Source organism: Dasypus novemcinctus, chromosome 17 (genome assembly GCF_030445035.2).
Source record: "Dasypus novemcinctus isolate mDasNov1 chromosome 17, mDasNov1.1.hap2, whole genome shotgun sequence".
Taxonomy (NCBI): Eukaryota; Metazoa; Chordata; class Mammalia; order Cingulata; family Dasypodidae; genus Dasypus; species Dasypus novemcinctus.
In genome coordinates this window covers 67,215,986-67,360,164 of record NC_080689.1, presented here as the reverse complement: position 1 = coordinate 67,360,164, position 144,179 = coordinate 67,215,986, and the positions used below count along the sequence as shown (strand labels likewise).

Here is a 144,179-nt window from a genome sequence, read left to right as displayed (position 1 = left end):
GTCCCAAGGTGAGAAGAGAGGAGGGGGTAGGGCTGTGGTAGGATTACTTCAGACGTGCAAGCGCACGCTCCCGAGAAATCCAAGGCTCCTCTTAATCATAGCGGGTCGGTATAAGCCCCCGACATGGAAGGAGAAAGCCATCCAGCGATTCTCCCAGACCGCCGTGGATCATATGAGGTAGCCAAGGCTCAGGTAGCAGCAATGTTGCACGAGAGAAGTCCCATGGTGAGAAGGGGGGGGGGGGGCGCCAGGTTATGGAGTGAGGCTGTGGTGGAGTTGCCTTGCCCCACGTTGGGCGCCAACTGCGGCGGCTTGCTCGGTCGGTAGAGGTGGGGTCTGGCTGCGGACGAGGGGTCGGTCCAGCTCTGGACGAGGGGTCGGTCCCGCTTGGGACGAGGGGTCGGTCCCACCTGGGACGAGGGGTCGGTCCGGCAGCAGACGAGGGATCGGTCTCACAAGGGGTTGCGCGGTTCGGCTGACGGGGTCGCCCGGCGAAGCCGGCGACGAAGGGGTCGCCCGGAGAAGCAGGCGACGAACTGGGGACAAGGGAGGCCAGGCCCTTGTCGGGGGCTCTCAGGACTGGAGGGCGCACGGCAGAAGAACTACCGCGGAGACAAGGTAAACACGCAAGTCCACTTTACTGAGGGAGAGGCAACAGTTTTATAGGGGCTGGGGAAGGCTGATTGGTCGAAGCCACGCCCTGTTCTGATTGGTTGCCGGCGAAAGGTCAGTGGGCGGTACTGGACGGGGGAGGGGTGTGGTTAGGGATTGGCTGTTGCTGTTGCTGGGGGAAGGGGCAGGGTTTAGTGATTGGTGGCTGCTGTTGCTGGGATAGAGGGCAGACTTGAGTTTCCCGCCCACGCCTGGCTGTTGCTGCTGTCGGGGGGAGGGAAAAGGGCAGACTGGATTTTTCCGCCCACGCCTGGCTGTTGCTGCTGTCGGGGGAGGGGAAAAGGGCAGACTGGATTTCTCCGCCCTGCGCCTGTGCAGGGAGAAAGAAGAAGAAGGGTGCTACCCCACAAGGACTCGTGTGGCGCCATCTGGGAGGAGGGGCGGCCGCGGAAGCATGGCTGCCGAGAAGGGGAGACCCGAGGGCACTCTGCGCCCATGCCGAGCTCCCTTCAGGGGTGGCGGTGAGTCCGACCAGCCACCCTATTATGGGGGCAGCAGCTTGGCCTGCCGCGGCCGCTCCCCTCGCCAGGCCAGCAAACCACACTTCAGCCCGAGGGGTGACCGCAGTCCAACATCAAAACACCAACATTGGGAAGAAGCGGATTTGGCTCAACTGTTAAGAGTGTCCACCTACCACATGGGAGGTCCAGGGTTCAAACCTGGGGCCTCCTGACCCATGTGGTGAGCTGGCCCACGTGCAGTGCTGGTGCGCCCAAGGAGTGCCGTGTTATGGAGGGGTGTCCCCCTCGTAGGGGAGCCCCACACACAAAGAGTGCACCCCATAAGGACAGCCACCCAGTGTGAAAAAAGTGCAACCTGCCCAGGAATGGCACCACACACATGGAGAGCTGACACAGCAAGATGACACAACAAAGAGAGAGACAGATTCCTGGTGCTGCTGACAAGAATCCAAGTAGACACAGAAGAACAGCAAATGGACACAGACAGCAAACAAGTGGGGTGGGGGGGGGGAAGGGAGAGAAATAAAATAAAAAATAAATCTTAAAAAAAAGCCAACATCAAGAACCCACAAGATTATGCAAGGATGGATATAGGACATGTTAAATTACACCAAAACTGTATAGGGGCCTATAGGCTAAAATGTAAATCATAATGTAAAACATAAGATAACTAAAAATTTAGAAAATTGTATAGTCTAAAATATAAATCCTAATGTAAACCCAAGTGTAACCTTGTTTCAAAGCTGTTTTCTCAATATCTATACATCAGTTGCTATAAATATAGTTGATCATGTAAAAAGATTATTGCTGGGGAAGAGACAAAGTGTCTGATGTTGACTATGTGGGAGTACTGTATATTGTATATATGAATTACTGTGTGAAGACAAGCTTAATAATTAGAAAAAAAAGAAAAAGAAAGGACGTAAACACTGAGGAAGAGATGGAAGTTGCCTTGCCAATGTGCATACAGGGAACACTTTTTGCAGTGATGGAAGGCAAAAACAAAAACAAAGTGATCAAAAACAAAGTTTTTTCATTTTTTAATTTTTGATACCCCAATTTATTTTTACTTTAATTTTTCTAAATTAGTATGTATTCTATATCTAACCTTTAAACTCATCACTATATTCCATTTTACTATTAATGGAACCTGGCAATATATTGGGCTTCATTTTCAGGGAGGTTTTGGGCCACAGAGGAGCTCGATGGTGGCGGGGGAGGAATACTGGTGTGGGGGGTTATCAGTGGGGAGCGCATGATTGGGAGGGAGTTCTCCAGGGCATATGCATGGGGTGCATAAAAATGTTTGGATATTTTCATAGTGGTTACAGTTGGGAATGATGGCTGAGGGAGTGCTGAATTCCTGGCTAGGGGAGCTCTGTTGCATTCCCTAATGGAACAGCAACAATCCCCCAAGTGCAATGGCGAAGACCAATAAGGAAGGATGGTCCAGCAATGAGCCCTTGATGCTAATGACTATGCTTAGTGAGCCTGTGTACTTGAAATAAGCCTAGAGCTGCAGGGTGCCTAAGAGTTACCTCCTGGGAGCCTCCATGTTGCTCAAATGTGGCCAGTCTCGACGTCAAACTCAGCATGTAAATGCATTGCCTTCCCCCCAGTGTAGGACATGACTCTCAGGGATGAGCCTCCCTGGCACCAAGGGATTACTACCAAGTACCAGCTGATGATGTGGCTGGAGAATGACCTTGAATAAAAGGGTCAACTCAGACCAGCAGAATGTCTCAGCCTACATGTAATACCAGGAGTTAAAAATGCTTTTTGACCTTGAATAAAAGAGGGAAATGGAAAGGACAAATGAGTTTATATGGCTATGAGTCTTCAAAAAAGAACCAGGAGGTCATCAGAGGGGTCGCCCTTATGCACAACTCAACAGAGTCCCAGAGTCAGGTAAAGTAGATACAACCCCAGGTATTGGTTCTTCTGAGGGCTACAGAGATCCACAGGTTCTATGGTCATGGCAGATGGAGTTCAGTGCCATGTCAGTTGGCCCTACTTTGGAGTTTGTGTTCCTGGGTGTGATGGAGGTGGACTCAGATGTGATTTTTGTTCACAAGCCTCTCCTGTCACTTTTACCAGACCTGTGGTTGGCACAGGGGTTTAGTGTGTACTCAGGGGACCTGAATCTCTGGACTGTCCATGTGATAGCCAGGCCCTGAGCCTCAACAGACTTGCAACTCCTATCCTTTGGTTTATTGGACTTACCCCAGTCAGCTAACAGGGAGGTGAAGAAGGTCAACCACCACACCAGGGAGCCAAGAGTGCCTACAACTGCAAACAAGAGAACTGCATCCATCATCCAAGTGGAATCTAAGCACCCTCTCGATACAGAGGTGGAGTGGCCATAGCCATCCCAGGGTCCACAGAATGGAGGAGTGGAGTATGGATTGGAGTGGACTTGCTGATGCTCTATTCTGGAATTGTTGTGATTAGTGATGGAAGTAAATGTGGCATTGAGGTGGAGAAAGTGGCCATGATGGCTGCTGGGGGTGGGGAGTGGGAAGAAGAGATGTGATGTGGGAGCATTTTCAGGACTTGGAGTTGTCCTGGGGTACTGCGGGGACAGTTACTGGACATTGTGTGTCCTCCCATGGCCCACTGGGTGGATTGGGGGAGAGTGTAAACTTAAATGTGGACCCCTGACCATGTGGTGCAGCAGTGCTCAGAGATGTATTCACCGAGTGCAGTGAGTGTCCCATGATGTTGGAGGAGATTGTTGTTGTGGGAGGAGTGGGGTGAGGGGGGTGAGGAGGTATATGGGGACCTCATATTTTTTAATGTAACATTAAAAAATAAATAAAAATAAAGACAAAAAGAACCCTCAATTCTGTGCTTTGCCATGCCTCTTATCTGTGAGTTCCCACCCACCAAGGGACGGGGACTCAAAGCCCTAATGACATGGCCCAATCAAAGCCCTAATCATAACTCAATCACCGCCAGATTACCAACATAATCCAATGTCTATTTCTGTAATTCATAACCATACCAAACTGCTACAGAAGGGAAGGGCAAATGTGGCAAAATGTTAAAATTGGTGGATCTGGGTATGGGGGTGGTGATAGGGGTATGTTGGCATTCTCTGTATGAGGTTTTTATTATTTTTGTAACTGTCCTGTCAGCTTGAAACTATTTCAAATAAAACGTTTTAAAAAATGAATAATGACAAATATTTATTTTAAAACATTCAATTAAAAACAGGAATCTGGGAGTTAATATTACTGCTACCATTATGTCTATAAAGGGAAGGAGATGGTAAAGTGCTTTTTGAAAACAGAAGAATGCTAACCGATAAATGTAGAGGAATTATAAAATGGGAATAATCACCATTTTTGCAAAAATGATGGTAAATAATTGTTTCAGGCAAGAATCACCAATAGAAGACACTAAAGCCTTTGGGTGAAAAGTGGCTGGGGAACAGGTTATTCACAGTCTTAAAATATCAACTCATCAATGACTTATTAATTACAGAGGGGAAATTTTTCAGGCACCTCTGCAGTGGACACACTACTTTAGCCAAATGACAAAATTTAACATCAATGATGCCACGAAAGAACACCAAGGACCTCCTTTTCTAACTACGTAGAAGGACACAGCCTAGTATAGTATTTCTGTCATATGTGTTAACACTGAACCTTATCATGAGGAAACTATCCAACAACCCAAATTGAGGGGCATTCTGCAAAGCAATTGACTTCTCAACTCTTTAAAGATAATGATATCATGAAAGAAAAATTTACTGGGGAAACTGTTGCAGATTTAAGGAGATGACAACTAAATGTACTGTGTGAATCTGGATTGGGTCCTGGATTGGGGGGAAAAACCCAACAAGGCTATAAAAGACATTATTACAACAAAGGGATAAATCTGAATATGAACTGTTATTAGATAACAGTATTACATCAATATTATATTTTCTGGGTGCAACAATTGCATTGTGGTTACAAAGGAGAATGCCCTTGTTCTTAGGACACACAGGCTGAGGTAATCAGGGGGAAATATCTTGATGTCTGCAATGAATTCCCAAATGGTTCATCAAAAATATGTATAGGTAAATATATATATATGTAAATGCAACAGACATGTACATATGTATGTATATGCATGTATGCACATATTTGTTTGAGCAAAAGAAGCAAATATAACAAAATGCTAAAAATTGGTGAATGTAGGTGAAGGCTATGTGAGAACTCATTTTACAATTCATGCAGCTTTTCTATAAAATTACATTCTTGCAAAACAGTTGGAAAATGCTAGCTTTCATAGATTCAAAACTGTTAATCTTTTTTTCTTTAAAGTTCTCTTGAAGGGGTCATTGTTTGGAAGTTAGATTAGTGAGAACAAAATGGGTACCTAGTTTTTTCTAACAGTTTTTTTTTTTTCCCTTCATACTCATTATTACACCTGAATTGAAGTTCATACAGCCTGGATATTTTTGTATATGATCCTGGAGGTTTTTCTCGTAAAGTTTTGAGGTGGAAAAAGTATACTGTGATGTCTTTAATTCATTCTCATATGACACCTAGAATTCCAAATAATACTTTCTCTTGAAAGCCACATGGACTAAATGGAAATAAGGAACTAAAAAGTAATTTAATTTTTAAAAGTTAGTATGGCCAAAATTGTGAATACTGGTACCAAACAATTCTATGAAGATCAGAATTAAGATATAATCTCATTTTTATTAATCTGGTTCATATTATTATTATTACTTTAGGAGGTACCAGGGATTGAACCTGGGACCTTGTATATGCAAAGCAGGCACTCAACTATGGAGCTGCACCACTCTGCTGGTTCATTTTATTTTAAATATAAAAAATTATTTTAACTTAAAAAGGACACACCGTTTTTTCTAAGTTTACCTAGTTAACACACACTCTCTGTCTTTATATTACCTGTTAACCTGTTTCCCTGTGTATTAAGCTTACAATTGATGGATATTCTTAATAAGTGCCTCTGAACAATTATCAGCCTTTGCAGTCATCATTGGTTGTGATTTATTGCTCTAGCAGTAATAAATATACATTATTTCAAGCGACTGCTAGAATTTCAGCCTCTAAGACATATAGGGAAAGCTTCCCTATATTTGGAAGTGAATATAAAAATAAAATTAAAAATTAGCATATAGGAAAAGAAAGGATGGATTCATACTTAATTACATTAATATATGCTTTGAAAAAAGGGGGGAAACCTTTATCTACATGTTGGTCTGCTACAGCAGTAAATAATAAAATTACAATTTCTTTTTTCCAGGCTTAATTTCTACAAATTTATCAATGACTGTCAAACACTGACCTTTGAAAATTCATGTTCAATAGGCGGTATAAGCGGATTTGCCCATCAATTTTCACTCGCAGCTTACTGAAAAGGAAATACACCAATAGTTACAGCTGTGAACAGAAAAGTACGCTTGGTAGGGAGTCATTAAAATCCCCTCTCATAACAGATTCCAGAAATTGCACTAATATCCACCTCTGGTTTTTTTTTTTGAGGTTGGTTCTAGTGGGTTTACAATGTCTCCAAATTTAAAATTTTAAACACAAACAAAAATTCCAAGTGCACACCAGGACAGAATTGCAGCCCCCGGGGCTGTCCTCACTTAGCTCAAACGCGCGGTTCCCCGAACCGCTCCAGAAGCGGATCCAGGGACTCGGAGCCTTTCCCAGTTTACGCTTAAACCTCGGTGGCCGCGTCCACGCGTGTCAGCGACCGGCTGGGGATTGACTTGCCGGCGGCACACGCTGTTGGTAAGAGAGAAGTGGTGACAGGTGCTAGTTCGCAGGTTGCAGGTGTTACTAAAGCGCAACGGTAACCAGCGTGGGTTAGAACTCAGACCGACACCACCTTCTCGGTACGACACCCAAACCCCAGCTTCTGACCCTCAGCGCCCCGCGTCCTGTGACCCCGCAGCGCTTCTCGCAGGGTGCGCGGCAGCCGCAGTGATCCCCGCAGAGCTAAGCCCACCGGGGCGCGCGGCCTGCCGCCCTCCCTCACCCCCCCTAAGCCCGGGCAGTTCCCAGCAGCCTCGCGCGCTCCGCTCCCGCTCCACGCTGCGCCCCGCTCCACGCTGCGCCCCGCTCCACGCTGCGCCCCGCTCCGGCCCCCCACCCTTTCCCGTCCCGCTCCGGCCCCTGCCGCTCTCCCCACCCCACTCTTCCCAGACACGGCGCCCTCTCCTCTTCCCCATTTCCTAAACATATGTGAGTGCAATTAAAGCGTGTGTTCATTTTTTCCCTTTTTGGGCGGTATACTAAAATCTTTATTTTGCGTTATGCCTTCAGTGATGTTTAGAATTAGCAAAGGAGATGCTGAGAAGCAGCGCGCGCCCCGGGCCTGTGCCGGCCACAGGGACCTCCGCTCCGGGCGCAAACCCCGCGCCAAGTGCTCTCCGCGCCGCTCGCCGCGTTCCGTGCTCTCACCTCGGCTGACGGCAATCCTTGCTTCCAGCTCCTCAGGCTGAAACCTTGGAGCCGTCCTGGACTCTCCTTTCTCTCCCACCCCACAGCCAGTCCCCAAACCTTCAAATGAAGTGCCTCGCCTGACGCCTCCTCAGCGCCTCCGCTGCTGCCAGCCACCGAACAAACCCCGATTACTCCACTCGCTCCTGGCCGCTCTGCCTGCTTCTTGCCCGTCCGAATCTTTTCCTCCGAGTTCCCTGGTTGCTCGCCTCCCTCCAGGCTTCGGGGCCCGCGGGCCCGCCGCGTGGCGCTCCCAAGAGCGGCTCCCGCGCCCCCTGCCGCGGTCCCTGCAGCGTCTCACGCGCTGGGGCCTGGAATCCGTCTCCTGCGGGCAACGAGCGGGTGCCGCAGACTCTCCATGTCCAGAGCGGACCCCGGCATCTTCCTCTGGGCCCCGGCTCCACGCTCTGCCCTTGCTCTCCCCTCCTCGCCCGTGCTTCCCGCCCTGGGGACTGATGTCACCATCCGCCTGGGGCACATCCTCACTCTTTGCTCTATCCCCCACTCCGTGTCCAGTGCCCAAGTCCAGTCCCTTCCGGCCCCAGGCCTTCTCCAGCTGGTTTCCAAACCCTGACCACCTTGCTGGAGGCCACGGCTGTCCATCTGTACTGGGTTCTGCCACCGTCCTGTGGCCTCCAGCCTGGCTCCGCCAACCTGCCCTTCTCCCTGTCAAAGCTGACCAGCCTCTCCCTTGCTCATAGCACTCAGGGGCTCCCCCTGCCCTCTTGGGGGGCGTCCACATTCTCAGAGGGGTGCACAAGCCCCTCCTCCATGTGGCCCGGCCACCTCTCCAGTCTCTTCCCGCCTGGCCTCCTGTCTCCAGCACAGAACTACTGACGGTGTAGGAATGGTCTAGCTCTCCCCTGGGCCTTTGCACGCCCGCCCTGGCTGTCTGGAAAAATGACTACCTCTTGCTCTCCCTGGCTTTGCCCTGCTCCTTCTTCAGCGACTCACAGTATTTAACAACAGTTCCCACACGGCACCTGGCATGATGCCAGGTCCTCTAGCAACATTACTTCACCGAAGTTTCACCACAGTCCTCAGAGCTGGGAAAAATCACTCCCATTTTACAAATGGGGCAACTGAGGATCAGAGGAGCCAGGTGAAGTATCTCACCTGAGGTCAGCCTGCCCGTGAAGGGCCGAGCAGGGCTTGACTCCATCCCTCTCTCCTTAACCCACGCAGCCTCAGCTCAGGTCGCCCCCTCCAGCGCGTCTCTCCTGACCCTCTTGCCTGTGGGGCCTCCCCCTGCACTCCTGTGCTCCCAGCTCCTGGCCCCCACCCGCCTGGCGTCTCTATCCCAGGGGATCCGGCCACAGGCTGCAGCTCGGGCTCCCCAGTGAGAGCCTGGCTGCCAGTCAAGATGCCTTGGCAGAAATCTTTCCCCGGCCGCTTAGGAGGAAGTTCACTCCCAGGGCTCTCACTTCTGGACGAATGAGCCACAGCCTGCAACGCCCGGGAAGCATCTGCTCTCGTTCTGGCCTCGTTCAGAAGGCTTTTCTTCTCTTGGCACTGTGGCTTCTAGTTCTGAACCCTGAGTCGCGGTCCCTTGCTGGGGCCTCCCGGTATTCTCAGGAGGACTGCCCTATTCTCAGGGGCTTGTATGGTCTCCTGCTTTTCCCTGTATGTTCTTTGGTTTCCTGGTCTCATCTTTTCCTCTGCTTTTTCCATTCTTTGCAGCATCAGTGGTACTTTCAGCATAGACTTCACTTGGACTCTTAGGTAGAAGTCTTGCTTTTGTTGAGTGGGTGAGGTCTCCTTTATGGTTTTTTGAAAACAGATTCCAATCAGTATCTAACCTTTTGTGTGTCTTGCAGAAGACTCAGCTCGCCTTTGAATTCTTCATGCTTGTCATTCTTTGTGCAGTAAAACATTTTCTTTGGTTTCAGTTTAGATGGTTTCCTGTTTATTCATACTTTGAGTAGAATCTTTTTTAAAAAAATTCTATCAGAGAAGTTTTAGGTTTATAGAACAACTATGCATAAAATATAGGATTCCCATATCCCACTCTATTATTAACACCTTGCAATGGTGGGTACTTTTGTTATAATTGATGAAAGCACATTTTTATAATTGTGTTATTAACTGTGGTCCATGGTGTAACTTAGGGTTCACTGTTTATGTAGTGCAGTTTCATGGATTTTTAAAAGATTTTTTCCTGTGGTGATATAGATAGCCTAAAATTTCCCCTTTTAATCACATATATATATATTACAGTGCTGTTAATTATGTGCACAATGTTGTGCTACCATCATTACCACCCATTACCAAAATATCTCTGTTATTCCAAATAGGAACTCTGTCCATTTTAAGCCTTAATTCCCTGTTCCCTCCCCATGCCCACCCCCTGGCCCCTTTGTACCCTAGAGTCTAGAGTCTGACTCTATGAATTTTCTTATTCTAATTAGTTCATATCAGTGAGATCATACAATATTTGTCCTTTTGTGTCTGGCTTATTTCATCAATGTGATGTCTTCAAGATTCGTCCGTATTGTGATATATATCAGAACTTCATTCCTTTTTATGGCTGAATAATATTCCATTGTATGTCTATACCACATTTTGTTTACACATTCATCAGATGATGGACACTTGAGTTGCTTCTGTCTTTTGGCAAAAATGTGAATAATGCCACTATGAACATGGGTGTGCAAATACCGTGTTCGAGTCCTTCCTTTCAATTCTTTTGGATATGTACCTAACACTGGGATTGCCGGGTCATGTGGTAGTTCTATCCTTAACTTCCCGAGTTGCTGCCAGGAGTACTCTTCAGCTACTATTGTAGAGGCGTCTGTTTTTCCCTTCTGTCTGGCCAGTGTTTGGCTCGTATATTTTTGGGCACCATGGACCATGGTTAGGTGTATAAATATTAAAGACTTATTTTTTCTTGGTGGATTGACCCTTTTATTAATATATCTTGTCTTTCTTTGTTTCTTATAATAGCTTTTTTTTTTTTTTTGAGGTATTGAACATTGAACCCAGGACCTTGTATATGGGAAGCAGGCAGGCAAACACTGAATTACATCTACTTTCCAATGAGAGTTTGTTTGTTTGTTTGTGTTTAGGAGGTACCAGGGATCGAACATGGGACCTCATGCATGGGAAGCAGGCACTCAGCCACTTGAGCTACATCCACTCCCCATAATAGCTTTTTTTAAAATTTTTGAACAAAATTATTATAGCTACCCCAGTTCTCTTTTGGTTATTGTTTACATGGATTATCTTTTTCCATCCTTTCACTTTCAATCTGTTTGTATGTCTTGTAAACAATGTATAGTTGGATGATGCTTTTTTTATCCATTCTGCCAATCTGTGTCTTTTACATGGGGAGTTTAAGCCACTAATATTCAGTGTTAGAACTTTACAGGCAGTTCTTCAGCCATTTAGTCCTATGGTTTATATATATTATATATATATATTTTTAAAGATTTATTTATTTCTCTCCCCTCCCTCACCTGCCCTATTTGTCTGTTCTCTGTGTCTATTTGCTGCATGTTCTTCTTCGTCCGCTTCTGTTGTTGTCAGCGGCACAGGAATCTGTTTCTTTTTGTTGTGTCATCTTGCTGCGTCAGCTCTCTGTGTGTGAGGCGCCATTCCTGGGCAGGCTGTACTTTCTTTCACGCTGGGCGGCTCTCCTTACTGGGCGCACCCCTTGTGCGTGGAGCTCCCCTATGCGGGGGACACCCCTGTGTGGCAGGGCACTCCTTGCGCGCTTCAGCACTGCGCGTGGGCCAGCCCCACACGGGTCAAGGAGGCCCGGGGTTTGAACCGCGGACCTCCCATGTGGTAGGCGGATGCCCTAACCACTGGGCCAAGTCTGCCACCCTGTTGCTGTACATTTTAAAAATACTTTCTAGTGGTTGCCCTGGGGAGTTTGTGTTACACAACCATCATCTATAACCTACCAATTTGAAAAGTAGCAACTTTAATAGCATGCACGTTCTCTGTTCCATATCCCTCAGTTTCCCCCTTTATGTTATTTTTGCCCATTACCTCCTTGTATTTTACACATCCTTTATCAGAAAATATATTTCTTATTCAGTTGCATTCTAACTCTTACAGGAATTAAAGAGTAGAGTTATATATTGAGGATACTGTACTATTGGTTTTTTGTTGTTGTTGTTGTTTTTAAAGATTTATTTTTTATTTATTTCTCTCCCCTTCCCTTCCCCCCTCCCAGTTGTCTGCTCTCTGTGTCCATTCGCTGAGTGCTCCTCTGTGACTGCTTCTATCCTTATCAAGGGCACCAGAAATCTGTGTTTCTTTTTGTTGTGTCATCTTGCTGTGTCAACTCTCCGTGTGTGCGGCACCATTGCTGGGCAGGCTGCACTTTCTTTCGCGCTGGGTGGCTTTCCTTACGGGGTGCACTCCTTGCGCACGGGGCTCCCCTAGCCGGGGGACATCCCTGCATGGCACAGCACTCCTTGTGCTCATCAGCACTGCGCATGGGCCAGCTCCACACGGGTCAAGGAGGCCTGGGATTTGAACCGTGGGCCTCCCATGTGGTAGGCGGACGCCCTATCCACTGGGCCAAGTCCACTTTCCTATTGTTTTTTTAAGACTAATTTTATGGAGATACATTAACATACCATACAATCTAAAGTGTATATTCAATGGATTTTGGATAATCCCAAGTTGTGCATTCATCACCACAATCATATTTAGAGTAATTCCATTACTCCATAAAGAAAAAACCCCTACCACTTAGCAGTCACCCCTCTCAATCCCCCCATCCTTCCCCTGCCATATATAACCACTAATCTAATTCCATCTCTATGAATTTATTTATATTTACATCTTGTATAAATGGAGTCAAACAATATGTAGTACTTTGTATCTGCTTCCTTTCACTTAACAGTCTTATATTTGTACTATTGACCACACTTGTCTACAACAGGGTTCACTGTGTATACAGTACCATCTTTCATTCTCTAGCTTTCCTTCTAGTGACATGCAAGACCCTAAACTTTCCCTTTCAACCACAATAATACCCCATATTAGCACTGTTAATTACATTCACTATAATGTGCTATCATCACCTCTCTTTCCAAATATTTACAATCAACCACATTACAAAGTATGCACAAATTAAGCCTCAACTCCCCATTCTCTATCCTCTTCCCATCTCTGGTGACCTACAGTCTAGCCATTAACTCAATAGGTTTTCTCATTTTATTTAGTTTATGTTAGTGAGATCATACAAGATTTGTCCTTTTGTGTCTGACTTCTGTCATTCAACATGATGTCCTCAAGGTTCACCCATGTTGTCATATACATCAAGTCTTCATTTCTTCTTCTTATAGCTAAATAATATTGCATCATATGTATGTACCACATTTTGTTTATCCACTATCAGTTGATGGACACTTGGGTTGTTTCCATCATTTGGTAATAGTAAATAGCAATGCTATGAACATTGGTAGGCAAATGTCTGTTTGTGTCCCTGCTTCCAGTTCTCCTGAGTGTATTCCTAGTAGTGGGATTGCCGGACCATATGGAAGATCTATTTTTAGCTTCCTGAGGAGCCACCAATCTTTCACAGTGACAGCACCATTCTACATTCCTACCACATTGGATAAGTGCTCCTATTTCTCTACATCCTCTCCAACACTTAGAGTTTCCTGATGTGTTTTTTTAAAAAATAGTGGTCATTATAGTAAGTGTGACATGATATCTCATTGTAGTTTTGATTTACATTTCCCTCAAAGCTAGTAATGTTGAACATCTTTTCATGTGCTTTTTTTTGCCATTTGTATTTCCTCTTTGGAAAAATATCTATTCAAGCCCATTTTAAAATTGAGTTGTTTTATCGATGAGTTGTGTGATATATAACATGGTTATCAAACCCTTGTCAGATAACTCATTTCCAAATACTTTCTCCCATTGCGTGGGCTGCCTTTTTACCTTTTTGGCAATGTTCTTTGAAGCACAAAATATTTAATTTTGAGGAGGTCCCATTCATCTATTTTTTTTCTTTTGTTGTTCATGCTTTGGGTGTAAGATCTAAGAAACATCTCCTACCACCAGATCTTAAAGATGCTTTCCTACATTTTCTTCTAGGAGTTTTATGGTCCTGGTTCTTATATTCAGGTGTTTGGTCCATTTTGAGTTAAGTTTCATATAAGGTGTGAGATAGGGGTCCTGTTTCATTCTTTTGCTTATGGATATCCAGTTCTCCTAGCACCATTTGTTGAAGAACCTGTTCCGTTCTAGCTGAGTGGACTTAATAACTTGTCAAAAGTCAGCTGACCACTGAGATAAGGATCTATTTCTGAACTCTCTATTTGATTCCATTGATCAATATGTCTGTCTTTATGTCAATGCCATGCTATTTTTAAATAAATTTTTGTTACATATTCATAAAGCATACAATCCATCCAAAGTGTACAATCAATGGTATTGGATATAATCACAGAGTTGTGCATTCATCACTTTAATCAACACTAGAGCATTTTTGTTATTCCAATAATAATAATAAAACAAAAAAAAACAGTGAAACATAAAAACTGTATCCCTTAATAATCACCTCTCAATCTCTCTATCATTCCCCTGCCATACACAGCTGCTATTCTGTTTCCATCTCTCTAATTTATTTTTATTTATGTTTTGTTTGGATGGAGTAAAACAATATGTATTACCTTATGTCTCATTTCTTTCAGTATAATTCCTTTTTTTTACACTTAATAGAAGATTATTAATACATTACTATTCATTACTGTCCATAGTTTGCTTTGGTTGTATTTTCACTGATATTAACATCTTATAAGATTAACAACATTTGTTCTGTTTCAAAGAAAAACAGCCTTACATATGCAATATACCCATATTCATATTTCACATGAGATTTCACTATGCTATACAGTTCCATGCCATACTTTTAGCTTTTCTTCTAGTAATATGCAGGACCTTAGACTTTCCCCTTAAACCACTATCATACCCGTATAATAGCACTGCTAGTTACAAACACCGCAATATGCTTCTATTTCAATTTGGTGTAAGGTTGTACAGATCCCCACCTACCACAAGCTCTTATAGATGTTTCCCTACATTATCTTCTAGGCATTTTATGATCCTGACTTTTATGTTTAGGTCTTTGATCCATTTTGAATTTATTTTTGTATAGGGAGTAAGACAGGGGTCCTCTTTCATTTTTTTGGTAATGGATATCCACTTCTCCCTGAACTGTTTATTGAAGAGATTCTGTCCCAGAAAAGTGGACTTGGTAGGCTTATCAAAAATCACTTGACAGAGGTGAGGGTCTATTTCTGAACTCTCAGTTTGATTCCATTGATCAATGTGTCTATCTTTATCCCAATACCATGCTGTTTTGACTACTGTAGCTTTATACTACCTTCAAGGTCTTCCCTTTGCTCTTTTTTAGGATGTTTTTTGGCAATTCTGGACCTCTTTCCTTTCCAAATACATTTGGTAATTGCCTTTTCTATTTCTGTAAAGTAGGCTGTTGGAATTTTGCTTGGCATTGTGTTGAATCTATAAATCAGCTTGAGTAAAATTGACATCTTCACAATGTTTAGTCTTCCAATCCATGAACACCGAATGTCCTTCCATTTGTTTAGGTCTTCTTTGATTTCTTTTAGCATTGTTTTGCAGTTTTCTGAATTTAGGTCCTGTACATCTTTGGTTAAATTGATTCCTAAGTATTTGAGTCTTTTCGTTGCAATTGTAAATGGAATTTTTTCCCCTGATTTCCTCCTCAGATTGTTCAATACTAGTGTACTGAAACATTATTGATTTTTACATGTTGATCTTGCATCCTGCCGCTTTGCTGAACTCCTTTATTAACTCAAGTCACTTTGTTGTAGACATTCCAGAATTTTCTAAATATAGCATCATGTCATCTGAGAATAGTGACAGTTTTACTTACTCTTTTCCTATTTGGATGCCTTTTATTTTATTTTTTTCTTGCTTAATTGCCCTAGCTAGAACTTCTAGTACAATGTTGAATAGCAATGGTGACAGTGGGCATCCTTGTCTTGTTCCTGATCTTAAAGGGAAAGCTTCCAACCTTTCCCCATTGAGTACAATGTTGGTTGTGGGTGTTTCCTATATGCCTTTTATCATACTGAGGAACTTTCCTTCTATTCCTATCTTTCAAAGTGTTTTTATCTAGAAATGGTGCTGGATTTTGTTGAATGACTTTTCTGTATCGATCAAGATGATCATGTGTTTTTTCCCTTCAATTTGTTAATGCAGTATATTTTGTTAATTGATTTTCTTGTGTTGAACCACCCTTGCATACCAGGAATAAATCCCACTTAGTCATGGTGTATAACTCTTTTAATATGCTCTTGGATTCTATTTGTAGATATTTTGTTGAGAATTTTTACCTCTATGTTCATTAAAGAGATTAGTCTGTAATTTTCTTTTTTTTCCCAAAGACTTATTTTTCTTTTTATTATTATTATTATTATTATTTTAAAGATTTATTTATTTATTTAATTTCCCCCCCTCCCCTGGTTGTCTGTTCTTGGTGTCTATTTGTTGCGTCTTGTTTCTTTGTCTGCTTTTGTTTCTTTGTCTGCTTCTGTTGTCATCAGCGGCACAGGAAGTGTGGGCGGCGCCATTCCTGGGCAGGCTGCTCTTTCTTTTCACGCTGGGCGGCTTTCCTCACGGGTGCACTCCTTGCGCGTGGGGGCTCCCCCACGCGGGGGACACCCTTGCGTGGCACGGCACTCCTTGCGCGCATCAGCACTGCGCATGGCCAGCTCCACACGGGTTGAGGAGGCCCGGGGTTTGAACCGCGGACCTCCCATATGGTAGACGGACGCCCTAACCACTGGGCCAAAGTCCGTTTTCCCAAGACTTATTTTTCTTATTTCTCTTCCCCCCAAGTTATCTGCTCTCTGTGTCCATTCGCTGTGTGTTTTTCTGTGACCACTTCTATCCTTATCAGTGGCACTGGGAATCTGTGTTTCTTTCTGTTGCGTCATCTTGTTGTGTCAGCTCTCCATGTGTGTGGCGCCATTCTTGGGCAGGCTGCACTTTCTTTTGCGCTGGGCAGCTCTCCTTATGGGGCGCACTCCTTGCACGTGGGGCTCCCCCACGTGGGGGGACACCCCTGTGTGGCACGGCACTCCTTGCACGCATCAGCACTGCGCATGGACCAGCTCCACACGGGTCAAGGAGGTCCAGGGTTCAAACCTCCTGTGTGGTAGATGGACACCCTATCCATTGGGCCAAGTCCACTTCCCCTACAATTTTCTCATAGTATCTTTATCTCGCTTTGGTATTAGGGTGATGTTGACTTTATAACATATGTTGGGTAATTTTCCTTCCTCTTCAGTTTTTTGGAAGAAACAGGATTGCTGTTAATTCTTTTCAAAATGCTTAGCAGAATTCAACTGTTAAGCTATCTGGTCCTGGGGTATTCTCTGTCAGGATATTTTTGATGACTGATTCAATCTCTTTAAATGTGATTAGTTTGTTGAGTTCTTGTATTTCTTGCAGAGTCATTGTAGTTTGGAAACGAATTCTTTCCTTTCATCTAGGTTGCCTGATTTGTTGGCATACAGTTTCTCATAATATCTTCTTGTGATCTTATTTCTGTAGGGTAGTCATAATATCTCCCTTTCATTCCTGATTTTATTTATTTGCATCATGTCTCTTTTTTGTTAGTCTAGTTAAGGGTGTGTTGATTTTATTGATATTCTCAAAGAACCAGCTTTTGATTTTGTTGATTTTCTCTACTTTTTTGTTGTTGTTCTCAATTTCATTGATTTCTGCTTTAATCTTTGTTATTCCTTTTTTCTATTTGCTTTGGGGTTGGTTTACTGTTCTTTTTCAAGAGTCTCCTGGTGTTCAGTTAGGTCTTTGTAGCTCTTTCTTCTTTTTTAATAAAACCGCTTAGGGTTATAAATTTCTCTCTCTGCACTGCCTTCGCTGTATCCCATAAGTTTTTTTTTCCCCAAAGATTTATTTGTTTTACCTTATTTACTTATTCCCGCCCCCCCACCTTGTTGTTTGTGCGCTCTATCTGCTCTCAGTTGCCAGCTCTCTGCAGCAGCACGGGCCAGCTTGCCTTCACCAGGAGGCCCTGGTAATTGAACCTGGGGCCTCCCATATGGTAGACAGGAGCCCAATCGCTTGAGCCACATCTGCTTCTCTCCCAAAAGTTTTGGTAAATGGTGTTCTCATTTTCATTTGTCTCAAGATGTATATTAATTTCTTTTCCAATTTCTTCTTTTTTTTAAAAAAAGATTTTTATTATTATTATTTTTTTAATTTATTTAATCCCCTTACCCGGTTGTCAGTTTTCTGTGTCTTTTTGCTGCGTCTTGTTTCTCTGTCCGCTTCTGTTGTCGTCAGCAGCACGGGAAGTGTGGGCGGCGCCATTCCTCAGCAGGCTGCTCCCTCCTTCGCGCTGGGCGGCTCTCCTTACGGGGCGCACTCCTTGCGCGTGGGGCTCCCCTACGCGGGGGACACCCCTGTGTAGCACCGCACTCCTTGCGCGCATCAGCACTGCGCATGGGCCAGCTCCACACAGGTCAAGGAGGCCCGGGGCTTGAACCGCGGACCTCCCATGTGGTAGACGGACGCCCTAACCACTGGGCCAAAGTCCGTTTCCCTCCAATTTCTTCTTTAACCCATTGATTGTTTAGGAGTGTGTTGTTTAGCTTCCTTATAGTTAAAAAATTCCCCCTTTCCAGCTTATTATTGATTTCCAACTTCATTCCATTATGATCAGAAAGGTGCTTTGTATAATTTCAATCTTAAATTTATTGAGAGCTGTTTTGTGGCTCAACATGTGGTCTATCTTGGAGAAAGATCCATGAGCACTTGAGGAGAATGTATAACTCACTGATTTGGGGTGCAATGTTCTGTATATATCTGTCAGGTAACAGCTCATTTATCATATTGTTCAAATTCTCTGTTTTCTTGTGGATCTTCTGTCTAGTTGCTCTATCCATTGATGTGTCATGTTGAAGTCTCCAACTATTATTATAGAGACTTCTATTTCTTCTTTCAGTTTTGCCACAGCTCGCCTCATATATTTTGGGGCACCCTTGTTAGTTGCATAGATATTTATGACTGTTAACTCCTTCTTGGTGGATTGTCCCTTTTATTAATATATAATGGTGTTTTGCATCTCATCACTTTTTTACATTTAATGTCTTTTTTGTCTGGCACCAGTATAGCTATCCCTGCACTCTTTTGATTACTATATATGTGAAATATCTTTTTCCAACCTTTCACTTTCAGTCTATTTGCATCCTGGGTCTAAAGTGAGTCTCCTGCAGACAGCGTATGGATGGATCATGTTTTCTTATCCCTTCTGTCAGCCTATGTTTTTGATTGGGTAGTTTAACCCATTAATATTCAATGTTGTTACTATAAATGCATTACTTCAACCATTTTATTCTTTGGCTTTCATATGCCATATCTAATTTTTGTCTGTCTTTTTGCCCTTTTGGTTGCCCTTGCTGATAGTCTTCACTTCTATACTCTCCTCCAATCCTCTCTCTCTCTCATGTTTTCTTTTCCGGCTACAGATCTCCCTTTAGAGTTTCCTGTGCAGCTGGATTCTTGTTTACAAACTCTCTTAGTTCCTGTTTATCTGTGAATTTTTAAAACTCCCTGTCATATTTGACGGACAATTTTGCCAGATAAAGAATTTTTGCCTGGCAGTTTTTCTCTTTCAGTACTTCAATTATATCATACCACTACCATCTTGCCTCTATGGTTTCTAAAGAGAAATCCACATTGTCTTATTGGAAATCCCTTTTATGTGATGTTTCTAGTTTGCTCTTTTATTTTTAATTCTTACAGATTTGAAGTTAGATATCTCATTTGAAGTCTCAGCTTTTTAAAATACAACATTTAGAGCTATAAATTTGCCTCTCAATACTGCCTTTGCTGTACCCTATGTGTTGTATTTTCATTTTCATTTTCCCCAAGATATTTCTGAAAATCTCTTGTCATTTCCTCTTTAACCCATTGGTTAGGAGTATGATATTTAATTTCCACATATTTGTAAAGTTTCCACTTTTCATTCTCTTATTGATTTCTAGCTTTATTCCATTCTGGTTAGAAAGATGCATTGTAGGAGTTCAATAATTTTGAATTTATTGAAACTTGTTTTGTGACTCAATATATGGTCTATCTTAGAATGATCCATGTGCACTTGAGAAGAATGTGTATTCTGTTGTTGTTGGATAAAGTGTGAAGTGTTCTATGTGTTTATTAGATCTAGTAGGTTTAGAGTATCATTCAAGTCTTGCAATTCCTTATTGATCTTTGGTCTAGATGTTTTATCCATTATGAAAGTGGTGGTAATAAAGTCTCTTATTATTAATAAAGAACCATCAATTCTTCCCTCAGATCTGTCATTGTTGTTTCTATATTTTAGGGCTCTGCTGTTAGGTGCATACATATTTATAATTGTTATGTCTTCAAGTTGAATTGACCCCTTTATCAGTATATAATGACCATCTTTATTTTTACTTAAACTTTATTTTATCTGATGCTATTATAGCTACCCAAGCTCTCTTCTGGTTACTACTTGCATGGTATATATAAATATTTTTCCAACCTTTCACTTTCAATCTACTTGTGTCTTTGAATTTAAGGTGAGCTTCTTGCAGACAATGTATAGTTATGTCATGCTTTTTAATCCATTCTGCTAATCTCTGCCTTTTGACTGGAAAGTTTATTCTGTTCACATTTAAAGTCCTTTCTGATAATGCAGGATTTTCTTTTGCCATTTTGCTATTTAGTCTTGTAAGTTTTATACTCTCAATTCTTCCATTAATGCCTATTTTTATATCCATTTAATATATCATGTTGTATCATATTGAGTGCCTTCTCTTTTGTCTGTAGATGTACTTTTCATATATTTTAGCTTCACTTATCATGTTATTAAAATTTAACATCCTAAATATAAACCACATTTTGTTTGAAACCAACTTGTCTTCAGTAGCATATACAAACACTTTTCCAATTCCTCTCTGTCCCTGTACCTTTTTTAGTACTTGTTACCACTTATATCTTTGTACACTGTATGTCTAAAATCATAGATTTATCATTGCTTTTTATGCTTTTTATGTATTTGCATTTTAATACCTGTAGGAAGTAAGAAGTTGTGTTACATACCCAATAATACAATCCAGTAGTTTTGGTGTTTATAATTTCTAAATGTTACCTTTACAGGAGGTCTTTATTTCTTTATGTCTAGTGTCCTTTCCTATCAGTCTGCAGAACTCCCTTTAGCATGGCTTATAAGACAGGTCTAGTGGTGATGATGTCCTTCAGCTTTTTAAAAAATCTTGGAATGTCTTAATCTCTCCCTCATTTTTAAAATAGAGTCTCATCAGATTTAAAATTCTTGGTTGGTAGCTGTTTTCTTTCAACACTTTAAGTATTTCAACCCACTGCCTTCTTGCCTCTATTGTTTCTGATGAGAAATTGGGAAGCCCTTGTATATAACACATTTTTCTCTTGCAGCTTTCCAAACTCTCTCCTTTTCCTTTGAAATTGGTAGTTTAGACATTATATGATGGGGTGTGTTTTTCTTTATGTTTACCCTGTTTGATATTCTCTGGGCTTCTTGCATGTGCATATTCATATCTTTTGCTAAGTTTAGGAAGTTCTCTGCTATTATTTCTTTGAATATTCCTTCTGCCACTTTCTCTCTTTCTTCTCCTTCTGGGATTCCCATAATGGGTATATTGGTATGCTTGACGGTGTCCCAGAAGTGTCTTTAGGCTACATTCGCTTTTTATAATTGTTTGTTCTTCTGCTTCTCAGCCTGACTCATTTCAATTGTTTTGTCTTTGAGTTCACTGGTTCTTTCTTCTGCCAGCTCCAAACTGCTATTGAAACCCACCTGGAAAATTTTCATTTCTGCTATTGTGGTCTCCAACTCCAGTAGTTTCCTTTGGTTTCTTTTTAAAATTTCTTTTTACTAAAATTCTCATATTGTTTATTCATTGTTTTCCTGATATCTTTAATTCTTTCTCTGTATTTTCCTTCATCTCCTTAAACATTTTTAAGATCATTTTTTAAAAGTCTTTATTTGGTATGCCCACAGTATGATCTTCTTTATTGGTGTTTCCTGGATTTTTATTCTATTCCTTTAGATGGGCCATTATTTCCTTTTTCTTTGTCTTATACTTTTTTTTTTTTTGCCAATGTTAACAACATTTATTGATTACATCTGCACAGTAAGAATACATGTCCTTTAAAATATTTACTTTTCCAGTTATGTTTGAAATATGTCAAAGTTTTTTTAAAATGAATAAAAAATGGAAATAAAATATTTTCAATAAAAGTTAGTTTTGCACATTTTAACAACTATTTTCAAGATATTTAAGAAAAATATTTTTCTAATATCAAAATAATCATCTGATATAGAAATCACAAATATGTGTAATCTTTAACTTAAACTCATAGTTAAGAACTATGACCTAATATGCTAAACAAAACTTTTCTTTGCCTATACAATTGTCCCCTTTCATTATAGGACTTTAGAGTATTGTCTGTACAAATCTCCATAAATACAAAGAATTAAGATGCCATATCAAAATGTTACAGAAGTTACAGTAGAGAATATTTGGCTTAATCACTGACACATGACACAAACCATTTTTTTTAAAAAGAATTATATAAGGAAGAAGTGAAAAACAACACTGTAGTGAACATGGAAACAATCACACTATTTAAATTTGATGCATTAGAAGCAAACTTTTTAGAACGGTTACATAAACAACTTCCGAATTTCCAAATGCAACAACTCAAAACCATAACTCAGACAAGGCACTTTTAGGACAGCAATCAAGTATATGAATATATCAAATATAGGAAACATTAACTATAAATGCAGGTAACCATAGAAAGAGAACAATATGCATTCTCTCCCGACAGGTTTTCATTTTCTGAAGTAAAGGCTCATAAAAGGGCAAACAATATTTATCATATATTTTAAAAAGCAATCATCAAATTTCAAATACCCATAAAAAGGGACTTTAAAAGTAGAGAAATAATTAGTCATCATGCTAAAAATAGGACAACATGGCTTTAATCATATTTGCCAACTCTTACTCAGAAAACAGTAAGTATTATTAGTCAATAAATTATTCCAGGTGCTGGAGTACAGAGGTAATTAAGACCCCATCATTAGCTCTTGGGCACTTATCCTATGGAGCTGGGTCTCCCACTGGCAGCTTTAGTCAAAGTTATCTACTTTGGTCCATAAAATGTGGCTAAATTACAGCATCCTTCAAACTCTGACATTCTTGGAATCTTCTCGTAAATTGAATAATGGTCTACCTAGTTTAATACTTGTAGCACTGCAGCATTATTAATATTAATTATCTACTGATGAAATTAACTTTCATACCAAAATTTTGCTATTATCAAAAATAACATCAGGATCCTGCTTTCACAAATGCCAAAACAAAAAACAAGAAAAATTTCATTCTGCATACACAGAACAACCAGAAAGAGATTATCCTGTACATGTGTTACATGTGCAAATATACATGAGGGGAAGCAAATTACTACACAGTCCTTATTTCTATGGCTAATCATACCAAATCATAGCATCATAGCCTTCTTTCAGGAGGTCCTGCCGTTTTAAGGAAACACGCATTTTCTGTACATTTGAAGGCATGCTCTTCCACTTGAGCTGATACTGCAGATGTGGCTTCAAGAAGTTTGATCCATGAAAAAGCTGCATCTCCTACCTGCAGCTCCACGTCCTCCAGTGGGTCGATGGTTCTGCCACTGCTCCTGCTCGGACCTGGCCAGCCCAAACGCACAATGGAGCCAGGGGAGGGTGCACCCGAAGAGGAAGGAGAGGAGGGAGGTGGCAGGAGCGGTGAAGAGGCCTGCACCTCCCCAGACTCAGCCCTGGGAGAAGTCGGGGACTGAGGACCGCTGGGACAGAGGCATCAGGCCAGAACAGCTGAACCGACACCACCTGTCTTTCCACAGCTCCTGTCTTGTCCTCTTTCGTTTCACACTACATTTTAATATTTTAAAATGTTAACTCGGATTTATTCCTTGAGCTGTCTGTTTCTTGATTTTGTAAACAACTGGTGATACTTCCTAATCGAATATAAAGATAGGACAGATATTTTCTTTAACTTCAGCCCCCCCATTAGAGAAGTCTGTCCAAGGAGCGAGCGAAACGCAGGGTTCTCCCTGTCTTTTCTGGGCCTGTGTCTTGTCCTGGGCTTTTGCTTGTTCGTTTCTTTGGCGTTCCTCTGTTTATAGGAGTGTGAATGTACCTCCATTTCTCAGGAGACAGCCCTTTTCCCTCTTCCCCCTGTTTAAAGCAGGTAATTGGTCTCCCCAGGCCATCTGCCTCCACAGTTTCCTTCGCTGCTTTCATTGTTGTGTCATGCTGCTTGCATGTGGAGGGCAAATGCTGGGAGGAGGGGCTCACCAGAGAGGAGTTTCCCAAGTCAGTCTTGCACAGCCAAAACAGGGCCAGGGACCCATAAAGGGAGTGCAACCTGGTCCAAAGTGGCCTGGGGAGGGGATCAGGAAGGGCGCCCAAAGCTGCCCTTTCTTGACTTGCCCAGCAGTCGCAGCCCTGGACGTTCCCCGAGCCCTGAGGAAGCACAGTGTCTTCAAGTCTCCTCCATCACCACCTTTGTCTGGCGATTGGAACAATGACTGCCCTTGGAGCTGGGCCCCCAGCAGTCCTAAGTCACTAATCAAAAGCTGTGACCAGAGATCAGCCACGCCCACCCTTGGTCTTGCGGAAGACGGTTTTGTGTCCCTTTTTGTCACCAGCGAGCTAGCCAAGGCCTGGAGGCTGCTGTGGCCTACCATGAGAGTGGGGCTGGGTGGGGTAGGAGCCAGTAACTGCCACGGGGAGGGAGCACGTTATCGTTCTTGACCATAATTTACCAGGCTCTTCCTCCCGCTCTTCCCTGGAGGCTGTAGGGTGCTCTACTGGCCTTGAGAGTTTCAAAATAGTTCTTTCAGACAGTTGGACCTATTTAAAAGTCGTCCAGGTGGAAGGACTGACTCCTGGAGTTTCCCACTCCACTATCTTCCTGCCATCTTTTAAGTAGAATTTTAAAAAATCTTTTTGTTCTTACTGATACTTTATCTGGAGCAGTTTTATACTTTACATATGTATTTCAAGGGATTTTAAAAGGAGTGAGTTCTTGGTGGTGTTACCCTTTCCGTCATGACCCTGGAAGCCCCTTCATTGTTGAGGGGCCAAATATGAAAGGGGGGAAATGATCACACCAAGGAGATACGTAGATGAAGACACCATGGAACCTGTGGTGGTACCAGAGGTACAAGCCAGTTCCAAAGGGCCCTTAAGAAAGTTAAGATGTTGGACACTATCCTCAGAGCTGTGGCAAATGCACTGAGAAGTATGGTAGGGAAATAGTATCATGCAATTTGATTTTTAGGAAGATTATCTGGGAAAGGAGTTTGGCTTTGATGAGGTGGGTAGGGAGATCAAATGGGGGCTATGTTCCAAGCCTTTCACAGATCAATATCTGCCCCTAAGAGTGGGCCTTCCTGCCGAACCACGCTTTTATAACCTGTGCCTCTTGTGCCCTCAAACCGCCAGCCTGCAGGCCATGCCCTAAGTGCTCCTCCTGGGCCATATCCCAGCAGCGAGGACAATGTTTGTCCCTTGGGTACATGGGTTTTAAGGTGCAGAAGCAGTGTGTGTGTGGGGGGGGGGCGGTTTGGACAGGGCACAGGCTTTGGTGTCAAGACACCCTGTGTTCGAATCTGGGCTAAGCCCCTTCCTAGCTGTATGGTCTTGGTAAAGTTGCTTCAGCTCTCTAAGGGTCCTGCTTTTAGACCAACGTATGAGAGACCATTGTCCTGGGTCCTCTTCCAGTGCACGCCTTCCTGTGCCGGTGATCAAGGCTCTCATGGTAGTCTCTCCGAAAGGTGTACCCGAGTTGTGCAGCACACAGCCCGCATAACTGTACCATGTGGGCTGCTAATATGAGAGTGGCAGGAAGGGCAGGATTGAGGGTGCAGAGCGGGTAGAGTCTAGTCTTGGCAGGTGTTGGGGTGTGACCAGGAGAATGATGGGGCCATTAATGGACATTTGGCAGAGAGTTAAGATGTCAGTTTTGGGTGGGTTGAGTTTAAGACTTCGGCTCAGCCAAACAGCCACCTAGAACCATCCAGAAGCCCGAACTCATGAGGGAGATCAGGGGTAGATGCGGTTTTGGAAGCCATCTCTAGAGGTCACCTTTGACACCTGGTGACTGAAAGAGGTCTCCGAGGGAAACCTCCAGGGCATGGAGGGGTCTGAGCCAATTCTCTTGGTGACATCTGAGTTTTTAAGACCTGAGGGCATGAAGGGGAGAAGGAGAGGGAGCTTCAGGGTGTGGGGACAGCTAGGAGGTTATGGGCTGTGCAGCTCAGGAGCAGAGGGTTTCCAGGAGGGTCCAGAGAGTCCAGGACCTCGAGAGGTCAGGGAGGACGAGGTCCTTCGGCCTGTAAGACCGTTCTTTCTGGAGAAACCAGGGGATGGTGCGTGGGGTGGGCAGAAGCTGAAGCCCAGGAGGTCGTCTATGCCTGCATACATGTGTGATGACAGGAAGGAAGGGAAGTGGTGATCACAAGGAGCTGGGAGACCTGGGAGCTCAGAGAGGGGAAGTGGCCAGAAGGGGCTAATCGATGAGGTGCATGCAGAGGAGGAGCCCAAGGGACAAATCAAGAGGACATGCTGGGGAACCAGCCATGAGGACTAAGGATGAGTGTGTGTGTGAGGGGAAGCCAAGTGAAGAAAATAGAAAGAAATGAAAATACAGGAAGATGCTGGAAGCGAAGGGAAGGCAGACTGGGCTCATCAGGCCTGAGGGTAGGTAGGCCTCTCAGTAAAGAGGAAGAGTGGGCGTCTGTCATGACTTCCCAAGGTTACAAAGCCAAAAAACCTACAAGAGCATTAGTAGGACTGGAGAGAAGAGTTCACATAGCTGGGTAGGATAAACCAACACTTTGACAAAATTAAGATTCAAAATAGGCAGGAGAATGGGTTCAACAGGTCATTTGCGTTGGCTCCTGTGTGTAGCATTAAAAAAAAAAAAAAAAGGAGCAGATGTGGTTCAAGAGGTTGAATCCCTGGTTCCCACATGGGAGGTCCCAGGTTCAGTCCTCAGTGCCTCCTTAAAACAAAAAAACAAGCAAGCAGCACACAAATGAAAAAAAACAACCCAGGGGAGCCAACGTGGCTCAGTGGGTGAGCACCAGTTTCCCACATACAAGTCCTGGGTTCCATACCTGGCTCCGATACCTTAAAAAAAAAAAAAAAAAATTGCATGAAGGGCTGGAGCTGGGGGACCTGACTTGGCAGTAATTCACATACAAATCCCAGACCCTTTAGTGACCTAAATTAGCTCTAAATATGCTGAGCGTAATGATGATAGCTTCTGTTATTTAATAGGTCCCAGAGAGCTGCCAGGGGCTTCTATTTCCCTAGTTATTTAATCCTCACATCAGTCTTATATACAGTATCATGACACTGTCTTATGGGCAATGAAAATGTTTGAGAGAGATGAAATGTCTTCTCTCAGGCCACACGGCCTGTGGCACAATTTGGCTGCTTAAAAAGCGAATAAGCCTCGATGTGTTCAGACCGTGAGGCTCCTTGGGGCCTGTCTGCTCAGCTTGGACCTGCCAGACCCCATCTGGAGCGAGGTGCTAACGGCTGCAGGCCACAAGGTAAAGAAGGGTGCCCCAGGTGGGACCAGGCAGGTGGCACGGGCAGCAGCGCCTGGCCCCGCGTCGGCCAGGAGGTCCGAGAAGTCAAGCCCGTGGTCCCGTGCCCGAGGGGGCTATAGTGGGATGTTTCTGAGAGCAGAGGCAAGTTTGACAGGTGGGACCTGGCATGGGAAGATTTAAATCAGTTCAGTTCATAACTGCAACAAATTGGGACCTTGAAGAGTTCAAAGATTAGATGCCTCAATAGCCATACCATGAAATCCTAGGCAAGTGTTAAGGATGTAGTTATGCATTACTCATATTCAAAGATATATTGTCATGCTGTTATATTTTTTCATTTCTTAAAAATGTAAACATGGATATATTTACACACTGAAGGGGGGGAAGTGTGTGAGAAAGAATGAACACGGGGACAAAATGATTAAAGGGAAAGAAGAGGAGAGAGAGAGATGAGAAAGAGACGATGTTTCCCCCTTCAGACCCAATTTTCACAGCGGATAGATCGCCCCTGGGCACGAGGCAGGGGCTGGGAGGGGGAGGACAGGTCCTCTTACTACCTTTAGACCACCAGGGCTCGTTTCTGCATCTGCAACAGGCACTGGAAGGGGAGACTCCAGGAGACCGTTACATGGCACAAGTTGGTCCTGGGTCCAGCCAGGGGGGGAAAAAAGGAGCCACGCTGGATTTGAGTGCAAAAAATAAATATAAAATTTATTAAAACACCCACAATATTTTAAAGATACCAGGAGTAATACAGTTCACAAACCCAGGTGTTTGTGTAAATTATAATAAAATACAAATCAAAAAAGGATACATACTTGCAATTTCTAGGCACCCTAAATTAAATTTACCAAAAACACTGGGGAAGAAGGGAAGGTAGGGTGGGATGGGTAGCTCAGGAAGTCAACCAATAAAGTGGGAGGAAAAAAAATATTAACAAAAAGGTAAAAATTATACAAAATAAAATTATCAGCATAAATTTACTGTACTAAGAATATCTACAGTTTAATAATACACATCCTATTGCCTTGAGACATTGCAAAAATCTACCATTCATCCATCAACCCCAGATAAACTTCATTTCAAGTAGCCACAGTTACAAAGTCGAGACGGAATATTCAAGTATGGTTGTTAAGTTCACCTCCATTGGAAGCCAAGTAACCAAACAGGAATTCAAAGAGAAGAAATAAAACACATCAAAAAGCTACAGGGGTTCTAGATTAAGTCTAATGCATTAATATGCCACAATACGACCTGCCCTTGCTTTTTTTTTTTTAAAATACATGAAAAAGAAATGACCTCACTCCTGTTTTTCTCCCCCTTTTCCCCCTCGAAAAAAAGTATTGGAACTAAGAAAATTTGGATATTCAAATGAGCCAATGAGTAATTTCTTAAATCCCCGTGTGAATAGCGATGTTATCCCTGAATGATGGGTAGTCAAAATGAGAAAAGCGCAAACAAAACCACTACAAAAAGCATCCCTGATATCGGAAGAGAAGCAAGTAAGGAAGGAGGCTGAGGCCCACTGATTCTTAAGCAAAAAGCAACAGTAGAACTTGGATTTCTTGCTGCAGCCTCTGCTCACGGGAGAAGCCTATTGCTTAGCTTTGCTGGGAGCACCGAGCCGAGGGCCTCTGCACTCACATCTGAAAACCCTCCGTGCACGCCCGAGTGTGGGATTTTAACATGTGCCGGGGGTATGCACTTCACAAGTCGTTCCTTCTAGTCCAGGTATGTTGGTCATGTACTGCTATGGATGTAGCCAGCTGGAAAAAAACCACCTAGGTTTTGAGGGAGTCATTTCAAATGACAGCAATGACGACTGAGAAAAGCTCAATGAGGTGGGCTTAGGAAATTCACATTTTATTCAAAAGCAGAACTTTAAAAATAAATGAAATAAAGTCAACCGTGCTCCTTCCTTCTGGCGTGCCGCAGTTTTAACTGCTGAAGAATGGAAAATAAAACGACCCCCGGTTCTTAAAGGTCAAGTGGGTCATCCAAAGGATAACACGCAGGTATCAAGACCCTCACGGAATCTCTGAAGTTGTTGCAATGTCTTTTTTTTTTTTGAGGTATTTTTAAAAATTATCGTGACAGTGGATGACACAAATGGAGCTTTCCTGTTGAGTTTTTAAAACATCAACGCCTGTGGACCCAAGAAGAAATTCAGAGTAGCACCAACTAAAAAGCAGCCTCAAGGGCATCAGATGAGCAAAGGAAAGCTCCCTTCTTTAGTTGGGACATGAGGTGTTACCAACCAGAGGAAGAAGCAACACTGGGACAAAGGCTGCAAGGAGCCAAGAAGGACGCCCCCTGCCCACCGTGGCACCAGCCAGTGGCAGCTGAACCAGGAGCTCCATCTTGTCTGGTCCACCCTGGCGTGTAAAGCGCCCTCGGGCTGCAAGGAGAAAACTTGAGCTCCTGTCTAGGGGGAACGCCTGCCTCTCAGAGGACACAGGAGTCCCCAGCACCCTCCCCCCTCCCAAAAAGCACTCTTCACCTGTTAGTTCTCATTAGACCTGAGGAAACAGGTCTGAAGCCAAAGCACCTGCTGCACCAGTGAGGTCCACGCCCATCGGAAGCAAAGGAGCTAGCTGCCTTCTCCACCGTCTTTGTTTGGCCACCAAGGGAAAAGAGCAAAACAAAACAACAACAACCAAAACTGCTCAGAGCAGATTTTAGCACAGTAACCAGAGATCTAAGAAGACAGCACCAAAAAGGAGGAGGAAAAAAAGCCAGGAGACACTGGAGCCCATCTTATTTTTGGTTGGTTGTGGTTTCGTCATGTTGATAGCACCTCAGCAAGACGGGGTCGGGGACAGTCACATTGAAACACCATAGCACCATTTTATTTAGACTATTTCAATTCATTTTAAAAAAAAAAAGCTTCCTAGTCCATGAAACACACTTCAGTAACAAAAGGAAAGAGAGATTGATCGAGGCACGTCAGGGATATAATCTTAGTTTTCCACCAGCGCCGCCTTGGTTTGAGATGTGGTGGTGGCTAAACTTCAAGAAGGACATGTGGCTGGAGCGCGCGCCAATGACATCACCATCTACTCGTCGTCAACCATCCTTGCACACCTATGCTGTCTGCTACAAAGCTATGAAGCTCTCAGACTTCTTTCCTTGCTTTAGCGCTTTAAAAATCCCTTTCTCTGCAAACTGTTTCCAAAAGAGGCTGGTGGACGGGCCAAAAGGGGACAGGGTATAATCTCTTTCCACGCATACCACTGTCATCTCGGGTAGAAGGCAAAGCAGTACCCACGGAGCTGGGTGTGGGAAACGTAGGCCCTGCTTAAAAAAAAAAACAGAACAAAACAGAACCACAAAATACAAACCAAAAAAACCCCCAATCCAAGAAACACCTTTCATCCAGATTTCCGATGGTTATGTAATGGTTTCTTGAGCTAGCACCAGTTATTTAGTGAGAACCTGCTGCGCAGCCATTTTTATTTTTAAAATCTCTTAGCACAGAACTTTGCGAGTACCTCCCTTGCACACGAGATGCAGGGACAGCAAAACAAAGCAAAAAAAAAAAAAAAAAGGAGCCAAACGTCTGCGCTGCACGTGGCTGGTGTCTGTGGACGGGGCATACTGGGGAGATGACTGCTAACAATTCCATCGTTTTCTGTTGCTATATTACTAACCGCTCTTAAAACTTGGTCGTGCTGTTAGGTTCTTTAGTTGCAATGGCTTTATTTTTCTTCTCATGATAAAAATGTCTTGTTTAATCATCTTTAGGACTTAAAAAATGACAGTGCCAGTAAAAAATAAAAATTTGATTTTTTTTTTCTCCTTAAGAAACCTTCAGCAGCAAAGGGGGATAAATAGCTGTGCATAGTTACTTTTAAAATATACGTCTAAAGCATGCTAATTTTAATGACTGAGATTTGAGGTAGGTTATATATGTAGTGTGTAAAAATCAGCATGGGCTTGAGCACGGCAACAGCACCACCTAACTCTCAGAACACCACTCTCAGGGGGATGGGAATGTCCACTGGAGACGGCCTCTCAGCAGCCTGTCTGCTAATCTAGAAATTTATGAACCCAAAGTTGTTTGGGCTGGGGGGACAGAAGTCACATGCTTTTAGCTTGTACTGGTTTCTCCTTGCATCTAATGGCTTTGCTACCAAAGGGCGATGAGGGGGAAAGTATATTTGACATACATCAGGGAGATTCACGCGCGCCACATACCAGAATCACCTGGGTTACACTCGGGACCTTCCAAACCAACAGCCGGCCTGGGGCTTTCACGGGCCACACAGACGGTCACATTCTCAAAATGTTTCGTAAAATATTGTATTTCTTGCTAAGATCATTTAAAATGATGTTTTCAAGGCACCCCCGCATCTACCTAAGCACGGAGTCAAATGAGACCTGCATAAAAGTACTGATGCGATAAGCAAAATAGCATTTAAAGGACCCAACTTTCCCTCAAAACTAGAAAATTAGCATGCTCATTAAAGACTCTGCTGCCTTTAGCTTGTCAAACTGAAGGTCAGAGGTTTTCCTATAAATCTGAGTTCTGAAGAATTCTAAATCCTGATAAGCTCTTGGGTATTTATTTCAAAAGCAATAATATTTCATTTTTGTCCTGTAAAATAAATGCAACTTTACAGATTATGGTAAAAGTGAAGGATAGACAAAGCACGTTAAATATTCAGCTACTATTTACAATTCTCCCACAATTACATGTTAAAACATACTTTTTTTTTTTTCAAGTTGCTGTTTAAATCTAGGCAAAAGTGCTTAAAAAAATCTTTCACTATGTACAGTTAAAACCAGACCACATAAATGCTCAGGACATTTTACAGCAATTCTCCGCCAGTGTTCTGGGAACATTACAGTAAACACCCAGCGGGTCGGTTCTCAGCTCTTACACAAGGCACCTGGAAGTGCAGGGACTTGCCTTTAGCATCGTCATCTGATTGCTAAACTCACTGTCACAAAGACCCACATCTGAATACAACTGCTCAGTAAATATTGGATGTAGCCAGGGCTCGGTTTTCACTCACTGTGGGACTCCTGTGCAGTGGAGGGTGCGGCCTCCCTCACCACAGGTCCACAAAGGCACCCTGCTATTTCTGCTAATACCATGGGGAAAAAACCAACACTCCCAGAAACCCGACTTGTTGTAGAGGAGTGTTGCTTCCACCTGTCAGGCCCAACCTCTCTCGACAATATCTCAGAATTTAAGCACCACATTCTCATTTCAATGAACTGAACGAATGCACCAGAATTTTGGAATGGGCGTGGCAAAGTGGGTGGGCAGGGGAGGACAGGAAGGATTAAAGGGTCAGAGAGAGAAATGGCACCCATTTGGAAGGAAAATCATAGCCACCTGCTGAAGATCGTCTGACTCTTCCATTTTAAAACTGGTAAGTATAGCGCCTCCCTCCCCCCCAAATAATAGCACAGAGGGGGTGGGCTCAAGTGTGATGCATGCACCAATGTCCAAGGTGGAGATCCAGGAATAAGGATTAAGGATAGATGTGTTAACTGCTGTTACACTGGTTTGCTGAGCTCCTGCAGGATTCGACCTGCCCAAGAGTCAAGAAACTTCCAGCACAATACTACAGCACCAGGCTCCGCACAGCTCCTGCGCCTGCGGTTCACAGCTTGGGTTCGACTTCTTGATTTCAAAGATACAGTAGCCCTTTTTCGGTATCAGCACAGACTTTGGGGGCATTCTTAAAAAACAAACTGCCACTAAGACAGATTCTTTCAGCCCAGTATTAATGGGCGTGTCAGCTCGGTGGGCACGGCTCTGGAGAGCCCCCTCACCTCCAGCGCCGTCAGGAGGTACTGCTAGTGAACCTTGCCATCGTGTGACTTGATAAATACCAGAGAGCATTCAGTGTGGAGACTAGCAAGCCTGAAGCCTTCTACTTCCAGCCTGGCTTCTGGGGGAACAGACGCCAGCGTCTCGGGTGCCCGGGAGGGGCGCGTTAGCCCCCCACCCCTCACTGACTCCAATTCAGCGGCCTGGATGTTTGTCTACAGATACCCCCCCAACCCACCGGAGGACAGAGACTGTCCTTCCCCACGGGGGAGGCTCATCCTATCGTGAGGGCCACGGCTGAGGGGACCCTGCAAGCCCCCCAGGGGGCCCGGCCTCGCCAGGAGGAGTGAGTGCTGCTGGCCTTTCCTGCTGAGCCTTTACCATTACTGCTGTCGCTTTAAAAAAACCCAATAAATACACATTTTAAATGGAATTTAAAACTACTCCTTTGTGAAAGGACGCTATAAACTTTCTTTCCATTATTGTGATATACAAGGATAGAGTTTTAAAAACAAAGAGAAAATAACATCCCCCCCCGCCCCCAAAGAAAAAAACAAAACAAAACGAAAACAAACCCACCATGGAGATATAAATATTAAGATCACGGGAAAAAAAAAAAAATCACCCGACAGCCGTAGTTTCATCTTCAAAGTGCTGGGGAAGTGGGGGCGAGGGAGGGGCGGGTCAGTTCTGAGGTTTGGACCATAAATACATATATATGCGTATCTATATATGTATAGATAGATAAAAAAACTTCTGCACCCCCAACCCGCCCCGGGTGTGGGGGCAAAAGCACCACAGAGGCAGCTCGGGCCGGGCCCGAGGCTGAGGAACGCCAGCCCCCCGACCCCTAGATCCAGCGGCTGTAGGGGCCGGTGACCTTCGTGTAGGCGTAGGAGGACACGGTGACCGCCGAGTCCGTGGGCACGGCCAGCGCCTGCCGCGTGGGCACGGCGCCCCTCCTCTCCTTGTGCTGGGGCTCGGCGGCCGCGCCCCCCCCACTTGCGCTTCTTGCCGTAGAGCTTGGCCTCCTGCTGGCCCAAGCCCAGCCGGGCGGCCTCCTCCTGCCGCGCCCGCGCCCGCTCCGCCAGCTGCTTGACCTTGGCCTCCCAGAGGGCCAGCCCGTGGTTGGGCTGGTTGAGGTTCTTGTGCTGGTAGAAGACCAGCGAGATGCGCGTGGGGTGGCAGCGGTTGGGCTTCTTGAGCGGCGTGGTGGCGTGCAGCTCGCGGCGGGCGCACTCGATGAGGATGGAGCCGTGCGCTGGTGCCACCGCCACACCGCCGATGTTCTCGTCCAGGAAGTTGTGCTCGCTGTCCGACCACAGCTCCTCCTCCTCCTCCCCGCCGCCGCCCTTCTCCTCCTTCACCGCCGCCTTGTTGGGGGGCTCCTCGGCTGGCCCCTCGTCCAGGCCGAAGGGATCCCACAGCTTCTCCTCGGACTTGAGGGCCCCAAACAGCTTCTCGCTGGAGCCCAGGGGCGCACCGAAGGACTGCCAGGCCTTGTCCAGCTGGCTCGCCCCCGGCGTTGGAATCCTGCCCTCCTCCCCTTTCATGGGGCTCCACAACTTCTCCTGGAACCCAGGACCCCCCTTCAGGGCCGAGTTGAAATCCCCTGCCACCACGCCCCACGGCTTCTCGGTCAGGCCCGGCGCGGTCAGGGAGGTGGCGGTGGCGTTCCCGAACTTGCAGGGGCTCCACGGTTTGCCCCGCAGCCGTCCTCCGGGCTGGGGAGCTGGCTGCGGCCCCTCACCGGGGAACAGCCCCCACTGGCTGTCCGGGAAGTGAGAAGGGGTCAAGCAGCCGGCCCCAAAAGAACCGAGCTTGTCGGAGACGACGGCGGGGCTCTCCGCAGGAGGGAGCACCCCCCAGGCGCCACCCACTCGGTTAGTCCTCTTGGGGGACACGCTTGAACCTCCTGAGTACTGCCCCCAGAGGTGACTGGGCCCTCCGTTCTGCGACACCTCGGGCACGGGTGTTTTGCCCACCTTGCCGGGGTCCCTTGGCACAGGCTCGACCTGGGCCAGCGGGTCTGCCGGCTCCTGCTTGATGGATCTGGTGTAGCAGTGGGAGCTCTGTGCGAAGGGAGAGGGGTCCCTGGACGCCGGGTGGATCTGGGGGGCCCTGGGAAGCAGATACTCCTTGGGGCCTGGATAAGCAGGCTGCTGGTGGTGAGGAGTGGGGTGGTGGGGGTCCGTGGGGACAGCCTGGCCGGGCAGCTCGGCAAACTCAGCACCGCCGTAGGCCGGGCTCAGGCTGCTGTGCAGCGCGTGGAGGTCTGGCTTCTTCTCAAAACTGCTGCCCCCGCCGCTGCCGCCGTGTCCCCAGGTGCCGGGACCCAGGAACTGGGTGGAGAAGACGGGACTGCTGGATGGAAAGCCGTAGTAGCCGAACGAGGGGAGTGTGTACTTGGAGTGGAAGCCGTTGACGGCGGGCAGGCTGGGCTGTGCATAGTAGGAGTGGTAGGAGTAGACGCTGCTCAGGCTGTAGGGGGTCGGACGGCCGGCAGCTGCCCAGCACCGAGTAGCTCTCCACCACCGCGTTGCCGCTGTACTTGAAGGAGCTGAAGTGGCTCTGCGGCTCCACCTTGATGGACGGCTTCAGGCCTTGCTGGGACAATCCACCCTTCAGGGCCAGGCCTGGGGAAGAGAAGGCAAGACAAGAGAAGGAGCAGGGAGAACCATGGCACGGCAGGGGATGGATGTGCCCTGCCGGGGCTGGCGGGGGCCCGGTCAGAAGCGGCTCACTCACTGGGTCTCCTCATCCCTGCCCTAGAGAGCGCCGCAAGTTTTCCCGGAAGCACCCCCGTAGAGCCCACCCATGCTGGCCGGCTCCCCCCGAAAGTCAGGAGCAGGCGGACACCAGGGAGGAGGCAAACGGGTGCCGGCAACCACCTGCGCCCCTTGAACCCTGCCGCCCCCAAAGCACACCCGCAAGCAACGGCTGCCCTCGGGCTCTTGGGGTGCAGGTCCTGAAAAGCTGTCTCTTTACAAAGCTCAATTCCACGACAGTCAAAAATCCCACAGTGCCTCCTATCAGGTTTGTCGTGTACCCGGGGCTGCTATAGAAATCTGACAAAATTCAGACAATGGGACGGTCCGGAGGGCTGGGGACAGGCCTGGGATGTTTCTGCCTGGAAATCCCAGCATGAGGCAGTAAGGTGAGGGGTGGGTGCCGCCCAGGGACCCCTCGCCGACAGCGCCACGCCACTCTCCCCACACACCTGCGTCGGTGGCGATGCCAGCCAGCTCCAGGGCCTCCTGCTTGAGCTTCTCGGGAGTGCTCAGCTTCTCCTTCTGAATCTTCTTCTTCTCGGCCGCTGCCTTCCGGGCTTCCAGCTGCCGCTGGCGGCAGGACTTGGCCGGCTCGGGCAGGCGGCGGACCTCGCGGGGGAAGGCGGTGAGCACCTGGATGGCCCCGCTGCCCACCTTGGCGTTCTGGTTCTCCTCGCTGCCAAACTCGTCGGTGGTGGCCATCTTATACAGCGGCAGCACGTGCAGCTGCTCGTCCTCGGGGATCTTGCCCACGCGGCGATTGTCTTCCTTGGTCAGGGTGCAGACCTGCCCCGAAAAGGAGAAGGAGAGCACCTAGGGGTTGGGGGTGGCCGAGCCCGGGTAGGGGAGGGCTCTGAGCACCCCCACCCACGACCTCCCCCCTGCATCTGTCCAGCCAGCCCCAGTGCTCTTTGCTGACTTCCCCCTGCCACAATTATCTTCCTGGTCCTGAGCTCCTAAAACATTTTTTCCTTCTTATTAAAGCTATAGCAGTTAGTCATAGAAAATTTAGGCAAGCAAAAAGAGTGTAAGTTATCTCCTCAATCCTACCATCCAGAAATAATCCTGTAAAGCATTTTGCCCAATATGGGGACACACACACAGATACCCATTTTCTGGTCATTCAATGGAATCTTATTATACATTCATTTCATCTTAACATAAAATGAACATTTTCTTGTGCAGTAAATGCCTCCCCCAACACAATTTAAAATCCACAAAATACTATTCTACATTATGGGTACGTCAGTTTGTTTTATTTAACTAATCTCTTATTATCAAACATTTAAACTTGTCTCCAATTTTTCCCTACCATAATGCTGTCAGAAATATCCTTTTAGCTGCCTCTTTGAAGATACTTCATTTCTTAAAAATAAAAGCTATGAAGTAAACCTGCCACATATTGCTCAAATACCCTCCAAAAAGATTATCGGTTATTACTTATACCAGCAGGATGTGAGAATTTCAATTTTCCTAGACTGTTGCAAATAATTCTGCCTTTAAGATTTTTCTGCTTATTACCAAAAATGTATCTTGTTAGTGTGCACTTCTCTGATTACTGAGGTTTGATTTTTCAAGTTTACTCTAACTATATTCCTTCTTTTGTGAGTTTCATGTCTTTTGCCCATTTTTACATTGGACTATTGCTTTTTTTAATCACTTCTACAGAGTGATGTTTGTATATCAGGGATATTGTTCCCTTTGTCCCTTGTTACATGCTGTTTTCCAGTTGTACTGGCCTTTACATTTTGATTATGGTGTTTTATCACTGAATAGAAACTACATTTTTACGCCATCACATTGATCTTTCATTTACAGTTTCTGCAAGCTCTACCCAGCCCGCTTTTTCCCCAGAGCAAGTGTGGGTGCTCAGCCCCGGATCTGCCTGGACCGCAGACCCCCGTGGCCTGTCTGGGCTGGGCTGATCACCTCAAACAACAGGGCAAAGGTAAAAATGCAAATGAATATTTGCAAGGTGTGGCAAAAATGTGCTCCTTTCCCTAACAAACAAATGACACCCTAAAGATGTTAAAACAGATACAGGCGGAAGTGGCTGTGGCTCAATCAGCTGGGCTCCCGTCTACCATATGGAGGCCCTGGGTTCTTGTCCTAGGGCCTCCTTGTGAAGGCAGGTAACCCCGCAAGCGCCGCGGAGAACTGACTCAGCAAGGTGACACAACAACAAAAAAAAGGGAGACGGGTTAAAAAAAAAATACAAAAAAACAAAAACAAGCATGCAGCGAATGGACAGAGAGAGCAGACAACAAGCAAGCCACAAGGGGGGGTTAAATTTAAAAATTTGAAATTTTTTAAAAAAAGATATAGGGACAGATGTGGCTTAAGCAGTTGAGTCCCTGGTTCGGTTCCCGATGCCTCCTGGAAAAAAAACAAAAACAAAGAGCAAAACAAATGAAAAAACCAACTCAGGGAAGCCGATGTGGCTCACTGGAGGAGGACCCGCTTCCCACGTACAAGGTCCCCAGTTCAATCCCAGTATCTAAAAGAGAAAAGGGATATAGCTATCTTGATATTAAAAAAAAAAGAAGCAAAGGACATAAATAGAATATTCACAAAGATGAAATAAAAACAGCCAAGAAAAAGAAGAAAAGATGCCCTGTCTCTCTAGTAATATTTTTTAAAAACACAAAAATTCACTGGAAATTGTATGTTTGCTACTCGGGTAGGCAAAGATTTAAAAAGACTGATTAAATCCAGTGTTGCTACATGGGTAGAACAATAATTACTTTAAGTCTGTAAAATGTCCATTTCCTCAGCCCTAAAGGAGATTACTGCACAAAGATGTGATAACACAGAGATAAAAATCTGAAAGCAACTTAGTGTCCATCCATAGGGCACTGGCATTGGTGGAATAAACGTGGAAATAAACTGGCATAGAGGGCTGTCCAGCACATCTCCCTCAGTGAGGAAAAGCGGCTCACAAACAGCATGTCGCTATCACGTGATCTCATCCGGGTAAGGCGCTTCTATAACTGCCCATGCACACTCTCAAGTGTCCGAATGCTCACAGTGATTTGCAGTCGGAGACTTCAGGTGATTTCTACTTTATTCTTTGTCACACTATTTAAAATTTGTTTGCAGAGAGTGGTTATTGTTTTATTAGGAAAAAATAAGCTTCATTTTGGACAAAAATATAGCTTTAGCTCAAAACTCTAGCAGTTTTTCACTGTTTTCCCCTCTCTCCAGTGACCCCCCTCTCCTCAGCCGGGAGGACGCACCCTTTCTACACGTTCACAGCTGGAAACCCTCAGGGTGTGAGGCAGGAGCCTGCCCCATCCTGCTTCTCAGCCCTGGACAACAGGGAGGGAAGATGTCTCGGGGAACTGAAATCCTGGGGTCAAGCATTCGATCCCCACGGGGACACGACCTACAACCAGGATCCAGGGGAGCCTCCAGGTGGCCACCCTGGCCTCTTCCCCGGCCCCCCGGAGGGGACCCAGTGACACAGCGGAGCAGCAGGGGCCAGCAGCCTTCCAGGGCCCTCACCCAAGCCTCCCTCTCCTCCAGCCGCACCTGCTCCTGGGAGAGAGCAGCCAGCCTCCGGGCTCCAGATACAAGCAGTGTGCGGCGCTCAAAGGCCAGGTCGAGTCTCCAGCCGACTCCACCCTGCCCCCTGAACATCTAGAGGGCATCTCAACACCCAGCTCTTGATTTTTCACTCCCAAACCTGGTCTTCTTCCCCGCCGGTTTATCTCAGGAAGCAGCACCAAGACAGCCCTGCTGCTCAGGCATCCTCATCCTGGCCCTCAGCGGCATCCTCAAAATCATCCCCAAATCTACCCATCACCTCCCCCTCACTCCTGCACTCTCCCAGCCCCCTAAACTGGTCTCCCTGTTCCTATTCTCCCCTGCTCCCAGCTCCCCGCAAAGACGTTAATTCTCCACTGGCAGCAGCTAGAGAGAGCTTTCATCAATAAGTTGTGAACGCCCTCTTACCATTCCCCAGCTGAAAAAAAAAAAGAGCCCTCCAGGGGCGTCTCCCCCCACACAGAATAAACCCCGCAGCCTGCCCTGGCCTTCGAGGCTCCCCGAGAGCTGGCGCCAGCTGCCTGTGGTTTCACTCGCCTCTGGAGGGAGAAGCCTCCACTCCAGCTGCCTCTGCACGCACCACAGCCTGCCCCACCAGTGGCCCTTCCTGAGCTGGTCCCTGTGCCGGCAGCTCTCCCCGCCCCGGCAGCACTACCCACCCCGACGCTCACAGCTTCCTCTCGCTTCCTGCACGTCTGCCCCATGCCCCTTCTCATCTAAGACAGCACCTCCTCTCACCGCAGCAGCCTTGACGGCTAGGCCACAGCACAGACTTGGGCAGGGACTGGTCCACTGTATTCCTGGGCAGCCAGAGCAGCGCCTGGGGCAGAGCGGGTACTCAATAAACACTTGCTGCTTGAATGGATCAAGTGACAGTTTGGGGGAAGCGGTTGTGGCTCAACTGACAGTGCATCCGCCTACCATATAGGTGGTCTGGGGTTCAAAGCCAGGGTCTCCTGACCCATGTGGTGAGCTGGCCCATGTGCTGTGCTGCCGCGCACAAGGAGTGCCGTGCCACGCAGGGGAGCCCCACGTGCAAGGAGCGCGCCCCGCGTGAAAAAGTGCAACCCACCCAGGAGTGGCGCCGCACAGAGCGCTGACGCAGCAATATGAGGCAACAAAAAAAAAGCGACACAGTTTCCCAGTGCCGCATGGCAAGCGCAGACAGAACACACAGCAAATGGACAGAGAGAGCAGACAACGGGGAAAGGGGGAGAGAAATAAAATAAATCTTAAAAAAAAAAAAAAGGAAAGGTTTGCGTTTAAATCTAAGTACCCACAGAGAGCTGGAACCCCACTTGAGTAACTGGGGGACTCCAGGTGCCCAATGAGCCGCATGTGCAGCATCCACACGCGCTGATCTAGGTCGACCAGCCAATGGACAAGCCAGCCTTGCCCATTCATTCCAGAGAGGGTTTTCTCTGGCCGACGTGGGTGGCAGGGGACCTCCAGGAGTCCTGAGAAGCGTCTCTGCGCCCGTCTCTCCCAAGCCCACCTCTCGGCACGGGACCACAGCAGGGCTGCCTCCCAGGCTGTGCCCCCGGCTCCTTACCACGGTGCACCCGTTGTAGAGGTTATGCTGGTCCTTGTGGGCGTGGGCGCAGAAGTCCATGCAGGCCGTGACCCCCGAGAAGGGCCGCCCTTCCTTCAGCCCCAAGCGGCAGTCGATCGCTATTTCCTCATTGGTCACCTGTGGAGGTCAAGGACAGGTGCTTCTGTGACCCGGGGTGAGTGGCCCGGGAGGGACGGAGGAGGCTGCCCGGCAGGAGAGAGGTCTTCCGGCTGCACTCCTGCTCCAACAAAGTTGGTTGGCAGGGCCTGACTTCCTTTTGGGTTATCCCAGGTCCCCTGGGTCTCATCTGGGAGATGCAGGAGTGACGGGAGAAAAACCCGTCCTCACCTATGGAGACCTGAACGGGTGGAGGATTCCTAGGACAGTGGGGCGTGGGGATGGAGCTGGGCTGCTGTAAGAAGGGATGACACCGTGGCACGCTGTCTGGGCTGGGTTTGCCCTAGAAGGAGCACCCTGGAGCCCCTTCGCCTGTTTCCCAACCCAGGGAGGCTGGCCAGAGCCACAGGCGGCACCTGGGCAGGGCAGGGCCTGGGAGGCAGTACCTGGTTCTGGTAGGCCTGGGGGGCCAGCTGCTTGTACAGGGGCGCGACTTCGGTGGCCAGGTCCTGGAAACTCTTCCGGAGCACTTCTTCCTGCGGAGAGAAGCGCCGTCACCCATGTGCAGAGCGGCCGGGCCTGGCAGACCATGCACCACGCACCGGGGAGGTGGGCAGAAAGGCGCGGGATGGCGTTTCCACAGCTGGGGTGTGTGCCATGTCCATTTTAAAGCTGAGGACACTGAAGCTCACCAGGAACAGCCACAGCCTGGGAGCCCTGGCTCTCGTGCTAAGCTACTGCTTCTCTACCTTCCAGCCCAGCTCAGAATATGCTCTCCAGCAGGGAGCACCTTAGATCTCCGCTGTGGGATAGTCCGTGCATAATAAAGTGTGAGCGGTGAGGACGGGTTCTTCTTCCTCTGTGACAGTCGGGAAAACAGAGGCAGAGAGAGGCGGTCAGGGTGTGTGCTAGGAATTCCATGGCCAGCCAGGCCCAGATCGTACACAGACTGACTTCAGAGCTCTGGCCTCGAGATCTGCCCTGTCTAATGTGTTAGCCACTAGCCACAAGCAGCAACTGGAATTTATATTTTCATTGAACTTAAATAAAATCAAGAAATAAGTTACTCTTGCACTAGCCACATGTCAAATGCTCAACAGCCACACGTGGCCAGTGGCTCCTGTACTGGGCAGGTAGAGACCACGTCATCATCAGGCAGTGGCCACATCTGGCAGAGAGCCACAAGCGTCTACAGACTCCCCTGGGGCCCTCCGAGAGCAGCAAGAAGGGCTGGCAGAGGCTCCCGGCACGCCCTGAGCAGGAGGAGGAAGGGGAGAGGAGAGGACAAGAATCAAGTTCTCAGCATCGGAAAGGGAGTGAGGCGACAGCTCCGCCAGGCGTCCAGGGGCGCCACCAGCGTGTGGGGCCAGGAAGCTGGCACGACGTGGTGGTAACGTGCGTGAGCTCTGGGCACACGTGGGCGGGAGTTCAAGTCCTGGCTTCACCTCTGATTGCTCACTTTGGATAGATTATATGGTATGTGAATATATCTCAATAAAACTGCTTTTAAAAAATCCCGGCTTCAGCATTCGCAGGCCAAGTGACCTAGAGCAAGCCGTGGCCGCCTCTGTAAAGGGAGGGGCAGCAGTGCCTGGATCACTGGGTGTCACGAAATTCCAGCAATACCTGGGAGTGCCCGGGAAACGGTGGCTGCCGCGACCACCAGAAGTCCAGTGTCAAATTAGACAATTTCAAGCTCACGCAGGAGTCTAAACGCCAGGCTTCGAGGAAAAAGGGGGTTCTGAATTGGAAGATGCGTCTTCCTACTTTGGACAAGCGGAGTGTAGACGTCTGAGCCCAGAAGTTTCTATGGGCTGCGTAGACAGGACACACATTAGGGAAGGAAGCCCCCGCCCAGGGGGCAGGAGGGAAGCCCCGCTGGATGAGGAGGGGCTTGGAGAGGTTTGGACGCCGAGTTCCCGCCGCTCTCAGTCCCCAATCCTCAGGCCCCAGGTGAGAGGGAGAAGGACTGGAGGTGAAATGACAGGGAGCCCAGACAGGCGCGCTCCACCTTGCGCCTGGACCACCAGAGGAGGCGCCTCTCCTTACGCCCTTCAAAGCGGGAAGCGCAGGAGAAACGGCAGAAGGGAAGCACCTGCAGTGAAGCCCGTAGAGGCCCCGGGTCCGGGACAGGGGCGAGGCCTGCGGAGGCCGCAGAGGGGACGCCTGCAGCGACGTCAGAAGTCAGCGCGGTAGCCAGGGAGGGGGCGGGCGCTGCGGCGAGTCCCGAGGCCACCTGGCTCGGCTCAAGGCCCGGAGGCGCCTCCTCCCGCCACCCCAACCAGACCCCAAATGAGGTTCAGGAAGGATAAAGGGAAGAAACGGCCCCTCGAGAGCGCCCAACTCTGACGAGGAATTTGCAAATGTACCTCGAAAAGACTGTTTTAAACTAGAAGAGCTGAGTTATCCGTACCTGGCAAGCCTCCCTTTTCACTCACCGCATCCCCCCATCCCCACAGCGAGATCAGGTCAGTTAAATAACAAGTGAGTTCTGTTTTCAGTATCGCTGGGTCCTGGAGTGCTAGTTCCACCCCGATGTGACTATGGGAAGGGGGCGTGGGCGCCCGCGGAGCCCCGCTCACCTCTTTGGGATTGTCCCCCGTGAGGCGGAACTTGCGCGGCGTCTTGCTCCGAGCGTATTTGCAGCCGTTGAAGTACATGCTCCAGGAGCAGCCGAAGGAGAAGGAGGCACCGCAGGTGTTGGGGTCTTTGCCTTGGCAGGCGCAGGTCCGGCTGCAACAACAGCAAGGTCAGGCGGCATCCGGAGGCAAGCCCTGCGCAGGCCCGGCCTCCCCCAGCTGCCCACTCGCTGCCGTAAACTCTTCGGCTCCCAAGTGCTTTCCCGAATTTCCCGGGGTAGGAAGTCAGCTCTGAGCGGCCTGTCCTGCCCCCACCCCCGAGCCCATAGTGTCTGTTGAGAGAAGGACCTGAGTTCCTTGAGCTAAGTGGGAAGACTCTACTTAAAAACCCCAATTTAGTTCATACTTTGCCTTAACTCTAGTATCTTTGACCAGCTTCAGTACAGACCACACAAACAAGAAAATTATACAAGCCACAGTCTGAATACACCTGCTCTCTATAGTCCCAGACACTGGCAAGCATTTAAGCAAACGCTGCAATTAAAATTCAAGGCTTAATAAAACCTGGGAACAACTCAAATGTCCTTCAACGGGAGAATGAATAAACTGCAGCACATCTACACAGTGGAATATTACTCAGCAATAACAAGGAATGAGCTGCTGACACACACTTACAGATGACCCTGAAACATTAAGCTCAGGGAAAGGCTGCACGCTGTGGGGCTCCATTTATATAACACTCTTGCAAAGGCAAACCTATAGGGACGGCAAACAGGTTGGTGGCTGCCAAGGCCTGGGGGCGCAGAAAGGAATGACTGTAACAGGAGCAAGGGAGTTTTGGGGGGTGATGAAACTTCTGTATCTTGACCATGGTGGTGTACGTGACAGTAAATCCTAGTCAAGATTCTGAGAACTTTATATCGAAAGGATGAGTTAAACTGTAAGTAAATTACATCTTATTTTTTTAAAAGGGGGGGTAAGCAGGGGCGGCTTGGTGGTTGAGCATCTGCCTCCCACATACAAGATCCTGGGTTCGATTCCGATAACTCCTTTATAAAAGAAAGTCAATAAGGGTAGTTTCTGTAAACATCATCAATCTCTCACATGTATGGACACCTGCACTTTTTTCATACTTGCCAACACCTTCAGACTGTCAGAGCCTATCAGGGGTATAAAGGCAAAGCCGAGCCGAGGTAACAGGCTCTCCCGAGCCGGCGCCAGAAGACAGGTCCCCATCCCACAGTGCCCTGGATACGGGGAGTGCTTTTCCCGGCGTCGCAGAGGGGCTGACCCCGGCGTCCCCGCATCCCCTGCCCAGTGCCCTGCAGGGGAGACCCTGGCCCGCCGCCCCACCCGCCCACGTACTCGTCGTTGAGGCCGCATCTCCGGCTGGTGGGGTTCCCGTACTTCCGGAGAGTGTCGGTGAGCTCCTGGTAGAGGGTGTCGCTCAGGCTGCGGGGGATGCCCTCCCAGGCCAGGATGAGGATGACGATGACGGCGTTCTGGCAGTGGTGGCCCGCCCGCTGCCGCACCAGGCAGAGCAGCTTCTCCTCCTGCGTGTGCCTGCGGATCACCTGCCGGGGCGGGGGGCGGGCGCCGTGAGCCGCGGGGGGCGGGCACCCGCTCGTCGGTGCGTGGGACGCCACGCCCCCACCTCTGCCCGGCAGAGCTGGGGTGCAGGTCCTTAGGGTGGGGTCCCGGGGTGTCCCACAACCACACAGGCTAAGAGACCCTTGTGATTAGGGAACGAAAAGCATCAAATGTATTGTTTTAAACAGCAAAATAAAAGCTAATTACTGAGAGCAAGGTGACTCAAGCAGCTGAGCTCCCACCTCCCACACGGGAGGTCCTGGGTTCGGGTCCCAGTGCCTCTTGAAAAAACGAAAACAAAACAACCACCAAAATAAACGAAAGAACCAGCTCCGGGAAGCTGGTGTGGTTCAGAAGTTGAGTGCTGGTTTCCCACATACGCGGTCCCAGGTTCAATCCCTGGCCCCCGGTACCTCAACAAACAAACAAAAGCACTAATTACTATAAAATTGCAATTACTGACGGCCTATATGGGCACAGGAACAGAGATACACAGATAAAATGGTACGCCAAACATATCCAAAGATGGTTCATTTGTCCCACAAGACTCGCAGAGCAAACGCTGCCCATCTGCGTATTTTCAGTTCAAGGGCAAGGGTCTTGGGTACCATCCTGCTCTGCTCCTTGGGATCCCCCATACCCAGGTCCACTCATTCCCAAAAGAACAGGCTGGCCCACGGGGAGCTACGTGAGGGCAAAGGATCCCAGGAGCTGGGGGACAATGGGGCTGAATCTCCCCAACGGAGCCCTAAGTGATTCTGTGAACAGACGGGCTCTGGGGGGCCGCGGGGAGGGGAAGGTGAGACGCCCGGGAAGGGCTCAGAGGGGCAGCAACCGGCTCTGCAGGCGGTGGGGGGGGGGCTCCGTGAAGGATTCCAGGCAGGGGGTTTGTGTTCACAGCCTCGTGATTTAGACGGGAGGCAGATGGCAGGAGACGGGCTCGACCAGAGGGACCAGCAGGAGATCCTTAACATATGCAGGCAAAACCCACCAGGCCCCCAGCTCCCGCGGTGGGAGAGGAACTGATTCCAGAGATGGTTAGGAGAAAACTGCCTCTGGGTGGACCTGCCTCCGCCTGACTCCAGACAAGCTGGGGAGAGGGAGAGGCCTTCAAAGGCCAGCACGTTCTGTGGCTCGGAAGGTGGGATGGGCATCCTCTACCGACCAGGCATTTGGGAACCCACTGAGGTGGGGTGCTTTGGAGCACCAGGGTGGGCATTTCCAGGAGGCCCCAGCGGAGCGGGCCTGGAGGTCAGGAGAGGAGAGTGGGCCGGACAGGCAGCTGGGGCAAGCTGAGCAGCACCGGCCCGTCGGGGGTCAGCAAGGCCCTCCCCCTGTCCACCGCTGCCTGGAAGAACTCTAGGCTAGCGGCACTAACTCTTCCAATTTTGCAAGAATAAAACGGAAATTTGGGTTTAGGGGTTTTTTTTTGTTTGTTTGTTTTTTTTAAATGTGAAACCTCCCCTTTTAAAAACATGAACAACAAACAGAAATTTTTAGAAGCCACCCTGCATGCAAAACAAAACACGCCTCCGGGTGGTCAAGAGTTCCTGCTTCAGGCTGCAGTAGAACTGGTGCTTCCTTGTCAAGGCACCAATCTCATCTCTTTTATTTTATTATTAATTTTTCTATCTGGTTGTGCCATCGTCTTTTCAGTGCATCGCTTCGGTGCGCAGGGGCCTGCGCCTCTCCATGCAGGTCTGGGTCGCCTTTTTTCTCTTTTTTACCAGGAGGTCCTGGGGATCGAACCTGAATCCTCCAAATGGTAGGTGGCAGCTCAACTGCTTGAGCCACAGCCGCTTCCCCATCTTTATTTTTAAAATGGTTTTTCAGGGAATCGTAACTCATGAGCACGCAACGTAATGGTCTGACTGTGCTGGAACTCCCTGCCTTCCTGCCGGGCTTCCCCACAAGAGCATATCCTCCTTTGCTGCCTCATCCCCGAGCTGGGCATGGCTGGGCATCAACACACATCTGTAGCAGCTGGTAAGACGACGGGCCCTGCATCCAGGGCCCTGGAGGCGCTGCGGCCTCCGCTCAGTGCCCAGGCGGCTTCCAGCTCACCGCACTCCTGGGCCACATGCTCAGGGTCCAGAAGCTGACCCCAGCCTGGAGAAGCTGCAATATTCACCCCATCCCAACTGGCACACACACGGCACGCGGCAGGCGCAGGCAGACTGCTCTGAGGCCACACCCTTAACAGGTCCTGGACCCGCGCAGCAGCTACCAGGAAACTGTCAAGAGGGGATTCCTGCCCACACGCCCACGGAGGAACCCAACAGAGGGGAGTGCACAAAATGCAAGGGACAGGGAAGCAGACTTGGCCCAGTGGTTAGGGCGTCTGTCTACCACGCAGGAGGTCCACAGTTCAAACCCCCGGCCTCCTTGACCTGTGTGGAGCTGGCCCATGTGCAGTGCTGATGCCCGCAAGGAGTGCCCTGCCACGCAGGGGTGTCCCCTGTGTAGGGGAGCCCCACGCGCAAGGAGTGCGCCCCGTAAGGAGAGCCGCCCAGCACGAAAGAAAGTGCAGCCTGCCCAGGAGTGGCGCTGCACACACAGAGAGCTGACACAACAAGTAACGACACAACAAAAAGAAACACAGATTCCCATGCCGATGACAACAACAGAAGCGGACAAAGAAGATGCAGCAAAATAGGCACAGAGAACAGACAAGTGGGGGGGGAGAGAAATAAAATAAATAAATCTTAAAAAAAAAAATGCAAGGGACAGAGGACCACAAGGCATGACTGTACCAACATCTGAACAGAGAAACAGCTCAGGGGCCGCTGTACCATCTCACAGGATCACAAACATCTCATCCAGTTTCTGGGAAGGAATTCTCGAGCACTGAATCAAGAGCAGCACAACACCCGAGAGAAACCAAAAACTTCCTCCCGCAACTTCTGCCCATGGTGTTTCGTTCCACCTCCTGCGGTTTCCCAAAGAAGTGCACTGTGCCCCCCACGGGCCTTCTACCTGCCTCCTGACCTCTGAGGGCCTTCTACCAAAAGCCGTTCTCCTGTCCTCAGAGCGAGCGGCTGCCTGCGTTTATTCTGTGCCTTCTGAATGCCATCTGGGTCACTCTCCCGCTCACAGGCTCGGTTATCTGGTATGTCTTCCACCTTGTGCACGTGCCACCTTAAAATCAGAGTGCCAGCGAGCTCTCTGGGTCACCGTGTGGCTCCCTTAGTTCATTCTCTCAACGTCCAAGGCATCATCTGCTGAGCACCCGGGGTGTGCCTTGACTTCAGTCCCCAAAGTCCTGGCCAGGCAAGTCTGAATCTGCCAGGCACCCTGCCCTTAGCTGGACGTACTGGTTGGGGGTCTGGATGCCAACTCAGACATGAGCCTGGCTGGGAAAGAAAACCCAGGCTCTGGGCACAGGGCCGGATGGGGCGGGAGAGCCGCAGGAGACGTCGGCCCCCGCAGCTGGAGGCTCCACTCGCCAGGCACGGAGCGGTGTCCACTGCCTGGGCCCTCGATGCCATGTGACCACCAAGGACCAAGTGTCTTTCTCGGTGTCATGTCTGCGGGTTACTCGGGCAGGGCGTTGCAGGGAGAGGGAATACCTGCCCCTGATCCAATTCCCAAAGGAAGTAGAACTCTTTTGGAGAGACTTCCCACTGAAAGACATGGGGTATCTGGTGGCCACGTAACCCAATAACCACAGACGTCCACCACACTATGGGAGGGGCTAGAAGAGAAAAACAAAACTGCCATTTCCCACCACTTAATCGTTCTGTAACCTACCACCCATTTGTTCTTCCCACAAAACAACAGTGGATGGGGCACAGAATAGGAGGGGGCTCTTCCAGCTGAAGCTGGAGACTTCAGGACAAGTTAATACAGTAAGGAAAGAGAACAGCCAGCAGAGTGGACGGAGTGAGGAAGAGACTGTGCATTTCCAGATGTGCTCAAGCAGTTGAGCACCTGCTTCCCGCATGGGAGGTCCCAGTGCCTCCTAAAAAAACAACAACAAGCAAACAAACGGAAAAACCAACTCAGAGGAGCCGAAATGGCTCAGTGGTTGAGCACTGGCTTCCCACTTGTGAGGTCCTGGGTTCAATCCCTGGCCCTGGTACCTTAAAAAAAAAAAAAAAAAAAAAAAAGACAGTGGAACAGGTGTACCTCAGTGGTTGAGCACCTGCTTCATATGTATGAGGTCCCAGACTCCATCCCCAGTACCTCCTAAAAAAAAAAAGAAAAAAGAAAAAAAATTTCTTCCTTCTTTTTCTTCACTCTTCAGATAAGTGAACTTCCTGCCTTCTGGGAACACTGTCACTAAGTGTCCCTTCTCCCTGGTCTTTTCCTTCAAAGCAGCATCATTTACCAGGGGGCTCAGGGATACCCCCAAGGCTGGTCCATCCTTGGGCATCGTCTCGAGCTCTCTGGGCTCTGGGCACCTGTCCACAGACCCCTGAGCCCAAGGTCGTCCCGCGCCAGCCTGCTTGCCTCCTCGCGGCCACAGGTCCCGGGCTCGCGCCTTGCCTGGCAGCCCCCTCCCCTGCCGGTCAGCTGGTGTCCAGGCAAGCATGCTCTTCCCAGCCCCCAGCAGACACCAGCCCAGCTAGGAGCCAGCCCTTCACGCCCGCACCGAGGGTCTGGAAATGCACATTCTCTTCACTGCCGTCCACACCGCCAGCTGTTCTCCTTCCTCACTGTACCAACTCTTCCTGAAGTCGCTAACTTCACCTGGAAGAGCCTCTAACTATTCTGTGCCTCAGAGATCTTCAATTTCCTGCCCAAGAACTCAGAACTCCTAAACGACCGTGTAAGTTAGCGGGAGAAAGGGGCGGCTGTCACTCTGTGGGTTTCTCTGGGGAGAGAACATCCCACCCCCATGAGCCACGTCAGGCAGACACAATGAGCCTCATTGCAATGAACCACTTCCACAAGGGACCCCGGCTTCTCGCCTGTGAACGCTCTAGGCAGTTCCAGATTCTTCTGTATATAGAATTCTGTGATACCCACAGACAACTACTAAGAATAGATAAGTGGTATTCTTATCTTTTACTTTCACTAAACACAAAGATGCACAGCATGGGGTCTGTGATAAAACAGGCTTGTACCCAGAAGGGCACGTGCGGACAACGGTCATCTTGCCACGTGGGTGTCCCCCCGCCTCCTTGCCTCTGCCCGTGGGACTTCCCGCACCTGCAACGCTTCGGCCTTTCCTTGTCCCATTTTTCAGGACCCCGTGGTCAGGGCCCCGCACACGCCTACCTCCTCCAGCCTGAAGGCTCTCCCCACCATCCAGTGCTTTGCCCCAAACTTGCACAATGCTGAGTCTGCCTCTAAAGTTAAACCTCAGCTATTCAAATCTCACACATTTGGGGAAGCAGACGGGGCTCAACTGACAGAGCGTCCACCTACCACATGGAGGGTCCAGGGTTCGACCCCCAGGGTCTCCTGACCCGTGTGATGAGCTGGCCCACGCGCAGGGCTGCCGCGCACAAGGAGTGCCATGCCATGCAGGGGTGCCCCACGCGCAAGGTGTGCTCCCCACAAGGAGAGCCGCCCTGCGTGAAAAAAGCGCAGCCTGCCCAGGAGTGGCACCGCACACACACAGAGAGCTGACGCAGCAAGAGGACACAACAAAAAAGAGACGCCGATTCCCAGTGCTGCCTGATAATGCAAGAAGACAGGAAAACACACAGTGAATGGACACAGAGAGCAGACAATGGGGGGGGGGAAGGGAAGAGAAATAAATAAAATAAATCTTAAAAAAAAAATTACTTGCTGTTTTAAAAAAAAAAAAAAATTCACACATTTGGTTTCACGTGTCTCTACATCTTTAACCCCTTGCATGCGAGGGCAGAGCCCTCCATTTCCCAGACAGACGCCCCCAGCCACACCCCCAGCCCAGGGCTGAGCAGGCAGGGGCAGCCTGGCTCTGTGTCAGCAGCGTCCTGCAGGAGCAGACACTCCGGGGTTAAGGATCCTTTGTGGGCTGTCAGGGCAAGGTCAGAACTGTTTGGTGAAATGAGTCTGGTCATTTACGAGCCCCCTGCCTGGCTGCCATCTAGGAAACAGTGGCTTGGGAGCAAGGCAGCCACCTGGAGGCCCGGCTCCTCCCCAGCTGGGGTCACAGGACCTGCGGTTTCCTCCCTGCCCCGGAGAGGCACGTGGAGTGGGGGGAGGAGCTAGGCGGCCCCCGGCGCCGCCAAGGGCATGGCCCAGCACCGGCTAAAAACAGCATCCCCAGCTTCCCCTCCTCCTACCCCAGAGCCTGGGCCACGGGGAGGGCCAGAGCTGAACGTGATTCCTGGTGCAGCGCCGAGGCCAGCTCAGGAGGCCGGGGCCCGACATACGAACGAGACGGGGTCAAACGGCAGAGACGGGCGGGAAAGGACCCGACACCAAGCCCAGATGCCAGCTCTACGGTGCCCGCACGGCTGGTTCCCACATGCCCAGCCCTGCCGCGGTGGAGCGCGCGGGCGGCCCCGACACTCACCCACTTTGCGATGGGGCAGCCACGCGAGCTCTTGCCCTCCTTCCCGGTGTAGATGACCTTCTCGATGCGGATGGCCTTGCCCTTCTCTCCGTACCTGCAGAAGGAGACGGCGGTCACGTCAGCACAGACCAAGGCCCGGCGGGCGTCACTTGGGGTTTCCAGTGACTGTGCGACAAGCTTAAGTGCTCACTCTGTGCCGAGAGCCTCTGGAGACAGAGTGGCCACCCCCGGGGCCCAGGACCTCTGGCTCACCTGCCTCTGCCCTGCTCCCACCCTTTTGGCCCCCCCTCTGTCCCAGGCAGAGGGGGCAGCCCCCAAATGTCCCCGGGAAAGGCAGGGAAACCAAAGGCATGAGTACCCAGCACGTTAGCTGAGCCATCCTGAAAGCGAGCAGTCTATAAACTCAACAAACAAAGAAGATACTTGGGAAATCCCTACTGTGCTCTTGCAACAATCCCCGGCTGCCATTTGAACGCGATGAGGACAAAACCTGAGGCTGGAGGGAAATGACCCGGCTCCAAGGATCTGGGACAAGAAACCCATCTGGTAACTACCCAGGCCGCGGCGCTGCGCCCTCCAGCTCACCTGCCCCCCCGCCTCCACGCACACACACGCTCAGGGTCTCAGAGCCACAGATCTCCGAGGACATCTAATCAATCGCACCACGTCTGAGAGGTGATGAAACTGCGGTCCCATGCCCGAGGCCAAGCAACCGTATGGGGCAATGACGGCTGAAGTCCAGCCAGGGATCAGGGCACTGGGCTTCGTGCTGGCCCAGCCACTCTCCTTCTATGTGACAGAACTTCTCTAAACCTCACTTTTCTCATTTCACTGGTTCCTACCTACTAGGCTTGGTAGAAGATTAAGAGGGATAATGCACAAGAAATGCCTATTTTAAATATCTTGATACTCCTGGCAGGAAGGAAGAGCCAATAAATACTATTCTTAATAATGAAAAGAGCCATCTTACCAATTGTCTTATTTTGAATAGATTTTAAATTTCTGGTACAAATACTGTCTCATCTGCAATTACCAGCAATTTGCCACTTCCTCCTTTCCACTATTTTCTATTTCAGCCTCATCTCTCTGTACTGGTCAGCCCTTTTGAAGCACTGGCAGACATCTTCGCTAAGTTCCTGCCTTTACTGGAAATGTTTCTGACAGTTCATCGCTGAGCGAGAGGCTGGCTGGCTTTTAGGTAAAGGCAAAAACTTGCTTACTTTTACGAGCTCTATCAAGGGGCTCCTATTCTAAGGGTCTTTAATCAAGAACCAATGATTACTTTTATCAAATATATTTTTAACACCCAAGGAGATGATTAAGTGGTTTTTCTTCTTTGGTCAATTAACACAATATTATTTTAAAAGATTGTCTCAATCAAACTATCCTTGTATTTCTGTCATGAATCCAATTCGGTCATGGCATATTATCAAATATCCATTTTATAGTGATTTTATCATAGCCACTGCAGTTTAAAATATACTTTTTTTTTTTGAGGTACCAGGGGCTAGGGACTGAACCCAGGACCTCGAGTGTGGGAAGCAGGTGCTCAACTACTGAGCCACACCAGCTTCTCTGAGTTGTTTAAGTTTCCATTTGTTTCGCTTGTTGTTTGTTTTTGTTGTTTACAGGAGGCACCAGGAACTGAACTTGGGGTTGGTGCTCAACCGCTTGAGCCACACATCCACTCCCCCATACATTCTTTGTCTCTAGGAAGCTCTGTCTCAGAAATAACTGTACAAATGCACCAAGATTTAAGAACAAGGTATTCATTGTTGCATCAACAAAAAAATTCAAAAACAAATGTCTAGTATGGGACTGACTCAATGAAACTTGTGTCTATTCAATGGAAATCATGTCATCAAAAAGGTCTGGATCAGAAAAGAAAAAAAAAAGGATTGGATGGGAGCATTTATGTACCAACATAGGAAAAAATTAAGGGGGGGGGGGTGAATTAAGCAAAGGGCCAACAGTGGTTACATTATGATTGATCCCATCTGTTCAAAATTTCTCTGTATATATATATTTATATGAAAACGCTTAGGAAAAAAATCAAAACGTAAGCATCAAACTTAAAAAAAAAAATTGTCCCTTCTGGGAAAAATAATTGGTGGAGAGTTTTTTTTTTTTTTTCACTTTTTACTTAAGAGACTTTAGGGGAGCAGATGCAGCTCAAGTGGCTGGGCACCCGCTTTCCACGTACGAGGTCCCAGGTTCAATTTCCAGTACCTCCTTAAAAAAGAGAGACTTTAAAACCTTTGATAGGCATGTTCTATTTTTGTAATTAAAAAAGAGAACCAAGAAGTTTTTAAAATGCTGATCTCAGGTTTCCCCAAGATCCATGTTCTCTACTTCACTCGAGATCTGAGGGAAGTGGTTCTGCCGGTTACAGCACTAAGACCCTGAAGTGGTGTTAGCCCCTCAGGGAGAGCACTGGGAAGACGGGCCACTGGGGACGCAACGCGGCTTGGCCTGGATCAAGAGGAGACGACCAGAGAGGGCTGCTTTTGTTTGTTTCCTGGGAAACTTTCGACTCAACAAGCGTTTATCAGGAAGCGGCCCTCCAGCGCAGGCTCCGGGCACTCTGCGTGTCCTGGGACGGCCGCGGGGAAGCACAGCCCGAGATGACCGCGCTGCTCTCGCAGACACCGAAAGAAATATCGCGTTCCCCGCAGGAGGGTGAGCTGAGGACACAGCTGGGGCTTTCTGACCGGGACCCTCCCCCAGCGTTCCTGCCCTTGTGAGGAACACTTCCTGCAGTCAACGCCAGATGTCATTTTAGAGAGCAAATAAAAGGGCAGCAATCTGCCTCACCAGCCACGCTTCAGGAAAAAAAAAATCGCAACTGTCTCTTGGCATTTAAAGACAATCAACTAACAGACTCTCACTTGGGTCTTTCTCCTTCAAGATCTTCCCTCCTGGCCTATAATTGAGAAGCCCTTCTAGTATCTAGGTGGGCACTAGACTTAAACTAGGTCTGGAAGGAGAGGCTGAAGGCTTATTCTTCTAAAAGGCGACCTGGTCACCTTAGCCAGTGGCCCTCAAAGGGTGGTCCCCAGACCAGGGCATCAGTATCACCCCAGAACTTGTCAGGGAATTGAACTCTGGGGGTGAGCCAGCACCCTTGCTTTCGTAAGCCCTACAGGAGATGCTGACGGCCACTTGTGTTTGAGAGCTGCTGATCTAAGGCCGTGCTGCTTCTGGGTTATCTCTGCCACACCGCAAGTAGTTCCAACCTCTCAGAGCTCAGGGAACTCGCTACCACAGGATCGGGTCTTTGTTTCTAGAATGAGCTCTGGAGGACACAGAGAATCCCCTTCCTAGCCAGGGGACATGCACCCCGCACCATCTGCCGTTCTCAAATACAGGTTTGCAACTGGCTATTCACCTGTTGCCAGGAGGCTGGAACCCATAAATATAGCTGGGATACAATTTTAGGATTTGCTTTCAACCTCTCCCTCCTCTCTACAAATCTTAAATCGGAGTGGGGGGTAGACAGAAGGACATAATGTTGGTACTCGAAATGCAAAGAAGGGGTCTTTTCTGTGTATGTTTCTGAGAGATGAGCCCTGAACACTTGCTCCTATGAGAATCAAGGGAGCCCTTCAAAACTCTTTGGGGTCACATCCAAAGGACCCAAAGGCTCCCATTGGCCAAAGATGAGACACCCCCCTCCTCCCGATGGGAGGTACACAAATCCAGCTCGAGGTTTCCAAGCAGCCAACAGAAAGATGGAAATGAAATCTGTTACATGATTTACAAGGTCCCTAAGATAAAAATAAACCAGTTGCTGAGGAAAAAACACAAGTACTCCTGGTCTTGAGAAGACTCCCTCCCTTGGACCAGTTTCTACAAAATCTACTGTTGGCTGTTATTTTTATAAAGCAATGAGGGAAAAAAAAGGACACATTCAAATTCGATCACTTTTCAAAACATATTTTTATAATTAAAAGTTATTTAGGGAGCTGTCTGGAAAGCTTATAAAATTTTCAGCAAAAAAAGAACTGTCCCGGATCAAACTTGTGCGTTTGACAGCCCTGAGGCCCTCAACCAGCAAAGGACCGCATCAGGGTTCCGCAAAAAAAAAAAAATCACCGGCCAGAATCACACCTGGCCCAGCCTCACCCCTGCAGCGCAGGCGCGCCTGACCACACACGCCCACCCGGAACCTGCTTCATTCTCATGGACTCAGAGGCGCCCTTTGAATTGGACCAGAGTTTACAGATGGGGTATTTGATCAAATAACTTTCTGCTGTGCTTTGAATATAAATGTTTCCAGATGGCCTTGGGTAATTAAGAGTGACTACAAGCGGATCCCTCTCCTCCGCTCCCCCTATCTTTGATTCGCTCAGGGAAGCCATTCGAGTTATTCAGTCCCCAACCACGTTCCCTGCTGGATTGACGGGATTAATCTGGTTCTCCCAGTCAGACAAAATCTGCTTCCTACACCTGCGGACACTCTAAGCCACTCAGCCTTCCACACGTTTGTGTGAATATGTATGAGTAAGCGTATGTTTATGTTTATATAATCTTTGCCTTTACTATTAAAATCTAATGCTTGTTATAAAAAAAAATGCAATCCACACATATGGATGCGGTAGATGAGGACAGCCCCACTCTTCGTATAGTGTTTACTATGTGCCTGGCCCCAGGTGCTTTATATATAAAAATGCAGTTCATCCTATACCCTGGAACTCACACAGTGCTTCTATCTGATGTGGAATGTACATCAGTCGAAGGTCTCTAGCTACATAAACTGCCTTTTTAAAAAACTTGCTTAAAAAACAACAAACACAGAATTATTAAGTACCCTAAAGCCCTATATTTGGACTGAAAGTTACCAGTATAAACTTACGGTGCAAATGTCACACAGCTCTTTTTACTGAAATGGCCTAGAAACAATGAGCGAGCCATCATCAATGGACATCCTGGCTAGATTCTGATTTCTAAATACTTTTTCTCCCCATCAAAGGAGCCAGGTCTTCTTGGCTAAAAGGACATCCTGAGCCCAGAGGATCTTGTCATAAGAGAATCAAGAAAGACTCCTAGGACACGTCAAAGGCCGCAGGAGAAGACCTGAACACGCTCCCACTGGCCCAAGATAACACATGAACGTCCCCCAAGGGAGGGACAGACCACGACCGACAAAGTGGTTTTGAGACAAAAAGAAGGAAAAATACAGCCCGACTCTGATCAGGCTTTTAGATCTGCCAATTACCAGGACATACAGAAGGCAGCAGAGGAACAGGTTAAAAAAAATTTCCACAGGAAAAGAAATCAGCAAGACTGTGGGAAACTTTACAGGACAATCACATTTCTTCAGTAAAAACATTTCAAGAAAAATTCAGAAGAGCAGAGACAGCTAGAAAGATGGAGTGTGGACCTTTAGCTCAAAAGAAACGCACACGCCTGGAGGTGAGACTCCCCGGCTCCTTCCACAATTGTCCTTGTTCACTGCACAGGCAACGGCAGTGACCAGAGCTGACAGGCCGCATTCCACCCAGGAGGCAACCGCGGCTCCCGGGGCCTCCGGGCGTCACTCACCGCTCCTCCATGAGCTCCCGGATAGCGGCCACCGTGGGGCCCGACCCCAGGTGGGTGTAATACGGACCTTCATCTTTCTCCACTATTTGTTCTGCAGAAACACAAAGAGTAAACATTTGGAGTTATCAATTAGTCAACATTCATTTATTAAGGCAAACCACCAAAAGGAAATAGGCACGTAAAACAGAAAAAATCCAAGTGGCTTTCAAATGTGTGGAAATGCATTCAGCCTCATTAGAAACCAGGAAATACAAATCAAGTCATAATGAAATACATTACACACTAACCAAACTGGCAACATTTTAAAACGTGATAAAACCAAGTGTTGTCAAGACTGTGGTCTAAATACTTTGGGACACAGTTTACCTTCACCTACTAAAGTTTAAGATTCACGTACTCTATGGCCCAAGCAATTCCATTTCCAGATACATACTCTAGACCAACAGTCGGCAAACGTTTTTTGTAAAGGGCCAGCCCATCCGCCTCTGTCTTGACTACTGGGCTCTACCATTGCTGTGGTGAAAGCAGCTATCGAGAACATATAAATATATAAATGGGTGGGGCTGTGTGCCAACAAAACTTCTTTTATAAAAACAGGTAGCAAGTCATAATTTGCCAGTCCCTGTCCTACATGAAATCTAAATGATCACATGCATCAAAACACACAAACAAGTATTTTCATAGCAGCGAGTATTGCAATAATCAAAAGGGGAAATAATTCATAATCTAACAATACAGTGGCATGCATAAATAAAATGCAATAGAGTCATATAATGGAATACATCCAACAACAAGAATAACCTATAACATCATACTAAGTGAAGAAGCACAACACAGAAGGATGCCATGCATGTTCCACTTGAGTAAAATTCATAAACAGGCAAAACTAAACTCGACTGTGTACAGATACCGCAGTTCATACATAGGTGGGAGAATTACTACGTTGAGCCTAAGAAACTGCACATAAGCAACAATATTTGACCTACAAAAAAAAAACACAGTACTTCCTTAGGGCTCAACCTTAACATAAAGAAAAGCAAATAAATTATTACAAAAATCAAAAGAGTGGTTACGAGATTGGGAAGGGTCCACGGGAGGCTGCAAATGGCCTATTTCTTGATCTAGGTGGTGGCTACAAGGTGTTCATTTATAGGTTTCATTAAGCTGTGCATGAATGTTTTGTACTTTCCTATATATACAATTCAAAGTTTTGACATCCAGAAGAGTAAACTTCACACCAATTTAATGCAAAGTGTTATGCTCAGCTCTATGGGGGAACCCAAGACAGGAAGGACAACGTCTGATTGTTGCCTTTAAAGTTTCTGCTCTAGCCGGGTAGACAAGACCCACATACACGAAGATACCTAAGGGCATCTGCAATCAATGGGAAAAGGTGACGTTAGGATAATGGGGGAAAACACTCAGTTCACACTATCTACTTTACCCCAAAATATATTCTAAATGGTTGAATAACAAATACAAAAAATAAAACTAGATAAGTACTAGAAATAAGAAATGGAAGGTTTTTTTGTTTTTTAAATACCATGGAGTAGGAAAGATCATTTCTAAATATGACATGAAATTCAGAAGCCACATTAAAACTTCTTATATACTTAACTAAAGAAATAAAATTTATGGTAATACCTCTCAAAAAACCAAGCCAAACAACAAACTACAAAATGGAGGGAAATATCTGGAAATCATATCAGATGGAAGGTTAATGCCTTAATAAATCAAGGGCTCCTACATCATTGTATATACGTTACCCCCCCCACACACACACACACATAAAAACCCATGGGATTGTACAACAAAAGGTGAACCCAAATGTAAACAGTGGGCGAAAGTTAATAGCATAATAATATTCATTGTCATCAACTGTTAACAAAGGTACCACACTAATGCAAAACGTTAATAATAAGGAAACTGGGGGGGGGGTAATTGGCATTCTGTACCTTCTACATGATTTTTGTGTAAAGCTACAACTGCTCTAATAAAAAAAGGAAGAAAAAAAAAAGAAAAGAGCACCAATAGCTAAATAAGGCCAATAACACAAGAAAAATGGAAGGGGAAAAAAGGTTGAAAACAATTCTTAGAAAGAGAAATGCAAGTGGCTCAAACATACACAAAGCTAAAATAAGATCTGCTTTTCTCCTTCCATGTGAGTCACCATCCATAAGCCTGGAAACTCACTGTGTTGGTGAGGACGCGGGAAAGCAGGCAGGACAGAAAGCAATTGAGCAACAGGTTCCAGGTTACACACACACGCAGTAATTCAGAGAATTTCAGATCCTTTCAGGAATTTATTTCTAGAAATTTGATTACGTACTAGTATACGTACAAAATAATATTTTTTATAAGAAAATTAATTCCATCATTGTAGGAGTGGGTGGAGCTCCTGCTGAGTGCCTGCTTCATGATCACAAGGTTCTGGTTCAAGCCCCAGTGCCTCATTTAAAAAAAAAAAAAAAAAAGAGGGAAGTGGACTTGGCCCAACGAATAGGGCGTCCGCCTACCACGTGGGAGGTCCGCGGTTCGAACCCAGGCCTCCTTGACCGTGTGGGGCTGGCCCATGCGCAGTGCTGATGTGCACAAGGAGTGCCCTGCCATGCAGGGGTGTCCCCGCGCAGAGGAGCCCCACGCGCAAGGAGTGCGCTCCATAAGGAGAGCCGCCCAGCATGAAAGAAAGTGCAGCCTGCCCAGGGATGCACACACTTGAGAGCTGACATAAGATGACAACAACAAAAAAGAAACACAGATTCCCATGCTGCTGACAACAATAGAAGTGGACAAAGAAAATGCAGCAAATAGACACAGAGAACAGACAACCGGGGGGGCAGGGGGGAAGTGAAAAGAAATAAATACTTTCAAAAATAATAGTAGTAATAATAATAAATAAATAAATCTTTTTTTAAAAAAAAGTAACAACTGTGATTAAGGACCAGTTAGATACATTATGGTGCATCCATATACTAAACACTGAGCAGCCTTCCAAAGGAATCAGGCAGCTCTGGAAAAGAACATGACCTCCAAGCTACTTTAACTGGAGAAGCAGCCAGTATCTGTACAGCCTGTATAATAATGCTACTGATGGTGGACCCACACAGTCACACATTCCTACATGTACGCACGCACACACATAAATGTGTCTATGTCACATACTCTATACCTTACCCCAAAATATAGGTGTTTTGCTAAGAAGAGCAGAATAAGAGGAAGTTAGTGAAAATGAGTTCAGCTGTATTCCCAGTTTACAACAAAGAAAACAAAACAATAACGTAAGCCACGGCGGTGCGGCGCAGGTGACCTGAGGGCGGCCGGCTTCGGCTGGCAGGGGCCCCTGCCTCCCCACTGACCTGGGCCAGGCTCTCCGCTCTCTGTTCAACCACTGTCGTGGTGCCCAAACCGCCCTCTGCTCCCCTAAATCATCCCATCTGTCACCGCCGGTCAAAGCCTCAGAACAGAAATCTGATCATGCCACTTCCCAGTGACGACTCCCTCCTGGAGGGGAGGCAGAGCCCACATTCCAGAGCCCGGTCCATGGGCCCCCACCCGGTGCCATCCCTGCACACCTCCCAGCCTGTGTCCTGCCACGGCCACCATGGCCCCAGACACAAAACCGCAGCGATGCGCTGTGTCTTTAAGCGTGCTTTCTCACTGGCCACAGTATCTCCCTTGTGAAAAGCTGTGCTCATCTGGTAAGGCCTCAGTTAAATGCCGCCTTTTCCATGATGCCCTTCTGGATTCCCTCCGGAACCCCACAGCGCCTCCAGCACAGCACAACATCAAGGCACGAGCCACACTTTAACTGTCCATGTGGCATGGCAGGACTGAACTTGGCTTTGCAGAAACCAGGCATCTGTGATGAGTTACCATCCGTACCACTCTCATCCTCACGCCTTCACGTATACCATGAAGACAATAAATTTACCTCTCAGGGTTGTGGTGAGGATCAAATGGGATCAAGGACATAAAGACTTAGCACACCAACAGGAAGTTGTCATCCAGGCTCTGCCAAACAAACTGTGTGATTGCTGGCTAGTTACAAAACCTTTATGAGCCTTAAAGCAATTAAATTAATGTTGAGGGAAGCGGATGTGGATCCAGCCATTGGGCTCCCGTGTACCGTATGGGAGGTCCAGGGTTAGATTCCCGGGGTCTCCTGGTAAAGGTGAGCTGGCCCACATGGAATGCTGGCCTGTGTGGTGAGCTGGTGCAGTAAGATGACACAACAAAAAGAGACACGGAAGAGAAACAATAGGAGATGCAGCAAACCAGGGAGCTTAGGTGGCTCAAAAGACTGAGTGCCTCTCTCCCACTCTGAAGGTCCGAGGACTGGTTCCTGGTGCCACCTAAAGAGAAGAGACAAGCAGATACAGAAGAATACAGGGAATGGACACAGAGAGCAGACAACAGGGGGAAGGGGGAGAGGATAAACAAATCTAAAAAATAATAATAATGTTGATAGTGTTTAGGATTGAGGAGATTAAATGAGATGAAAGATGCCTAGCACAGTGCTTAAATGATTCATGAATGAGTAAATATTTCCAACGAAACTTTAAAAATGCCTTGCTCCAAATACACACTATTTGAACCATAAAACAGAACTATAGGGCTGGGGGAGGGGGGAAGAGAGGATCTGAGAAGGTGGGTGTGGAAGGTAACTGGTCTGAACTGGGTGCTGGGAGGCCACCCAGCATAGGAAATTGAAGGTAACTTCTGAGCTCTGTCCAGTTTCTATTGTCTGGAGAAAATTCAAGTTGAAGGATTGACTGCAGGTCTTATACTGGAACTGGAACTGGACCATGATGTAGCTTTTGGTGACTATTTTCTGCTCCAACTTGGGACATCTTGTTATACAAAAAAACAAAGAAGGGCTTCCAAGAATGGTGGGACATGGCCAAGGAACACAGGAGTTAGCCTGCAGGGGCTCTCAGTGGCAAATTTGGGACAAGCTGAGAAAAAAATAAAAAAGACTGGAATGGAAGCACATTAAATATATAAATATTTATGATGATGTTCCATACAGAGAAAGAGGGGAAAAAAGACAAGCTCTCATTTACCACTGTTGCAGGTGACCATTCATTTTCTTTACTGTAAAGTGCACTATTAGGTACCATGAAAAGATGAAAGAAAAACAATCCTGCCACTTAAAACCATGACACAATGCTTTATAATATTTATCACTTAGAATTTTCATTTTATACTTACTGAAAAAGATTTTAGACTTATTTAGACAGAGCTGTATTATGTATATATTATGTTGTATATATACGTATATAAAGGTAAACCTAAGATAAATAAATGATGCAAAGTTGTTACTCTGCACGAAAATATGGAATTGTGGTCACTTGACCAACAACAAACTTTTGCTTCCCTAACATGGAATTTATACCCTGAATTTCACTTTCCATGTTCTGCATACACAGTAACTTTTTGTTTCTATGCCAAATGGTACTGTACTCTATTTGAAGCCATTTTTAACAGCATTTAAACTTAACACGTGAAATACTAACAATGTTCATAACTCAACTAAAGAGATAATATGAAAATCTACAACCAAATTCACACATGCAGCTTTGTCACAAGGGCTGTCTGGCAAACAGCAAGTGTAAGACATTGTTGATTATAAAGATGTTAAAGACGTTAAAAATAAAGAAGGGCACACCCAAGCACACACCCTCCAACTGACGAAATGTGATATTTAACCAACTCTTTATTCTGATATCTGTCAGTTAAGGAAAAATTAAGCATTAGTCAACCTTTCTGGTAGGAGGTAAACAAATGATGAGGAAAAGTATCTTTATAGAAAAACATCAGTTATTAAGTGCAGAAAAAATGATGGAATTAGAAAATTATTGTTTTGCAACCCCTAATGAAAAATGGTAGCAGACTGATGGAGAACTGGGTGTTCACAGGGTGGCAAAGTACTGCCCCGTAGATCACTTGGTAGATGCAAGGGGCAAAAAGCAACTTTACAATAGCAAGACCTGGCTCTCCCCACCTTTATCTGGTGATCAATCCAGCATCACCAACAGTGGGACAATCAGGCCTCTAGATGTAATGTGATATGAGGAACATGGCATCATCCATAAAGTATTTCTAAAAAAGAATGATTCGGGGAGGTGGGTGGGGTATGTGGGAACTTCTTGTATTTTTTAATGTAACATTTTTTGTGATCTATATATCTTCAAAAAAATACAAAAAAATAAAAAATAAATGCTCAAAAAAAAAAACAAAAACGTTTGGCCTGAATTAATTATTTAGCTCTAATTTCCAGTCCACAGGAAATACAGGGAGGGATACAGAAGTAAGTTAACAGGAAGCGGATGTGGCTCAAGCAATTGAGCTCCTGCCTACCACATGTGGGAGGGGTCCCGTGTTTGGTTCCTGGTGCCTTCCTGGAGAAGATGAGCAAGACAGCGAGCTGGTACAATGGGCAGGCGCGGTGAGCTAACACAACAAGATGACGCAACAAGGAGACACAAAGAGGAAAGATGATGAGACACACAACAAAGCAGGGAGCTGAGGTGGCTCAAGCGATTGAATGTCTCTCTCCCACATGGGAGGTCCCAGGTTCAGTTCCTGGTGGCTCCTAAAGAAAAGATGAGCACACAGCAAGTGGACACAAAGCAGAAAGCAAATGCAAACAACAAGAGAGGAGGAGTAAGACTAAATAAATAAATCTTTAAAAAAAAAAAAAAGTTAAGCAACATCCCAAATCTGGAATGGTGACAGGACAATGTACAGGGCCAGTAGCTCTGGTCTCTTCAACAGTCCAGGCTCAGATCCAACTTGTCTTCCTATGATGCTTTTGCCTAAACCACCACGTAGGGACCTGCACGCACTGGGTTCGCCATCCTGGCACTCAGTGCATCACTGCACCTGGAACTCACTTCATAGCTAATAAAAGGTGACAATGGGCTTGCACCCCTGGAATTCACTTATCTTAACACATTGGCCTTTTCCCTGACAATAGAATGACCTTTTAAAAACTCAGTTATGGTGCCAGACAAGTGACAATATTTTGCAAAGTTGGGATAATTTTCTATAGACTGAAGTTATCTGCTCTGAATCAGAAACCAATATATAGTTCTGTTTTGCTTACAGCAATATATCATCTTTTTAGTGCTGCCCAATGCTATTAATCTTAAATTCAATAGGAGAGTTTACCCTATTTACATATTGTAACATGTTTGGTCTTCTGTCCCTTCATGCTTTCCATGTTTATGCTTCCTTATTTTCTTGCTATAGATTGTGTATTTTTCTTTTAATCCTCCCCTTCCTTAGCCGTGGAAATTTGGAAAGCCTACAGAATGCTTTCAGTAATGTTAATGGTACTTTTAGAGGAAAAGACATTAGCACCCTTATAATTCCTTGTACCTCCTCCTTCACCTTATCTCCTGCCTTTTGTTGGCATCCTTATGAATATATTTCCCCTCTCTCTTATTATAAGTTAATATAAAAATAAATTTATTTCAAATATAGTGTAAGTAAATATATTACTTTCTTGTTTTAGAAAATTATCACAGTTATTTCAATTTAGACTTTATACTTAAATAGATTTAGTGTGAGCTGCCAACCCCTTCATACCACAACTTTCCCATCTGCTACTCATTTATTTTGATTCACCTCCAGAAAATGTAAGTTCTTGAATATTTAGAAATGTCTTTCTGGAGCCTTTACGTGTGAATGGCAACTTAACTGGGTATAGAATTCTTGGGTCAAACTTTTTATCTCAGTACTCTGAGTACATCACTCTATTGCTTTCTGGTTTCTAATGACACTGAGTAGACTACAACACATATATCCAATAAAGGACTCATATCTAGAATAAAGAAAGAATCCACCAATCAGTAAGACAGACACAAAATAGAGAAATAGGCTAACGATTTCAGCAAGTAACTCTACAAAAGAGGACATACAAAAAAGTGCTCAACTTCATTAGTCATCAGGGAAATACAAATTAAAACTATAATGAGATACCATTATACACCTGTGGGAATGACTAATATAAAAAAGACTGATGTAATTGGGCTTCATCAAAATTAAAATCTTTTGTGTACCTAAGGACATTATCAAGAAAGTGAAAGACAACCTACAGAAAGGGAGAAAATATTTGGAAACCATATATCTTATTAGAGTTTAATATCCAGAAGATATAAAGAACTCCTACAACTGAACCATGATAAGACAACCCAACTTAAAAATGGGCAAAGTGGGAAGCAGATGTAGTCCAAGTGGTTGAGCACCTGCTTCCCATATACAAGGTCCTGGGTTCAATTCCTGGTACTTCCTGAAAAGAAAACAAAAAGCAAATGAAAAAAACCAATGCTCATTGGGGAATGAATGTACCTCAGTGGTTGACTGCCTGCTTCCCATGTACGAGGTCCTAGGTTCAATCCCCAGTACCTCCAAAACATTTCTTTTTAAATGGACAAAGGACTATATTAGACTCGTCTCCAAAGAAGATACATAAATGGCCAATCAGCACATGAAAAAATGCTCAACATCATTAGCCATTAGGAACTGAAAATCAAATGCCACCTCATATCCACTTCAATGGCCATTTTGGAAAATAACAAGTGTTGCAGAGGATGGGGAGGAAAAGGGACCCTTGAACACTGTTGGTGGGAATGTAAAATGACGCAGCCACAGTGGAAAGCAGCTTGGTGGATCCTCAGAGTTAAATCAAGAACTATCATATGACTTGGCAATTCCACTTCCAGGATTACACCCAGAAGATGTGAAAGCAGGGACTCAGACAAATACTCATACACCAGTGCTCACAGCTGCATTATTCACAATAGCCAGAAGTTGACAGGAACCCAAATGTCCATCAGCAGGTGAATGGGTAAGGAAACTGTGACTGATACATACATTATTACTCAGCCTTAAAAAGGCACAGAGTTCTGATACATGCCATTTTATGATAAATCTTGAAGACATCTGTATTAGCCAGCCAAAGGGGTGCTGACGCAAAATATTAGAAATTGGTTGGTTTTTATAAAGAGTATTTATTTGGAGTAGGAGCTTACAGATACCAGGCCATAAAGCCTAAGTTACTTCCCTCACCAAAGTCTATTTTCACGTGTTGGAGCAAGATGGCTGCCGACATCTGCGAGGGCTCAGGCTTCCTGGGTTCCTCCCTTTCGGGTCTTGCTTCTCTCTGGGTTCATTGTTCCTCTCTTCCCAGGGCTTGCTTTTTCCTGGGCTCAGCGTTCCTCTCTTCCTGGAGCTTGCTTCTCTTTCCTCTGTGAGCTTACTTCCTGGGGCTCCAGTTTAAGGCTTCAGCATCAAACTTCTATATCAAAACTCCAACATTAAAAACCCCCAACTCAGTCCAGTGCCATGTCTTTTATCTGTGAGTCCCCACCCCTTGGTGGGTGGGGACTCAAAGCCCTAATGACATGGCCCAATCAAAGCCCTAAGCATAACTCAATCATGCCCAGGTACAGACCAGATTACAAAGATAATCAATATCTATTTTTGGAATTCATAACCAAATCAAACTGCTAGAACATCATGTTGAATGAAAATAGGTCAGATACAAAAGGACAAGTACTGCACATTTCCTACCGCACTTACATGACATAGGTAGAATATGCAAACTGACAGAGACAAAGTAGAATACAGGCTGCCAGGGGTGGGAAGGAATAGAGTGGGGTCAATGAGCAATGGGTACAGGGTTTTTGTTTGAGGTGATGTGAAAGTTCTGGTAGTGGATGGTGGTAAAGGTAGCACAACATTGCGAATGTGATTAAATAAATCCCACTGAATGATATGCTTGGGAGTGACTGAGATGGAAATTTTATGTTGTTTATACATTTCCACAATTTAAAAACAATAGTGACTGAAGAGGCAAGGACAATTAAATGGATCTAATAATGGAGAAGAAAAGGTTCAAAAGGATATTACTGGGGAAGTGGATTTGGCTCAATGGATAGAGCATCCGCCTACCATATGGGAGGTCCAGGGTTCAAACCCAGGGCCTCTTGACCCGTGTGGTGAGCTGGCCCATGCACAGTGCTGATGGGTACAAGGAGTGCTGTGCCACACAGGGGTGTCCCCCGCATAGGGGAGCCCCACGCGCAAGGAGTACACCCCATAAGGAGAGCCACCCTGTGCAGAAAAAAAGCTCAGCCTGACCAGGAGTGGTGCCACACACATGGAGAGCTGATGCAGCAAGATGAAGCAACAAAGAGACACAGATTCCCTGTGCCGTTGACAAAAATGCAAGCAGACACAGAAGAACATACAGCGAATGGACACAGACACAGACAGCAGACAAGGGGGGGGGCCGGTGGAAGGGGAGGGAAATAAAAAAATCTTTAAAAAAAAAAGGACATCATTGGGACATATGAAAAAATGGAATATAGACTCTAAGCATTATCTCCAATAGTCAATTTCTTGAACCTTACAACTGCACTTAAGGAAGGTGGTAATATAAGGAGGTGTCCTTGTTCTTAGTAAATGTGCATGGAAGTATTATTTGTTCAAGGAGCATGATGTATACAAGAAAAGAGGGAGGAAGAGTGGGAGGGAGGAAGGGAGAAGAATAGAACCATATGGCAAATGTGGCAAAATGTTAGAGCTGATGGATCTGGTATCTAGGGGAGGGAGTATGTTGAAATTCTCTATATGACTGTTGCATTTATTTTTGCAACTGTCCTGTAAGTTTGAAATTATCACAAGTTTCAGGGGAAAAAAGACTGAAGATAGGATTTGCTGATGAGGATTGAGAATGTGGAGCATTGCTGATGGAAGTATAAATTACTACAACTATTGTGGAAAGCTACTCGTAGCTACTAAAGGTGAGCAGACACGATTTCACTCCTAGGTGTAAACAAATGCAATCGCACATGCACCAAGAGATACATGAACGTTCACTGGACATGACTCCAAATTAGAAACAACCCAAAAGACCCTCAAATGGATAAGCTGTCTGTATTGCACAACACTGGGCAAAAGAATCCAGAACATACAAGAGGACACACATGAACAAACAAGAGGACACACATATTAAGTATGATTCCATACATATGAAGTTCAAGAACAGGAGAAAATGACCACTGTGCCTAGAAGTGAGAACAGCAGTTACCTTAGGAAAAAGCTTAGGGGTCAGCAAGCTTTTTCTGTTCAGAGTCAGGTGGTAAACACTTTGGGCTTAGCAGGGCATATGGCAGTCTCTGTGACAACTATTCACCTCTGCTGCTGAAGAGCTGTTAAAAGCAGCTAGAGACAATATATAAGCAAACTGAGTGTCTATGTGTCAATAAAACTTACGGTTCACAACTATTATACATTTATTATGTATGAATGATATATTTCAATTTTTAAAAAGTTAAAAAAAAATTTATGGACACTGAAATTTGAATTGTATATAATTTTCATGAGTCACAAAATAGTATTCTTCTTTTGATTTTTTTCCCAACCATGTTAAAATGTAAAATCCATTCCTGGCTCAAGGCTGGTGGGCCAGAATTAGAACGCAGGCTGTCGTGTGCCAAGCCTTGCTTCAGGGGAACGGGTGATAACTGACTGGGAAGAGGGCACTTCTGAGGTACCTGGAAAGTTGTTTCTTGATCTAGATGCACACAAGTGTGTGCCTTTTGTGAAGCTGTACTGAGCAGTGCTTATGATCTGTATACCTTCTTCTATATACATACTGACATATATATGTATTGTATTTCAATGGAAAGATTCTTTTAAAAACAATTTTTAAGTGTATGTGATCAGCTTGTTTTTTTGGTTAATGTATTCAGAGGTGACTCTTCATCCTCGAAATTCTGTAAAGTCTTCCAAATCACTATTTGTCCACTTCTATTCATTTTCCCCGGGACTTGATCATCTGTGATCTAAAGAACCCTTTGTTGCGGTAAAGTTTTCTGTTCTATCTCTGATTCTTCCCTTTGTTCAGTACGTGCCATCAGATGTCCCCAACATCCCACAGCACGAACCCGCACGGAGGATCCTGTCTTCCACAACCCTCGCGTCGCCAGGGTGAGGACGCCCGTTCCGGGGTTCTTTTCCCGTTTGCGAGTGGCTCTTGCAAGCCTGCCCTGCTGCCTCCCTGACTTGCTTTTTTCTGTAACTCTGATTCCGCTTTTTGTCGCTTCTAGGGCAGCTGTAGAGGCTCTGCCTCAGCACGGCTTTCCTTCTGGGAGTTAATCCGTAGTGCTCAGGGCATCTGTAGGATCCTTATTCCAGCACCTCCTCTTCCATTTCTGGTTTCACAGTAAACATTTTCCTCAACTTCATTCCAAGTATGAATCCGTTCATTTTTCTTGTATTTTCTAATGCAGTACTTCCTCTGGAGTGTTATACTAATCTCTCCACTTTCCCACAGAACAGGACTCTGTTCTATGGTGGATTATTTACGTTTGCTTGTTAGTTGATCTTTTCACGGAGGACGTCTGCCTCCAGAGTTTCTCCACCTCGGCGCTCTCCATGTCTGACAGATTGGCGTGGAGCCGTCCCAACCTGCGGGACGTCCAGCAGCTCCCCTGGCCTCTACCCACTAGATGCCAGTGTTAACACGCCAGCTGTGACAACCAAAACTCCCCAGCCACTGCCAAACGTCCCCCAGGGAGAGGGTAAGATCTCCTTACTCGTCTTTTATATACCTGGATACTGCTCAGTTTTTCCCCTTAGAAATGAAGCTAGAGAGCTGGATGTTGCCGAGGCTTCAGTCATTAGTTCAAAAGTTCAGCAGCCTTCGGTGTGCAGGGGAAGGGCTGGCGGAAGGCGGCTGGCCGTGGACAGCTGCAACCGGGAGGCGGCATCCCAGCGCGCCATCCGACGGGGGCCAACGCCTGTGTGTGCGTGTAGCGGGGGTTGCGCTGTGCTCTGTCCTGAGGGCAGGGCTTCGTAACCAGGGTCCACGGACGCCCAAGGGGTCCGTAGAAAGATGTCAGGGAGTCCGTGAGCTCGAATTGAAAAAAATGCAACTTACTCTATTTATTTTCCTCTGACCTCTTAACTGAAATCTAGCATTTCCTTCACTTATGGATGTATGCAATAAACTACAGTAGTATTCATTTCATATCATGGTACAGCTGGTGCAGATCTCAAAAAATCACTTACGTTCATCCATACTTCAAACTAAACGGTAGTTGTTAGACCTGATGCCAGTTGAGTGTCATAAACCTATCTGCCGCTACATTCTGAGAAGGGGTCCGTGTTCACCTGGCTGCAAAGGGGTCCGTGGGACAAAACAGGTTAAGAATTCCTGCTCTAGGTCTTTGGTTTATTCCCCCATGCAGGAGTGAGCTGGTCACTCTGGGAAGACTTCAAGTTAAAATAAAGCCCCACTGAGGATGTGGCTCAACGGCTGAGCGCCTGCTTCCCGCATGGCAGGTCCTGGTCTGGTTCTGGATGAATCCTAAAAAAAATATTCAAGATGGATAACAAGCAAAACAAACAAAAAAAAACAACTCAGGGAGCCAATGTGGCTCAGGGATCAGAGCCGGCTTCCCACATACAAGGACCCGGGTTCAATTCCTGACATCTCAAAAAAAAAAAAAAAGCCCCAATAGTTTTGTAGCATTTTTATTTGGTGGTTTGGTGAATATCTTTCTCTGCGCAGTGGCCTCTCTTTGGTGCTCTTTGCTCTCTGCTGCAAAGTGGGTTCCTAGAATATGGTTTTCACCAACTGTCCTCACCCCATACCTTATGTCCATCAGAAGCTGGAGGAGACAGCATGCCTTCTGGCCTGGTGGTCTCCAGCTAGCTGGGTCCCTCTGCACCTCCACCCTAGTGTCCCTTATTTTGATTCTAACTGATCCTGAAGTGGCAGACAGCCCTTCGAGCTCTTGGTTTAAAGCTGGAGCTATTCCCACAGCTCAGCTGACAAGCATTTCTTCTCTATTTTTGTTTCTCTTGGTTCTTTTCACCTGGCTTCACAGGATGCAGGTATTTTGCTATCCTGCTGTTAAGTCACCACTTTTCCTTTCAGTCCCCAGGGTAATATATATTTCATAATATTTCTTCCTTCTGCATAGAGGTAAAGGGACTTAGCAAAGGAAAGACTCAAAAGGCTCAACTCTTCGCAAAGAAAAATCCATTTTATGGCTTTCTTTGAGCAATGACAGTGGAAGTGAAAATTTTTCACCCCCTAAAAGACACAGTAGAAAGCTCTGGGGCAGAGCTCAGGAGAGCTCAATCCAATTTTTGAGGAAAAACTGGTTATGGGCCCTAGGTGTTTTTCCTTCACCCTGTGCACTTAATTTTATACTCATTCAAATAGAAAAATATGCTCTGCTCCACTTCTATTCTAGGCTGGGGAGAAAATGAAATGTATCCTTGCTGCTATCAGCAAGAGATACTCAATACAAGAAACTACTCATTTCTGCCTACCAGAAAGCAGGATTTGTAATTCTAAATGAAACCTTGTACCTTTCCCCCTCTCTGTGCCTATAAACTAGAGTGGGCACCCCCAGTGCCCCCGTGGGGGACCTCAGGGTGGAGAATGGGCGTGGCGCATAGCCCAAGGCAGCCCTTCTCTTTAGGACCTGGCGCAGAGAGGCCAGTCAAAGCCGGCACACAATCCACGCCTGGTGGTGGGGATTACACAGAAGCTATATGTGTACCTATCTTCTTTTCCCAAACAATACATAACGCCTCAGCTTCCTGCTGTAATTTTAGTGGACTTAAAGCCAAACATCTACCATTCTATAACTAACTGGATTCCACTTCCGTGACAATTAATAATTGACTGCTAAGTGGATGGTAGTGATGGTGGCACCAAATTGTGAATGTAATTAACACCACTGAATTGTACACTTGAAAGTGGTTAAAATGGGAAATATTACCTTGTATATACGTTATACCACAATAAAAATTAAAAATAAAAACAGCCACCAACCTTAGAGCAAAGGTGAGCAAATCAAGAAGCCAGAATATACAACCAGAATACATGAGAAATGGGAAAAAGGAAAAAAGAAAAATCTGATTAAATGAAAAGAGACTACCAGCAAATGTAAAGTCTTGTCCTTTGATGAAGCTAATATAGATATAATTTTAGCAAATCTGATTAAGAAAATTAGAGAGAAAGCACAGAATAAACAGCATTAGGAATTATAAAGACCTAACTATCTAACAGGTCCCTATTAATTGTGACAAATTGCCTAGAGGCATGGGGCGGCCACTGAGGATGCTTCCAAATTATTCTAGTTTGGGATGGAAACACCAAAGCAGAAGGCTCTGGCTAAGAGTTTCCAAATCACTGAAACAAATCCTAAGATGCACTAAGTTGTTAGTAACTATTGTAAAACAAGAGTTTCCCTTAAACCCCTTGGGTTCAGGGTCTACAGAAAACTAGAGGTGACAGAGACGCCTTCCAGCCCCAGCACAGGGCTGGCCTCCACTGGGCTGAAGGTTGGTGCGCAGCTGTGCTAATTTGCAGAACCATACCTGGTGTCCAAAAACTCTCTTGCCTAAAAAGCACATATTTAAAAGACAAGAAGTTCTTCTTCATGTCAAACTGAAAGGGCATGGGAGGGGCAAGTGCTCATAAAGTCTACAGGAAGCAGACTTTATAATATTGAAACAGAGTAAGTCTCCGTGTCCCTCACGCAGAACTGTGGTCTACTTGATGCAAGCACATTCCCAAGCTTTCACCACGCTCCAGGCAAAGGAGGCACTTGTCTTGTACCAGCCTCTGACTTTAGAGCGGGGAGATCAAACGGCTAAAAATACAGCATTTCCGTGAGGGCGACTCCTAAAATCTCTGTCCCTAACCTCCTGCTTTTGCTCCTGTTTAATCAGTCCAACTGCCCCGAGGCCATTGCACAGCGAGATCAGGGCAAGACTTAACATCTAACAAATCTACCACACTGACGCAAGGAGTTAATAACAGGGTGGTAGAGGGGAACCCTGTATTTTATGCATGATTGTTCTGTAAACCTACAACTTCTCTAATAAAACATGTAAACAAAGCTAACATGGACCTGTTTCCTTGTCGATAAAAGGATGCAGTCAGATGAAATAATCTTGAAGGATGCTTTTCCCACTAAAACATACGTGGGCTCCTTTTCTATCCCACACTGGTTCCCCTTGAGAACGTCGTCACTGCTGGGAACAGACAAAGTACCTAAAGGGTCTCAACAACAGTCTCGGCAGGTCACTGCCCTGCCTGAGAAGGCAGGTGTGGGATGGTTAAGGGTGGTCCAGGGATCCCCAACGGACACTGCAAAATATCAGAAATACGGCAACACTCCCTGCTGCAATAATTCAGTAGAGAACTTTCCAGCAGAACTTTTGATAAGTTTTCTCAAAGCTGTACAATATCATACTACTTTTTGGAGTAAAGAAGTTCCTTTCATACCTTTTAGAATTACTTCTTTAAAGCACTTTTGGACTTAAGTTCAAGTAACTTCTTTAAAGCATAATTTAAAGGGATGCTCTCGTTCTAGGACCTCAGTATTTGGAGATTAAGGCCATTTGGATCCTATGTTTACCTTCAGGAACTCACAGTTTCTAAAGGAAGGTAAAACAAGGCTCTAGGTATGTGGGTGTTTGAGGACCTGCTGCTATCCATATTGGACAAAATTGTTTCTTTGCCAAAAAAATCACCAAGGAACTAGATTATTAGGTTTATTTCTCTATACTACCAAACCAGTTTATGCTTTTGTGGCAATTTCTTCCCATATTTTATCATCAGTTGTTTATTACTGAGCTTAATGGCATCTTCAGATTTCACTGGCCAAATCTACTGGAAAATTCTTCCTTATATTGACCAGAAATACGTGCCTCTCTACCTACCACTGATGAGTGGATGAGTTTCTAGAATATAGGATGGTCCCTGCCTCACATCAATCCCAGAATGAGCAGCCTTCAGTCCTAAATGTTGTCCCAAGCCGACGTTCACAAGAATGAATTCTGCCACCCAGTCTGAGGGAAGCACCTGTCTAGACATGGGGGCTTCGGGCACTTCTGGAGAACACGATGTCTTTCCCCAACATGAACCCCGGCACCTTCCGAAACTGCTTCCATGGCAACCCCTTTTTCGGTCGGCCTCTTCACCCCATCACCACGGTTTTAGCTGGGGCTCTTTTCCCAACCAGTCAATTTCCATCCCAGTATGGTGTGGCAGTCAGGGGTCCACCTGCCCAGGTTCAAGTCTCACGGCCACCATCGGCTGGCCCTATGACCTTGGTAAACTACCTAATCTAACTTTGGTTTCCTCACCATTAAAACAGAGGTATTGACAGTACCCACCTCGTATCCCTGTTACGAGGATGAGATGCCCGGCACAGTGCTGGGAATAGAGCAAACATTTCATAAACACTAGAATCTTAACTGCTTCCTAACTGGTCTCCTGCCATGAGGCTGACCCTCAACCCATTGTCTGTCCTACTGCCAAGATGCACTTTCAAAAATATCTATTATAAAAATTATAGAAAATTCAGAAAACATGAGTATCACCCACAGTTTGGCCATAGAGACAATCACAGTTAACTATTAGGATGTATTTCCTTCTGGTCTTTTTTTCCCCCTTTTTTTTTAACCTAAGTGAGATGACCATTGGTATACCATTTCTTTCTGCTGTTTTCACCTAAGCATTTCCCCATTGCTTAACATTTGTGAACACAAATTAGCTCTGGTTCTAATCCTTTGTGTAGAGTGAGCTTTCTAAAATGCAAATTAGAGAAATGAATGTTGATGGCTGTGGGACTCTGGGCTCCCGTGTCTTGTCCACCGCTGCCACCCTCCATCCCATCCCCCATCTGCCGACCCACTGCTGGGTTTCGGGGACACCGACAGTCTGCTGCCCAGGCTTGAAGCTGACTTGTCCTCTCTGGTGGGGGTTCCCCAGGTCCCAGGCACAAGGGAGACCCCCGAGGTCTCAGGCCCACTGCAGGGTGGACCACACGCCCTGCAAGCAGCACAGCTCCAGCAGGCCCAGCCTACAGGGCCGCCTCCTCGCCTCGCCCTGCCTGCGCTCCACCAGCTCTTTTAAAGCCCAGGGATAAATGAGAGGTTCCTAAATCCAACTCTGTCCTTCCCAGGGACGATGCCTGGTGTTTCAATGGACCCTGGCAGGTTTCAGATGTTTTTATACGCCTCGACAGACACTCGCTGAAAGGATGACTGCACATTTTATTTTACGTTTATAATTTGTCTCTTCAGGTAAACTCCAAAGCCATTTCTCTTAATTTTTGTCCTATTGTTAGTACAGATTACCAATCATCTGCTGGGAATGAATAAATGATTGAGGAATAAAGAGCCAATACTTTTCTTCCTTTACAATACATGCCTTTTTTCCTGCCTTATTGTGCACTCAGTCAGAATTGATAATAACTAGCATTTTATAGTGCTAACCATGTGCCAGACGTGGTGCTAAATGCTTTACATATATTACCTAATTTAACCCCCACATCAACTCTGTGAAGTAGGTACTATTATCATCTTATTTTATACACGAGGAACCTGAGACACTGACAGCTAGTCAGTGATGGCATTAGAATCCAAATGAAAAGCTAGTGGGACCAAATACCATCTTGGTTTAATTCCTGTATTAAAGATCAGCTGTGTCCTCAGCATGAGGCAAGGGTATTTTCTCCCTCTCAGGGGCAGAAACACCCTACAAGGCACTAAACGCCCGGCAGAAGGGACAGGCATGCACGAGAGAAAAGGGTGGGAAACAGTTCCTGTGAACAGAACGAGCTCCCCCCACGTGCTGGGAAAGAAGGGGGCCCTCTGCATGCTATCATTACGGGTCAGACCTAGTAGTGGACAGGCTAGCCCCGGGGGAGCCACCGGCCTGCATCTGTTCACCCCCGGAGACTGCCACCTCCCCTGTTTGCTAAGAACTGGCTGGGAGCCTGGGCGGCTGGAGTGGGCAGCCCTGTCCAGCGGCTCCTCGCTCACCAGGACACAGCAACAACTGAATCGCAGAACTTCCTTGATACTGATGTGTGTCCCAACAAGAACAGAACACAGCTTTTTTGCAAGACCGGTCTGTGCATCCTAAAAGCAGAGGAATTGCCGTGCTCGTCACCAGCATCAATGCACTTCTTTGGTCAACGCCTGAAACCTGCGTATCTTTTATAGAAGGCTCCATAAGGCGCAGCCGGCTGGAGCCGAGAGTGGACCTGGGGCTGACCAAGGCACGGGTGCCTTTCCCGTGCACGGTGCCTGGAGGGGTGCTCCCGGGCCCCGGTGCCCCCTGCTTTCGTTCCTGCAGCAGGGCTCTTACCCTCACCTTCCACCACAGCGGGCTGCTGACCACACCTGGGGTCCAGCCCCGACCGCCAGCCTCTCAGCCACTTCAGGCTCAGCCCACGCACACCTGAGCTCATCACCTCGCCCCTCAGTCTGTGTTCTCAGCAAAGCAGAGGCCCAAGCTGTCCTGCCTCCCCCTCCCACAGGCCCCCGGGCAGTTGAGAGCCTTGTCATTTCTTGCCTGGCTCTCTCACCCGCTCCTTCCCACGAGCCAGAATAATCTTTCAAAAGTGCATGGTCACGAGGTCATCACCTGCCTTTAAACCTTCAGGAGGTCTCTACTAGTAATGCGCCTACGCCCGCCTCTCACGCCGTGGCCCGCGCCGCACGACGCCACTATCGGTTCACTTCGACATCTTTCCCGCTCGCCCGTGAGCTCATTTCTGTGCCCCCATGCCTCGGCAGGGTGGGGGGCGCCCAGCAAACGAGATCCCTCCCCCTCCTGACAGCCGGGCAGACTCACCAACACAGTCGCAGACGGGGAACTCGGCCTGGGCTCTCTTGGCAGGTGTGTCCAGCAGACTCTTGGTGGGGGTGTCCAGGTACTTGAGGGGCGACTCCAGGAAGCTGCTGAGGGTGGGTGTGAGCGGGTTCTCGGCCTTCGTGGGGGTGGCCTCCTGGCTGCCCTCCTCGGAAGGGAAGCAGGTGGTCGAGAGCACCGTCACCGCCCCTGAAGACTCGATCTTGATCTGCTTGGGGGAACGGGGGGCAAAAAGGCTCTCGGGCGCCGGGAGACATGGCGGCTGGTTCTCAGGATCCTGAATGGGCACAGACGGGGGGCCGGGAAGCCCAAAGCTATCCCCGAATTCAGCCTCAAACTGCCGGATGAGCTCTTCCAGTTTGTCGTCAGCAGGGGGAAGAGGGCCGGCAGAGCCCGGCTGCAGGGTGGCCGTGGGGCTGGGGGACCTCATTTCCTGAGTAGGGGGCAGCAGGCTGTCCCCAGAGGGACTTGGTGCAAATAGCGCAAGAGAAGGTTCTGGGGGCAGGGAGACAGCAGAGCCCTGCAAGGCGGGAGGGGGGGCAGGGGGCTGCGCCTGCGCTTCCTCAGCGGCCGGGGACCTCAGCCCTTCCAGGACGATCTGGCGCAGGGGCGGGAAGAGGGGCTGTGCTTCCCGGGGCTTGGACTTCTTGATCTGAACCGGCTTTCGGACGCCGGACTTGACCCCGGAGGTGGCTTTCTCGGTTCCCACGGGACCTCCGGCCGGGGCCGAGGGCTTCTTCTTCTTCTCCTTGGGTGGTCTGTCCGGAGGCCGGGGGGCGGGCGAGCTCGGGGGCGCCCACCAGCCCGGAGCGGGGGGCTCCAGGGGAGCGGAGAAGGCGGCGTCACGGGCCTGCTCCAGGAAGAGCCCACGCTTGTGGTGGAGGTGCTGCTGCAGGGCGGTCTGCGCCTTCTGGTGGGCGTCGGGCTCAGGCGCCTCCCTCTGCGGAGCCGGGGATGGGGCGGGGGGCGGGAGGGGGGGGCTCGACCTTGACCTTGGGCTTGGTGGGCAGGGCCTCGGGCCGCTTGAACACTGACTGGATGTAGTCACTGGCGCTGCCCAACAGCTGCTCCAGTTCGGCCATGGGATCGGGGCTCGGGCGAGGCAGGGGCCAGGAGCCCCGGGGGGTTGCTGGTGGGGTGTCGGTGACCCAGGCATCGGGAAACTCAGTTCTAGGCGTCGGCGGGGGGAAGGCAGGGCTGTCGGGGGCGAAGGACGGGGGCTCTTCAGCGGGGACCGCAGGCCACGGGGGAGTCCGGAGGTAGGACTGGGCAGACCTGAAAGGGGCGGGAGGGGACAAGGCCTCGGGCAGGGGGCACGGCGCCTGGGAGGCGGGGTGAGCCGGCTGGGGCAGCGCAGACGAGAGCTGCGTGAGCGCCTCGATGGCTATGGCCGTCTGCAGGCTGATGTTCTTCTCCTTGGCGATGCTCAGGGCGCTCTGCGACAGGGGCAGGCCCTCCGGGGGCGGCACCCGGGGCACCTCACCACCGAGGAGGGGCCTGGCGCTGGGCGTGGGGAGGCCGGCCTCCCCGGGGGGCAGGGTGCCCGGGGGCCGGGGCGGCTCTTCCCCGCCCTCCACCACCACCGCAGCCGACTTGATCTTCCCCTCCAGCCACTCGAGGTAGTCAGGGCACTCCGGGCCGTCGCAGGTGCAGTTGGGCGGTTTCATGCCGTGCCGCGCCAGGGCCAGGGCCGTCTGCAGCGTGTCGAGGTCTTCGCCGCCCACGGGGCAGCCCTCGGGCCCCGGCCGGGGTCCCCTGCTGGCGTCCCCGGCCTCACCGCTCATCTCACGGTTGAAGGTTTCGTAGAGCCGGGTGCTAAGGGCCCCGTAAGAGGACACGGCTTCGGCCACGGCCGAAAAGGCCACCAGGTCGTGGGCATCTTCCAGGCGGGCGGCGTGAGCTGGGCCTGGGGCCGCGTCCCAGTCGGGCTTCGGGTCCGCCCGCCAGGGGCCCCCAGCCCCCAGGAGACCGGGCCCCGCGGGCTCTCTAGCACCATTGACAGGCGCCCCTGAGGCGCTTAGCTGCCGCGAGGCTCCATGGTACACCGGCCCTGAGTCCATCGGACCTGGAACAGGTCCATTAACTGGGCTGAGTTCTGAGCATGTCTGAAGAGAGAGAGAGAAAAAGGGGGAGAGATGAGCAACGACATCGGAAACGCGTTCCCTGCTCCACGCTGCTCAAACCCCACTTTTCCTGCAAATCCTCTCTCAATTTCTGGTACAACTTCCTAAACTTCAGTTTCTCTCCCCACCTCTCCTTTCCCCAGTTTGCTTCCCCAGGAGCACTGGAAAGGCAGATCCTTAAGAGACCCTCACGTAGCGTTCTGGACATTCACAGACCCCTTTCGAGCATCAGGCTGACGATCTGGACGGGGACCCCATGAGGCTAAGCCGTTTGTTAAGGAACCATAAATGGTCCTTCAACTCGCAATGACCAGAATGACACCAGGGTCATGCTTCTATTGTGCTTTGGTAGGAGGGAAAGAAAGCTGATCAATGTAAGGAAGCCGCCACGTCATCATGTGACGTGTCGAAGTGCAGGGTTAGGAGAGAGCAGGTCTGATGAACAAACCAGGGTCAGGCGTAGCCTCCCAGCAGGAAGGAACCTACATTTCTTTTCTCCTCCCGCTACTGTGCTCACAGAAGCCCAGGCTGAGCTCAGAGGCCTGGCGCCATTCACTCGCAGCCCCAGGCCGGGCAGAGGCCCAGGTGAGCTGGTCACTGCGCATTCAGCCCCGTGGCAAGGGAGAGTCCCAGTGACGCGCTGCTTGGGGAAAGGTCCAGGCCTCTCCCCAGGCCCAGGAACCACCACTGGACACCTGGTGTCCACAAGAGCATGCAAAAGACGACAGAAGGAGAGGAAGGTACCAGGAGGGCCCTAGCATGGCAGATTAAAAGTTACTATGCAGCACCGAGTTATGTAGGTAAATGTGGTACAAAGAGGAAATCTTAGGTTGCATATCTGCAAGTAGAATAAAAACTTAAAAACAAAAAACACAGGACCATATAACAGTGAAACTACTGTAAACGATGAACTATAATTAATATTGCAATTATAGTATAACAGTACAAGTAAAAGATATTTTTTCATGAATTGTAACAAATATATCACACTAAATCAAAGTGTTAATAATAGGGAGCTATACGGGAACTCTGTATTTTATGCATGGCTTTTCTGTAAACGCACAACTTCCCTCATTTAAAAAAAAAAATTCTTTTAAAGGTCAACTCAAACATGTGCGATTGAGTTGATAAGATTAGTCCCTCAGAAAGGTAAAGCTCTTCCTCACAGTAGAATGCCGACAAAAGAGGGAGGGAGGGAGGAAGAGAAAGAAAGAAAGAAGGAAGGTAGCTGGACTTAGAAAGTCATCAATGGATGCTCCAACTTGTGGGTGCAAGCTTGATGAGGAACAGGATATTTACATGATCTCAAATCATCCCCTCACAAATTGCTAAATTACAATACAGTAGTAACTTTATAGTGGAGAAATCTGGTGGAAACGTTAACCAAAGGATCAGCATTATCTTACCGTTATCACTGCTATGGGCCAACCAACATCAGATGCTCCTTGATAGGACACCAGAAAGGATTAACTTAGCTCAGAATTTACCAAATGAATAACGTGAATCTAATCATGAGAAAACAACAGATAAACCCAAATTGAAGGACATTCTAGAGAATTACAGGAATGTCCTCTTCAAACCCTCCAAAGTCTGTTTGGGTTCCAAAGGCTGAGGGCTGGGGTTGGAGGGGAAAGGGGAGTTAACTGCTTAATGGATATAGTTATTTGATGAAAAGGTTTGGTAATGGATGTTGGTGATGGTAGCACAATATTGTGAATGTAATTAATGCCACTGACTTGTACACTTGGAAGTGGTTAAAATGGAAAATTCTGAGTCGTATATGTTACCATAATAAAAAATTAAAAACAAAACTTCAAAGTCCACAAAGGGTCTTCCAGATTACAGGAGATTAAAGAGACAGGACAGCTAAAGCCATGATCATGGACTAGGGAAAAATATAGCTATAGAGTGCGTTATTGGGACAAATGATGAAACTTGAATATGGATGGTAAGTATGTCAATTTTAATCTGTATTTTGATCTCTGTACTATGGCTATGTAAGATAATGACTTTGTTCTTAGGAAATGCACACTGAAGTATTTGGGGATAAAGGGAGAGAGGATCTTGAACTCAATCTCAAATAGTTCAAAAAAAATTACATGCATATATTATTAAGCACACATAGAGAATGACAAAACAAATGAAGCAAATATAAACATTTTGGATAATATGGGAGCGCCAAGCACCACTCTTGCAACTTTTCAATAAGTATTAAATTCTACCAAATATAAATTTTAAAAAACTAAATTAACCTCTCAGGTAGAACATCTGTTTCAAACAGATGGCTAAAACGATAATACATGGGCATCATGACTCCAAAGTGGTGGTGGGAAGCTAGGATTTGGGATCAGTCCTGTGGGAGGCCAAATTTTACAAGCTTCTGAATAAAAGACAGAAGGAACATGGATTTATAAAATCAGTGTCAGGAAGACTAATGGTGCACAAGCTGAGAATTACCCCAAATAGTCAAGACAACAAAAAGGGATATAAAGGTTAGTTTTGGTGTATGAATAAGAATGAGGGTGGGCTACACATGTTCTTGAGCCTCTGAATATCCTGGAAAGGGAAATGCTCTTCAGACCAAAAGGGGAGAAAGGGAAGAGGAGGCATGCTATAAAGGGGGTGAGGCAGGAGGGGTGCAGAGATTTTAAGAAACATTAAGTGAACTTCTAGTTTACTGGCCAGGGGATCTCACCCCATCCTGGAGGAAACCTACAATCAGGAGACGGTATATCAAGAGGGAAGAAAAGGGCAAGTGTCACTCCCAACTTTTACTCCACGGAATTTGAAAACAGCCTCAGGTAAGATTCCAGAATGAGTAACTTAAGGAACCAGGAGTCACACGCAAACACAAGGCCATCAACCCATCACCACCCAACTGCATCGCACCACTTTGTGTCACCTGGCCGCTGGGACAGCAGCCATATCGTGGCTGGCAGGCCACAAACTGGGAAGTTATCAGGCCAAACCTGCTAAGGACCTGTTTTGTCTGGTCTACACATTGTGAGGGGTTCTGTTTATTCTGACAACATTAAAAACGTCAAGAGATTTCTCATGAAACCCAGATTTCCTCAGAGGTCCACACGTCTACCTGGCAGATTTGTCTAGAACGGAGCAGTCACTGTCACACACAACAGAACTGTTCCAGTTCACCCCCAGCTTCACGACTCTGCATTGCCTTCTTGAGACCAAAACCAGGGGTCAGGGATTATTTATTAACTCCTTGAATTAACTGCTACTTCGCTCATTTGTGTTCCCTGAGAAGGCACTCCAGGCATTTCAATCTGTAACTCGGGCTGCAGATACTCAAGTTTCCCAATTCTAGAACAATCCCTTGGAGGGCCTGCTCCTGAGAATTACGGGCTGGGAGAGCTGGGTCACCAGTGGTTAAATGACGGTGTTCAAAAGGAATCCCGCGATGCAGCAACCTGGAGGGGGAAGAGGCTTTAGTGGTCAGCCACAGGACTCTGTCCTGAGAACTGTCCGGTTCGACAAATTTATCAGTAAAGATACAGATGGCACAATTATCAAGTAGGAAGATGATGAACACAAGAGGAAAGAAGCTATGCTGACTGACAGTACCAAGTGCTAAAAGGTCAATAAGTTGATAACCTCTCAACTTCAGGATATAGAAAAAGAAAAGCAAACTACACTCAAAGTGAGCAGAAGGAAGGAAATAAAAATGAGAACAAAGATAAATGAAAGAGAATTTAAAAACAGAGCAAATCAATGAAACCCAAAGTTGATTCTTTGAAAAGATCCATAAAATTGGCAAACCCTTAGGGAGACTGACAAAGAAAAAAAGAGGAAGCAAACAAAATCAAAAGTGAAATGGGGGACATTACTACCAAACCAAAGAATTATAAGAGGATACTATGAACAAGTGTATACCAAAAAATTAGATAACCTAGATGAAATTCCTAGAAACACAATAAGTACCTAAACTGACCCAAGAAGAAAGAGAAGATCTCAATAGAAAAATAGCAAGTAGAGATTGAATCAGTAATCACAAACCTGCCAACAAAGAAAAGTCCAGGAGGAGATGACTTCACTGGTGAATTCTACCTAACATATAAAGAACAAACACCAACACTTATACCAAACTCATCAAAAAAGATCAAAGAGGAGGGAACATTTCCCAACTCATTCTATGAGATCAGCATCAGCCTAATAACAAAGCCAGATAAAGACATCACAAGAAAGAAAATTACAGACCAATATCCCTCATGAACATTGATGCAAAAATCCTCAACAAAACACATTTGAGAAAATTCAGCTCCCCTTCCTGATAAAAACACTTAGAATACTAGGAATAAAACAAGACATCCTTAAAACATGATAAAGGGCATATACGAAAAACCCAGAGCTAATATCACATTCAATGGTGAAAGACCAAAAGCTTTCCCCCTAAGATCAGGTACAAGACAAGGGTACCCTCTGTCACCACTGTTATTCAACATTGTACTGGAAGTTCTTGCCAAAGCAATCAGGCAAGAAAAAGAAATAAAAGGCATGCAAATTGGAAAGAAGAAGTAAAACTTTACTTATTTGCAGATGACATGATTCTATACAGAGTGAATTCTCCATAGAAGATATATAATGGGCAAGAAATACATGAAAAGATAGTCACTGGCTACCAAAAAATATAAATCAAAACCATAATAGACACCATCTCACACTCACTAGAGTGGCTACTAATAAAAAGAAAGTAAGTTTTGGAGAGGTTGTAGAGAAATATGAACACTTGTACATTGTTGATGGGAATAAAAAGTGTGCAGCCGCCATGGAGAATTGGTTGGCAGTTTCCTCAGAAAGGTAAGTTTGGAATTACCATACGACCCAGCAATCCCATCTCAGTATAACACAAACGAACTGAAAGCAGGCACCCCAACAGATATTTGCACACCAAATATTCACAATTGTCAAAAGATGGAAGCAAAAGAAATGTCCATCAGCAGATGAATGGATAAAAATAAACGTGGTATATACATACAATGTGATATATACATAGAATATTATTTGGCTATAAAAAGGAATGAAGTTCTGACACATGCTACAACATGGATGAACCATGAAGATATCATGTTGATTAAAATAAGCCAGATACAAAAGGAAAAATAGAAAATTTATATGAAATAAGCAGGATAGGAAAATTTTATATTTATTTTTTATTTATTTCTCTCCCCTTCCCTCCCCAAGTTGTCTGCTCTCTGTGTCCATTCACTGTGTGTTCTTCTGTGACCACTCCTATCCAGGAATCTGTGTTTCTTTTTGTTGCGTCATCTTGTTGTATCAGCTCTGTGTGTGTGCTGCCATTCTTGGGCAGGTTGCACTTTCTTTTGCGCTCAGCAGCTCTCCTTACGGGACGCACTCCTTGTGCGTGGGGCTCCCCTCCGTGGGGGACACCTCTGCGTGGCAGGGCACTCCTTGCGCGCATCAGCACTGCGCATGGGCCAGCTCCACACGGGTCAAGGAGGCGGGGTTTGAACCGTGGACCTCCCATGTGGTAGCTGGACATCCTATCCATGGGGCCAAGTCCGCTTCCCGGGAAGATTCTTAATGTCAGAAACTAGAATCCAGTTTACCAGGGGCTGAGTGGGGGAGAGGTATGGGGTGTTAACGTCTAATGGATACATAGTTTTTGTCTGGGGTGATGGAAAAGGTCTGGCAATGAATGATGGTGATGGAGGCACAACTTTGTGACTGGAAAGTTGAAAAGGAATATGGGAACTCCATTTTCTGCATTTTTTTTTTTTTTTTTTTTTGTAAACCTACTACTACTGCTCTGATAAAAGAAAGACTAAAAAAAAAAAATTAGGGTAAAAATAGGGGCCTGTTCTTAGGCTCCAAACCACATCTGCAAATTACAGATGGGAGAATCATGTAACAACGGCAACAGTGGAGCAAGACTCCAAGAGCTAACTGCTGATATGTTCAGTATGACATTGTAGCTGAGAGTTAAGAATTAACAATTGATTATGATTACGGAGTCATTATATATAGATGCCTTTTTACTTTCCATATGTTGTAGAAGAGCCAAAAGTCAATACCTGAAATTACTGAAACCTGCTGAACTAGATCCTAGATGCCTTCATCTTTGATAATGACTGTGAAACTACATAACCTTTATCTTGTGATTATAAAAACCTCATGACTACTGCCGGCTTGTACCCCACCCCATCCTGTTTTACAACTTTGAAGTCGTAAGATCAGTAGACTGTCCTGAAGGTTTACTAGTGATGGAACTTGAGCCAGCCCAGAACTAACTCACCCCAATTCCCAAACTATCTTAGCAATACAGACAAAGCTAGATCTAACCAAAATTGGCCTGCCTGGCATGTGCAGTAGTTTCCATGACTAGTGAGGTGATCAGTCTTGCACATGCTTAATAATCAGATCATTTCTAACCTCATCTCCAGCAGTATTCTCATTAGCATAAGCCTGCCTGTCTTTGGATACCATAAAACTATCAGAATCACTGCAGTTTGAGAAGTATTTTAGGCCAATAGACCATCTGATCTTGCTTTGACACTTAGCAATAAATTCTTTCTCCGTTTAAAACCCCAGTGTCTCAGGAATTGGTCATTCCAGCGCCACTGAGCAGAGAACCTCCTGCTTTTGCTTGGTAACAACATGATGCAGTAGCTTCAAAGGGATATAACCCGGGTTTTTTTCAAACTTTTTGACTACAGTCCACAGTAAGATATATGTTTACACTGTGATCCATTACATACATATAGAACAAGTGTTGCAAAACTATACTTCTCCTTACTAAGGGAACACACACTGTATTTTTTTTGGATGCTGGTTCCAACGCTCCAAGCTGATCTCAGAGCCCTACTGGGCACTAACTCAGGTCTGCGAACACAGCTCTGACCTGCACAGGAACTGTGCACGAGTGGCAGCTCTGCTCTGTCCCACAGCCCCACTGACACCGGGTTCCCGGGGGCCACTCCCTCCGGAGGCACAGAGGAAAGAGAGTGGACAGCTCAAAAACAGAAGTGGAGCAGGCCCCCTGGCTCTGAAGAACTTGGTCTGCCTTTTTAGGTTTTGTTTTGTTTTTAAACAACTTTATTGAGATATAATTCACATTCCATACATCTCACCCTTACAAAGGATGGCTCTTTAAACATCTAAAGGTCATTCGGGAAAAGAATTAGGCTCATTTTGAGTGGCCTTAAGGGTTGGAATTTGAAAACAGGTGAACCCAGAGAAAGACTTAGGCTCAATTTAGGGAACAGTTTCCCTTGACTTTATTTCAAAATAAAGTTTATTTTATCAGAAAACAAAATAACAGGCAAAAGGCAGCTTAACAAATTACGGAAGCATTACTTGAAAAAATTCTGTCCAGGCACATTTATCTTATTTAATCTTAAAAACAAACTCAACTGTCATCAGTGTCCCTAAAGATGAGTAAATGAGCACAGACTGGCTTAAAGATGTGACCAAGGTCTCCTTGTTGATGAAGAAAGTGAAAGAAAAAAAATGCTCAGACATACCCCAACTCTAAAAGCCTCTGCACTTTCTCCCTCTAGTCTCCTTCCCCTCTGGCTACGGCAAACAGCCCCATGAAGATGCTTCTAAACATTTACCTTTTGTCTGGACCTTTCAACTGAGCTCCCGCTAGCTCCGACCCCTGGAACATGCTGCAAGCCCTGGCATCCACGGAGAGAGGCTGGTCTGAAAGAGAACTGAATGCTCCCTCCCCAACTTGCCAATTTCTGCCGGCGTTCTCCAGTCACCAGTTTCCCCACCACAGAAGTCACGTTCTTCAGGCCTCCAGCTTGCCCAGTCACAAGACGATTCTACACAAGCCTCTCCTTCCTAACTCCTCTTTCCACTCCCAGCTCCTCATCTGGGTCATTTTGTGTGCACACACTTTTTAACCATTCAACCCAACAGTGGAGTGGATCCTGCAAAGAACTATCTCCTCCCATAGGCCCCCACCCCCCACACACAGACCTTTCCTCACCCTCCCTCAAGATTCCCAGCCATCAACTTCAAAGCTCTCCCCTCACGGTCCACCCCTCAATCTTCCCATTTTAACAATGCCACCTGCACGCATCAAGTTCTAAGTATTGTAGCAGATTGCATTTTTCAGAGTTCCTGGGAGAGACCCTCAAAAGCCTTTGGGGAATTTCCCACAATAGGAGTGCCTTCTGTTATTCACGGTGGGCCCAGACCACACCTGGCAGTTTATGCCAAGCAGAGGCCGGCCTTACCAGTGGACTCACCACGCACCAGAGAGAAGTAGGCGTTGGAGCTTTGAACTATGTCCTATCAGCCTGACCTCAGGTAGGGGGCCAGAGATCAAGCCAACAGTGTGTTAGCCAGTCGGGCCCATGTAATAAAAACTCTGGACACAGCAATCGGACAAGCGTCCTTGATGGGTAACACACACCAGTACGCCAGGAGGGTTTGACTCCATGCAGAGAGGGCACAGAAACTTTGCAAGGGACCCTCCCAGGGCTTGCCCTGTATGTCTCTTCCCTTTCTATCCTCTTCTCTATACCAAAACTGTGATCCTAAGTATAGCACTTTCCTGAGTTCTGTAAGTCATTCTAGCAAACTATTGAACCTGAAGGGTGGCAGCAACCCCTTGTACGGCTGGCAACCCGGTGAGGACTGTGCCCTTGACCTGTGGCATGTGACCTAACCCCAGGAGAATCAGAAGTTATTAGAGTGGGTGTCAGAGGTCACTGCAGCTTGTGGCAATGAGGGAAGTGACACGACGTGACTCTCAAAGCTGGATCACAAAAGGCAATACAGCTTGCCTGGTTCTCATGGGAAACCCACTCTGGGAAGACAGGTGCCATGCTGTGAGGAAGCCCTGGGCCGCATGGTGAGGCCCCGCGCAGGGGTTCCAGCCGGCAGCCTCGGCCGAGATCCCTGCCAACAGCTGGCATCACCTGCCGAGCACGGTGATCCCAGCCTGGCTTTGGAGCTCCCCCAGCTGAGGCCCTAAGCGTCAAGGAACAGAGAGAAGCTCTCCCTGCTGTGTCCCTTCTGAATTCCTGGTCGCTGGAATCCATGAGTATAATAAAATGATTGTTGTTTACGCCACTAAGTTTTGGGGTGGTTTGTAACAATGGAGAAGACTCTATGCTTCATAAGGTAGAAGTGGGGGACAGACTTAGAAACCAATGCCTTTAATCAGGGCTGTGAAAGCAACCTATACAGGGTCCTGCGGAGGCACAGCGGCAGCTGGGGGGAGTCAGTTCTATCTGGGCAGATGGACATGTGTCTATCAAGGAAGGTGTCACTTTGAGGTAGCCTTTGGGATGAGGCTCAACAGGTATTTTAGAAGAGGGGGACGGCAGAGGAACTCCGGATAAAAGGAACATGCTAAGGCCTGGAGGCTCCAGCAGGGTAGAGTGTAGAGAGCTCCTAGAGCTTGGGTGGGGAGGGGGGTGCACGGATCACTGCCTGAACACAAGAGAGAGCAAATTCACACTTCAGGCAGGACACTCACGTTCCCTGCGCAGCAGGGACCACAGCGCTCAAGGCTGGCGGCCTGAAGGCCAGTTAGGAAACTTCTGCAATTGTCCAGATCAGTGATAAGAAGGGCCTGAAGTAAGACAACAGCAGAGAACGGATGAAATATGGTCAAGGAGATAAATGATTCAATGCAGGGAGTGAGATAAAAAGAGGACTCCAGAGCAGCTGCCAGGTCTCGAGCCCCAGGGGCTGGGGAAGGTAGCACCAGCCTGAGAGAGCCGAGTAAGGCAGGCAGGTCTGCAGTGGAAGCAGAGGAAGAGGTTCCGGGGGTGGACATTTAGGGCTGCAGGTGCCAGTGGGAATCCAGAGCAAGATGCCAGCCAGGAGCTGACGACAGAGCCCTTGCTCTTAGGAGAGACCTGGACTGGAGAGACAGATGTGGGGATGCCGGACGTGGCAGGGGAGGTGGGGCAGCGCAGAAGACCCTACACAACGAGAGGAGCGGGTCAAGGGCAGCGCGCCAAAGAACACCAACGCGTGACAGACTGGAACCCGTGTCAAACACCATGGTGAAGAGAGTAAAGGAAGGACAGACCTTGCCCACCTGTGTTCACAACAGCCGACAGGTGGAAGCCACCCAGGCCTCCACCAGCTGACGGATGGGCAAACAAAACGTGGTACGTACATAAAACAGAACGAAGTTTAGTGCGTGTGAGCATGGGACACCCCGGATCAACCCTGACGACGATATGTTACGTGAAATAAGCCAGACACAAAGTGGACAGCTGTTGTATGATTTCACTTATAGGAAATAACGAGAATACGCAAATTCATAGACAGAGATGACATTTCAGGTTACCAGGGGCAGCGTATGGGGAAGGGGCGTTAACGCTTGAAGGGTTCAGAGACTCTCTTTGGGGAGCACAGAAAAGTTTCGGTAACGGTTGGTGGTGATGGTAGCACAGCATGATGAATGTAATTGACATCACTGCACTTTATACTTGAAAGTGGTTAAAAAGGGAAATTTTATGTTGTCTGTATGTATGTCACTACAATAAAAAATGGGGGGGAAAAAAGAGAAAGGACTAGAGTTCCCCTGAATTTGCCATTAGGATATGCAGTAGAGTGTTGTTCAAAGTATTTCCCCAGCTCCCCACCACCTCCAGTGGATTTCCCGCCCCACCCACTGGACCCACACTTTGATCAATGGGAGATAAGCAGGTGTGACATGAGCAGAAGCTCAGACCGTGTCACGTGGGATGTCACTGTGTGAGGAGGTCTGCCCGTGTGCACTCCCCCACTGCCAGGAGGGGCACACACGCCTCAGGAAGCTGCAGCCCTTCACCCTAAGTCCCCAAAAGAACACACAGGTGCAGACCTAGGCCCCACCCAGGGGAGGATCCAGGTCCCCCGAGAACAGCCAACTCCCAGCTGACCCCAGAACTAGGCGCAGATGCTTTCGGCTGCTATGTTTTAGAGGGATTTGTTTTTGCAGCAACAGCTGACTGGTATAGGATTATCGTAGCAAATTTCAGCAAAACAGATGGGACAGAATGGAATGCAGGAAGCCTGGCTGCAGCAGGATGGAGAGAGAAGCTGGAGGCACAAACCAGGACCATGGTAAGGCTGACGAAAAGCTGGATTCTGAAGAAAGGAGCAATAATGTGATCATCTAGGGATGAGCACATGGAGAGGACATTTTTTATTCTTTTCTTTAACAACAAGAGAGACTTAACACATCGATGATCTGTAAGGAGGGATCCAATCAAGGGGAGAAGTAAACAAGAGAGAAGGATTTACCCTAGAATGAGCTGCCAGAGGTCCCAGTACAGGTGAAGGTCTGAAAGAGTGGGCAGATATTGGCCCTGGGGCTGCAGGACGGGTGCTGCCAGCTACCCAGGGCCGCCCCCTCCTCATGAGCCCCTGCCCCGTGATCCGGCCTTTTGGGATCAGTGGCCGCTCTGGGGTGGGGCTCCAGGCAGCGTTTAGAGGTTAACCAGCCCAGTTAGACCAAGTCTGGCTTCATCCAATCTACCAGCAAACAACCCCAGTGGTCCTCCCCAAATGTCGTCGCCACACATTCCACTGCTGAGAAACCTCAGGGACTCCCCAATGTCATGGAGCTAAGCTCAGACCTTTCACACTGGCCTTACAAGCACTCAACAGTTTGGTTCAAACTGCTTTTTCAACCTTCCTCCCTAAATCACACTCTTCTGGCCTCTAGGTCTTTACACACAGCCACCCTCCCCTCCTGATAAAGATCTCCTTGACCCAGCTCTGTTCACCACCGGGTACGTACCAGATCCTATGCAATCGCCACATGCCACTACCTTCTTTGGGGGATCTTTTCATGACAATGTATGATCAACTGCACTTTAGGCTCCTTGGGGCAAGGAAGCCCTGTCACGTCTCAGAACCCAGCAGGTAATACTCAGTACATGCCCACGAAGACCTGCTGCCTCTTCCTCCAGAGGGAACTCTCTCAAGAGTTAGTGATCTATTACGGCACCTGTCACACTGCACACAGGTAGGTGTCTGCAAAGGGCGCCGATCGCCAGTGGGGATGCCTTTGCAAAGAAGGACTCAGGAACCTGACCGCTGAGCTAGGAGCAGCCCACCCCATCTGCCCTACAGAGGCCCACCAGAGGCACTGGTGCTGCCCCTCCGTACTGCCCATTTCCTACCCTCCCTGGGACCCTCACCCCACCTGTATCAGGCCCATCCCATCCGCTGCCTCGCAGATCACGGAGAGGACACCAGCACATCCTAGACTCCGTCTTCCCCAGGCTGGGGGTAGGCTCCCCTTGACTAGGGGCAGCAGGGAGTAGTTATTGGAAGAGTAAGGGTGAGCATTACTCAGGCACAGCGACTGCCCTCGTGGAGCCAAGAGACCTGCCCCCGTGCCTGGTCACGAAGCGGTGACGGGAACATACGGCATCACCACCAGAAGCCTCGGCTCAGGGGCCAAGAGTCCCTGTAGGATCCATCCCTGCTCCCTGCCTGGCCAGGACTCGAGTCCTCTTCCACCCTCTTCTATGGACAAGTCCCGGGTGATGCTCCCAAACGGCCACAGCTGCCTCCCCCCATCACTGTGGCCTGCCCTCCCCACCCACAAGTGCAACCCCTGGAGGCCAGGAAGGGCTGCAGGGTGGAATCCTCCAAACAGCTCACGAGGTCCAAAACACAGTGAAACGTGCAGAAATGACACCAGGTGTCAGCCTTTCCTGACCACCGGAGGATCAATAGATCAAAGCCAGATCAGCAATTCTCCACTCAAAGGAGAGAGAAGGGAGGAGGGAAGGAGAACCACTGTTATCTTGGGAGAGCAAAGTCCTCACGGACCACAAAGTCTGTCTTAGAGCATACAGGAAAGGGAAGTGAGAAGGAGAAGGGAGTCGGGAGGGCCGCTCAGTGCCGGTCAGCACTTTCACGCCATATGAGCAGAAACGTGGCCAAGAAGGAACCGGCGGCCAGGACCACCGTTCTATATCCACCACCACAAAGGCTAGCGGCCTGGAGGCAGGTCGGCCTGGGAGAGTGGAATCTCCAAGAACAAACGCTGGTGGGACTCCACACCGGTGGTGCCCCTTCTCCACCCAGCCTTCCCAAGCACACACGCCAACAGCTCGGCTCCTCTGTTCCTCCCGCAGCTGTTCAAGGGCTTGGACTTCCCAGCTTCGCCTTCTTCCTCAATCTTAACAGATCACATCCCCCTTCTCACGAGACCAATTCCTTCCTCCCCTCCCCCCAAAATGGATGGCCCCACTCTCTCTAATAGCACAAGGGTAGTATTTATGGCACATTCCGTCTAGAAAAGATTAATTATTTATCTCTTAAGAGGATTCCCCCCCACCCCCCAGAGATTTGCTGATGCAACAAATCTCTGAGTGTGGAAAGACTGAGGGGAATCCTTTTGGAGCATGTGCACACCTGCCCATTTTTGCAAGAGTGAGAAAGAGTGTGTGGTGGCCAGCTGGGGTCCTTGCCACATCTCAATTCACCCTCTCTGAATGCAGCAAGCCTGGGGGACGGGGCTGCGTCCCACTTCTTCAGACTGTCATGTGTTAGCAGAGGGTGTTCTTGAGGGAGTTGAGGAGTAGGTCGTGGCTGCCTGCTTCCTCTATACATTATCAATAAAGCATTGTAAAATCTAATTCTTCCTACTACAATGGAAAGATACGCAGCTCTCCCAAAAGCTGGGGTGATGCTCAGGATAAGGTTGAAATGAGGCCTAATTCCCTGAAGCCATCGTATCTGGCAGAAGAGAAAAGACCACAATTGTTCATGCCCTCTGACCCAATCATAATTAGTGTGTTTTCAGGGAAGAAAGGAAGAGAAGAGGACAAATCAAGAACAGCTCTACATAACTCTCATGGCTCTAACGCATGAGAGGCTGAGGGTTGTGCTAGTAACTTACACCTTCATTTATCTCATTAATTACCACAAATTCCTACAAGGAAAGACTAACCTCCATAGAAGATACTGAACACAGAGAAAATAAGTAAATTTCTCAAGATCACACAGCAATCCTGTAGTACAGCCATTTTCAACCACTAAATCCTCTTAGTCTCACTTCAGGAAATGTGAACAAAATAACTGATGCAATAGAAGAAATTTAAAAGTTACATGCATTAAGAGTAAGGAATACAAACCACTTAAGTGCCCCCAACAGTAACGGAAAGGTTTTAAAAAGTATTTCTTCTTCTATGAAAAGAAAATGGGAAATAGAAGTACAAAAAAATACTCAACTTCTTTAGTAAAGAGAGAAACGCAAAATAAGACCACAGTGAAATTCCAATTTTCAGAGCAAGAATGTGTAGATTAGAATCTTGCCCCACCACTTACTAAATGTATGGCCTTGACAAAGTAATTAAGCTCTCTGTGCCTCAGTTTCCTTATCTGTAAAATGAGGATTAACCCAGTACCTCATAGGGTTGTTATGAGAATTAAACAAATAATATAGATGAAGAGCACATATGTACCAGGTACATAGTAAGCACCATGAAGGGTATTTTAGTTTAATACCAAGTGCAGAGGAAGCAGATTTGGCTCAACTGATAAGAGCATCTGCCTACCATATGGGAGGTCCAGGGTTCAAACCCTGAGCCTCCTGACCCGTGTGATGAGCTGGTCCACGCTCAATGCTGATGTGCACAAGGAGAGCTGTGCCACGCAGGGGTGTCCCCCGTGAAGGGGAACCCCACACGCAAGGAGTGCGCCCTGCATGGAGAGCCGCCCCACACAAAAAAGCACAGCCTGCTTAGGAGTGATGCCACACACAGGGAGAGCTGATGCAGCAAGATGACACAACAAAGAGAGACACAGATTCCTGGTGCTGCTGACAAGAAGGCAAGCACAGAACAACACACAGCGAATGGACACAGAAAGCAGACAACAGGTGGTGGAGGAAGGGAAGAGAAAGAAATAAATAAATGAATCTTTAAAAAGGAAAAACAGCAAGTGCAGGAACTTTTTTATATACCACTGCAGGACAAAATCATTTTAGGAAGATCTGCCACTCTCTTTTTTTTTTTTTAAAGGAGGTACTGGGGATTGAACTCGAGGCCTCGTACATGTGAAGCAAGCGCTCAAACACAGTTATACCCACTCCACTGCCACTCTCTTTTGATGTTGAAAATACACATTCCCTCTGGTCCTGCAATTCCACTTCTTGAGAAACTCTGCACACATACATCAGAAGATGTACACAAATGTTCTTAGCAGTCTTACTCATACACACAAAAAAAACATGGAAATATCCTAAGTGCCCAGCACCACAGAATGAACAACAGAGTATGATATAGAAGGGTGAGTCAAAGAGCCACAGGAACATGCATAAATCCCAGAAACAATACTAATTAAAAAAAAAAAAAAAGCAAACCACAAAAAACTACATATGTTCACCAATTCTACAAAGCTCTTAGGGGGGGAGGATTAAAAATTAAATATATTGTGTAGGGATACATACATATGTAATTTAAACTATTTGTAAAAAGCAAGGGAATGATAAACACAAAATTCGAGGTCGTGGTTACCTCTAGAGTGGAAGGAGGGAGAAAGAATTGGGGGGAATACCCAGGTAGTTCCAGTGGAGTTGGTGACCTCCTAGCTCTTAACTGTGCTAGGCGGTCCACACGTGTTTATGGTATTATTATGCTTTATCTGTTTAACAAACTAGGTCACATTAGTGTCACTAAGTCAAGTATTTGTTTCAAATAACCCATTAAATAAGAAAAAATAGATATTTCATCGGCACATGAACAACTGCTTAAATAAGAACACAGAGAAATAAGTTAAATGGAAAAATGAAACTCAAGAATGGACTTGTACTCATTCAAAGGGAGCTTTCTAAGGATCTTTATGATGGGGAAGTGTTACTATTGAACACACAAGATTCAAAATATCACCCAATTTAAGAACTCAATTCCATTAAAAAAGTACACCTGTGCACACACCCGCAAACACCAAGGGGAAATATACAGAAATGTTAACAGCACTTCTCTGGGAGGGAGAAAAGGGGCATGTTTTCCTGTTCATCGTCTCCAAAACTGATAGGTATTGCATTTTTTAAGAAAAATATTTAAGAACAGAGCGCCTCCAGTACGCTTTAAACTTTGTACAAACTGTGCCTGTGAACAAACATGCAGGGAGCCTCAGGGAGAACTTGTGGGTGCATTTTTGCCTTGCTGCTTCTATGGCTCTTGCTGTTTGTGGTCAAACACCGGGGAACAACATGTGCACAGAAAGTAAGAATATTTCTGACAAGGAGACATGCTCTGGGGAGGGCAAGTCCGGATCTGGCTGAGATGGGTGGGGAGCCTGACCTTCCCCACCCTTCACAGCGCTCTGGAACTTGAGCTGAAAGTCACCTTGGCGACAGGCGGGCAGGAACGCGGCGCCGACCTGAGCTCCGCTCTAAAGCCCTGCGGCCCACCCCCTCCCCCAAGCAGCTGCACCACCAGCCCCGCCTGCCCCCCTCCCGGGCAGGGCGGGGAGTGAGCAGAGCCTCCGGCCAGCCGCGCCGCACCCCAGCGTCTTCATCTGTGGCCCCGGGAGCAGGGCGGGCGGCCGAAGCCCCTGCCCTAGCGGCCTGTAGCAGGCCTGGGGCAGGGGAGGAAATCCAGCCGCCACCTCTGAGGCCCGGCGAGGGGGAGCAGCAGCTGCCTGGGCAGCCGCCAGCCCCGGGGACCAGGTCAGGACGTGACCGGGGGCGGCTCCGCGGCCAGACTCAGCAAGACCCCTGCCCCCGGCGCGCGGCGCGGCAGCTGCGGGGGCCGTCGGCCGAGGCGCGCGGCGCACGTCCCGCGGCGAGGAAAGCCCCTGCCGGTCCCCAGTGGGGCCGGCGTCCTCCCACTCGCAGCTCCACCCACCCGACGGCTCAGGCGAAGCTCGCAGCAACCACCTCCCACACCCACCCCCCAAAAGTCTAAAGGGCTAAGGAAACGAGAAATTAAACCTTGCTGACACCACAGCCCACTGACATGCGCTCTCCTCCTTAGAGGGGCCCCAACCCCACAAACCACACTGCCAATTCCGGTGTGTCAAACGGGTGAGGGTTGCAGGAGGAGGAAGAGGCTGTGACAGCAGTGGCTAATAGTTTTTTCCTTTTTTTTTTTTTTTTTTTTAAGAACAATTGTAGGTTTACAGAAAAAAATCATGCAATATGTACAGCATTCCCATATGTGCCACCCGCACACACCATTTTCCCTATTATTAGCATTTTATGCCAGCGCTGTACATTTGTTACCACTGATGGAACATCATTATTTTAATTATAATATTAACTATGGTCCTCAGTTTACATCAGGGTTCCCTCTTTGTATAGTGGTAATACACATACAACCTAGAATTATTCATTTTAGCCACTTTCAACTGTACAATTCAATGGTGTTAAACACATTCACAATGTTGTGCTACCATCACCACCGCCCATTACCAAAACTTTTCCAACACCCAAAACAGAATCTCTGCACCAAGTGAGCATTAACTCCCCATTACCTACCCCTACCCCATCCCCTGTTAACCTATATTCTAGTTTCTGACTCTATGAATTTGCATATTCTACTTATTTCACACAATATTTGTCCTTTTGTGTCAGGCTTATTTCACTCAACATGATACCTTCAAGGTTTATCCATGCAGTGCGATGTACCAGAACTTCATTCCTTTTTATAGCTGAATAATACTCCACTCTCTCTATATATACACCACATTTTGTTTATCCATTCATCTGCTGATGGACATTTGAGTTGCTTCCATATTTTAGCAATTGTGAATGCCACTAAGAACGTCTGTGTAAGTATATGTTTGAGTCCCTGCTTTCAATTCTTTTGGATATATATCAAGAAGCAAGTCTGTCAGATCATATAATTCTATACTTAACTTTCTCAGGAACCACCAAAGACGTGTTTTCCACAGCAGCCTGTCCATTCTTACATTCTCACCAACAATGTACAGAGTTCCTATTTCTCCACATCCTCATCACCATGTGTTATTGTGTTTCTTATTTAATAGAAGCCTTTCTATTTGATGTGAAATGGTATCTCATTGTGGCTTTCATTCACATTTCCCTAATGGCTACTAATGATGAGCATCATTTCATGAGCTAACTGGCCATTTGAATATCTTCTTAGAGAAGTGTCTATTATAGTCCTTTGCCTATTTTTAAATTTTAAATTGGGTTCTCTGTATTTTCATGGTTGAGTTGTAGGAGTTCTTCCTATATTCTGGGGATTAAACTCTGATCAGATATATGGTTTCCAAATATTTCCTCCCATTCTGTAGGTTGTCTTCTTTCTTGATAATGTCCTTCATACAAAAGTTTTTAATTTTTATCAAATCCCATTTATCTTTCTTTTGTTGCTTGGGCTTTGGTATATACTCTAAGAAACCACTCCCTAATACAATGTTCTGAAAATACTTCCCTAAGTTTTCTTCTACAGTTTTAGTTTTGTTTTTGTTTTATTTTTTTCAGACATCCGCAAAAAAAGGAAGAAGAAAACAAGGGCCTCGCTGCTGGCGGGCAGGAACCATGGCGCAGACGCAGCCCCCTGGTCCACGGCCCAGAATTATAGTTTTGATTCTTAAATGGAGGTCTCTGATTTTGGGTTAATTTTTTTATATGGTGTGAAGTAGGAGTCCACATTCATTCTTTTGCACATGGATATCCAGTTTTCCCAGCACCGTTTGTTGAAGAGACTATTCTTTCTGCATCAAGTGGACTTGGTACCCTAATCAAAAAATAACTGTTGGGAAGCGGATGTGGTTCAAGCATCTGGACTCCTGTCTACCACATAGGAGGTCCAGGGTTCGATGCCCAGGGTCTCCTGATGAAGGCAAGCTGGCCCATGTGGCAAGCTGGCCCACATGGAGTGCTGGCCTGAGTGCACAGCTGGCCTGCATGGAGGGCTGGCCTGCACAGAGTACTGCCCCGTGCAGGAATGCTTCTCTGTGCAGCACAGGAGTGCTGACCCACGCAGAAAGGTGGCACAACAAGTTGACACAACAAAAAGAGACACAGGGAAGAGACAGTTAAGAGACGGAGCAGATCAGGGAGCTGAGGTGCTGCAAGAGAATGATCGCCTCTCTCCCACTCTGGAAGGTCCCAGGATCAGTTCCTGGAGCCGCCTAATGAGAATACAAGCAGACACAGAAGAACACACAGGGAATGGACATGGCACGCAGACAACAGGGGGTGGGGGGGGATAAATAAATAAATAACAATTGGTGGGGAACCCGCTACAATGAGCTAGACACCTAAAGGAGCAGATGCCACAGGCCAGCAGATGCTGCAGCCTGTGGGAAGCAGATGTGGCCCAGGTCCCTGGGCACTCGCTTCCCACATGGGAGGTCCAGGGTTCGGTTCCCATGCCTCCTGGAGAAGGCAAGCAAATAGATGAGAGAACTGTGGGGGGGGCAGGTATAAATAAAATATAAGTAAATAAATCTTTTTTTTTTTTTTCATCAATTGGCCATAGAGGTACAGGTTTATTTCTGAACTCTCAATTTGATTCCATTAGTCTAAATGTGTCTTTGTGCCAGTACCACACTGTTTTCATTACTGTAGCTTTATAATAAATTTTAAGTATAATCTTTTAAATTCTTCCAACAAACCAAAAAGATGGATATTCTATATCTCTATTTTAGTAAATAAACAGACACGGCACGGAGAGGTTAACTGACATACTCCAAAGTTCAGCACTGGTCCGTGGAGCTTAACTACGACTGAATCTACCCTCAGAGCCGAAAGTGGATGCCCAGGGCCTCCCAACTACCTGGATTCTGATCCATCCATTTGGAGAATGGGCCTCCACACTTGCAGGAAGTAGTTCAATGATTATTAATGAATTTCAGCCTCCCAACTGAATTTGCTTTTATTTACTCTTTTGTTAAGAACTCAACAAGACTGACATTTTTTCATTCAAAGAAATGCATCTTTTAGCCAAAAATCTGGAAGAAAATTAGTTTTGGGCCAGAGGAACCTCCCCACATAAAAGTCATAAAACCAATGTCACACAGTGGGTTAGGAAAGGGGGGCACCTGCCATTTAGGAAACTTATTCATGTCCAGAAGGCAAGAATCTAGGAAGTGCACAGAAATCCTATTTATTCTAAACCTCCACTCCTGGAAAACTCAACACATTTCAGTGTCAAGTCTTGTTATGTACAGTTACTGCTAGTCTTGGTTCTTGTTCCTGCTAATACTACCACGCTGGAGGTCCACGGGAATAGGAACCACGGACCTTCCTCAGCCGTTGTGTGCTCCCTGAGGGTCAGAGCTGTTGGGGCCTCCTTGTTCTGGCTGCTCTGTGGCAGAAACCTCATGCTCACCCCCAAACCTGCCTCCTAGGCTTCTATGGTCTCCAGAACCCTGGTAGTCCCTCACCCCCTCTCCTTCACCCCCCCATCAGGGCTGCTCCCCACCCTTCCACCCTTGCCCTCTCAGCTCTCCGTGCTCCCTCTGGAAACTCATCCCAATGTTCCACCACTCAGCCTGTACCAACGACCCAACAGCTTCCTTTCTCCTGACTGCTCCCCAGCCACCATCCACACTTCAATCAGGATGTTTCCCCTCAGGCCCAGCACATTTAAAACCCAGCTCCGCACCCAGGCCCCTTTCTCAGCAACTCCTCCCTTGGCCATCCCTTCTGCTCAGGTTAAGAGGCGTCCTTCTGAGCATGGCAGCTCAACCTTTCGACACCTTTGTGGTTCTCCTCCTCAAGTTCCCATAAACAAGCAGACCCAACTCCTGTCACTGTTCCTCTTGAGAACATCTCAGATGTGCCTTCTTTCACTTTTCTCCCCATTTCTCTCCCCTGGGCAAGTACAGTTGGCCCTCCCTGACTGCTCTTCTCTACCTTCGCCCCAGCCCACCACTGTTAAACTAACATTCACCCCCAGGGCCTGGAAGCCACAGTCTAGGCTCCCAGGCCATAACATACTACTTCAATTTTCTTTCTTGGCTCAAAGAGTTTTAAAAAAAAAGGCTAAAGATGCTTCCATTCAGCCATGCTGCTCCTTGGAATTTAAGTTTATAAATTCATACTAAAAAAATCTTTTCTACACATTAGTGAAAACCAAAAACCAACACTTAGTAAGAGGGGAATGGTTTGGTAAATCATGATATGGCTCAACAGAATAATATAAACTCATCACAACCTGTAATTATCAACACCAAGGAAAAATGTTTGATAAAACTGGAAGTGAGAAAAAAAGCAGAACATGGAAAATTACAGTGGCAACTATGTAAAATTCTGCAGACAAATGACTAAAGAGGGAAGTTTTTTTTAAAAAAAAGTAAAAACAGCTATAGTAGCCCCCACAGAATTGTGAAATTTCTACCAATAACACTATCGGTGCATTATATCATACCTCTCATATATGCATATGTAATTATGTATGTATTCATTTATCCCTCCAACAAACAGACGTTGAGTACTTACTACCTGAGTGTCACTCTTAGGCGCTTGGGATGCAGAGGTGAATAAGCACAGTCCCTGCCCGTGGACAGGGACGTTTTGTGTTGGGCCGCAGTGTACCACTATCTCTAAAATGTGTGTGGCAGCATAAATCTGTGGAATATACTCCAGGGCACTGAATATGTGATGAAAGCAATGAAAACTGATATTGACTGAGCGTTTACCTCTGAGTGAAGCTGCCCTTTACGTAATTACTGATAGGCTATCAAAGGCATAACAGAACTCATTAGCAAGCCAGGGAACACCCAGGGTGACCCAAGAGCATAAAGAAAGGTCATCGACTAGAATGATAAGGCAGGCAAAGAGCAGCTTCAGTAGCCAGCAGGCAGAACTCGAGGTTCTGTTCACTGTAAAGTGGAAAACAAAGGGTAAAAGCAATAGAAAACTCCCAAGGCCTAGAGATGACAATTTGGCAACTTTTTTTTTTTTTTACTAAGCAACATGAACTTAATTTACAAAGTTGGGTTTGTGGAGTATATTCAGCAGGTTTTTTATATGCTGATCTTTCTCTGCTCTATCATAAAAGTGTTTTTCCATATTTTAAACTTTTTCAAAAGTTTTTAGTTTAATAGCTGCACTGTTTTCCTTAGTATTGTTAGAGCTTGCATCATTTTTTAAAATTATTTTTTAAATACTTGCTTAGTTGTTTTTATAATGGTATTTTTCTGGTCCATCTTCTCAAGCTTTTTCTTTCTTTAAATATATGTAATACGGTATTTTATATTCTGAAGGTGAGAATTCCAGTACCTGAAGCCTGCTTCTGCCAGCCATCACTCACTGTGCCTTGTTTCCTAGCTGTCTGTGTGTATTAATTAATTGATTGATTAAGTTTTTGCTGTGAGCTGCTCATTTTTCTCATAACTTCATCTGTGGTAACTCTCCTAGGTCTGGGTTATAGTAGATAGAATACCTCTAGAAAATATTTAAGTTTGCTTCTGCTATGCACCTGAGAAACCACCACCAATGACTCTCAAGGTTAATTTTTTGCTTCAGGTTCTTTTGGGACCCTTGCGGTTGTGTGAACTTCTGCTGCAAATGTACATGTGTTTGGAGTGGATTTTCTTTTCTTCCTCCATCTGTGATTTGACGCAGACAAGGTTTTTTACAATCCTCTAGGAAACACAGCTTTATGTGACGGTGGTGGTGGCGCGTCGGCAGGGTAATTCTTGCTCATCTTATCTTTGGCAGGACTTGGACTTTGTAGGTTCCTGAACTCTCTGAGCAGGGCTTCTACTATTTCATAAAGCTCCTTGGCAAGAACTAGAAAAGGCTACCTGCTGGACAGCCAAAGCTGTAGGCACACCACGTGGTGGAGGGAGCACAGCTGTTGTTGGCGTTTCCAGCTTACATCGCTTAGCCCCTCAGGTTGATCTTTCTAGGTTCCCTTGTGTTTCCTACACTCCCACGCCACATACTGGCTGTGATTTCTTTCCTCCTCCTACCCTTTGAGCTTTTGATCCCCCTGAGGGCAGCAATGGAAACTGCATTAAGTCAGGGCTCTGGTCACTGAAAGAATGGACTCTACTGCCCCGAAGGCTGTGGGAACAACCTGCCTTGTTGCCTCAGCTCCCTGCAGTGGAACACCCAGGAAAGTTAGGGGTGGTCGTTCACATTACAAAGGGGATGCTTAGATCGTTTGTAAGGTTATTCTTCAGTTACAGAAACCCTAGTATTGTTTTTAAACAAAATGATTTTCATGTAGTTTTTTGTTGTTTGTTTGTTTGAAGGGGGCCCTTTTGAACCAAGGTGACCTGCTGGCTCTGGCCCAGCCTGGGATACACCCCAGGGTCCCACCTCTGGCTGAGGATGAACAAGCCCCAGCCGCTGACCCCAACGTGGCCGAGGAGCTTTAATAGTCTCACCCGCCAACTTGAGGGTTTTTCTTTTCAGGAAGTAGCAGCCATGCCCCACCCAAGGCCCCATCCTTGTTCCTCAACCCTGTTCCCAAGGGAGAGGCAGTGGCTGGACAAGTTCTGAAGTCCCAGTTCCTCTCTCTCCCCAGCTATGGCCTTGATCCCAGGCCAACACCAAACCAAACAGGGGAGTGGGGGGAAGGGGCTGTGGCCTGGCATTTCAGAGTCAGGCACAAAAGGGCAGAGAAAAGCAGCAGTTCACTGGGAGCTGGGCCTCACCCACCCCCCTGCCCAAGGACATGGCCGATGATAAAGATCCAGGTGTGTTCACCTGCCCGCTGGAGGGCAGACAGCCAGGGGATGTGAGGAGGCCAGACCTTCAGCAGAGGGCTCCGGAGACCAGACCCCCGCCCCAGCTCACCAACTGCCTGTAAGCCCCAAGCTTACATTCTACCTCAAGTCCTCACCTGCCGAAACATATATACTATATTATATATATGTTTTTTAATGTCAGAAAAAATTGAGGATCTGCTCCAGATTAAAGGAGGCTAAAGAAACAAGACCACCAACCACCTATTTGAAGAGAGGGCCACGCTGATCCTCAGATTCACACGAACTGCAAGGGGTGCGGGACAGTCCAACAATATTGAAAAAGAACAAAGCTGGAGGACTCTCACTTCCTGATTTCAAAACTTACTACAAAGCTATAGTAATCAAAACAGTACGACACTCACAAAAGGAGTGCTCTACCAAATTTAAGAAATAAACCTAAATATCTATGGCCTGTTGGTTGTTGACCAAGGGACCAAGACCATCCAACAGAGAAAGAAGCATCCCTTCAACAAATGGCGCTGGGACACCAGGATAGCCACCTGCGAAAGAATGAAGGTGAACCTCTACCTCACACAAAAATTAACTCAAAATGGATCAATGACTTAAATACAAGAGCAAAACTCATAAAACTCTTAGAAGAAAGTGTAGAGGAACATCTTCAGGACCTTGCACTGGGCAATGGATTCTTAGACATGACATCAAAAGCACAAGTACACAAAAGAAAAAAAATAGATAAATTGGACTTCACCAAAATTAAAAGCACTTGTATAAAGGACATTATCAAGAAAACGAAAGATAATCTACAGAATGGGTGAAAATATTTGCAAATTGTACAACTTGATTCTAGTATCAAGAATAAATAAAGGAAGCAGATGTGGCTCAAGCGATTGGGCTCCCATCACCATATAGAAGGTCCAGGGTCTGATTCCCAGGGCCTCCTGCTGAAGGCAAGCTGACCCATGCGGAGAGCTGGACCATGCATCGTACTGGCCAGCACAGGAGTGCTAGCCCACATGGAGAGCTGGCACAGCAAGATGATGCAAAACAAAAAAAGACACAGAGGAAAGACAGTAAGAGACACAGCAGACCAGAGCTGAGGTGGCACAAGAGACTGAGCACCTCTCTCCCACTCCACAAGGTCCCAGGATCGGTTCCCGGGGCCATTTAAAGAGAAGACGAGCAGACACAGAAGAACGCACAGTGAATGGACACAGAGAGCAGAAAGTGAGCCCAAAACAATGGGGGGAGGAGGGAGGGCATAAATAAATCTCAAAAAAGAATAAATAAAGAGCTCATACAACTCAGCAACAAAAAAGTCAAACAACCCAACTTAAAAAAGGCAAAGGATTTGACTGGCCATTTCTCCAAAGAAGATATACAAATGACCAAAAAGCACATGAAAAGATGTTTAACATCATTATTTACTAGGAAAACGATGGCTATAAAAAATTTAAAACAAAAAAAAAATTTTAAAAAGGAAAATAAGTTTTGATAAGGATGAGAAGGAATAGGAATACATGTGGGGCTGTAAACTGGAGTAGCTGCTGTGCAAAAGCAGTTTCTGCAGCTCCTCCAAGGGGTAAACAAAGAATTGCCATATGACCCAGCAATTCCACTCCCAGGTACATACCTAAAAGAATTGAAAACAGGGACTAAGACTTGTACATGCATGTTCAGAGCAGCACTAACTATTCACAACAGCCCAAAGGTAAAAACAGCCAAGATGTCCATCAACAGATGAATGAATAAACAGTCTGGGATAGAGAAATGCGATGGAATATTATTCACACATAACAAGGAATTAGTGACTGATACATGCTACATTGTGGATGTACCCAGAAAATATTACATTAAGTGAGAGTCACAACAGGTTGCACATTGTATGACTCTATTTATATAAAATAAGCAGAACAGGCAAGTCCAAAGAGTCAGAAGGTGGTTACCAGTTGGAAATAGAGGGCAACTGCTTAAGAGGTACAGAGTTTGTTCTTGGGAGATGAAAATGTTTTGGAACTAGATATAGGTGGTGGTTGCACAATACTGTGGATGTACTAAATGCCAACGAATGACACTAAATGCCACTTTAAAATGTTTTATTATGGTATGTGAATTTCCTCTCAAAAACACAACAAAATGTGAACACTGAATACATCTGTGTAATATGGAGTTTTTTCCTCCAACAAAGAACACTGTGACAAACAGTAAAATTTGAATAAGGTTTGTAGATTAGCTAGTAGCAGTATATAAATATTAATTTTCTGATTTTGGTCAATGCACTGCAGTTATTTGATTTTAGAAAATGCACTCTTAAATATTTAGATTAAAAAGTTTTATGTCTGCTACTTACTTTCAAATGATTCAAATAAGAATTCTAGAGACAGAGAGAGAGAAGCGGACTTGGCCCAAGGGATAGGGCGTCCACCTACCACATGGGAGGTCTGCAGTTCAAACCCTGGGCCTCCTTGACCGGTGTGGAGCTGGCCCATGCGCAGTGCTGATGCACGCAAGGAGTGCCCTGCCATGCAGGGGTGTCCACGCACAAGGAGTGCGCCCCGTACGGAGAGCTGCCCAACGCGAAAGAAAGTGCAGCCTGCCCAGGAATGGTGCCCCACACACGGAGAGCTGACACAACAAGATGACACAACAGAAAGAAACACAGATTCCCGTGCCGCTGACAACAACAGAAGCGGACAAAGAACACACAGCAAATGGACACAGAGAACAGATAACTGGGGGGGGAGGGGGGAATAAATAAAATAAATAAATCTTTAAAAAAAAAAAAGAATTACAAAGACTGAGAGATGAACAAAGCAAATGTAGTAAAATGTTAACATTTGAGGAATCTGGTAAAAAGAATTCTTTGTACTATTCCTGCAACTTTTCTGAAAGCCTGAAATTATGCCAAAATAAAAATATTTTTTTAAAAGGGTTATGTTACTAGGTGATCTCGAAGGTTCTTCCAGTTTGAGAAATTAACATTATCAGCATTTTACAGATGAGGAAGAGGAAACTGAGGCTGAACCGAGCTGCCCACTGTCAGGGAAGCAGGAAGCTCTAGAACTCTGGTGCTCTATCCCCAGCTGCTTCTGTCCAACCCCGGAGGGACGGGGGGCCCCAGACCCACCCCAGGCAGCCCCAGAGTGACCAAGCAGGAAGGGAGCCACCTGGATGTCTCAAGATAAACGGACCACCCTGCTCCCTGCCAAGACCCTTCCCTCCCCACGAAGCAGGCACAGACCGCACCTTTCATGGACGTCCCAGAGGACCAACTCAGAGCGACATCAACACACACACTCTAGCCACAGACCCCAGCCCCGATTACCAGGCAGTGTGCCCCTGGGGGGGCAGCTTTTAGGCCTTCTCTAACCAAAAGAAACACAGCATCTGGAAATCCTAAGCAAGCCTCCTAAGAAACTCAAGGATCAAGGGAAATAAAAATAAAAGTCACAATTACAGATCTGAAGATTAATAACAAGGAGAGCAGTATCTTTTAATGGAGAAAACTCATGTTTCTATAAATAAACTTTTCTTAAAAGAGAAGGAAAATAAGTTTTCACTCCAAGTAGCTAGAAAATAAAAACTAAGAAAAATAGAAAAAAGGAAATAGTTGATAAGGAAACAAAATTTGTAGTGGTATTTACATATGAATATAAGAGATGGCTCTCCCAAAGGCCAGTAAAATAGATAAACCTCTAACAAGGCTGATTATTTTAAAAAGTAAAATCATAAATATTAGAAATGCAAAAAGGAATATAACCATCATCAGTGAATACTATGTGAACCATTTTACTAAAAACTTGAAAAATATGAAAGAATGATTTTCTGGGAAAATTTAGAGGAGGCAGAAATATTAACAATATTTCTGTCAGAGAGCTACCACCCAAAAAGGGCACCAATCCCAGTAGTCACCTCGTTATTTCTTTAGCTCCTAAAAAATAATGATCTCTTTTATTTTTTCATTGAATTCTCTGATACCCCTAAGAAGCAAGCACCATCTTCTCCATTTTATAGACAAGGGATCAGAAAGGCCAACACACTATCCCCAAGTCACATAGCCAGATATGGCCAAGACAGAACTCTGTCCTCAGCCTGACATCTCAGGATAAGGTGCAGAAAACTCGGATGCGGAAACGCCCCTGTGGGGGTGTGAAGCTGTAGGCACCCCAGAAGCGCTTGTTCTTAAATATAATCCGTTCCTGTGGGTATGGCCCCACTGTAAGGGCCTCTTGGTGAGACTGCTTCAGTGAGGGTGTGACCCATACGTCATTCAGGTCTGACTCCTCTTACCTGGAGTGCTTTAGAAAGCATGAATACAGAGAAAGTCACAGAAGCAGAAAGCTGAAAGCAATGAAACCCAGAAGAGAAAGGAGAGGCCAGCAGCCACCGCCAGGTGCCTTGCCCCGTGGCAGAGGAGCCCAGGACGCCTGCAGCCAGGAGAAAGCATCACCTTGATGACGCCTTGACTGGAACTTTTTTCTCAGCCCCGAATCCGTAAGCTGATAAATTTCCATCGTCAAAAGCCAACCCATTTCACGGTATCTTCCTTGAGCAGCCCAGGAAACAAACAGCTCCTTAGGTCCTTCCGCTGAGCTGCAGGGTCTAGAGACTTCCTGGTCCTTGTTACTCTAAGTGGGGGCCAAGGGCTGCAAATCAGCTCACCTGGACCTTGTGAGAAAGGCAGAAGCTTGGGGCCCACTCCAGATCTACCGAATCAAAATTTGCATTTTAACGAGATCCCCAGGTGGCTTGGATGCACATTCACGAGAAGCACCAGGCAGGCCTGTATCTACAGCACCTCGTTTGAAAATTGAAAAAGCAGTGCCTGTACTGTCTAGCACCAAAAAAAATAAATAAAATCAATCGAAAAACTACTAGGACTAGATTTGATCATATAAACATGTAAATACCCATGTGAAATTAAAGTTTGGCAACATAAAACAAAATTTTTAAATTACTACATTTGTAAAATTTGCCAAGATATGATAAAGAGTTAATACTACTAAAATATGAAGCTCTTTTACAAATTCATAAGAAAACCACACAGAAGAAAAATAGGTAAAGGATATTCACAACAAGAAGAAATGCAGATCGCAACTAAACATGGTAACTAAAAGAGTTGCAAATCAAAACATTTTATACTGATTTTGAATGCCAATTAGATAACAGTTTCTATAATAAACACATTATGTTGATGATCAGGAAAAAAGTTCAATCAAGACACATAAAAGGAAAAAAATATCTGATTGATCTAGAAATACCACAATATTAACATGTGTTCTCTCTAGGTGGTAAAATTATGATTTTTTTAAAAATTTTCTTCCTTTTGCTTACATGTATTTCTTGATTTTTCTGCAATGAATATGCATTCTTTGTAATGGACAATAGCGAAAAAAAATTCAGTATTTCCTAGTGTTTGACCATATGTGGCAAGATTTCCACACCTTTTACACTTGTTCCTCTTTGTGTTTTCACAAGTTTCTGTATCAGGTCTGGCCTCTTCACAAACCATCGCAGCACTTAACAAGTGTGTCATTCCAAGCTTGATCAAGTTTGCAGAGCAACCAGAACCTCTTCTGTTACATTACTCTAGAGATCAGCAGCTCTCAAAATCCAGGGGCCACAGGTATCACAGGGAGGGAGCTGGCCACCAGTGCGACCCAGGTCCCAGCCCAGCCTGTCTGTTGTCTTGGAGGGGATTCTACTAGTGGCCTGTGAACTACCCTTTGAGAACACTCAGCGACTTTATGCAGGAGAAAAAGGAACCCCAAGAGGCATCCTACCAGCTGGCTCACTTGGTGGGCAGTGCCTCTGCTCTTTGAAAGGGACAATGGGGAAGACAGAGGCAGGGTAGGAACAGGCTTTCTCCGGGAGGTGAGCCGAAGTCCCGAGCAGCCCTGAGTCGCGGTCAGACTGCCGGAATCCGCTCTTCTCGGAGAGCAGGCATTTGGAACAGATCCACAGGTTCACGGAGACCCATCTGTCAGAGGTTCTGCTCGGCACCCGGAGAAGGCAGCTCCTCCAGAACTGGCAAGGACGCAGGCATGGCTGCCAGGAGGGGCCGAGCACTTGGCACCGCGCAGGCCGATGCCCGTCCCACCTTCCTGGGCCTTGGGGCTGCCTGGCACGTGGAGCCCGCCGCCCCGGGTGGGAGACTAAGACCCGACCCTGGGTATCAGAGCCACACTTCTCCTCCCTCCCCAACCCCAACAACTCCTGAGTGTACACTTGGTTACATGCTTCCCGGGGGACTACAACAAACTAGCCAAGGAGCCCAAGAAATCATTTCCAGGCGCTCCTCCGCCCTGAGCACCTGGGAAGCATGAGCAGGAAGGGACAGCCCCGCGCAGACCACCGGCTAACTGAGAAACAGACCACTGCCACAGTCAAACAGGAACCCCTGACACCCGACCCGGCAGAGTGGGAAGCAGCTCACACCTAGAAGTGGTATTTCTTCTACAAGCACAAGCCCAGCTGGCCCCCCACCCTCACCCCCACCTTTTCCTGCAGGGCAAGAGGCGGACGTTCTGACAATGGCAGGGATTCTTGTGTCTCCAGGCCTGCAGCCCCCAGGGCTGAGTCCCTTGAACCTAGACAGTACACGTCTCCATCTCCACCCGCCTCCGCGGAGAGTAGAGGCCAGACAGACTGACTGCCAAGGGGGCGGGACCGAGCGGCAGGCCCCAGAGCTCCCCCGAGAAGCAGTGCCTTTCACTCCCCGCTACAAATAAAAAATGCGAATGCACTGGGGAGGATTAGCACAAAGGGATGAAAGACCTTCGCCTGGAAAACACTTGGAGGGAACACAGCAGACTCTGGAGGAGAAGAGGAGGGGGAAGAAGAAGGAAGCTCCTGTGAGAGGAGGAAGGGGCACCCACTGTGGCACCACTGTCACCTTTCTAAGCACTGCTTCCCCCAGAGAACCTGCAGGTCAGCTGGGTCCTGTGCTGCCTTCAGGTGTCTGGGAACCAGGAAGGCAGTCCTGCCTAGTGGTCGGTGCTGATGCGGTTCCTGGCAAGTGGGTGCGGGTCCCAGGGTCATTGTTGGGGGGCTGAGAGGGCTCCTCCCCAATGTCTGCCTGTGGAAAAACGGCCCAGGCCCCTCCAGGCTCAGGGCTAGGGCTGCTTTAGATTCCGAAAGTCCGGATGTCATGCTTTGAAGAGGGGAAGCACGCAGCCTCTCATCAATTTGACTCCACAAGCATTTACGAGGCTCTACTAGGTGCTAGCTTTGTGCTGGTTATGGCGCACATGAAAGTGAATGAGATGAGCACCCCAGAACCAGGAACTCAGACCCACGCACTGAAGTGTTGCCATGAGGCTACTTGGTCCCAGGGAGAGAGAGTGAGCAGCTGATCAATAAGAAAAAAGGGGGGGGCATTCTAAAAATACTTGAATAATAGCCTAAAACGTATAACAGAAATACACAATAGCAACAAACACCCCCACCCCCTAGGAACCCACAACATGTCCAGGAATAAAGTTAACAAGAACTGTGTAAGATCCAAATGAAGAAAACCTTACAACTTTCAAAGACAAACAAAAATCAGAATAAATGGAAAGATATACTTCCCTGTCCCTAATGGGAAGACTTATTATAAAATTGTCCAGTCTCCCTCAATTGCAGCAATTCCAATTGAAAAATTCCAACATGTTCACAAAACTTAAGTTGCTTCTAAGCTTATTTGGAGAAGCAAATGTAAAGGAAAAGTTAAGAAAAAGTTGTGAAAAAATGAACAATTAGGGGGAGATTTAACTAAAATGTCATATAAAATCATGGTAATTACTCTGGTTTATTGGACTAACTCAGGCAGCTAACAGGGAGGTGAAGAAGGTCAACCACCACACCAGGGAGCCAAGAGTGCCTACAACTGCAAGCAGGAGATTTGCATCCATCATCCATGTGGAATCTAAGCCCCCTCTTGATATAGATGTGGAGTGGACATAGACATCCCAGGGTCCACAGGATGGAGGAATAGAGTATGGGCTACAGTGGACTTACTGATACTCTACTACAGAACTATTGTGATTAGTAATGGAAGAAATTGTAGCACTGATGTGGAGAAAGTGGCCATGGTAGCTGCTAAGGGTAGGGAGAGAGAAGAAGAGATATGATGTGGGCGCATTTTCAGGACTTGGAGTTGTCCTGGGTGGTACTACAGGGACAGATGCTGGACATTGTATGTCCTGCCATAGCCCACTGGGTGGACTGGGGGAGAGGGTAAACTATAATGTAAACCATTATCCATGTGGTGCAGCAGTGCTCCAAAATGTATTCTCCAAACGCAATGAATGTGCCATGATGATGAAAGAGGTTGTTGATGTGGGAGGAGTGGGGTGAGGGGGGTAGAGGGGCATATGAAGACCTCTTATATTTTTTGAATCTAACATTTTAAAAAAATACTAACTGAATCAGACAAATGATTTGACACTGAAGACAGACTCAAACAATTCGATGAAACTGAAAAGAGACCCTACAATGCCTATGTATAAATGAATATTTAAAATATGCTTAAATATACATATATATATAATATGTTTAAGGTACAATACAAACCATGGAGCAACTATAAATAGTAAATTGGGGATAACAGACTTTCTATTTGGGAAAATTTAGATCCAAATCTTATACCATATATGAATATAAATCTCAGCTTAGAGATCTGAATGCTCAAAAGCTTTAAAGTAAAAATTTAGAGATTAGGGGAGCAGATGTAGCTCGAGTGGTTGAGCGCCTGCTTCCCACGTATGAGGTCTTGGGCTCAATCCCTGGTACCTCCTGAAAAGGAAAAAAAAAGGCTAAAAGATTGACAGACAGACTGTATAAAAATCAAATCTCAGGAAGGGAACTTGGCCCAATGGATAGGGCATCCGTCTACCACACGGGAGGTCCGCGGTTCAAACCCCGGGCCTCCTTGACCCGTGCGGAGCTGGCCCATGCGCAGTGCTGGTGCATGCAAGGAGTGCTGTGCCACACAGGGGTGTCCCCCACGTAGGGGAGGCCCACGCACAAGGAGTGCACCCGTAAGGAGAGCTGCCCAGCGCGAAAGAAAGTTCAGCCTGACCAGGAATGGTGCCACACACACAGAGAGCTGACGCAGCAAGATGATGCAACAAAAAGAGACACAGACTCCCATGCCACTGACAACAACAGAAGCAGACAAACAAGAACATGCAACAAATGGACACAGAGAACAGACAACTGGCGGGGGGGAAAGGGAAAGAAATTAATAAAATAAATCTAAAAAAAATAAAATAAAATCTCTATACAATGAACACAATGAAAGGCAAATGACAGCCCATTTTTTGCAAGATATAAAACAGCCAGTATCAATAATAAGAATACTTATGAATCAATAGAAAGACAACCTAATTAAAGTGGGTAATGGATAATGCAAGTAATATAGAGAATGCAAAATGGCTAACATTTTAAAACATTCTCAATGCCATTAATAAAATGAGATACTATTTTCACCTATCAATTAGCACAAAATAAAGACTGAACTGATAATTCCTTATTCAGTGTTGGTGTGAGAGTATTCTTATTTTTTTAATTTTTAAGGGGGTACTGAGGATTGAACCCAGGACACCTTGCACATGGGAAGCAGGTGCTCAACCACTGAACTATAGCCACTCCCCAATGCAAGTTGGCTGTTTTGTTTGTTTTTTTAGGAAGCACCAGGGTCCAAAACCAGGACCACTTGAGCTATATCTGCTCCCCCAAAATATTTATTACTGATTACCTTTTGCAAAGGTTATTTGACAATATCAGTTAAAACTCTATGATTTTGTCCCATGTATATAGTTGAACAAATAGTCAAAAATATATGTACAAAGATGTTCATTACATCATTTATAACTGCAAAAAAAAGGGAACTAGAAATGTCCATTAATAGAAAACAAATTACAAAATATCCGTAAAATGAAATACTCTGTACCTATCTAAAAAGTTAAGACAGGGGAAGCAGATGTGGCTCTAGTAGTTGGACATCCGCCTACCACATGGAGGTCCCATGTTCGGTTCCCAGTGCCTCTTAAAGAAGACAAGCAGACAGTAAGCTGACGCAACAGGATGGCGTGGTGAGCTGATGAACAAGAAGACACAACAAAGAGACACAACAAGAAAACACAATGAGAGATAAACAAGCAGGGAGAGGAGATGGCTCAAGTGATTGGGTGCCATCCTCCCACATGGGAGGTCCCGGGTTTGGTTCCCAGTGCCTCCTAAAAAGAAGATGAGCACACAATAGACAGAGCAGACAGCGAGGGCAAACAACGTGGGGGTGGGGGTGGAATAAATTAAATATTTTTTTTAAAAAGGCTAAGACAGATGTACTGACATGAAAAGATGTCCTCAATACACTAAGATCAAATTAAAGATTAACGAAAAAAAGTACAGTATAAGTGCATTACTGCAGAAAAGGTAACAAGTTCATATATTCATTTTAAGGTCTATTAAGAGATGTGTAATCGTTAGTAGCAATTACACGGAGATGGATAAAGAGGGACTTTCGGTTTTCCAATGGATATACTTTTATATTATTTGACTTCATTAAACGGACATGCAGGTCTTACTTCAAGGTCCAATTTTTTTTTTCCATGTTGGGAAAAAAACAAAGAACAACAATAACATTACTACTGATTTCTAAGTTGAACTCAAAGTCCATCCCACGATACTGCTCGTTTCTAAGGTGAACTCAGAGTCCATCCCTCTCCGGCCCTTTATTGAAAATCTATCCCCAGTAGTGTTGCCAAGTCACTTCTCTACCAGCCTGATTAAGTTCAAGCTGCCCAGATCCTGCCCGACCCGGGCAGAGGTGACCGCCCCTTCCCAGTGTGGCCGGCTGTTAGGACCTCCAGGGCAGGAGCACAGTAACGACTCTCAGAGAGCACTGGCGGCTGTTGCGGGGACGCCGCCCTCTTTTTCCCCGGCACTATGGCTCCCTCTCTTTTCTTCTACTGTTCTCTCCATCCTAGGACACTCTTCAGGGCCTCAAGGACACCAATTGGCCCATTATTTTCTAGAAGGGCATGAGAGAAGCAAGAAACAAGCCTTTTCACCTGCAGCCTAGCCCAGCTCAGGCAGGCCATGAGCTTGGGGACAAATACTTTCTCTCAGTCCCCAGCTTCTAGCTTCATTTCCTCGGGTGCTAGTGAGGGAAGCTTTTCTAAAAACTACTAAAACTCATCTGGGCTCAGGAACTGCTCCAGTCCTAGGCAATAAATTCAAACTGAGGTTAGGTTGCTTAGGTGAAGAGAGAGAGGGAGAGAAAGGAAAAAGAAAGCGTTCCACAAAAATCCTGGCCGCTGGGCTGGTAAGCTTTCCCTAGGTCCCCACCTGGGGGTCTGGAGACAGTCCCAGAGAGAAGTCAAGAGCTCTGTCGCCTGGTTTTGCCACTGTCTGTGTACAGGGTCTTCTCAGGGCCCCGGGCTGAGGCTAATCCAGGACCTGGGTATCCACACATTAGGTACACCATCTGCACCTCACCAAGAGCTCCGGCACACATAAAATATCACAGTGTAGAGAACGTCGCCACCATGCAACTTCGAAAAACAGTCATGTTTTCACCTGACTTGGTTATCAAATAGGAAGGAATAGAAAAAGTGTCCTAAGGAGCTACCTGAAGAATGTAGAAAAAGCACATACCAAATATATCTAAGGAAAAGAAGACAAAGACTACAGCAGAAAGTAATGTTTTAGAAAACAGAAGAACTGATAAATCTATGTGCTTTGATAAGACCAACAAAATTACATAAACATTTGGCAAAGCAAAGCAAGGGAAAGTGAAAAAAAAATTAATACACATTGGAAATGAAGAAAGTGGAAAGGCTAGATACTGAGGGAACTGAAGAGCAGTATCGATATATACATTATGCTAGTAAGTTTGAAAATGGACCACTTTCATGGAAAATTCCAAGTGTTTTACACTAATAACCATGGGAGTGGAGTAGAAGCTAAAAAGACCTTGTCCCTCAAAAATGGCTCAACAGATTCTTTCAAATCTAAAGAGTGAAATTATTTAAACTGTTCCAAAGCATAAAGAAAGAATAAAAGCTTCACAATCCATTATACAAAGTTACTATTTCTCTAATACCAACATATGACAACAAAAACACAAAAGGAAAATTGTAAGTCGATCTCACTCACAAATATAGATGCAAAACTCCCATATTAAAAAATCAAATATAAAAAATACATACCCATTACTAAGTATGTTATATTCAAGGACTACAAAGATAGTTCAATATTAAGAAATGTACATTTTGGGTATTGTAGCAGTTTGATATGGTTATGAATTCCAAAAACAGATACTGGATTATGTTTGTAATCTGATCTGTACCTGGGCCTGACTGAGTTATGATTAGGGTTTTAACTGGGCCACTTACTAGGGCATTGAGTCCCCGGCCCCTTGGTGGGTGGGGACTCACAGATAAAAGGCATGGCAAAGGACAGAGTTGCCGGTTTCTGCTGTTGGAGTTTTGATGTTGGCGTTCGAGGCTGAAGGCATAAACTGTAGGCCGGGGGAGAGAGATAGAGCCGTTCACCTGATAGTCTACAGCTGACCTTGTGGAGAGAGGCAAAGCCTAGAGAGCCTCACAGTCTACAGCTGACCTTGTGGAGGAAACAGAGGAGCTGAGCCCAGAGGAACCCAGGAAGCCTGAACCCTCGCAGACATCGGTAGCCATCTTGCTCCAACATATGAAAATAGACTTTGGTGAGGAAAGTAACTTACGCTTTATGATCTGGTATCTGTAAGCTCCTACCCCAAATAAATACCCTTTATAACACCCAGCAGATTTCTGGTGTTTTGCATCAGCACCCCTTTGGCTGACTAACACAGATGCACACTTTGGATGGACTGTATGGAATATGAATATCTCAAATGCTATCTTTTAAAAAAGAAATGTATATAATTCATCCTATTAACAGGCAAAGGAGAAAAATCACTTGGTCTTCAAACCATGTTTAAAAGGCACATGACAAAATGAAACTCTTACTGTGTTATATTTATTACTAACAGAAAGAAAACCTTCTTACTACAATTGAATAGCAGAGGTGTACTTTCTGCATGATTTTCCTGTAAACCTACAAAAGCACTAAAAAATAAATAAATCTTAAAAGATGGAATAGGAGACCATTTCCTTAACTTGATATGGAATACCTCAAACCAACAATCAATAGCAACATCACATCTAAGTGAAAAGAAAAAGGCATCACTAAGGAGAAACTCTGCCCAATAAAACATTTGCCAAGCGACATTAACACGGAAGCACGGTCCTAGGAGAGAGGCAGTGCTGTCTGAGGGCAAGCTTTGAAGCCGGACACCCCTGGCCTAGATTCCAGCTCCACCGCCGGTGAAGAGCCAGCCCCTGGCCAGGCTACCAGCCTGACTCTCAGTTTCCTTATCTGAAAGGTGAGGCCACCCCGCCTGACTTAGAGCTGTTGTAGGACCAAGAGGGCTATTAAAACTTTGCCCCATGTGCCAACCCCATGCGCCTTAAGCGCCCTCAAATAGCAACACTGCTAGTTCATATGCAGGGGAAAGTGGGCTAAAACACAGCATCCCACCATTTTTATAAACAACGCAAAATACATGAACGACATGCACGGATAAAGTGTCTGGAAGGATATCTTAACAGGGGGTATGTGAAATTATGGATGAATCCCCCACTTCTGTCTATTCCTATTTTCTAAATGTTCCAAAGAACATATAGTATCTGAATAGTACATACAGGTAGTATAGATATTTGGATTTACCCAACCAAGGTTTGAGGACAGGCCAAGGTAGAAAAGGAAGTAAAGATGATAAGGAAGAATGCAACAGAGGCGAGAGGGTTGCAGAGTTCCTGGGCCCTGCAGTGGTTACAGAGAAACCCACTCAGGCGCAGGTGCACCCACACAGGTGTACCCACCACACAGGTGTGTAAAGGTATCCCTGGTGGAGAAAAAGCTCACGCTGCCATACTATGACTCTGGCCTGACCTGAACTTTCCCCCAGTGCCATCTTGATCCAAGCGCTGGCTGCACAGGTGTGTTTACTTTGTGGAAATCCACCAAGCTGCACGCAGTATGTGCACTCTTCTGTAGGTATGCAATACTGTTTTTAAAAATCAAAAACTGAGGAGGGAAATGAAGTGTCTGTCATTTGCTACAGTTTCCCACTTAAATTCTGGTTTTAATTAATACACTCAAGGAACAGTCTCTCGGAACATTCAATCCAGTATTTTATCTGACATATCTCATTGTCTTAATTTTTCCAGACTCTACATTATCAGTAAATTATCAAGAGATGAGAAAAAAAAATTCTGGGCCACCCAGGGTTACGGGAGAGGCAGGGAAAGACAAACGGGGTGAGTGAGTGGCTCTCACACCCCAGGCTGCACATGTGGGTCATCTGGGGAACTGCTTAAAATGCTGGGGCCCAGGTTCCACTCCAGACCAAACACGTCAGACCTTCTGGGGTGGGGGCCTAGGCGCTGCTATTTTCTTTTCTTAAAAGCTCCCTAGGTGGTACTAATATACAGCCAGGATCAAGAACCACCAAACCAGTTGAACCAGAGGGACTGGCCACTGTAAACTCTGGGCAAGTTGGAGCATGGCCCCTGCCTGTCGGGGTGAGGCTGTCAGGGTGGGAACCAGAGTTTACGGCTCGAGTGCCCTGGCACCCACCCAGATTCCCATCCCACATCCACCTCTCCTCAGCCCCTGGCAGAGGCAGTGGCTAGAAGGTGAGTGGGAGGGGCTTGCCAGGGCTGGACACAGAACACCAGGGTCCGGCTCCCAGCCGGGGTATTCCGGCTGCTCCAGACCCCTTGCCAGTATAGCTCCAAGGCACATGCCACTCCAACCTCACAACCCCAGAGCTAAGCCCTAATTACCACTCAGGGTCCCAAGCACACCTCTGGGAACCAGCAGCTGAAGGACAGGAAACGAGGGAGAGAGAAAGTGGGAGGAAAGGGCAGGGGTGGGAGTCTGGCTCAACCCCCAGGGAGGACCCAGGGCCAGTGGCTGGGCCGGTAGGGAAGGCAGTCTGGCACTGACCCAAGGCCCCCGCGCCCCACATCCCGTGTCCATTCCATCTAACCACGCCAGAGCCCGCCGACTTGACCCCGACAGACGGCTCTCCTGACCGGGAAACCCCGCAGCATCTTCCCAGCTCCCAGCAGTCCTCGGCCCACACCGCACAAAGCTGGACCCTCGGAGGCCCTCTCTGCTCAGTCTAGGACTTGCGGCTGAGCTCAGAGCACAAGGAGCAGGAACGGGGATGGGCTGAGGCCATGAAGAGTGTCCCAGACTGGAGACCAGAGGGAGGAGAGAGGGCTCCAGGGTGCCAGGAAACACAGGCGGCACCTGCCGGGCACAGCCTCCGGTGCGCCACTGAAAATCCACTGCTGCCTTCCTGCTGCAAAGTAGAGAATGTGGAGGAGATCATACAACAGTATGGGCTCAGGAAGCGCTCCCGGGAGACACCGTCCAACTCTTTGGAACTTCCCAAGATAGGACCCATCTTGTTATTCTCGATGAGCCCTCGATGGGCCCTCATGGGCCCTCAGGACAACAATCAGGGTGGGACCAGGTGGGGCCGCCCCTGCAGGGAGCTTGGAGCCTGAGGGTGGAGGCAGGGAGCCTGAGGGTGGAGGCAGGGAGCCTGAGGGTGGAGGCAGGGAGCCTGAGGGTGGAGGCAGGGAGCCTGAGGGTGGAGGCAGGGAGCCTGAGGGTGGAGGCCCGCCACATCAGAACACCCAAGCAGGCAATTAGGGGGCTGAAGTTCTGGGCCACTTAGTATCGGACCCTCTGGGGAGGGGAGGAGAGGGGCACCGGAGCCTGAACACAACTCCGCAGGCACCGAGTCAGCCAATCATGCCCACATAATGAGACCCCGATAAAAATCCTGGTCACAGATGTCAGGGTGCCCACCGGGTGACGCATCCTGACTCCACAGACAGGGGGCACGGGAGCTTCACACTTGAGGACCCTCCCCGACCTCACCCTGTGTGTCCCTCATTTGTGTTCTTTTCGCTATAACAAACTAATCATAAGTAAAACACTTTGCTGAGTTCTGTGAATCATTCTAGCAAATTCTGGAACCTGAGGGGGTGGTGGGAACCCCACAAGCGCAGCTAATGCCTGAAGTAAGGGTAGGCTGGGGAGAGCTGCGTCCTTTACTTGGCGTCTGCACCACCCCGGGTAGCTGAGTCAGCTGAACTGCACTGCAGGTGGGTCCAGGAGTAACGGGACTCCCTAGAGCTCAGGATGTACCTGAGCGGCAACGACCTAAATTATGAAGGCACAGGACACCCCGCCCCCCCAGCTCTGGGTCCCGCAGGGCTGGCCTGGTGGGGGGTCCCTGTGCATCCCAGTGTGACTGGTTCAAACTGGCAGAGAGATGACTTGGTCCAGGGGTCAGACTCAAGGAAGACGGTGCAGCAAGGGGACTCTGTTTGGGGGCCCAGAAGGGGCTCTCATCCTAGAACACCCCCTCCCGGGGTCTCTCTCCCTGCCTGGGATGAGCCAGGAGCCTCCCCGGTCACCCCCTTCCGCAGAGTGGCCAACAGGAAGAGGCACAGGAAGGTAGATCCCGGGGAAACTGCCGCTTCTGTAAACTTTATCTGCTCAGCAGGTCCCGGAAGGGAGGCCGCTGGGCAGAGCAGGACTGGGGGGGGGAGGGATGGAACCAGGAAAACACAGCCAGCAGGACCAGACAGAGCTCACCCACAGGAGCAAGTTACAAACCCTTTCAATGCCTTTGTTTCCTTCCCAAAGCCCAGGAGGTTAGGATTACACGCGAAAAATGCTAGAAGGCGGGGTTGAAAAATCCAATTACTTAATCACCAAGGGCACAATAGTTCCAGGCTACAGAGGTAACCAGGATTTTCTTTGCCTCTTAAGGAATACCACAAAAACAGCAAGACAGGGGTTACCTGCCTCTTAGCCCCCTCCCCACTCCTACCCGGATCAGGGGGCCAGGGTAGAAGGAAATTAACATTTTCGCTTTTTTGTCTAAAATTGAGCATCTCAAGCTAAAAAGCCAAAAAGCCTCAACAGGGGGAAAAAACAACCACAGACCCTTGCAGGGGGCAGAGGGGGTTGGAAGATGCCCAAACTCAGGTAATCAAAAACATTAGGTTGTCCGTCCTTACAGAAATCAGGCCAGAGGCGAATCCGCTCCCAGAGAAAAAGGGCTATACCTCTAAGAGCCACCAAATGGAAGCAGCTCAAAATTCAAGGTGCCCTGTGCGAGGCAATGAAGCTCAAGTCTCCTGGAGGGCCTCAGTTTACTCCATATCCCCAGGAGACCTGGTTTCACCCTTAGTTGTTCCCTTCCTCTTAGTCTCGCAGTTTACACACACACACACACACACACACACACACACACACACACACACACACACAGAGTCCTGCCCCTTTCGGGGGCTTCCATGAGTTGTGACATTCCTCCATCTGATTTTGTTTTTTCAGGAGGCACTGGAGATTGAACCCTGGGCGTCGAGCATTGGAAGCAGGTGCTCAACCACTGAGCTACATCTTCCCCCCACCATCTGATTCTGAGACTTGTAGAAATGAAAAGGCAGGCAGGAGGCCTCCTTATCTACAGAAGCTGAGACGCAAGGACAACTTTCAGAGCTCTCCAAGAGAAGCTCTGAGACAGGAAGATCTCGACACTTCCAAGGGGAGGCTCTGTCTCCCTGATGAGGGCATGGACGTGAGGAAGTCCTGTCCCGAAGGGCTGCGGGGAATCAGAGGAGACACCTCGTGCGGGCGCAGAAGCGCGTTTCTAAAGCCAAGTTGCTCGGGGGAAGGCCCACACACTGTTGATTCCCAGGCTACCACAACGTAAACACCAGAACCCGGAGCGAGGACTTAGAAATTTATAGTTATGTGAAGCGGCCGTGGCATCCAGGCACATGATGGCTGGACTCGCCCGCGGCAGGGAGCCATATGGGACACGAGCTGTAAACGAGCAGGGCCGTGTCTGGGTCTGCCCTGTTCTGGAAATTAGAAAAAAAGAAAGCTGGCCCTTCCCCACCCTTAGTTTCATTAAAAAAACAAACTGGAAGGTAGCCCCTTCGCTTCACAGAGGACACTGAAGCCCGGGGACATTAAATGACCGCTCCAGTGCTTACAGAGCAGGAACGGAGCAGGCAACAGAGAGGAAAAGAAACTAGACACTTCCCACCAACTCTTCTCAGCCGGAGGGTCTCCTTGGAGCCCCTGAAGCAGTGAAAGCTGCTTACACTTGCAATTACCCAAATACTCTAAATGGGTGGAAGACAATTTCACGTTCAAAGGGACCTGCACAGGCACAGTATTTCCATCCAGCTTTACCTGAGCCTCAGACATCTAAAGTCAACATCTTTTCAAAGCTCAATTCCCTTTCCAGCTAGTCCATCTCAGATCCCACTACCCTAATCCATCATCACCAGATTCCAGAAATTCTGACTTACTTTTACTTGGTGTGTTGATTCTTCCTTCAAAGGGCCTTGAGCATCAGACTCCACCAAGCCACTGATAAAAGGAAACTTTAGAGCTAAGGCACCGCCGTGGGTGAGGGATTTTGCCTGCCGTGTGCAAGTTACAGCCCCAAATGCAAAGCAGAGATCAAAAGTGTTCACTATATAAAAAATAAAAAAATAAAAAATTGCCAATACTGGTTTTCCCACTTTGAATTACGATATTAGCTAATTTCATTAACATCTTGGAGTCTCTTACTTCCACTGGTTTTGTGAAGATCAAATCATAATGATTTCTCTTAATTTTTAAGCCCTGGCTTACCGTGTCTCTGGGATATGGTAAATACTCAGAAAAGGTGGTGAGACTAAGGGAGGAAGGAAGGGAGCTCGAGTGGATCAGGATGGGACAATCATCTCTGGTTGTCGATTTCTGAGCGGGCCCTGCCCCTTCTTCACCCAAAGCCTCTGCCCTGAGCTGACCCACCAGGAAGCCATCTCCTTCTCAGAAGCCGCAGAGACTGGGAACAAGGGTGAGTCCTCAGCCCCCTCCAGATGCAGCAAGGATGAGAAGAAATGAGGCCACAAAAGCCCAGGAGGTCAGGGGTGGGAAAGGGACGGCTTCAGAGGCTCGGGAGACCCAGTTTAAGAGGAGCCGACACCAAGCCGCGCACACACACTCCCTGCCCCCACCCCAGGCAGCCGGACCATTTGATACAGCCTCCAGGGTATGGGAGGGAACTTGGCAAGGCCACAAAGCCCATTTCTAGCAGATACGTCCATCTGCAGCTGGAGAGAGCCCAGCGCCCAGGCCCCTCCTTTGTGGGCCCAGCGAGAAGGGTACAGGGGCCGTCACAGTGGTCCCAAGGGTTGGAGCCACTAAGGAGGTGGAGCCGAACTCGGGAACACTAATTCCAGTTCTTACCAGGGATGGGAGAAGCCTCCTTTCTCTCCATCCTCAGATTCAGCTCTGAAATCCCCTGGGCTGGCTCCTTTCTGCTCCAGCCTGACATGCTCCCCTGCCTTCCCAGCTGCCCAAGTTCACTGCGGCTTGTAAACCTACCTCAGGGAGAAGGTTTCCTCCCGGCCCCTCCTAAAGGGCTAGAGAACGAGAAAAGCAGGCAAGGAAGAACTAGCGGGAGTGACCCACAGTGTGTGGAAAGGTAAGGATCCCATCCTTGACAGAGGGGCATTTCTGCAGTGGCCAAAAGGAGATACAGAAGGCAGAGATCCTGGGCACGGTCCCAAAATAGTTTCCAGACATCTCTGGCAGTCAAAGGTTCCCGTAGGGGCAGAGCGCGGGAGCGGCGCGGGAGCCTGCAAGCAGGGTGGGCGGGTGCTCCCGGCACCAGGCGCGCACCTCTGTCCGCTGTGGGCGGTGCTCCTGGGGATGTCGCGGGTGGGCATGTAACACACCAGACAGTAAAGTGACAGCTTGCGTTTATCCAGCTCAGCCCTGTGCCAAACCCTGCAATGGGCACCATGTACCCCCCACGGCACAGATATTCTTGAAACCTGGCAGGACTCAGCACGCAGCAGATGCGCCCATTGCACTGCGGGGCTCGCCCATCCCGTGGGAACACAGACCGTGACGCCCCACGTACCCAGCGCCCAGAGTCTTGGCCTGATCGCGGAACGTGCTCCTCTTACAGCACTACCTGAGGATGGAACTGTCCCATCTCGGGGGATGTAGGATCCTGCCCCCAAGTAGACGCCCAGAAAAAGACTATGTGGGGAGGGGAGGGGGCTCAGCCCCAAGTGTTTGCCGGCAGTGCCTGAGTTGGGCAGAGCGGAAGCCACGATTCTGACCGACAGCGCAACGATCAAAGCAAGCACAGGCACGAACTCGTGGCTCTAAAGACTCAGGCAGCTCAGGCCCCACTCTGAGAAGGGGAGAGGAGGAAGCCTTGTTCGAAGGGCTTCCTCAGGCTGTTCAAGGAGCCCGTGCCGCCTGCCCGTGCCGCTAAGGGCCAGGGTACCGGGCTGGGAGCCCTCCAGCAGGGCTGCACAATGCAGACCGGGAGAATCTGGGAACACCCCTGGAGGAGCTGGGGAGAAGCGGCAGCAGGAGGGGGTGCTCTCCGGAGGAAACAAGTCTGCCGGTGGTCCTTCGTCCCGGGCCCAGCGGAGAGGGGGGCTCCGGCTGACAAGGCCAGACACGGGACAAGGAGGAGGGGAGATGCCCCTCCCTGAGCCCGCCTGTCCTCCTCTGCCTGCCCCGTTTTCCCCACAGCAGGGCGCAGAACGGGGGGTCCACTCCTTAAACCCGCGCCCACAGCCCGGCAACCACAGACAGACTGTGAAGTCAGCAGGGAGAGGCCCGAGGAGGAAGTGGAGGTGGAACGTGGGGGGACCTGCTCCGGGGACGAGCGGCAGCGAGGGCTGGCGTGAGCTCACAGCTTTCTTCTCCCCACCCACACTCCGCTGGCTTCAGGGTCCTCCCACAGTCTCATCAGGCGCCCGGCCATCACCCACTACTCCGGTGTCACTCAGGCATGCCCAGCACCCCAGGGGATCCAATACCACCTGGCTCCTCTCCTTCCCCAGACGCCTGCCCCTCCCTCAAGTGCTTCCTTGGCTCCGGCTCCTCGGGAGCAGCGCAGGGAACCACCCTGGCCTCCTCACCTCCCCTGCAGCCTCTTCCAGGGGCCCCTATCCCACGTGGGGAGGCAGAGTTCCATCCTGCCAGCTTCCCCACCCAGGCAGTGAGGCAGCACGGTGCCACTTCCAGCACCTCCGCGGTGCTTCCCACAACTTTCCCAGGAAGCGGTGGGAGGATTTCCGGGGGGGTGGAGACTAAGAGCATCTAGGGACACTGAGCAGCTCACCCACCTGCTAGCCGAGGAGCCAGAGACTCTCCCAGCTCCCCTAAGACTTCTGGGGGGAGCCAGGGCAGGAATGGGCTCCCTCTATCCTGGGAGGGAAAGCCCATCTGTCCTGCCCTCCTGAGCACCTGTCCCCACACTCTGTCCCCAGCCGCTCTGCTCCTGACTTGAGCGGCAGCCACGCGGAGCTGCCTCCAGCTCTGCTTTCTCCGCCCTGGGCCAGCAGAGGATACTGCTGAGTAATCCTAAAACTCACGGTGGGTCCCCAGCTCTGAGCACACGGGCAGAGCCCAGGGAAACCTACTGACCCTGGTCCCCGCCACCCCGAGAGGACTGTCTGTGGGCTCCCAGCCATGCCCTTCCACACTACACACTGGGGCCGATGCCCCGCCAGACTCTCCTTCTCCCTGCCCCAAATGCCCCAGCCCCCACCCTCAGACAGCCACATGGAGAAGCACCGTGGCCCCGTCTCGGCTTCCCACGCACCTGCTAGCAGTCCCCTCCCAGTCCCCCAGACACCGAGCCGCACGGAGTAACAGCAGACGCCCGCCGGAGTCCCAGGCATGATGTTGCATCAGCCCCCACCCTCCCCAAAATATCCTCACCCCCACCACCTCCTCTCCTCCCAGTCATCGCCATGGTGACAGCAGCATGACTAATGACACCCTATCAGCTTCAGACTGAGGAGCACAATTCCCCCTCCCCCTTGCCACCCCCCCCACCCCGGGGATTTCTGCAGATTGGACGCAAACCAACAGTGCTAGGGGCATTCTCGAGAGATTTCCAGAGACGGGTGGGGAGTGGGGTGCACGTCTTAAAGAATAATAACAGTTCAACAAACCCACCCCAACTGCACCCAGACCATCCAGCTGAGAAAGCAAAAAGAATCCAAACAAAACCCACACAGGCCTGAGAATTCATTGGCCGCCCACACCCCCCACCCCTCCCCCTCAGCCGCTGTTACACACACAGTGGGAGATTAAGGGGTCACCAGAGGAGACCCTTTATTTTAATCCAACCCCGTCAAACGGCTCGGCCCCCACCGCACACGCGCACGTACTGTACCTTGACAGCCGCCCCTGCTCCCCACGGCCCGCCGCCTTCACCAGCCTTTATTTCCACCTGCAAGAGAAGCCCGAGAGACTGATGAGCCAGGCAGATAGGAGGAAAGAAGCAAAGTCCTTCTGCTGCGCCCTCCCAGCCCCCACCACTGAAGGGGAAGGAGGAGAGTGGCAGGGGAGGGGGCCTGGGAGAGAAAGGAGAGCAGGGACCATCTTCCTGCCTCCAGCTGCCACCCAGAAGCGGCCGATGGGCTCCTTCTCCTTCCTGTGTGGTTTTGTTTTCATCTCTCCCGTTTTCGCCCTCCCCGGGGTGCAGGAGGCCCGGGGCCCTCCTCCCCGCGCCCGGCCTCCCGCGCCCGGCTCGGCGCGGCGCGCTCTACCTCGGCCGGCCTCCCCTGGTGCATCGCCGGCCGCCGGGCCTCCCATTATCCCCGCCGGAGCGCACGGAGGGAGGCACTGCAGAGGCGGCGGCGGCCAGCTGCCGGCCGGGCTCCCTCCCGCCGGGGCTGGGGTGCGAGGGGGCGGCGCGCGCGCCAGCCAATCGCCGCGGCCGGCGGCGCGGGGGCAGGGCCGGCGGGCCGGACCCGGGAGGCGGGGGCGCCGGCGGGAAGGGTGCTGCCGAGCCGCGCTGGCGGCCGCCCAGCCCCGCCGCCGCTCCCGGCACGCGGGGGGATCCCGGGGCACCCCCGCCTCCTCCCGAGGCGGGGACCGCGGAGCGAAGACGCAGAAGGCGCGATCCGCATCGCCAGGGTCGCAGATGACCGATTTCTGAGGACTGCATGGGGGGGGAGCGGGGGAGGGGTGACGCGGGGGGGGGGGGGGGGGGGGGCTCCGGCTGGGGCCGCTCTCTAAATACTCCCGGGACGCCACCGAACTGCCTCATCGGAGCAGCAGCTCAGACGGTGCCCGGCGCTATGATAAGAAGCCATGGCCCCTTCAGTCCTGCAAGGGGGCTGGGGGGCGCCGGGACGGGGAGGAGAGGGTGCTAGGCAATGGGGACCTTTACACACCGTTTTGCACATGAAGAAACACACAAGACAAATGAAATCACTTACCCAAGGTCACACAGCTAGAAAAAGACTGGCAGAGCCGGGACTCCAGCCAGGGCTGCCTGGCTCTCACCCGCTGTGCAGTCCTACCCCCCATCCCGTCTCTGGGAGGCCACCTCAGGAAAGGAATGGGCTTCTCCCTGGCACCCACGGGCCGCGGGTGGAAGCCCTGCCACCGCAGCCTTGCCCTCCCCGTACACGCAAATGCCCACACCTCACCCAGCACCCCTCCCTCCTGAGGGCCTGGACAGACCCCACTGTTTACCCCTCTCTTGGAGAGGCCGAAGGAGGGGGTCCCCCATACCCCGGGGGTTCCTATCCCCAGGAAAGAGTCAAGAAGGAAGGAAACCCAGACCCCACAGCTCTGGCTTCCAGGCCCCAGGCTCTGGGCCTTTGAGGTCCATCAGTGAGGAGAGTGACCGAAGGCCAGGAAGAGAAGCAGGCAGCGGGGCGAGGAAGCTCCTGCCACCTGCGCGTGGATGAAACTCCTGGGTATCAGGGTGCATCCTCCTCTACGCCAGCTTCTCCCTGCACCTGCACGCCCGTGAGGGACTCCCACAGACCCCCGGCCCTGCGTATCTGGGCTCAGCTCCTGGTTCTACCACTGCCTCACTGCGGGACCCTGGTGTCCTACCTGACTCAATGCTCCAAGTCTGTGAAATGGGGTAAGAGGAGCAGCCAGCTCACAGAGCTAGGGTGAGGAGTCCATGAGGAAAAGCAGCACGCCGCCTGGCTACCGGCACTCTTCACCCCCACAAGAGCTCACCAGGGGCTCCTTCTCATTCTCCCAGATGAGTTAGCCAAGGCAGAGAGAAGCGGCTTGCAGGAGTACTTAGGACGCGTGAGAGCCTGAGTCAGTGACGCGCTCTGCTGCCTACTCCACCACAGATGCCCAACTGCTGCCCCCTCCCGGGGGCTCCAAGGGGACGATTCGGAAGGGGATGAGCTGCCTGGGGAGAGACAGCAAAGCTGGTCTCTGGTGAGGACACACTGGGGCCCGCACCTGCCTCACACCCAGGGACAAAGGACAGCCCTGCTGGCTCCTCCCCAGGACACAGAGGCAGGCAGGTGATAAGGCAGGGCAGGGAGCCACGTCCTGGGCAATGGCTCTAGGCGGGGAGCCGGGCTTCTGCCCGCCTTGGCTCCTCTTGCCTTGAAAAGGCCCATCTGCAGTCCCTCCTTCACCCTGCTCCCTAGACCCCTGCCCCATCCACTCACCCGCACCGTCTGCTGCTAGATAAGAGACTGACACTGCTTGGACAATAACAATTCAGACTGTTGCTGCTTTGGCTGCCACAGTTTATCAAGCCCCTGCTACATCCCAGGCACGGTGCCAACCACCCTACAGACTCATCTCACTTAAAGTACTCTACACACAACCTTGTCTGTTAAAGGGAAACAGTCCTGAAGACGTTACTTGCCAGTCGACACAACTGGCGAGTGGCGGGCTGGAATTCAAACCTAGGCCCATCTCATCCCAAGGTTCTAACCTCTCTCTGCCAACCCAGTTGGAGTCACTAAACCCCACCACTTCCCTTCCAGCCGTGGCTCTGAGACTTCACCCACGCTGCTCCACTCCCCCACCCGGCAAGCTAAGAGGGCGCAAGCCTTAATCCAAATGCTGCCTCCCCTCTGCAGCTTCCCCAGTTCGCCAAGTCCCCATCGGCATCACCCACTCCTCCCCGGGTCTCCACAGAGCAAGCAGCGCGCCTCTTGTAGCACCAGTCGCAACTCGGCGTAGTTGTTTATTTACCCACGTGGGCAGGGGCCTGCCTTACCCACTTTACTAGGCTCCTCATGGAGCTGGAATGTGCTGAGCCGACTTTCTACAGAGGGAGGGTAGGGGGCAGGGACCTGGGCGCCGACAGTCACTCTGAGGCTCCCGGGGATCCGAGGGACACCTCCTCCCCTGGGAAGGCAGGACCCGCCTTCTGTAAACTGCAGCCGTGTCCCCGCCGTGTTCGCCGTCCCTGCCCTGTTTGGCCGTCCCTGCTGCGTCCAGCCTGCGCGCGCCTTCTTCCTCCCCAGCCTGCGGGAATCACTGGCCGCGCTCCACCCCGCCCCCGATGCTAGCTCGGCCCTACCCCGACCACAGGTCCCTGCCCTGTGCCCCAGCAGCCTGGAGCTACCCCAGAGGAGCCCGTGGACCCCCAGGCACCCAGAATGCCAGGCACATGCACCCCACACCCGCCCCCTCCCAGCTACATCTGCCACTCTTTTAATAGACCCAGAGGTACTTTGGACACCTCTGCACACGGACTGAGGGTCCCTCTCCCCTGTCCAGCATGACCCCCAGTCTCCACCGTGCTCCCAAGCAGGAGGAACAGGGCCACAGCCCTCCCCACTGGGGAGAGGCAAATGGACTCACAAAACACCCCAACACCGAGAGCCTCAGGCCAGAACCCACGCGGATGTCCCGAGACCAGCAACACAGACATACCCAGGCAGAGGCTGCCGTCGGGAGCATTTACCAAGCGCCAACCCCTGACAGCCCCGTACCCGGAGCCTGGCACACCACAACCCAGTTAACCCTCAAGACAAACCCAGGTGCTGGGTACTAGGCACGCCCGCTTGACAGATGGAGAAATCAGGAGGCAGAGAGGCTAAGAAAGTGTTCCAAGGTGATACAGCTAGAAAAGGACCGAGCCAGGCTCTCACCACCTCCTCACTCTCAGGGTTGCTCTGTGTAGCTCTGTTTTCATGTCAACTTACCTTTTCTAGAGCTGGTGGGGGGTAAAGGGAGACCAGCTTCTCCTCCTCCCTCGCCATGGCCCGCGTCCTGAACGATTTCCTTTCCACGGGGCTTTACTTCAAAGCTCAGTTCAAGCTCTGCTTCCTCCAGGAAGCCTTCTCAGGCTACCCCAGTCCTCTCCAGCCGGCAGCAGCTCTAACGTTTCTCATTTGACACTCAGTGCTGCTATGTGTCTCTCTGTACAGGGATTCTGCCTCTCCAGCGTGAAGGGCTGGGGCTGTGCCTCTCCAAAGCCCCTGCAGGCGTTTGCCCAACGATCCACGCGCTGGAGACACTTGGAATTGACTGTGGGGAAGCCAGTGACCTGCTTCCCTTCCCTCCCCATCGCACAAAGAATCTTGCTAAAGAAACCCAACACCCCCTCCACCTCCGGAGCCTCTGTTTGAAGTCCCCGGTGTCCACGCATCAATTTCTACCCAAGTAATTGCAGCCCATCACACACACATCATCCCCTATATTTGAAACTCTTTGCGGTTGTCATGGGAACTGCCTTTGCCTTCATTCACTGATCAGGCCTCGCAATTAGCTTTGGCAGCGGAAGCCTGTGTCAACGGCAACAGCGGGGAGGAGGAAATCCAGGAGGAGGAGGAGAAGGTAGAAGAGGCGCAGCAGCGACAGAGGGAGGAGGAAAGATGCTCCTGCTCGCGACAGCAGAGCCAGACTGGACCGTGGCGCCCAGAGATGGCCAAGGGGAAAACGGTCTCGCGCCCGCCCCCGGCCCCGCCCGCGTGCTTCCAGGCCAGCGCCCGGGCCGCCAAAGCTGACAGGTAGCCGCCGCGGCTCTGCCCACGCCCAGCACGCCTCCCTGGCTGCTGGCGAGGAGGGGTCACCTGCGATAAACCCCAGCAGGCTCTCCCCCTCCCCGAAACTAAGCACAGGGGTGGGAACACTGCGTGGTTTAGGAGCCTGAAGGTCTCCCCTCCGAGGCTTGGCACACAGCTCCCCCGGGGGGGGGGGGGGGGCGCCCAGCACCCGGTCTGTGTCCCTCCCCGGCCCTGCCACCGGCCGGGCACGCGAGGAGCATCGCCGCACACCCCGGGGTCAGGGGAGACGCCTCCCTCCTCCTGCAAGTCCCCTTCTCATCCTTCACATATTGCTACACTGAAACTCTCCAAGCACGTTCCTGCCCTTCCCCGCTGGGCTCCGTGGCTCCGGAGGTGACAGAGGCCAGTGTCTGCCCTCGGGGCATCCCTCCCTCGCAGTACTGTACTACCAGACTATACAGTAATTATCTGTTTCCACGCCGTCTCCCTCCCCAGTCTGAGAGCTCATTAAGGGCAGGGTGGCCGCCGCCTCCCGCCCCCCACCCGGCGTGGTGCTCTGCAAACAGCCGGCCCCGGCGAGGTTTCCCCAGCGAGCTGGGACGGCAGGCCGGTCTGCAGGGCAGAGGGCCTCTGACTTCCCGGAGCCGAGCTCCGCAAAGGGGACACGTGCAGCCCAGCAAATGTCCCCAAGTGACTCCAGCGAACATGACCCCCCTTCCTCTCACAGAGTCTAGGATCACTGCTCTCCCGTTCCCTCATCCCTGGGGGCTTCGGCCCGGGGCTCCTGCCTGAGCAGCCTGCAGAGCCCACAGCTGGGCTGCCAGCTCTCTCTCGCCAAGGCCACAGGTCGCGCCCGGCCCGGGACGGCGTGACGCCCCCTCAGCCCTGCCCTGCCAGGCTAGGTTAGGGGCTCCACGACGTTAAAAGGACCGTCAGGGTCGGCCAGGTGGGCTGGCCCCGGGCTCAGGAGGAACCCCCGAGAAGCCGTCTCCCTTCCACAGCTTCTCTGCAGAGCGTCACCCTCAAACCACGAGGAGCTGTAAAGGGGTGGAAGTGCAGCGACACCCCCAAGTCGCCCACTCGCTGCACTGCCTTCTCCAGAGAGAGGACACGAGGCGGAAGGGGTATGAATCCAGGGCTGGGGCAGAAGTCAGGCCGGGCGAGAAGGAAGCTCCAACAAGCCTCACCACGGCTGCTGATGGAGACTGTGCCTCACCAGGGAGCTGCGGAGAGAGCCTCGGGTGGGAGCGCCACCTTGCTCCTTCTGTCATTCTGTCAAGCAGCAGTGGGCTTCGCCACGGATTCAAACCCAGGAGAGCCTTGGCCCCTTCCGCCTACCTGACCACTTTCCTCAGGGTAAGGGAAGGGATCCTAAAATTCAAAATTCCTGAGATCAGCCAAGCTGGACAGCTAGTCCCCCAACCCCAGAAAGAGGCCCCAGGGAATGGTCAAAGACCAGGCAAAGAAGTGTCCCAAAGAATGTCCGGTGGAGATGGAAACATCTGCTTCTGCACCGTCCAACACTCGAGCTGCACACGACTACGAACACTGAGAGGGTGGTTCATGCAGCTGAGGCACTGGATTTCACCTTCTTTAATTTTAATTAATTTAAATAGCCGCACGTGGCTAATGGCCACCACATCCCACAGCTCAGGTGCAATGTGGTTCCTAAGCCTGGGGAGGTCATGGAGACTCCTGGCGACCTGATGAAAGCCACCGACCTGCCCTCCTGAGAAGGCGCACCCTGCAAATGCACAGCCTGGGGCTGAAATCCTCACAAGGGTCACAGACTCTACCCTGCCCAGGTCTGAGGCGACAACCAGGCAGAAGATGGAGTCTAGACTTGATCAGAAATGTTACAGCCCGAGTCGGACGTTTCTTCTGCAATGCAGTTGTCTAAAGAATGCGAAAACAGATGCCATGCTACACTACACGGCGTTAGCAAGAGGCCACCCAGGGCGGAAGACCCGCTGGTGGGCACCCAGCCTCTACCCACCCCAAGCAGGCCCAGGAAACCTGCCGCCTCTCAGCGCGCTTACGTCTCGGAACAACTGTGCGTGTTAGAAAATTCTTTTTTCTAACAAGGGTTCAGTCTACCTCCTTATAACTTCCACCCACTCAAAAAAAAAGTTCTGCACATTCCCCTACACAAAGGAACTGACTCCCGTGTGCACGGCGGCCGTGCTCAGCCCGCGTTCCTCCGCTTGTTTTCAAGCTGAGCCGCCCTGTTTCCTTCAATTGGCCTGCACGTGACGATGCTGACAGATCTCCTAGGGACAAGCTGTCAACACCTCCTTTTAAAGTTCAGCTCTTACCCCAGCTCTGCTTACCTGCCAGGAAGCCCCGGCTCCTTACTTGTGCCACTCTACTCTTTATTTATTCATTTACTTATTTTAGGAAAATGCAGGACTTGGCACCTCCCCTGATTAAACTGCATTGGGCTTGGTGAGGCCCACTGTTCCAGGCTGCCCCAATCTCTTTAACTCCTTGCTCTGTCCTTCACCTTAAGACCTGCACTGCCACACCCACCCACGATCCCACATGGTGAGTACGTCTTGTAAAGAGACCACCACACCTGCTGCTCCATAAGCTTCCAGACCCGCTAGCTTCCTTCCTTGAGCCCCTAAGAGTCTGTGAATGCACCCCTCTCTTCACAACCACCACATCGACGACGGGGTATGGGGTTCCAACGTCCCGAATCAGGCTGCTGGGCAGCAAACGGCTCCTGAGAGCCCCCTTCCTACCTGTTCTGAAAGCAAACACGTTAAGTTCTTAAAGCGTTTTCCTGATGACTCCTAGACCTGGGCTCCAGGAGAACCAGAAAAAGCAAGGAGCAAATCTCAAGAGGTTCTTGCGCGCGGCCTGCAGCGCGCAGAAAGGGCTTGCTTACATCCCGACCCTTGTTGGCAGCTCTTTTTAACATTTCCCATTGCAACCGCTTTCAAGCCTGCAACTCAGTGGCGTTAATTACATTCACCACCTGGTGCTATCACCACCACCATCCATTACCAACACTTCTCCATCACCACAAACAACTCCGTCTCCTTTAAGCATTAACTCTCCAGCCCTCACCGGCAGCTCCTTGTTTTAGATGGGCTTCTCTGCCTGTTGGTCATGACTTATTTCTGTTTCTGTCACCTTCTCCAAACCTCACCCCTCTTCTAGTCACAGACGGGCTGCAGACCAGCTGGGGGGCTGGTTAAGGTGCAGGTTCTGGTTCAGTAGGTCTGGGCTGGGCCCGAGGACCTGCGTGCCTAACGAGATCCAGGTGGGGCCGATGCTGCTGGGCCACTCAGTGCCCAGGCTGGAAGCACGGCTGTGAGCCTTCAGGCACCCTAAGACTCAGGAGAGCACACGCCGAGTCCAGGCAGGTGCCCCGTCAGAGCCGCACGGGCTCTCACCTGCACCAGAGGCTCTGCGCCCAGCTACACGGGAGAAATGCCACAGACCCCAGCCGCTCCCAGAATCTATGAGGGCTTGGACTCTGACCCCGCGTTTTTTGTTTGTTAGGAAGTACTGGGAATTGAACCCAGGACCTTGTACATGGGAAGCAGGCACTCAACCACTGACCTACATCCACTTCCCACCCATAATTTTTTTTTTTAAAACTCCCCAGATGATTTCAGTGTACAACGCCTGACGACATGGCTGATAAAAAAAGATGGCAACAGGGCAGCTGTACCAGTGCCTTCCCCTTAGGATGCCTTTAAGTGAAAAACTGGCCCTGTAATCTGTCTGAGAAGCAAGTAGGGGCTACCATCATTTATTTGCAGAAATCCAAATCGGTTCGTTTGTCTAGGCTGCTTTGTAAAGGACCACGGGGACCCCAAAGCGCACCACGAATCCGTCCTCATCTGCTCTAGAACTGTCAAATTGATGATGTCAAGCTTGCACATGCATGGTGTCCCAAATCCCTTTGGGAACGTGGACCTTTCACCTGCCTCAGATCTTCTGGCCCTTCACCGTCATCCCGTAAAGACTGTCCTCCCACGGCCACGAGCACTCCCGAAGGAGTCGGGCAGGGAGGGAAGGGATCCTTTCCCAGCCATGTGTGCTGGGATCTTCCCCCGGGGTCCGTCCCCCAACGCGACAAGGATTCAATGCCTGCTCTTGCGCTGGCGCTACTTACGTTCCCCCAAGCCGCCAGCCCACCCCTTCCCTCTTGTTCTCGCTGGGTAATATAGAAAAGACTGATTGTCTTGACTGTTTTCCACCAGCCTCAGCACATTCTGGCCACTGGCCTTCCCGGCGCTTCTCCTTAGAGGCCACGCCACTCTTGCATCTGTCCTCGTGCCACATGCCCCCTTTTCCACGCAGCAAGGGAGGCCTGTGACAATCGCCTCTGCAGAGGCCAGCCTCGGCAGCTGCCCGGGCCCACCGCCTTCTCCTTCCGGGTGCGCGTTCCCCGTTCTGTCCGCCTCTCCTCTTTAAAAAGCAATCCTGTCCCTCGGCTAATTCCCTTTTAGAGTCTGTGGCCGTGAGGTTAAAAACTGTTTGCGTTTGAAATACAATTTTCTACGGTCTACGGCAAACACCTCTCCCTGCCCAGCCTCCTCCCAGGCTTCGCAAACACTAAGATGAAGATTCCCATCACTCGGCTTCGCCCGTCAGTTCTCCCTGGACTGGGGGCGGAGCAGGGCCAGCCTGGAAGTCTCCCCCCTCACCCAACACCGAACCCCAGCACACGGGGCAAGAGCGTGTCAGGTGTTCGGACGATGCCGGGAGATCCCCAATTCCAACGTTCCTCGTCCCCAGACTTTGCACAGGCCTCTGCCTCAGCCACCAAGCCCGCTGGCTGAGTGCTACACAGAATACTCACACCACAGAGCTTTCTGTTCCTCCATTTCTGTCACCCACAGTATTCCTGGACACCTTTGCAACCTTATGCATACTTTCTCTTTATACACGGCTTTTTTTTCCCTCCCCATAAAGTGTTATACTCTGACCCCCTCTTATCAAGCATTCACTTCCCTCTCCTGTATGTGACTTTTCAGCGAAGCGCAGGACCCCCGTGGCTCCTTGCTCTGGGGTGTCCACCAACCTGCCTCCCTCTGCCTGGCCCCACGGACCTCCCGCGAGCACCCAGGGGATGTCTGGATGTAAATTCGTTTGCATTGCGTCTTTACGATGATGATGACGACCCAGAGACTGGCCGATGCACGGTTATTAATGCCTAAGGATGAATTCTGCGCTAGATGCTCTGGGGCGCTTCGTCCCTGTGCCCTGCCTGCCTACCTGGTGCCGGCCGTTTTGCATGTCTTATCTCGTGAAATCCTCACAACAACCTGCAAGGAAGGTGAACTTCCCAACTTTTAAAAATTAGAAAACCGGTGCTCAGAGAGGTTGAATTCGTCACTCCAGGGAGAAAGGGGCCCAGTGGGGTTTGCCCCCAAGGCCTGGAATCTGCCCTACTGCACCACCACACCCACCAATCCTACTTTGCAGCCTTCTTCCTGTGTCATCACGTCACCGGGCAGGTAAAATGAGCCCGAAGTCAACCAGCTTCCGACATCAGCCTAGGGCCTCAATACTTCCCGGGGCTAGGAACGAACCCCTTCAGGTGTGATGCCTGCAGGTGCTGCCAATCTGCCCCACCTCACTTCAGCACCCAGAGAAGTAATCACCCACCCCTGCGGTGGGAGGGACCGTCCCGGGAGCTGTCTTAGTCTCTTGTTGCTGAACTTCTTTTCTGAGCAGAGGGGCTCCCCGGCACCATCCAGCACCACTTTGGGGAAAAGAGCGAGGAGGAGACAGGCAGACGGGAAACCCAGGCTAATGTTCGTCCTCTTATCAGACGATACAAAACAGCTGTCAAGAGACAGAGCACTGCCCTGGCCAGGAGGAAGTGAGAGGAGGGAGTGGCAACTCTCAACAGGGAAGAGGAAATGCAGCCGTCGAGGATGCCAGCAGCTGGTCTGACTTCTGAGAGGCTCCCAGGATGCCATGCCTCCCCCATCTGAAGAGTTGAGGCCAAATTCTAAAGGGTCATTCATGAGCCAAAACCAAAGAAAACTCAGAAGCCAGCAACGCCGCGCCCGCTTACCCGAGCTCCCCAGTCCTGGGACGGGCTCCCTCTTCCCCCAGCATCCTACAAGTTCTGCTGAATGCTACTACCATCCCCAGGGCTCACTGGCTCAGACAGTCTCTTGGGGATAGCTCTGCTACTACGCCAGAGATACGTTTTCATTAAATGTAGATTTAGGCTAGACAGTGGGTCTGAGGCTTTCAGCCTTCAGGGACCAGGGGAAAAACTGTGAAGACAGACACTACTTTTCTTATTTTACAAAGTAAAGGCTTTAAGAAATAGGTAAATCTACTTTCCGTCAACACCTTCACTTCATAAAAGGATGCATTTTAAACACCAAGATATAGAAAGAACCTATCTTAGAATTTAAAAAGTACTGCTCTTTAAATCAAAGAAGTTAGCTTGAAGAAAATAATTCACTCCATGGTCCCTGGGAGACACTGGGAGAACTCAGCCCAGGGCCAGCACCCATCTATAGACCAGCATTCGGAGCCCCTGTCCCGGGGCATGGAAGGCCACCACCGGCCACACCTTCCCTGACCCTGGGGCCCTTGAGGGGCCGCCGGCCACGCACGGCCCGAGGGAGGCAGCCCCCTCTTGGTGGGGTTGAGCCTCGGCCAAGCCAGATCCACAGCGTCTCAGCCGCGACCACCCGGCAGCCCGGGCCGGCAGTTTACACACAAGGCTGACCGGGCCTGGCCCCGCTCCCAGCCCCTTTCACTCAGGTATGCCCCGTCTTTGCCAAAAGAAGAACTTAAACACGATTCGCAAGGGCCACTGGTTCCAGCAACACCCAGCCCAGACTGCTCAGCCTCCCCGCCACCCGCGACTGATTATGAGAAGAATGGAGTGAGACAAAGGGGGAGTGGGGGGGGGGGGAGAATGCTAGAAGGAAGCAACGGAATCAAGTTTTGCTTTGGTATAAGGAGGACCCAGCAGGTCCTCCTTACACCAAAATACCACAATCTCACGCCCAGGAGTGAAGGCTACTTCGGAGAACACCTCCTTTGCAGAAAGGTCCCAGAGGGCACTGGCCCGGCGGGGCTGCTAACAGCCCCCGACATCAGCAACATAAAGGGGCTGGACACTGGCTCCAGGCTGGGGAAGCTGCCGCCGAAGATGAGATCCAGATGTCTGCCTTACCCAGAGACTGAGAACACAGGGCACGAGCCTGTGGTCCCTGGGTCAGGACATGCAACTTCCACCGGGAGGGGACAAGACGAAGTGCATTAGGGCAGACACCCCAAGCAGAACCCACTTCCCCACCCCCAACACCTGTTCTTCCTCCCCAGCCACGCCACGGGACCACAGCCCCACCGGCTCGGGGCACAGCTCTGCACGCCGCGGCTAAAGGAATCCCGAGAGCGAGTGCCGCCAGCCCCTCCCAGCCACAGGTGCCTTCGCCCGGGGAAGCTCGGTGGCTCCCAAGCCGGCGGGGAGGGGCGTGGAAGACCATCCAGCATAACTCCATTTCTGAGGAAGGGGGCCCTGAGTCGTCTGGGTCCTTGGACAAATGCGGAGCAGGGCCGGGGAGCCCACAGACCGCGCAGGCCTCGCGCGTCTCTGTCCAGCGCCAGTTCCGCTGCCTGGAGCGACCTCAGCCGCTACACTGCTCTCCGAGCCGCTCAACTTCTCTCGCTCCTACTTCTGCCAACTCTCTGCTGTCGCGGCTGCCACCACCTCCAGCAGACAGCTCGTCACCAAAACGGAAAGGACAGAAAGGTCACAGCCTTTCCACTTTTCTCCTTCACCCTCGCCTCAACACCTCCTTGCCTCCCTCTTCCACCTTCCCCGGGTAAAGGGAGGACCTCTTACTGGGGCTGACCGCGTCGCAAACGCACACCACTCATTCATTCAGTGAGTAGCTGGGTACCCACTACACGCCAAGTGACGGAGAACACGGAGATAAGAAAACGTCTTTGACCCCAAGTACTCGGTCCAGTAAGGTAACCCAAATCTATGGGTTTCTCACTGAAGTCTCACAGTTTCAAGCTCTCTTGCCATCTTTCTGGGGAAAATGAAGGTACCCAAGATAAAATCGCGTAGGGAAGGGAAACCTCCTCCTCCACCAGGGCAGCGTACATAAAACCACCCTGCCACTCCAGAGCTTCCTCTCCAAATCCATCAGCCTCCATTCTTTACCTGGCACTACCTGTGCCCAGGTCACCCCAGCATTGGTGTGAACTCCAAAAACAACTGAGGCTTCCAACAGGACCAGAAACTGCTAGAGAAAAAGCTGGAGATCACTGCTCTAAGTCAGATGCAAACGCCAGGCAGCAGGGGGCTAGCTCAGAGCTGAGACCCACCTGGGCTGTCCATCTGTCCTGCAAAGGGGGCTCCAGCCCTCAGCTACGCTCCTGATCACAGCCCCTCTTAGCGCTAGATCAAGAGAACCTGAGAAGGGAAAACAGGCTCAGGTGGACGAACCTTGACTCAGACGCTGGGAAGCCAGCGCCCTCGAGGGGACTGGGGGGGATACTCTCAGGGGCCGGCTTACCTCCTTCAGAAGCCCCGCTTTCTTCTTCAGCACCTCGCACTTGCGTAGCTTGCAGATCTGATGGGTGCGGCGGTTGGTACAGCTGGTGCAGGCCCCACAGTTTTCCAGCCGCCGGCAGGGCTCACAAGCACCACACCGCTTCCGCTTCTTGCGACCATCTCCCCCCCCTCGGAGCTGGGGCTCGCTCCCGGCCACGGGGAGCACAGGCCCTTGGTAGCCCCCCACCATCACCTGGCCCTGCGGGAAGTCATAAAGGCCTGGCAGGTCCGGCTGGACGGCCAGGGGCACCTGAAACTGGCTCATGGCGCAGCCAGAGGCGGGGGCATAGGTGCTGGGACAGAATCCTGGCCCAGTGTCCTGCTCGGAAAGGCCACCAGCGGGTCCTCCTCGCCTCAAACAGTCAAGATGCTACCAGGGCGGAGGCAAGGAGCTTCGGTCTCCGGGATGGGTGCCTCTTCTCAACCCCTCTTCACCTCCTCTGCAGCAGTCTGATGGGGCTCATGCGGGGCCCCCTCTCCCACCTGCTGGGGCCCAGGACCTGGGGCAGGATGCTGGCTGCGGCCCCCCGGGAAGGGATCATCTTGGCTGGGCGGGTTCCTCATCCTCACCCACCCGGGACCCGAGCATGAGGTGGAGCAGGTGGGTGTGTGGCGGGGGCAGGGCAGAGTGGGGCGTTTCTCCTGGTATTTCTCCTCTCGTGGGGTCGGGATAATGGAGAAGAAGGCACTGCCTAAAAAAAGAGACAGAAAGGGGAAGCGCATCACTCGGGGCTCAGGGACAACTTTCAAACGTTACCTCTTCCTGTTTCTGGGAAGAGAGAAAATGGGGGGAAAGGGGGCTTGCACAAATTCAAGTCGGCCCGGGACCTTTGGCAGGGCGCAGCCCCGCACCCGCGCCCCGGCTGAGGGAGGTGGCCTGGGACCTGACAGGGCGCTGAGGGGGCCGGGACAGCCAAGTGCAGGAGGTGGGCAGGGTGAGGGTTCTAAGAAAGTCGGCCTCCGCCCCACCCCCACCGCAGGGGCCTGTTCGAGTTCCCCGAAATTCCCACACACGCACCCTTCAGGGGAGGCCGCCGGGCCTTCCCCCGGGGAGCAGAGCTTCCCACAGAAAGTTTGCTCAGCGGCGGGCTCGGCGGGGCTGCCGGGTCGTCCTCCCGCACGGAGGTGGCCTCGAGGCGGGGGGCGCGCCCGGGAGAGCCCGCGCCAGCCGCCCCGCCGCGCCCGGGGCCCGCGCCCCGCCCGTCGGCCCGACCCGGGGAGGGCGCCCCAGGCCGCCGAGGGGGCGCGGGCAGGGGGGCGCGCTCGAGCCGCGGGCCGGGCCGCGCGCGCGCCGCCGCGCGGGCTCCTTTGTTCTGGGGCCTCGGCCGCTCGGCTCCGGCGGCTCCGCAGCCCCCGCCCCGCCCCGCCGCCCCCGCCCGGCTCCGCTACACTGTGACCCCCTGCACCCCCGGCCCGTCCCCCGCAACAAAGTAGCGGGCCGCCCCCCCCCCCGCGGCCGCCCCCCGCGCCGTCCCCTCCCCCCGGGCCGCCCCCCCCCCCGCCTCCCCGCCGCCCCTCCCCCACCCCGGAGCCGGAAAGGCACCGACTGCACCGACCTGCCCGCCGCCTCCGGGGCGGAGCGCACAAAGGGGCAAAGTTTCCCGGCCCGCGCCGCCGCCACCGTCGCGGCCGCCGCCGCCGCCTGGGGCGCCCGCCTCCCGGAGCGCCCGGCCCGGCCGAGCTCGGCGCGCGGAGCCCCCCGCCCGGGCCGAGGAGGGGACGGCGCAGGAGGAAGGAAGAGGCAGCGGCGGCCGCGGCGGCGGCAGCAGCAGCAATGAAGGCGGCCGCGGGACTCCCCGCCCCCCGCGCGCCGCGGCACGTGCTCGCCCGGGGACTCCCCCGCCCGGGAGGGCGCGCACGTGCGGCCCCGCCGAGCCCCGCCGGCCCCGCCGCCGGCCCCCGGGCCGTGCCAGGGGAGGGCTCCCGCAGAGGGGGAGGGGACGGGGCCGGCGGGCCGCGAGCGGGTGGGGGCTGGGCCCGGGCGGCCGCCGCGCCTCTGCACCTGCAGGAGCCTCCCCCCCCCCCAGCCCCGGCGGGCGGCGCGCGGGGCGGCCCTGCCGGGACCGGGCCGCCCCCCTGGGTCTGGCCGCCCCCGGCCTCCGGCGGCTCCGCGGCCCCGGCGGGCGAGGCGGGCGGCGCGGGGTGGGGCACGCGGACCTCCCAGCCTAGGCCCTCCGCCGAGCCGGCCTCGGTCTGTCCCCACTTCCTGCCACTCCCTGCCGGCCCGCGCGCTCCGGGACGGCCCCGGCGCCTGCGGGAGCCCTGAGCTCCGGGCCCGGCTGACCCCTTCCCCAGGCTGGGCTCGGTCATTCCGAGGCAGGACAATAGGGGACATCGCGTGTCTGCGTACCGAGTCCGCTTGGCGGCAAGGAGGGGTGCCCGGGGCAGAGGCGGGCCGGCTGCGGGGCACCCCCGCGGGGGTCACGTCCTAGCGCCCTGCCCGGGCGGACCCCAGGGCCCTGCCATCTCGAGCCTCCCCCGCGCCGCGCTCGACTCTTTCGCGTCGAAAACAAAGACTAATCCGATACCCCCGCCCTGTCTCCCAGAGGAGGGGGAACGGGCGCGTCGCCGAGGGTAACCCAGGAGGACAGCGTTCAGGAGGGGCTCGGCTAGCCTCCGAGGGGGCCGCGGCGCAACCGAGCCCCTAAAAGGCGGCGCAGACACTTTGGAAAGTCACCCCGGGCTGTGTTCCAGATAGGGTGCAAGGGGCAAGGCACAAGAATATTTCCAAGTTGCCGAAGTGCCCGTTGTCTCTGCTGCTTTCCTTCCCTCACCTGTTGTGCAGGCCAAGTAGAAATTCCAGGTTAGATTAATTCAACTCCACCCATCTGGCCTGACTGCCAGGCTGTCCGCAGCTGCCTGCCACTACCTACCTGGGTTGCTGGGGAGAAGGGTGGGACATACACACATAGACACACACACACACACACACACACACACCGAGGCAAGTCCTGGCAGAAACTGCCACGGGGCCGACTGGCCTGACCAGTCTGGGTGGTGCTCAGGGAGCCAGGTACTGGCAGGCGTCCCCGCCCGGCTGAAGCTCACAACCCAGCCAGAACTGGGAAAAGAGCATTCGGCCGGCTATTTAGAAGGGAAAAAAAAGTAACTGATCTCAAGTGGCGCTGTCCAGAAAGCAGCCCCGGGCGTTGACAGAAGCCGGTGTTGCCTGGAATCCCCCCTGGCAGGCCCGATTTTGACAGCCGGCTGGGGTGACTGACTTGTCAGTTGCGGGGTGAGTGGTGAGCATGGCTGTGATACTCTTTTCTACCATGCTTTGAGAGGGACTGGAGAGTTTCTCCCAGAATTGAGAAAAAATACTTACCGAATGTACTTTTCAGTCCAACATGAGAACAGGTTGTGAACTTGTAATTGTTTTGAATGTCATAATTTTTTTATGTTTTTGCACTATTTTGTTTTAATAAAAATATATTAAAGAAAATGTGAAAAATACAAATATAAGAAACACATCACCCAAACACAACCACATTTAACTATTTGCTATATTTCTTTCCAGATTTTTCTCTTTATAGATTTGTTCTCTTCATAAATATATATGCATGTATCTACGTGTATATATATAGTACAGTTGTTTATGCTGATTACGAATTTTGCTATAACACATTTCCTATGTGTTATACAATCCCCAAAATGACAGTGTGACAACGAGGTCAACAAGATGGCTCTGGAGTCAGAAAACTCCGGGTACCAGATCTGTCTCCGTCACTTGGTAGCAGTGTGACCACGTAAAGGGCTGAACATAGGCCATTATTATTGTTTAATCCATAGAACAACCTTGTGGGGTAAGAAACTTTATTAAATCCATTTTACAGAAAAGAATACAGATTGTTCAAGGTCACTGAACTCCTAAGTCGTGGGATCCGAATTTGGGCCCAGGTCTCTTTCTCTCTTCTGTCTTAGCAAGTGGCACCAATGTCAGAAGGCTTTTGTGAAGTGACCCTCTCTCGCGGATTGCTGATGAAGAATAAACTGGCATGGCAAATTGCTGGGGTGGACGTCCCCGGGGAGGCGGGCGTGGAGCTGAGGGACAGAGGACTAGCCTGGAGACGCGGGTGAGCACACGGTAAGTGAAGGCGCTCAGCAGGGGTAGGCAGGGCGAGCAGCGGAGGAGGGGCCAGGAACCCCAGGGAACAGCAGCTTGTGAGGCACGCAGCCGGCAAAGGGGACAGAAGGGCCAGCCAGGGAGGGGAGGGGAGCCAGGCCGGGCCCCACCCGTCTGGCAAAGCTTCTCCAAGCACTTCTTCCGCCGCAGCCTTATGCCCAGCTGTCCTGGCGCTCATTCTTTTTGCCTGGAGAAAACCCTTCCCGCTCCACACCTCCCAGCTACCCCTTCTACCTGCAGAGTTCTCACAAGTCTCCACACAAACATCATGTCTTCCATAGCTCCTCAGATTCAGCGCACGTTTGGCACTCTCTCAGTTATCTTACCAACATTGTAATTGCTCGTTTCCCCACAGCTATGAGCTCCTGGGGGGCTGGGACCCTGTCCTTTCACTTTTTTTTTTGGAGGTACTGGGGATTGAACCCTGGACCTCGTACATGTGAGGCATGTGCTCAACCACTGAGCTCCACTGTCTTCACTTTTGGAAACCCTAGACCTCGCGCCCAGTCACTGTACTGAAGGAAGAAATGAGATCAGAGAGCCTGACCGAGGAAATATTCCAGTAACACCGAGGACCCCCCCAGCCTTTCAGGGGCCCCAAAGATCAAGTCCAAATTCCACAGGTCCTGACTTCCCAGGGGTCCAGCCTCCTTTGCTGCAGGAGTTATGCCTTCCTTGCGGCGCTTGGTGCAGGAGAGCAGCTGGGGTGGGCAGGGCGGTGGGGAGCGACCCTTTCCAGACAGGAGCAGCAGCAGCACTGTCACCTGGGAACTAGTTCCAAGGACTCATGGAGAGCCCCACAGCTAGACCTACTGAGTCTGTCTGAACAAGCCCTTCAGGGGATGCGCACTCAAGTTCAGCACCGCGGCTGGGGCCAAAATCCAGCCCCCAGGCTCTTAGAGGGGTGGGAGGAGGGAGGCGTCTCTGACCAGCCGGCCTGGCGGGTCCTGCCGCCAGCTGAGGGCGGAGCCCCTTTCAGGCAAACTGCTCCCCCGAGGTCCGAGCTTGGCTGCCCGGCTGCCCCGAGGGCTGGAAAGGGAAATTCCCTGGCAAGGGGAGGAAACCAGGACTGCGGGACGGCAGGAGCGGCAGGGGGCATTTCCCTGGATGGGGATGGAGGGGGGCTGGGGAAGAAGGGGGGCTTCCAGCTCCACTGAGTTGGCACTGGGCAAAGGAAAGCCAGGGGGCAGGAAGCATCGTGGGTCATGCCATGTGGTTCTCCGGGAAATCACAGCGCGGAACCAGCACCGCTGGGTGTTTGCTGAGCCTGAAGATGATTGACTGTGCCCAACCTCGTCTGAAATGCTTGGACCCGGCTCCTTCTCTTTAGCTAATAAGTAATCTGTCCTATTTGAAAAATGAGATTTGTAACCTGGGACCTTTTGAAGAAATGTAAATATATATGGATGTCCACACCTGGCCTTGGTTTTAAAGACTGAAGGCGCTGGGAGTTTATTTGACGTTGGATGCATTTCTACTCTAGTCATGTATTTGTTAAAAATATTATCAGCTAATATTTGCATAGAGCTTTCCATTCAACAAAGCACTTCCACACACGTCATCATCGTGTCCGCCCAGAGTGGCTGATACACCATATGTGCACGTTACTTTCCTTTTCTTCCTGTAACATGGTTATTATTATTATCATCATCACCATTTTATAGATAAAGGAGCTGAGACTCGGAGAGGTAATTTATCTGAGGTCATTTACTATTAAGCAGCAGGATCAGATCTACGATCCAGGACCTCTGAAATCAGCCATTCGGGCCGATATGGGGCAGAAGTTGGCATTTTGTTCCTGGGAAAAGGGAGATTGATCGGTGGAGTGCTGCCGGATGTGCACTGGTTACTGTGCACATGCAGAGGAGATCTAGCTATGCTTTTGAATAGTTCAGCAAATGCCTTCATGTTTTATAACTATTTTTGTGTCTGTATTTTGTATTTGGGTT

At 49.0% G+C, this 144,179-nt stretch overlaps 1 protein-coding gene across 1 annotated transcript; it reads right to left on the bottom strand.

The window, feature by feature from the left end:
- Nucleotides 1-27,964: 27,964 nt before the first annotated feature.
- TET3 (tet methylcytosine dioxygenase 3) lies at nucleotides 27,965-140,970 on the bottom strand. The gene is given in 15 exon segments (XM_058278929.1): nucleotides 27,965-34,057; nucleotides 34,059-35,554; nucleotides 35,556-35,701; nucleotides 36,286-36,622; nucleotides 40,935-41,072; nucleotides 41,498-41,587; nucleotides 43,634-43,784; nucleotides 44,996-45,204; nucleotides 51,675-51,768; nucleotides 57,219-57,309; nucleotides 76,909-77,897; nucleotides 77,899-79,031; nucleotides 124,987-125,043; nucleotides 138,070-138,799; nucleotides 140,882-140,970. Coding segments are annotated over 14 exon segments (5,376 nt in total). The 5' UTR covers nucleotides 138,373-138,799; nucleotides 140,882-140,970; the 3' UTR covers nucleotides 27,965-33,915.
- Nucleotides 140,971-144,179: the final 3,209 nt, after the last annotated feature.